Source organism: Hirundo rustica, chromosome 1, assembly GCF_015227805.2.
Source record: "Hirundo rustica isolate bHirRus1 chromosome 1, bHirRus1.pri.v3, whole genome shotgun sequence".
NCBI lineage: Eukaryota > Metazoa > Chordata > Aves > Passeriformes > Hirundinidae > Hirundo > Hirundo rustica.
Window position 1 is genome coordinate 127893432 of NC_053450.1, and position 144179 is coordinate 128037610.

At 37.4% G+C, this 144179-nt stretch overlaps 1 protein-coding gene and 1 long non-coding RNA gene across 8 annotated transcripts; both read left to right on the top strand.

The window, feature by feature from the left end:
• Window positions 1-10849: 10849 nt before the first annotated feature.
• On the top strand, window positions 10850-78365 carry ETV1 (ETS variant transcription factor 1). 6 transcript variants are annotated; one of them, XM_058422291.1, is made up of 13 exons: window positions 10850-10870; window positions 12800-12934; window positions 13767-13854; window positions 15593-15640; window positions 25637-25690; window positions 46024-46153; window positions 47712-47900; window positions 51665-51912; window positions 63709-63775; window positions 66138-66208; window positions 69249-69418; window positions 72898-72999; window positions 75561-78365. In XM_058422291.1, exons 2-13 carry the CDS (start codon window positions 12890-12892, stop codon window positions 75780-75782), a joined length of 1434 nt encoding a protein of 477 aa, XP_058278274.1. In that variant the 5' UTR covers window positions 10850-10870; window positions 12800-12889; the 3' UTR covers window positions 75783-78365. The 6 variants fall into 6 exon arrangements, with proteins under 6 accessions (XP_058278274.1, XP_058278270.1, XP_058278273.1 ...); XM_058422287.1 differs by lacking the exon at window positions 10850-10870 and adding an exon at window positions 12152-12282; XM_058422290.1 differs by lacking the exon at window positions 10850-10870 and adding an exon at window positions 12586-12670.
• Window positions 78366-100115: 21750 nt separating this feature from the next.
• On the top strand, window positions 100116-107505 carry LOC120760182 (uncharacterized). Of its 2 annotated transcripts, XR_005703335.2 has the most exons (5): window positions 100116-100234; window positions 100364-100563; window positions 103829-103976; window positions 106871-107001; window positions 107301-107505. It is a non-coding gene; the product is annotated as an uncharacterized LOC120760182 (long non-coding RNA). The 2 variants fall into 2 exon arrangements; XR_005703334.1 differs by lacking the exons at window positions 103829-103976; window positions 106871-107001; window positions 107301-107505 and adding an exon at window positions 101052-101667.
• The last annotated feature ends 36674 nt before the right edge of the window (window positions 107506-144179 follow it).

The following is a 144179-nucleotide window of genomic DNA, read 5'->3' on the forward strand; positions in this document are numbered from 1 at the left end:
AGCTGATGAATATTGAATGAATTGATCAGCTCTTGCAGTTTTCCAGATCTGATCTTCAGGGGTGCTAGATGTGGCTTATTTGTTAATTTACACTTATGATAGTTTTCTCTTTGACAATAATGGTTACTATTTCACTATTAAAAAAACCCTGCTATTAATACGTAGAACATCACAATATCATCATTAGTCTAAATAAGCAAGAAAGTTTTATGGGGTTTTTTTTTCCCTTCTTGTTATTCACTATTGTAACAGGGATAAATAGGATGAATATGATTTTGTATTCATGATGAGGTGAGTCGTGTTTAGTGTTTCACTCTAATGTGGTATGTAGTATTTTCACAAGAGTTGCATCTGGAGATGTTGGTACAGATAAGAGAGGTCTTCTGAATATGGTCCTGTTATATTACTATTAATCATTCAGAACAGCAGATGATATCCATATGGAAAGCAAGAAAAATATAAAAAATGCTGTATTCAGACAGAAAAAAAGAAATTGTGCTTAGTGGTCTTGTAAAAGCACTACTATAGTTGGCAAGAATATTTTTCATGTTGACAGTCTCTGCACAGAAGCCTAAGCCTAAATGCTCATCAAGAGTCAACTGAACTCTTCCCATAGACATGTTCCTCTTGGAAAAGCTGAGAGATGTTTGTCAGCCAGGACTGGCAGAGCGGATTTCTCTGCTATATTTAACCTAATAGAAACTGCTACTTTTTAAAGGCGCAGTGTGGGTACTTCTTTGAGTTGCCCTTCCAGCATTTTCCTGAAGTGCTCAGTTCCATACAAGATGATGTGTTTTCATTTGTTGGGCTTTTTTTAAAGGAAATGCCAGAAATATTTGGTCTCTCTTAGCTCTGTTTAGGGATATGCTCGTGCTTTCAGGACAAAACTCTGAATTTAAGCTTTGATAAGGGCTTTCTAAATGAGCTTGCAAAATCTGATAGGCTGCACAACCCACTAAGTCATATTTAGTTGACAGCATCCCATGCAATAAAAGAGCTATTGCTAGAAGTGCCACAGGATAAAATTAGAAAACTTTAGAAGTTATAGATATTTATCTCTATCAGCCTTTATTTACTACACTGTTGCAGCAAAGTGGTATGGAAAGACTACTGAAGAACCTAAGCTAGTTTATGCAGAAACAATTTCTGTATCATCAGGTGCCTTCTGGAGAATCACAAGCCACTAGGAAGCAACCGTTAGTTGGTATATGGTGAAATCACATCCCTTTGCTAAAGATATTGCAGGAATTTTACAGATACTGGCTCATTATTTTTCTTTTTTTGTGACTTGAGCTCTAAAAAAGAAACCTGTGCAGCCTACAGTTGCTCTTTTCTAGTAAGGATGGCAGCTAATACAATTAGAGAAGCACTAGTTCAATCATCCTTTGTTTCTGTACAATTTACTACTAGAAATTAGGTCAATATCCCTGACAATATTAAACTCTAGAATATAGGTATCTATTTCATGGACATCCATACTTTTACTATGTGATTCAGCCAAAATACTTGAATATTTTCTCTTTTTACCATTGTAATTTTTAACTAATTTGACTTTATGTATATAAAGGTTGAATCCTTGTGTATGAGTTACATTTTACATGGCTGTAAAATTACATTATTGCTTAAGCTTTTGAACATTGTCCAAGAATATTCTATCAAACTAACCGGTATACGCCAGGTACACCCCCTTTCACTATACTAGGGGTAAAGCTATGAGTGGAATATTTCAGTTTTGAGTGATTTTAGGTGTGGCTGGATGCATAGGTGCTTGTTTGTATATATTTTTGCTTCTTTTCAGCTATGTCCTGTAAGGAACATCTATCAAAGATGTCAAGTTTAAAGTAGCTTGGACTTCTCATGAAGACAAAGGTAATTTTCACCCTCTACTTTTTATTTATGAAATTAATGTTTTGACACCCTGTTAAGAGACCTTGAGGGTAAAGAATGGTATCCAGTCCAGACAATAAGGCAACAAAAATATTATATCAACTTAGAAGTCTTGGAACCTTGGAAAGTTTTTCTTTGAATTGCAGTAAAGTACTAGCCCTCAAAATCTTGGTACAGTTTTTGTGCAATGAATTGGATTTACACAATTGAATTTAGTAATCAGAATTGGTAAAACATATCAACATTAGAAGAAAGCAAAAAAGAAATTTCCATAGTTCAATTATGTTTTAATTTGTATCTTTCTTGTCTGAAGGGGGAAAAAAAATCACAGTGACTCAGGGGATTGTGCTTAGTAAATTTGAGCTTTCATTTGTAAAATGTGAATAGAAAACATCTTTCTTCCTTAGGCTATCATCAAAAGCATAGAGATGATAATACAAAGAGTCAATAGAGTTTGCAACAGGACCATCCTGAATAAAGTACCGGTTGCAGAGATTGTAATCTTAGATATAAGGAGCCTTATATTTTGGGGATGCAAATCTACAATCTGAGGAATTTTATGTCATTCTGAGCTTGTGTTCTTATCTGCACTGGATTCTAAGTGAATGAAAAGATTTTTTAAATTTCTTTTTAAATGTAATCTGGCCCTGTTCACAATGAGACTCCACTCCAACATTTCCTATTAGAACATGGTTTATCAGGAATTTAATTAATGTCCAGCTCAAACTGTAGTACCGGTCTCTAAGCTTAAACAGAAAAATAAGCATAACACTTAACACTGAAGGAGACCTAAACTTAGAATTATGATAAATAAAATAAATAAAAACTTAAACTAAAATTACAAGAAAAAATAAATAATGAACCCAAACCAAAATTGGAAAAAGGAATGCCAGTCATGTTATGTTCATGTATATGATGTATGTTTGTGTATATCATGTATATGATTTTTATATTTTAAATCTTAGGTTAATGGTATAATAGAATTAAATACTCTACGTCTTATCAAACATAAACTGTAGTTTTTATATTGCTGTTTTACTTACTTCCATCTTTCTCAAGCTAGATATGATTCTGAAACATAAGCAAATAAATGCCAATTCCTTTGGCCTCTGTTCTGCCATTCCATTGCTGAAATTCTGCCCAATTGAAAATTTCCATTCAGACTGACTGCCATTTGTTGAACTGCTGGTGGTTTTTATTAATATTGTTATTTTACATAACTTTAACACTCTTTTGTAAAAGTCATAGACTTTGTGGAGCCCTTGCTGTGCTTATGCATGACATTTTAAAAGCACCTGCTTCTGTGGATCTTTTTCACAATAGTATGTTTTTCCTGAAGACACACTGATCCTCACAAAACCCCCTTTAGTTACTTCTGAGCCTTGGTCCGTGATGCTTCTAAACTTGTACGTGGAGTAGGTAGTACCCAATTTAACAGTATGCCAACTTAAGAAATACAGAGACCAAATAAAAAGGTGCAGTAAAGAGTAAATAAGTTCAGTGGAAAATTTTTCAATATCTCTACCCCTTCTATTTTAAAACAAAATAGGATATTTTGTTTTGTTCATACTTTTTCTTCAAAGTCTCTGCTCTACGTCACACTTTTTACAATCAGAATTAATAGGTAGAATAATATGCACAAGGAAATAGATGGAGCAGAATGGCTTATGAGCGTTTCTTATGTAAAAAGGTGTTTTTCAGATTTATAGTAATTTTTTCAGCCGTCAGTGTATTAGAAAGGAAGATAAGACCATAGAATGTCAGTATGCTACAAGAATACTTCTTGCTCTTTGGGACAGTACATGTGCTGTTTTCTCATTAAGGCAGCATACAGTTCTCAGAAGATGTCTTATTTTAGTTATAGAACCAATTTTTTTAAAATATGCATTAATGGAAAGTGACAGGAGAATTCATCTATGGTTCTACAGTCCTGGAAAGACGAAAATTGTGTGAACACATAGCAATATATTTCAGAGAGCAAGAGCTTGGCAGGTTCCTTTTAACCTGCAGTCATTTTACCTTGCTTGCTTCCATATGGTGAACCTGTAGCTATAAAAGCAGCAGTTGCAGCTGGAATTAGAGCACATTTACCCCATTTGGCCCTTGTCACATATATCAGGGCTTGAATTCCACGTCCTGCTTTCAGTTCCTTTTTCATTTGATTGATTGATTGAATGTGGGACATTTAAAAATATTATTTATTCTTCAAAATAGGAAAAAAAAATCTTTATGACAAAATGAAATAAGAACCAGTAACTTAATGCCTTATTAAAACACAATACTTTCAAAAATGAAAATCCTAACATTCAAAGATTGCATGTTCTTCCCATCTCCCCTCTTTTTCAAATACTGAAAACTAATGAATTGCAAAATTGTGAATAATGGTAACCTTGTGCACTCTATGTGGAAGAAGCCTCTAACATCAGAGCTTAGTTTGGTGACCCAAAATAGTTAGGTCAAAGAAGAAATGAAGTCTTGGAATATTACTGAAATCCTCCCAGCATGCAACTTTTGTCCCTATTATTGATCCTTGGTATACTCGCAAGAGCCTAATTTTCCTCTTTTGCAAAACACATACAATTGTTCTTTCCTATCTTGTGAACAGATTTTGGGAGGTGCAAATACAAGTTTTTAAGCACATTAAATTCACTGAATGAAAACATTGCTTCCTGTTTCTAAATGTTCCGTGTTTTATAAATTCCAAGGGTTCGAATGATATCTCCTTTGTGGCATTTATTATTTCTGTGAAGACTTGCACAATTTGTCTGGTGGGACTCTGATCTATAGTTCCTGTATATCCTATTACATCTGTACATATAATTTTAGTCTCCATTTTTTGTTTATTTTTCTTTCTACCTTGCATTTCCTCCCAGGGAAGAATTTACTTACCACGTGACTCAACATAGCTGTTTTGCCCTCAATTTAAACCTTGCAAACATTGGCCTTTCCCAGTCACTCTCTAGCTACAGTTTTGTTGTATCTGAATTTCGTTTTCTCTTTTGGTATCTCTGCCTGCATGTGCCATGTAGTGCTGCCAAGGACTAGCTACTTGTCTGTATTGCTATCCTCTCCCTATTTCGATGCTCTCCTCAACTTTCATAGATGCAACCCATCATAGGCTCCTCACAATACAGTTTAACCTGAGTGTGATTCTGATTGCTCTAGGTAGATCTCTAGTAGCTGTGACAGCCATAAAAGCAGTAATGACAGCATGCAGTGCCCCAAATTTTACTTTTTGCTCTGGATGGGAAAAGTTCTCATGGAAAGCTCAAGAAACTCATACGTTGTGTTCATTCAAATGCTGCTTTAAAACTTCTAATTTAAAATATATCTGCTAGGCACAGATAGAAGTGATACATAGCTACTGTCTATTTTGATACCTCTGCCTCTCAAGAATACTGGGTTTGCGCGGGGGGGGAACACATTTTCATTTCTGTTTTGGTGAGCAAACACCTCTGCTGTCTAGGACAGACACCTCCTTTATTCAGCAGCTTCACAGGTACAACAAAGCCCAGCTACAAAGGCTAGCATTCTCAGCAACTAAAAATAGAGAACATATTAAATGTGACAAAAGTGAGAACATAATGCACATGATCACCTTATCTTCACAGAAGCTGAGATAGTCTGTTTCTCCTACGTTATCTACTCTGTAATAAAATACATGCCCTACTGCAAATGGGCGCAAAAAATTAATTCCTCACCTGAACACCAATGGCAACGCATGCAGGCCACAGCCTCTTAATAGCGAAGCCATTTCCTAACTAACTGGAGATTGGAGCAGGGTTTGCCTCTGAAACAACATCTAAAATGTGCTTTTCTTGGTTTATTTAGGTATTTTTTCATCTTTGCTAGGTTTTTGCTACATGAAAAGAAACACTAAGAAATACTATTCTTTATATTTTACTTTTTTTCTTTCTATTAGGAATCAACATCTGTTTTTCAGTATCTTGTCATTTCGCATGTCATTTCAGTATCTGATCCTGTGGAGCTATGTTTAGATTTTGTCCCTTTTCTTTGACTCTTCTGATGCTTGTCTTGGAATACTCAGATGCTGTATTCAGACATCTGGGCTTAAGGATGGTACACAGGTAGAAGTGGATGGCAAGGTCCTGACGGTTATACATGTTTATAATTTCAAATGTACATATATATATATGATATAATATCAATATAGCTATTGCCTGCTAATAGTAATAGTTTTGATTATTGCTGTAACTATCAAAATTGATAAATGAACAATTGTAGAGAGCGGTCATATTTTTTACTGACCCAGTTGATGCAATTGCTAAAAAAAAAAGGAAATAGGCTTAAGGCTCTTCTTTGACTCCACAAGCTTGTTTGGTTTTTTGGTCATTATAGCCACTCATTTAATAAATGGCATTGCTTTTTCCTACAGACCCCTTGCTGCTACGTTAATATCTGTGCTCAAGCTCTGAGCATGTCCAGTAGTGATCTTGAGTGAGAGTTTGTAATTCTGAAAGGGCATGTTGTGTCATTTTTGTGTCTTCTGGGTTTCAGGAGGGCTTAAAGGATGACCAAAACCATTTAATGAGCACTGATCAACTTCTAAATGAGAGATTTTCCAGCAAACTCAGTAAACACAATCCTTAGGCATTTCTCTTCCTGTTCCTTGCTTCATGTTTGCCTTAGACTATAACTGCATCAAGAGATTTGAGGTTTTCTGCAACCTCTATGAACTACAGTGGGGCAGAAATCTCACATAAAGTATGTGAAGGATTCTGAAGTGTTTGCACAAGCCTCTCTTGGTATCCATACAGGAGGACATGCAAATTAAAGCCATCTGTAAGATTATGTGCAAGTTCTTCTACTGGCCTGATACTCAAGTGACTTCTAGGCTACTTCATTATCACCTTATCATGGCTGGCCATTTCATTAATTTAATTGCAAGGAGATAAACCTGGAAACTCCACTGACCCTGCAAGAACCTATTGCAATTTACATGTTTTAACTTGGTTTGTTCTTCCAGTGACAAATACATTACTCTATGAGTCCTGGACTAGTACAATTTTTATTTTATTTTTATTTTCCCAGTTGGTAGGTAAATGAGTATTGTTGTGATGGGTTTAAGATGATTTACACATCTCAGTCAAAAAGTTTTTTGAGTTGTTCTCTAGCATTTTGCACTGGAGGACTGCCTGTTGCTTTGGTCATGTTGGCACAAAGAGCTGAGAATTCGTCCTGATCATTGATTCACAGTTCTAGATGATTCTCTCCTGTTGTGTTTGTCATTGAAATTAATACATATGAGTAACATTTTTGCTCCTCAAAAGTTCAGAGGGAACTAGATTAGGACAATCCAAGGAACTAGATGCAGCCAGTATCTCCACAATCAATAGTAATAGACTATTACTGTCAACAGTACTTCTCAAGTAAAGAACTCGATGCTGAATATCTCATTTTATAGGCACAAAACCCCCAGTGAGATAACAGGGGCTGGCTGCGTAGGAATTACTCAGAAGGCCACTAGGAAATCAAGAACAATACTGAGATTACTCTGCTCCAACAACTAGGCTGGTGCCTCAAGTGAGTTGCCAAACTTTCTCCTTTCTAAAGCTTTTATACTTTGAAGTCTTGGTTATGAGGAAGGCTGAAAATATTATTAAACTTAACTTTTCATGTTTCATAGAATCATTGAATGGCTTGGCTTGGACCAGGCCTTAAAGGTCACCTAGTTCCAACCTCCCTGCCACAGACAGGGACACCTTCCACTAGACCAGGTTGCTCAGAGTTCCATCCTGGTCTTGGACACTTCCCGGGATAGGATATCCAACACTTCTCTGCAAAACTTGTTCTAGTGCCCCATCACCCTCATAGTAAACAATTTCTTCCTAAAATCTAATCTAAAGCAGCCCTCTTTTGGTTTAAAATGGTTCTCACCTTGTCCTTTCACGGCATGCCTTGTAAAAACTTCCTCTCCATCTCTCTCGTAGGCTTCTTTACATACTGGAAGTTGTTATAAGGTCTCTCTCCCGGGAGCCTTCACTTTTTGAAGCAGAACAACCCCAAGTTTCTCAGTCTGTCTTCATATGAGATGTTCTCAAATCCTATGATCAACATAGTGGCCCTCTCCAACAAGTAAGGCTATATCTTTTTTATTTCAGGGGCCTTGAAGCTGGATGAATTGTTCCAAGTGAAGTCTCCCAAGAAGAGAGCGGAGGGGAAGAATCTCCTTTGATCTCCTGGTAACCTTCTTCCTGGAGACCAGGATATGGTTAGCACGCATTGCAATAAAAGATTTGTCTGGACTTTTAATTTCTTGCACTCTTTGTGAAATATTTTAATTTTAGTTTCCCTGTGAAGTATAATTTTCCAAAACATAAATCTTTTCTGAAAATTGCCCTGCATTGCATTATCAGGAAAACAGACATTGAAAATGCAGTTGGTTATGGAGGCCTTAAAGTTTGTAATACTAGGTCTAAATGACAAGAACGTATGAAATGTGTTGTTATTTCATACAGTCAAACTGGGATTACTCTGTTATTTTCTTTCCTTTTTTCGATGAAGATACTTGTTTGCACATACTTTTATGGGCAACTACCTGCCCTATTAATGTCTGGTTTTTTCTTTTTAATTTTGCTGTTGCATACTATTTTGTTATATGACACTAGCATCACGACAGAATAAGCACTGTTAATCTTCTTAAAGAATCAGCGTCAAGAGGTTAAAATGTGGTCAAGGGTTAATTTACCAGACAGAAATCTCATTATGTTTTCATGGATTTGCTATAGACAGTCACATATGTAGTTGCTATTTTAATGAGTCTTCTATAGACTATGTTTTGAAAGTTGCTACTCAACAGTTGTTTGGATGGAGGGCATCCTTTTTGTTGTCTGTCAGGCCCATCAGTGACATCAAAGTTTACTGGGGAAATGCCTGGAGGGAATGGATGAAGGAAAACAATTTCAAAAACTAGTAAGGTTGTTTTTTTTTTTTTAACTTAGTTTTGAAATGTACCGGCACATTACACTCCAGTTGTGACTATCCTTTTTCTAAATGATTTTCTTCAGTATAAGCATAATTTTATGAAGGTGTCCAGAAGGTTTATATTTTCATAATAGAATAGTTTTGAGTGTATTTCTCTGTCTTGTTATCAAGAAAATTAATAATATGTAATTTTTTTTTTAAAATACTGAACTTAGATTTTATTACACTGGATTATGATGGTTTATGTCTTGATTTGAAAATGTGCTTAAACTCTTTTACATTTTCCAAAAGCAACCAGTATTTATCGAATCTTATCTTTATTCTGTCTGTATTTACTTTTAGTCTTTACAGGAATTATATGGATCTTCATAGTGTGTCAAATTGAACAGAAAATACATATTTCATTGTCCTATTTCAAATAAATGCGTGAAGTATATATTGCCATTAAGAAATAGAAATAATATATAATTTTCAATATATAGTGAAGCTTTATAGTGTACTTGAACATCTCTGTAAAAGAGAACTAATATCTTATTTCTAAAACAGTATTATTAGAAAAGTTGATTTTTAAATGATTTCTTGTAGTAAAATTCAGCACTTTTTTTAATATATTTTCAATTTGGTAAAAAAAAGTTTCATCTTTTCAACTAAAAATGGAAGTGATTTTGAAATTAATTTTTCAGTTTCTAAAAGAACTATTTAAAAAGAAAAGATATTTAATAGTGCAGTACTATTAACAGTAGTTATATTTTAACATAGTTGCAAGAATTTTGAACAAACGTAAAATTACATAGTAATTACTATGCCTTCACCAGTTAACATATGAGACAGTTATGACTGATGATGATATTCAGTTGCAATTCAGCAGCAGAACTACATCTACAGCATCTTCCTCTTAATAGTTAATGAAGTTTTTCTGAGTACCACTCAGCACAGTGGATAAACAAAGATGAGGATAAAGAGGCCTTCCAAACAGCTTTACTCTTCCTTTCTTCCCTAGCATGTGTAACAGGGCCAGAGAGAGGGAGGAGGGAGGAAGAGATGTGTAGCATGAGGAGGAACAGCAAGAAATACAATGCTTCTCCTGCCAGGATGTTTTTGTTGCACAGCTTCTCTTGGAGTTACAGGCCAGCTGGGACCACAGAGAGCCTGGCTGTTTGCAGAGTGTTGATCTCCTACAGCTCAGTAAAGCAGGATGCCAAACCTGTGCACACGGACAGGGGTGGTGATGGTATGTGCTGGAAGTGGCCACAGTGTGCTGGTGCTGTGCCAGACTTTGTAAGGTGCAGGTTGTGATGTAGGGAAGTGAAAGGTGGGACCAAGCCATGTGAACTTCATAGGCAATACCTAATATGTGATGGCTCTGAGGTAACTCTGGAAACTTCACTTGATGTTGGTTTAATTACCTCGGGTCACTGGCACACCAACAATTTTTAGTGCACTGTTTAAAGATAAGAAAATCCATTACTGATTTTGCTTTAGAAGAATACATGGTAAAGTCTAGTGCTTTGGGAGCTGGTAGATGAGTGGGTCAAGATATCCATCCAGTGGGTTAAATTGGCCACTTGTTTCCCAGGGCCGTACATGTAGCCATGGCTTTCCCATAAACACAGCAGCTGGTCCAGTCTCAGTATGGGTATAAATAAGAAAATGATGGCCTCATTAGAGAAGCTGTGAATGCCCCATCCCTGGCAGTGTCCAAGGCCAGGCTGGATGTGACTTTGAGCAATCCAGTGTAGTGAGAGCTGCCAATGGTGGAGGGTAGAATTACCAATTTTTTTATCACAAAAGTGGTTTACAGGAACAGCAGCTGAGAGACTTAGTCAAGAACAGAAAAAAATTATTATGGGTTTTTACGTTTAGAATAACATTACTCTCACAAATGCAGGTATGCTGGGGTGGTTGTGTGTGAAAACAGAAGGAGCAAGAACACAAAAAAAACCTGCCGGTGGTGGATGTTTTCCCTAAGAGTGCTGTATGGGAAGGACAGGACTGGTGGGAATATGGTGCTTCCCTCTTCTTCAGCTGGACTGGACAAGTGAGTATGGATAGTGAGATCAGAAAAGAGGACAATCAAAGTGTTGTGACAGGGGTAATATGCTCCAGGATAGAGTGTAATGAAACAATTATAGTTTTTGAAACAAAGTAGTACAGAAGAAGCAACCTGAATATTAAAAACACAGGGAAGTTATGCAAAAGCAGGTTTCTTTAGTTGGCTTTACACCACTAGCTACAATAGGAGCCCTCAGAAAGGGCTGAGTGAGAAGCTGGACTTGCTGGCTTTGGGGCTTTACTTGGTAAATGCTGAACTAAATCAGATCATAGAAAGCTGAAACTTCATATCTCACAGCAAGACAGCGTCATGAATACCTAAATTTACTACCTGATTGCTGTGATACCTGAAATTTATTGCTCAAAGAGAGGACAAATGTAGCTGTTACAAAAGCACAAAATCTGCTTTGGTGCACCTTGGCAGTTCAGAAAGGCAAGAGTTTTTGGACACAACCTTCCAACAGCCACTCTGTCTGAAGAACGGAAAGCTTGCTAGGAGAAGTCCTCAGAACTCCTGGCACCGCTACACACAGTGTATGTGCGCTGCCAAATTCTGTCCACAAAACCTAGAAATTATGTCATCCTCGTAGAAATAAAAATTGCTTTCTATGATTCAACGATTAAAAAAAAAATAATAATCAAAAAACCCCATCCCAAAACCGCCAACCAAAAAACGCCTAACAAAACCCCAAACCTAGAGCAACCATGAGCCCTGGGATGCCACCAGCTCCGGGCAAAACGGTACGAAGCGCCTCTCGCCGCGCTAACCTCCGGGCGCCCGCGGCGCTTTGCGGGGCAGCTCTGCCACCAGAAAGGGCGCGCGTGTGCGTGGGGAGGAGTGTTTTGCTTTACGGAGTCAGGGAGGAGAAACTTTTTCTTTAAATTTGGTGGGGTTTTTTTTTGTTTTGGTTTTTTTTTGTTTGTTTGTTTGTTTGTTTGGTTTTTTTTTGTGAATGGAAGGGGTTGCCTTGCCACTTTGGGGGGTTGGGGCGCAGGGGACCCGACGTGCCAGCGGCAGGATCCCGGGATACCGCCGGGCACCCGAGTGCCGACTTCCGAGGCGCTCCCGCGCCGGCGGCGAGGGTCGGGGCAGCGGCGGGAGTCGCCCCCCGCGGGGCCGGGCGGCGGCGGGGCCGGGGCCGGGGCCGGGGCCGGGGCCGGGGCGGGCGGGCGCGCGGCGATCCGGCGATCCGGCGGGGGGCGCGGGGAGCCAATGGGCGGCGGGGATCCGCCGGCGCGGCTCGGGGGCCCCTGGAGGAGGAGGAGAGGAAAAACCACGGGATTGAGCTCTGTCAGTGGCGCTCGCGGCTTCCAAGGGGGAAGTGCCGGGGAATAATTAATGTTTTTATTAAATTTGGAGGGAATTTTTTGCAGCCGATCGCCGCGCGTGGCCTTCAGGTGGGTCTTCCCCCGCAACTTTGCCCGCCGCCCCGCAGGATGGCGCGGCGGCGGTGGGGCTGCGGGAGCGATCCTGTGGGAGAAGGTGGCCGGTGCGCGGGGCGGGGGGGCCGTGTGTGTGTGTGTGTGTGTGTGAGAGAGAGAGAGAGAGAGAGCGCGGTGAGTGCGTGGCCGCCGGGCGCCGCCGCCGCCGCGAGGTGCGCGGCCAGCCCCGCGTTCGCCATTACGAGTTGAGCACACGCTTGCGAGAGCCGCGGCTGCCGCCGGCGCGGATCGCCCGCGGGTGCGGCGCAGTGTAAATAAAGCCCTGCCTCTCGCCCCGCTGCCTGCCGCCGCCGCCGCGGAGTGCTTTTGCTCCGCGTTTTGCTGGCAGGAGCGTGTAACCCAGGTGAAGGCAGAGAAGGGAGGGTTGTTTTTTTATGAATGGGACTCTTTGAGGTTAATTAGGTATGCAAATGGAAGCAGTTCATTCATGCCTTTTTTTTAAATCTAAAAGCCATCTTGTATTCCCCTCTAGGCTGATTGGAGTCCAGATCCCGAGGAAATCTCCAGATCAAATGCCCAGTAAATAAAAACACTGAGCTAAGTCTCGTGGAAGAGCTGCAGAATGGATGGATTTTATGACCAGCAAGTGCCTTACGTGGTCACCAATGTGAGTGATCAGTTCAAAGTTGGTGTTTATAAACTTGACTCCGAGTTATTTCTGTGGGGGAGTTTTACAGACACAGTCTCTGCTTTGTTACGGCTGTAGGGGCAACTCTTCATCTGGGAGCTTTGCTGGCAAGATGAGCCTATCTTCTTAGTTATTGCAATAAAGCGTCGTGTTCTTTTAAAGACAGTTTTGGGATGATTAAAAAATCATGCACATGATTAGCGGATGAGGGAGGCGAGAGCAGCAGCAGCTGCATTCAAAGTTTCTGGCTGCGTTTGCCTGCAACGTTCAAAAGAATGAAGTTGAGGCAAACATTAACCTTTTTTTTCCCTCCCTGTTTTTTGTTTTTTTTTTTTTTTTTTTTTCCCTTCTTCTTCTTTTTCTTTCAGGACTTTGCAAACAATTTTATAAGTAACACAGGAAAAAAACCAAAAAACAGTCTGTTATAATTTCATATCTGGGTTCTCCTGCACAGCTTATGCTATGGGGATTTTTGAGCTATTGTGTAGGTTTGTATACTTCAGATGCTAAAAATACGATTGGTATTGTGTTGCTGCTTGAGCACGTTATACGTGTATTGTACAAATAGATGTCTACGTAGATAGTCAGAAATGTGTTGCATTTAGACATAGGAATCTTTTGGAGGATGTTAGGTGCTCAGCAGTATCTTTTGTTAGGAATTGAAAGCTTGCAAGAAGTCCCTGATTGAAAATGTGAAGAATTTATGCCAACTTTGCGTATTCCCGATTAAATTTAAAAAAAAAGCCCCAAACAAACCAAACCAAATCTCAAACCTCAGATTTCTAAAGTAACTGATCTTTCCTGTTTATAGAATCCGCGTGGGAGAAACTGTAATGAGAGACCGACAAATGTCAGGAAAAGAAAATTCATTAACAGAGACCTGGCTCATGATTCAGAAGGTGAGGGTTTGTTGTTTTCCCCCCTTCCCCCTTCTCCCTTTCTTACTAATGCAGAGAGGCTTTCTGAGAGCTCTTTATTTATTTATTTTGGAGATAAATATATCTAGATCAATCTGAATAAACAAGACGAGAAAACTGCATTTACTGATGCAAAACAAACTAGCAAAGGCAGTAAATTTATTAAGTTGAAAGTCTTTCCTTGACTTACCCTGTTGCATTTTGTGCACATGTGGCAGACGGATGTCACGCACTGAGGCCAAGCCTTTGCGGTGTCTGACACAAGTCATGGCACCTGGCTTTTTCACTATCAGGCTTCTTCAGCTTTAGGGCATTCTTCATCCCTCCCATTTTTTAACATCCTTTTCCCTGGTATGTCTTCACTGAGGGTAGCAGGAGCGAGAGAATGTGGGTGTGGAGATTTGATTTTCACCAGCTTTACTGTATAGTCAGGCTTCTGGTGCTTGCTGGCCTGTTTGTCTTTTTGTATAACACTAACAGGGTTAAAAATCCAGGGAATTTTGATTAAGGGAGCCTAGTGTGGAGAAAGTTTTGGGAGGCCAAAGATTTGTAACTTAGTCCCATCAGTAGCCACTCAGGATTGTAGCTTGAGAGCTGTGGGCTGGTAATAGCTGTTAACACTTCCTTAGGTTACAAGGTCTGTATTATGCTATGCCTAGAGCCCTGCAAGTACATAAGACATACAGGAAGATATGTAGAGGCTATAGCTTACCCCTATGTAAATCTTAACAGGGTAAGAACACACTCACAGTTTCCAAAACCCATACTTGCTTGGAAAAGTAGATTGAAAAGAAAACAACTTTCTGATTTTCAGTTAAATAATTTCCCAATGTGCATGTGGGGTATCAGTCCACAGGATAAATGAATAGCCTCTGTCATTTAAGTATATGTAAATAGTTATCTGTCAGCATTCATAAAAGAGGAAGTCTCTCTCAAAATACACTAAATTAAAAATAAACCATTTGTTAGTTCAAATATCCTACTTAGTCTTAACAAACAGAATTCTTGTAACTGAGTTTCTGAGGCTTGCAAGTAAGCTGAATGCTGCTCTGGTTTACACCCATTGTAAGTAACTGATTTCAGTGAATTGCAAAAGATAAGCTGCTGCAAAATTCAGTCCATGAAGAAGATGGTTTTAGCTTTAAAGAAGTATAGTGAGCATGGAGGAAATAGTGGTGATTCTCATGTCATACAAAGTAAAACATAAGGGGAAGTACAAAAGATTTCCCATTTCTCTTTGCTATTGCAGCATCTCACGTCATGGCTTCAGAATTTTTATATGATAGTTATGACCCTAGTATTAAAAATACTCAGTTATTGCTCAGGCAGAACTGTGGAAGTCCAAGCAAGCTTTATCTGGGGAAGATATTACAGGAGGAGGCCTGAATTATAAAAGAAGAAATAATTAATCTGTAAGAAATACTATGATTTTTAACTTTTCTATTTGTTGCTGAATGAGCCTTTTATACTAGAGAGCTCTGTTAAGATTCTGGTTATTATTTCAAGAGCTGAAAATACAGTAAGTGCTTGGGTTTTTATTAATAGGTGTAGAAAAATCAGTAACTGATGCTTCAGAATGCCTGCTTTTTCTGTACATTTGACTGCCGAAACAGTATTAATGGATATTGTTCTTAAGGAAAAATATATTTTTGAATGTATTTTAGTCTTGTGAAGAGATTACAGGTGTGAGTCTTTTATCCATGTCTTTATCTTTTTGCAGAACTCTTTCAAGATCTGAGCCAATTACAGGAGACATGGCTTGCAGAAGGTAAGTGAAAAAACTGCTTGTAAAAGAGGAAAAACAACTCTGGAGGGGGAAAAAAAAGTCCTGAACTTGCTGTCTTAATGTTCAGCCCAATTAATTGAGCTCTAAAAGAGCCACCTCATGTGTCATGCATACATTAGAGCCTCTGATGAGTTTGTCTTTGGGGACTCTGGGGCTGCTCTACCCAGTGTCATCACAAATTACCAGGAGAAATTGCTTCCAGCTCACAATCACATCTGCTTTTGGCAAGAACTAATGCACCAAGACTTCAAGTTCTAAGCCTCTGTTCAGATTTTAATTGCAATTGATCAGGTTTATATTATTGTACCTCGAGAGACTACATACAGCCAGAACTGGGCTTGCTGTTTCCTTTTCAGCAGCACATATAATTATTTGGTGTTCTGGTGGAGTACTTTTCTGATGGCAGAAATTAGTTTCTCTGGGTTCATCGGGACGGGATGCTTCAAGATTTAAGTGCAAGTGTCTTCTTTCCACCTTGTTCACAACACAGAACATTAGGTGTGTATGAAATACTTAACCAGTATTTTTTCTTTATTTTCCTTTTTTTTTTCTTTTTTTTTTTTTTTTTTTCCCCAGAAATCTTTAAATATTTTGCATGTTATTTTTGTCTTTGTATTTGTGATCATGAGATTCTGTGCCGGGTGATTAGAAAACTAACATCGGTCTTAACACATGCATGTTCTTTTAAGTATTTCAAATAATCTTACAGAGCATATTCTAGTGAAGAGACAAGGGTTGAGAACAATAATGCACAAATCTGAATTTTGGGTAGCTGTTGAGAGATTCATTTAACAGTAACAAAAATGTGCTGCTGCATTAGGAGAACTTTAACAAGTTGCAGGTACCTTTTTTGTCTATTTGTTTTCAGCAACGTTTTCTGATTTTTTTTCCTTTGATATTTGCAGTACTGTTTATTTAAAGCATAAAGATTTTTGTGCATTATCTGTTCTTAATATTTCTGGTCAATTTTTTATGTAAATTTCTGCATCTGAAATAGACATAAATTTGATGCAAGTTAAAATGATCTCTCCAGATTCCTCCTGATTTAAATGAATGTGAGTATTCACATAAGTTTATTTTTTTTCCTGTACAGGACTATACACAGCTGTTTATAGAAGAGATGTTCTGGGGTTTTTTTGGTGGGGCTTTTTTTTTTTCCCTTTGATTTTTTTTTTTTTTTGGGGGGGGGGGGTGTTTTTTGTTTTTTGTTTGTTTGTTTGCTTTGTTTTGTTCTTGTTTGAAAGGAGGAATGTTGGAGTGAAACGCTTGCTCTTGGTGTTCATAGAAAGGGAAATATTGCTGATGACTAGTTGCTTATTCACTGATTCTGTTTTAACAGTTTCTTTAATAGTTTCTTTACCTGTAAGTAAGTTGTGAGGTATTGTTTATTTTGATGACATTTTTATTCTGCTAATATTAGTTTTAGTATGGGATTATTCTGTGTGTAATCAAAAACCCCTTCTGGAATTAATGTAACAGAGGATATATTTTTTATGAACTAATACAATTCTTCCCTAATAATTGAAAACAGGATGTCCTGTACTAAGATCATTTTTGTAGTATAATAGTCAGATGTAACTGTATCTGTCTCCTCGTGGTAATTTTCCTAAGGAACTCTTTGCATTGTGAAATCGCATTCATGTTAGCAAATCAGAAACATGTTAAAATGCTACTAAAAAGATACTATGTTTTAATTTAGAGGTTAACTTTCAGTTTGATTTTTTTTCACTGACATGGATGGTTTTGTTTCTGAAAAATGATTAAATTTCTTTGATCTTAAGTCAGAAAAAATACACGCAGATTCATAATGCATGTGCAGATAGTAATGGAACTTTGAAAAATAATGCAGAATTTAAAACTAATTTGATCATTTGCATAGGTACATAAATTAATGTGATGACAATTTTTATTCTCAAGGCACTGCTTATTTTCAACTAGAATCACTTGTTTGAGAGCCTTTTTCCTCTTTATCAGAGTGTATTTCACTGAATAAATTTAGATGGGTTTTGAGAGAGAAGGTGTCTAGTCCCATGTCAGCTAGGTTGAATAACCTCATAAAGGTAGATAAAATAATCTGGGAAATATTTAAAAATGGGGGAAAAAAAGCTACTCTTTTACCTAGCAGAAAGTAATAAAGCTAAATAATGCTATTTGTCTACAGTATATTGAAACTAAATATTACAGTTTTTTCAGTGTTCTAGAAATACTTTAAGAAATTTCAGTTTCGGGCCATGCCATGGTTTGAGCTGTTTCATGAAACACAAACGTAGCACAGCTTTTCTTAAGGCTAAACTAAAACTGAAATAAAAAGTTAAGATGACAACATCAAATATTGAGCTATTAGCGTGATCCCAAAGTTCTGTGAAAAACAACAACAACAAAACAACAAAAAAACCAACAAAACCCACCCTTTACAACTTCTCTTAGTTTTTATAATATGCTAGTGTTTGAGGACATTGTAGCTCTGCTCAAATGTCTATATGGATAAGTGCAGTCAGGAAACAGATTTTGAAATCAGACTTGTTTACCCATTGCTAGATGTGTCCATTTATGTTCTTCTGGACCTTCCTAGGCTAGAAGTCTGCCAATTTGGCAGCATCAATACTGTTTACATATTTCTTTTCATAATGCTCTGGAGCCAGGGAAATGACCATGAAATTTTAAAACATCTTGACCCTTTTTAAGAAAACCAGTGGCAACTGACCAGGTTTCTCCCACTAGTTCAGATCCCCATTGGGGAGTAACCAGGTCAAAAATCTACTTATTAGTTAGGAGAAGAAAGTGAGTTGCATTTTATGACACCCAAAAATAATGCTTACGGATTTTTCTTTGTTTTGCTTTTCCTGAAGCTGTCCTTTCTGCATCACATGCTTTAGCCTGAAGATTTTTATAGTTAGTGTCACCTGTGACAAGTTGGTGGTAAACAAGTAAACAGAAAAGAAATATATTCTTTTCCTCTTGGAAATGGTGGGAGGTTCACTTGTATTAAAGTATTAATCCAAATATAAACAATTCAGTAACCTGTTTAATATTTTATTACTACATAATTAACAAGCTGAATACTACTTACAGAGAGCTCACAAATGTATTCCAGTAGCTGCATAGTTGATTTTTATGGAAATGAGTTTTGCTTCTTACTCTGTGTAGTATTATATATGTAAGAAAGACTGAATTATTTTGGTGTAAAACTTCTGAGTAAGGTTGCCCCGTGTCAATAGTTATGCAAGACGGAAGACAGAGTATAACAGTTTTCTCCTGCTAGAAATTGTAAATGGGAAGCCTTTAGTAGTTTTTTCAATATTCAACCTTGAAATGGTTAAAGTTGCATATTGCTAACCAAGACAAATATTATTTGGATTTTATCTTTTCTTTTATATTTAGATAACTCAGTGGCAACATTTTGACATGATAATACTATAAAATGACTTTACTGATACCATGTATTTGAAGTCAGGTTGGTTCTGTCAAGTAGCAATTGTTCGGTGACTTGAAAAAAGCGGTTAAAATATTAGTCTAATGTTATCTTGTCATGGTAGCTGTTCCTACTTATTGTGGAACAAAATGAAGAGAGAACAAATTGTTACTGGGTGAATGAGTGAGTGTCTTCTTTCTGTGGTGAAAACATTTGGTTTTGGGGAATACTAGGTTAACAAAAAACAGGGGTTTTTTTAATATTATTTAGATACTAATTTCTTCTACAGCTTGTTCAAGATACATAAAAGGCATCCCAAGTGAAGGCAAATAATAAATTTATGCACTAGATCTGCTAATTAGAGCAACAGATAATAAGCTTCTCAGATGGTAATGTACTAAAAATAAAATACAATGTACTTTGTGTGATTTGAAAAACACACAAAAAGATTAAGTAAACAGTAAGTGGTTTGAAATAACAGCTACAGGTAACGGGTTCATGCCTCTACCGCAACTCAGCTAAATTGAGTGGATGGCTTCAGGCTACTGGTATTCAGAAGCCACTTCTTAGTACCTGAATGTAAGTAATTTCTCACAAGTATTTATTGGCCAACTTTGGAATGAACTTGAGGAAATAAGTTTCTTCCCTCTGCTCTCGTAATGTGTATGTCCCACCAGTGTTGCAGTGATGTTTAAGCGAGTGTTGACTTGTAGCTTATTTTTTGAGTGAGGAGGTGTGAAAGAAAATAGTTTCTAGGTCTTGAAGGATTGCTTTTAATTAAAGAGAGTACTGGATCTTCAAATATTAGTCTAGTTTGAGTGGCTTGATTTAACCTGGCTAACCAGCTTCTTTCTGCCAAAAAGTTGTAAAATTTAGCCAGTGTAAGGCAGGTGGTATGTAGCCACATTCAAGAACTATCCACCTTTTCATAGGAGCAATAAGAGTCAAGAAATAGTAATTTAATACCTTCATGATTGAAATCTGCCTGACAAACACTCTTAAAAGCAGTGAAAACACTTTCAGTTTGTAGTACAGAGAATATCGCCTTTCTTTTTTTTTTTTTTTTTGGTGGACTCTCATGATCTGATAGATTTGGTTTTTCTAATACTCACAGCTCATGATCATAAATATCTGCACAAAAAAAAAAAGAACAGTTAGATTAGGCAAAATAGGAGGGAAGGGGATGTTATTAAAAAAAAAAATCAAAATAAATAATCCCACCAAAAATCTACAAATCTGAAAGTCTTTGTAGTAACAAACTTATTCATGTTTCTTGTTTTCTAGAAAAGTAAATAATTTTACTCAAAATCACAATTTTCAAAAGCGTAGAGGGGTTTGCTAACCATGAGGCATGTAGCGAAATATTAAATGTGAGTACCCCTTTTAAGCTAATCTTTTTTTCTCATTTTTAGTATAGCAGCAAATGAAAAACAGATTCTGCAAACCCATCTTCATATTCCTAGGGATTATTCACATAAGAAAGAATTTTGAGATCTGGAGCTAGTTTTGATGTACATTTAAGTTTATAAGTCAGAGCATCTCACGTTATGTAAAAAGGGTTTGGAGTTGTTTTGACAGCAAATCCAGTGCTTATGGGAAGTAATATTTTTTACCATCTTGAAATTTATCACTGTTTTGCCTTCCCAATGCTTCTTTAGAAAAAGTTGTTCCTGTGGAAAAAGAGCCACCAACTACCCCCCCCCAGCTCTTGCAGGAATACTTACAATTCAGCCAATCTTTCAGATATTCAGAAGTGACAATGAATCAAAGAAAACTCAATAGATCCATTACTGTTGAGGCCTGAAGTTTTATTTTAGCTAAGGCCAAAATACTACTGCTCATATAGAATTTCCTGTCAATTTCAATTTCTTTTGCCACTTCGAATAAATGATGGATATTTTAAAACTAATTGCTCTTAGCTCTAAAAGTGAAGCATGAGGTCAGAGCACACAGTACCGCAGGAAGTGTTCCGCTACCCAAAATAAAGTTTTTAGTGAAGCATTTTCAGCTTCTTGTTTTTCTGGGCAGTTTCCAGGGTTTTTTGTTGTTGTTGGTGGTGGTGTTTTTTTTTTTTGTTTTTTTTTTTTTAATAGGAACACCTTTCTCTGGAGTGCAGCTGAGCTTTTGGAAGCAGTTTGTGAGTGGGAGAAGGAAGAGTTAAGTTTAAGCGCTTTATAGTTTGCTTAAGTTTTCATTTATTAAATAACGTTCCTCAGCAGGTCTGTGCTGCATCTTGAGACAAAGCAGTGAAATCACTGTGTTTATGCCTAAAGTTCAAGTTTACTTTGCTGTAGCTTTCTGGAAGGGTGTGACATGAAAAGCTTGTGGTTGGGGCCACATGGTTCATGCTGGACTGTGTTTTTGTGAATGGAGGCAGAACTCCAGTTCTGACTGCTTGTCTTGAGGAATTGCTTCGGAGATCAGCTGTCTCATTCACTGGCAGAAAGAATGACTCATACATCTTCTGCCTTGTTTGGCTCCAGGTCATTGTTACAGTGGATAGAGCTGGTTTTAATTAAATATTAACTCCTTTTGTCCTGGATGCTTGTTAATGGGGACTTTTTGTTTACTTGCAGTGAAAGCAAGCTAACAGGCCCGAGTGTTAAACTTTTTTTTTTTTTTTCCTTCAAATTGCTTTCCCTTTGCAAAATGAGCCGTCAGTTCAGCTTTTCAAAGAGTGTTTAAAGCTCTAAAAACTACAAACAATTATGAAGTATTTCTGTGCTGTGAATGCTTGCACAGCTCAGTAGGTAGTGAAACTGTAAAACCTAAACTGATAACATCTTCAGGATCATCATTAACATTTCTGCATGCTTTCCAAATCCTCTTGAGACATTATAGCTATAGTCAGAAGAAAAAAAAAAAACAACTTTTGGTAACATTCTAGGCTGAGTTGGATAGTTTATGCTGCAGATGTTGTCTGCTTCAGGAGTCTGAGACTTGATGGCTCTGAATGTGGAATGAACTAATGTAGCTGCTTCTGCTATAAGCAGTAAAAGCCATGTGCTTAATATCCTTAAAAACCTTTTATTAGTCTTTTGGAATATACTTGTCTTCTCAAACCCCCATAATTAAGTAGCACAAGGAAATGTTCTCATATAGATGGGTGATCATTTCAGATATCTTTTTTCAATTTTCCTCTGAATGGCAAAGTAAAAAAAAAAAAAAAAAAAAAAAAGTTTTGGTGATTTATGCATTGTGTCTTGTGTATGTTAACAGAAGCTTTTATGGCAGCCTTGCTAAATTGCAGTATTTGTGAATAAAAGAGGAAATGAATGACCTATGTATATAAATGTGTATACAGTTGTGGCACTGCAAGTTACATTTTCCTTTCAGATATTCATGTTGAAGTGTCTTTGCCTGCTTATTTAATTTGCTGCAAAATGTTCCTGTAATTGTCCAAAATCCAGGTATAAAAGCCCTCTTCTGCCTGAGCAATGGGATGATGTATCCCAATGATAACAGCATTATCCCAATGATTACAGCAAGGTGCTGGTGGAAGGTATCCCTGTGTGACAATGAGTGTTTGCATTTAGGCAGTATGGTCGTATGTAAGTTTCAGTTCTGCTTGTTTAAGAATAATATCAGATTAAGTGAAGAAATAATTTAAGTTCTCATTTCCACCAGTTAGCAGGTCCTTTTAATTTCTCTGTGTAGGCTTGTGGGCTCATTTCTAAGGTACTGATGATACTAAATTTACGTGCCAGTTGGAAATGCATGTTCCTAGTTTTAATGTTTTGGATGCTATTATTTGTTTTGTTTACATTTGGCAGGGTTTTAAACACTTCTTAACTTGCTGTGTTCCTTTCTCTACAGAGGCTTTTAAGGCTATGTTAATATTGCATTTAAAGTAAATTTTGACAGCATAGTCTCCACCTGTTTCTAGAGAACCGATAAAGTGATGTGCTCCGTCTCTACTAAATATGCCTTCATAAATTTTGGGGATCCATGAATGAAGTACATTATTCTTGTTTACTCCATAAACAAGGGCAAATCAGGGGTAATGGCAGTGATATAGTGGTTTCCATGACTGTTCAACCAGATATATTTTGGGGTTTTCTTACTCTATGACTGGGGGGAAAAAAAAGGACCTTACTTACTGATATATACATAAATCTCTACAACAGATTTTTTTGTGGACTAAGTCAAATTCAATTGATAAAACCAGAATGAAGCACTGGTGAAGCTGTCCAGTGCACAGAAGACACTCTCTGGAAAGTTATATGAGATTTGTATCCCTGTTTTGCAATGACTAAATGTAACCTCTTTATTTAAACAGACGGGGTTTTGTTTTCTTTGAGGCTTTTAAAGGTATCTTAGATTCACATATTTATATATATATATGTATCTACATATATATGTATATATAAAATGCAGGTGCACGTTAAAAAAATAAATTTTGCTAGCCTCCTTGCTGCATTTGAAAATGATAGCTGGCTTAAGAAAAATGTGTGGGTTGTGTCTTCTGTAACAAGAAGTTACTTGATTCAATTACTTTAACTCTGAATGTACTCACAGATGCTTCAGAAACAAGTGGAAATATAAGGAATCTTAGGAACTGATTTTTAAGTAGAAGACCTTGATTTCGTAATCAGATTTTTCTGTGACAGTCGAATAATTGGCATTTTTCTAAAGAAAATGCCAAACATTCACCTGTAGTCAATTGCATGAAATGTCAGAAATTGTGGAGCCATAATGTTTGGGCTCATCCTGTCCCTGAGTTCATTCTTGGTAAAACTTTGGTGGTTTCTTTGGAAGAAAGAGAAATTGAATGCATCAAAATAGTGTGAATATTTGTGTTGGTAGTGTTTTATACAGTTTCAAACTTCAAGGAGCCAATATGCCCTTAGAGGTACTGGTTTATTCTAAAAGGATGGGTTATTGTCAGGTTTGATTTTGTTTGTTTGTTTTTAATTAGAAACCTAAATAACAAAGCAACAGTAGCTATGCTTTTTTTTCCCAAAGTAAGGCTAATTACACTTAGTGTATTTATCTTACTCACACTTCTTTTCAAATCTGTATTTGCACATATCCAAGGGCATTTGTTTTTAAGGGGTATTTGCTGCAATTAAGACAGTAGGATTTTAAATTTATTTTAAAACCCAGAGCAAATAATTTTTCAGTATTATGAGCCTGATTCTGAACTCTTTACCCAGGAAAAAAAACCCTTCCAGTTAAATCATTAGAAATATTTCCTGAGTAAAGGAGTGGAGATCTGGTCCATGAAGAGCACTGTAGTGCACATTCAAAATAATTGTGAGTAATTTAAATTAAGTATATATTTTTAATTCAAACAAATTATATTAAAACTAGTAGAAATTGCATATGTATAATGGGGAATATGCACTTTCTATACTAGAAAATGTTCTGAGGGTCATTAAAGTTACATTTTATCATTTAATGTATTTGAGAACATTTGATAGTCACAGTTTCGATAAATGATTTTATATAAGCAGCATTTACCTTTCAAATCTTGTTGGGTAACCAGATCACGGCAGATGTTAACTTTTAATTAAGATCACATGAATTATTTGCTTGTCTTCAGATAAGAACTGTGGAAAGTATTTTTAAACGATGATTTTATGCAGCTTTGCTGTGGCCATTGCAGTTAGTGTGTATGTTGAGGAAAAGATGACAAAGTTAAGAGAAGATAAGCGGGATCTCTTTTGCGATGTACCAGAATCAGTCATGCTCCGAGGATGCCATTTCTCTGTGTAATGTTCTGCAGTTATTTGAATGTATTCATCTGTAATAAACATTTAGTGGTAGTTCAGCTTAAATGGTTTAAATGAGTTTACCACGCAGTTTGAGAGATGGCTGATGTCTTAGATATACAACGAAAAGGAAATGTGGTACCAGAGGAGCAAAATTATTCATCAGCAGACCGTGAAATGTTTGTGTTTAATAGCTCAGGTTTGTGATGGAAGTTTCCTAAAAGTGAAGATGATCTTACAAAAGGCAAATGGATGTTAATCAGGATTTTTTACCTTAAGTAAATCTTTTTCAATGTCTGAAATGTTGTCATCAAACGAGGAATTCTGTGGTCTGGTAGAATAGTTCTTTTTGAATATTTAAAACAACAGAAAATCCCTACTGTGTTGGCTGACTGCCATGAACAATCACTTTAAAATAAGCCGAAGGTGTGGTAGTTTAAGGTTAAAGAAGCATTAGTGTTAATCAGTGGGATTTGGTTTTATGTGGACATTATGTGCAGATATTTTGAAAATGAGCACTAATCAGTTTTACTAGTGGTATGGTAGGTCCAGACCCTGGTACAGGGAGTGAGGCAGGGCCAGTGAGCCCCAACATCCTCCCATTCCCATTGTTTTGTGCTGGGGCTTCTGTGGACTCACTGCAGCACAGAGCTTCACCCCAGGGTTTATCTGATACTAAAATGATGCGCTTGCCTGATTTTCATACTTAACAATCAAGAAACAAAAAATCATAATTTTAAATTTGACTGTGCTTTAAATGAAGTACAAGAGTCTTTATTTATGTTTTAATGGCTTATTTTAATTCTTGTTTCTTGTTTTTTGTTTGTTTTGTTTTTGTATTCCTTCCTTCAGCTCAGGTACCTGACAATGACGAGCAGTTTGTGCCAGACTATCAGGCTGAAAGTTGTAAGTATACTACAAATCATCACTTTCTTAAAATATATATGTTTCTATATTTATATATGTTTCTTCATATTTGCTATTTATTTTGTCATCTGTGGTCATGTGATAGCTCTTTTTGATGATCGGTGACATCAGTGTGATGAGTAGATAAAGCAAGTGGCATTTTGGTGTGCAGCCAAAAGAACTTGTTTGGCTGAAGGTATAACCTTTAGCATGAGGCCCTTTCCTGTCATTTCCACCCACAGCCCCAGCATGGAAAAACTTAGGTTGGGGAGGTAGAAGGAGTTTCTTTGGCTGTAGAGTGAGCAGAGGAGCTTTTCAGTCGGTACAGATCAGATACCGTGTAGGATGCATCTCTGCTGAGCAGAAGTCAGGCTCCTCAACGCGTTTTGTGTATGAGTAAATAAATGAAATTCTCCACATAATCAATCTCCACATAATCAATTCAGCCACAGCTGAAACATTTTTAACTTGTCTTAGCATGTGGCATTTTTTTGCTCAAACAATATTTTCCTTTGAGTTAATCGGTGAAAGCAGGAGTTACGTTAAGCTGGGTGCTTTGCATTGTTTTCTATTTACTTAACAAGACCCTAAACTTATTTTTATCAGCCTGTACCCCTCAAGTCTTGCCTTTACCTATTAAAATGCTCCTATTCTGTTAAATGCTGGCTCGGTTTTGCTGTACCTGCTGTTCTGTGGCATTGGGTGATTGCAAGGGCATAGCATAAGAAATATCTGACAAAGTCACAGACTTCTTGGAGCTTCTTTTTGCAGTTTTCTTCTTCATGGCAAGGCTTCTCCCTGTCATCAGAGGTCTATTCTAAGCAGTTGTCTGCTGATTGTAATATAGCACATGGTAGCTTTTCCATTTTGCTGAATAACTTAAATAGTTTATCCTATTGGAGTGAATTACTGGAGTTCACTAAACCAGATAGCTGTTAAAAATGGCATTCATGTACTGCAATATTAAGAATAATATTTGAGAGATTAGAAGGAATTGCATTAAAATAGTCTTTAACCCAAAAAACAAATTCACACTTGCTGAATTTTCCTATAAATCTTTTAGATTATTTTTTCCTGTTATTAAGAAGCTGTTTTAAGAAGAATTTGTTGAGAATATTCAACAGTATTTTGTGAGGCAAAAAAAAAGCCTGCACTTTTTTTTTAAGTCCCCTGGAATTATTGCTGTGCAGGATGGTATCTCTGCACAGTAACAATTTAAATTAGTTTTTTTTATCAAAGTTCCTGTACATATACTAACCAGCAATCCTGGTCACTTTTAAACCTTGAAAATTGCCTTTTGTAACAGAAGGGGGGTTTTTTTCACCTCTGTCTTCAGAGACTTTTTTTTTTTAAATTAAATTTTCATATGAAAGAGAAAACAATCTATAAATTGAAAATCAGATATTTTACTTTACATATGGATCTGTGTCCAAATATAGTCATTCATATATATACCTTTGTGTAAGAGTACAAAGTTCAACTGGGGCTTCTATTAACCCACAATTATCGTTACACAACAAGTCAGTGATTCTTGGAAAATAATTTGTGAATGAAAAGCCCCATTGAAGCTGGCCAGTGCTTTTGGTGATAAAGAAATTCACCTAATATGGCTATTTTATTAATGCTGTTGTGTTTCAAAGTTCCTTAGCCACAGCTTACACACTATTATCAAAGGAACATTTATTTCTTAATTTCAGTTGGTTTCTTTATCTTAAGTAAAGGTCAGGAGAGCTTCCTGGAGAGTTACTCTGACAAAGGTTATGGAGTTTCAGACATACACTTGGATATAATGTATGTAGCTGTGGGCTCTGCAAAACAGGAATGGAGATCAACATAACCAAAGCCATGGGGAAATTACTGCTGCAGAAGTAGTACACTTGTGACTTTTCTCTAGGATCCAAGCCTGCCTTCAAACTCCATTATAATGGCTTGCTCTATATAGTCTATAACTGTGCAGTACTGAACCCGTTACTGGCTGCAGTCTGGCAGAAGCACTTGACCTCTTCCTCTAAAAATCTACTTAAAATATTTTATTTTATTTTATTTTATTTTATTTTATTTTATTTATTTTTACATGGGAGAGAATGGACAAGTTTTCATAGATTTAGTGTTTAATACATTTAATTGATCCAATAATGTGGAAGAACAGAAGTGTAAACCGATGAAGGGGGTGACAGCAACTTTAGTTCAAAGGCATCTAAACTAAACTGTGCTTTGCTACAGAAATTTCATTTATGGAACTGTATATAGATAGGGTTGTGTATGTGGAGTGCAAAGTGTGTAAAGAAAACTGAAGTGTTCCAGTGAAACAATCTGCAGTCCAGGTACAAAAAATAATGACATTTTATTTCTAGGTTCATTGCTTGAGAAAGGGGCTTTAAAGCTGAGACAGATGTGTGCTGTTAAATTGAAAGTTGTGATGTCAAATTGAAACATTAAAACGAGACTTAAGAAGCTTCAATAACAGCAGCAGTTCTGTTTTAACCACAGAACAATGTGGTTAAAATTTGCTTGGTGATTTGAAGAAGTCAGCTCTTGAAGCAAGATGTTGAAGGTAGTGGAGGAACTGATACTGCCAAGATCATGTGCTGTGTCCCAGCTCTGAGCAGGATTCAATGCCCCTTAAAGTGCTGTGGGTTTTGCATTTATTTTCTGTAAAATGATTTTAACTGGTGAAACTGCACTGGTATTAGTAGCTAGGGGAAACATTTAGTTTAGATTAGATATACAGTCCACTTTATCCACGCAGGGATTTAACTTCAAAGCTAGCTTGGGACCATGAATATTTCAATTATGAGTTGCTATTAAACTTCAATCAGTTTTTGAAAAGCAAACATAATATGTGTATTTATAGTTAGGTGTGGGCTTTAGATATTACGAGTGAGATCAACAGCTAGCATAACTTCATGTGGTATTATTGACGTTATTGGAATTACGCATATTTCTGTTAGCTAAGGATCCAGCATGTCAAGCTTTAAGCTTCAGTTTACCTGTTTAAAAGAAAAAATTATTTTGTTACTCCTTTATGTCTTTTGGAAAGAGGCCCTTCCTACCATAAGAATCTTAGTAATGCCTGCACTTTCAAACCTTACTTTTTTGTAATCAAAGCCCCATCTTCTCTTAACTTTTTATTAAATATTTTTTAACTTGGCATACCTATCACAAAGAACTGGTTTGTAATTTTGTTTAGTGTGAATGGAATTTAAAGTAGATAACAACTAGCTTGTTTAGCTGAAATTTGAAAAACGAAACAAAGGTTTCTTGTACCTTTCTTCTTTCTGTGAGTACTGATATCCTTGAGTTCTAAGAGACAAAAATGTGTAGAATTTTTTTTTTTTTGGTTTGAAGTTATACTGGAAAAATACAGAATTACATATTAAATAGTGTAATTCCTTACTTTTTCATTTCCATTCTTGCAAGAAATAAAAATTCCACAGGAAAAAAGAATTACTTCTTCAGACTTTTACTCAAAAATTCCATTTTAGGCAGGTTGGTTTTGTCTCTTTTTAAATCTGCTTCTATAATGCACTTTACTTGTTTGCTGAACATTCAAGTCATTTCCTAATGACTATTCTTTAACAATAACATGAAAAGTTGTGTAAAGCAAAGATACAAAAATCTGTTTCCTCTAAAAAGGTGAATGTTTGGGGGTATTTTTTTAATCAACATTCTGTATGTGACACTTTTTCCTAATTCCTATCCGATTCATAAAACCTAACTAAGCTGTTTTTCCCTCCGTATAAAGTCTGTATCCACGTTTGGAGAAGGGCGACCTGTGTTAACTTCCTCAGATAAGGTTTCCTATTGTTTCAAGTCCATTTTCATATACTGAGGAGGAGCCAGATCCTGAACTGGTTGTAATCAGTGGCAAGGCTTTCAGATACTGTGGAACAGCAAGGATTTTTCCACTCCAGGAGCAAAAATGAATAAAGTGTTCAGTTTGCTCGAAGTCAATAGCTGTTGAGGTGAAGATTACTTGCTCCCATTGTTTGGATGGTTTCTGTGACAGACACAAGAGGAAGTAGGTAGGATTTGCTGATGTTTAAAAGATGTAGTTGGCAAAGAAAACTTGGTATTGTCAACAAAACACTGAATTGTAATTGACCTTGGTACATTTGGTTATAAATCGGGATTACTCTGCACCAAACTAGAGTGCCTGGTGTCTTAATAGTATAATCATCGTTTATTTTGTTTTAATAATACGTATTTGCATGGATCTACCTTTTCAGAGTTTTCTTTTTCTTTTGCCCTGAAATGTCAGTTACATATTTAAAATTTATGATAAATTCTAGATTTTGGCTTTTGTTTGTTACGGAGTTTCTGTTACTGAGAGTTTGTCTTGTGCTTCACCTTCTTGATCAGTTTTCTTCCTTCTCATTTTTTTTTGTTCCCGTATTGTTTCAGAGATCATCACAGCCTTAACTTAACACTGCCAAGGGGTAAATGTTAGTGTTAGACCACATCTGTTGACAGTAAATGGGAAGGGCTGGCTGTAAAAATCCATGCTTCTCCATGTCTGATTAAACTTTAAGATAGGAAAAATACTTTTTTTAGTAGTGATTTTGCCACTGATCTTTCATGACGTTTATTCTTTCTCTTACCTCTTTTTTTGTTCCTCCAGGTTTAGTAAAGGTGCTCTTTCAATGTAGATGCCAGGAATCTTAAATTATTCAGGGATGTGCTTTTTAGATGCTCTGGCTTCAATCTTTAAAAGCCTGTTAAAGAGAGATTCTTTACATAGGCTTCAGGTAGCTGTATTCTTCTATCATTTTAACTAATGTTGTAGGATATTCCAAATGCAGTTTAAACAAGGAAAAGCTTTAATATTTATTTATATATTTGCAGCATACAAAATAATGATTTTTTTTGCATTATCAGATTAAAAATGCCTTATTTGTTTTATTTCCTTTCTTTTTCTTTCTGTGATTTAAATTTCAAAATTGAATTTCAGAATTAGAAGAGCTGTCTTCTAATTTTCTGCTTGCTTTAGTACAGCAAGAGCTGGTGAGAAATTGATAGAGGTTAATTTTCCCTTATTTTGACACATTTGGGAGAAAAAACTCCACACAATTAAAGTAGAAAACACCAGAATACTGTGAGTTCTGACAGGTCTACTGAAGTCAAAATGAGGTATATTTACTGGAATTGTTTTTGGTTTTGATGCAGAATAATTTAATTTTGCAGCTTCTAGAAAAGATTTTAGTGGACTAAAAAAATGTCATTTTTTAAAATGTGATGATTCACTTCTTAGGCAGCTGGTAGTCATGTCTTGGTAGTGCACAATGTTCTAGAAATTACAGTTGGTAGTGTTTTGGTTGCCTGTGTGTGGCAAGTTGCACACACTAGCATCTTTTCAGGTTGTTTTTTTGAGATTTTTTTTTTTTTTTTTTTTAATTTATTTTGCCTTTATTTAGAATCTGTGTGTCTGGAATAACCTTTTCTTTGAGTGTAGCTCTGCAAGTGTGGTGCTACAGCAGGCAGTCTGACAAATATCCTGCAAGGTGGTGCTACTTATTCCTGGTGCTGCGCTATTCTCTAGCAGGGCTTTCTGCTGCAGCTGTGTTTTGTTTCTTGCCACTTGTCTTGAAACTACTTCCTTCCATAGGTCAGATGTTGTCAAATACAGAGACATTTGCTTACTTCTTCCAGTGCATGCCCGACTGTGATGGATTCTTTCTTAAGGGCTGTGAGAGTCGGGGCTCTGTGGTGTGTTCCTGCCTTTAGCTTTGCATGACCTTGGGCACGTTGCTTAACATCTTTGTTTCTGGTTTGAAGTAGGCACAGAAATGCATGTATCACTCTACTGTGAGATACACAGCTTTCTTAATGATCACTTATCTGGAAATCTCAAAAGCATTTTACAAAGACAGTCCAGTGCAATTGCTGTTGTAAGAGCTGGAGAGGTCAGACTGAGGAGTCGATGCTGACCACCTTATCTCCCTTCACGGTTGCCTTAGATAGCCTTGCTTCTGTCATTGTATCCCTGAGCACTTGTTTCCTTTGTTTAAAGCAGGACTGAAACTGTTACCACCTGTTAACTTTGTTTTTTCTTTTCCTTTTTTTTTTTTTTTTTTTAATTCACATTCAAAAGAAATTAGGATTTGGTGTCTTTCAGAAAACTCGTTTTGTGGCTCATTGATGGCATTAGCCTGTGCTAATAAGGGTTTTGTTTTTCTTCTTTCTCCTCTAGAAGATTTTTGGAAATATTTAAATCTGCCATATAGTTGTGCATATTTAATAATTAATAAATTTTTAATCCGCCATAATTGCAAGATTTGATTCTTGAAAAAGTTTTACCATGAGAGAGGGTGTCGACGGTAATGCCTTTATCTTGTGGTCTTAATAGTGGAGAATATGAGGGATTGCTTTGATTTTAATAAGCAGTTTCTGTTTATTTGCTTTCCTGCTTGTATTTTTACAGTAACTCCCAGCTTTGAAGGTGCAAAGATTTAAGATTCTCCTGGATTGCTGTACTGGTAGTGTCTCACAGATTATGTAAATACTGGTGGTGGCAGTAGCACTGTGAAACAAATTAGAAGACCCCATCAAGAGCATAGCTTTTGATTTTTAAAACTTCTAAAGCTAAATCTTTCTTTCAGAGTGCCCAGCAGCCTGTGATATGAATTTTATTGCTAATGGAAAGGTACCTCTGGGCATCTGCAGAGACAGCAGACACCTTATGGAGACTGGTTTAACTGCACAGCGCCAATCTGCACCTGATGGTCTCCAGCAGTGTGGGGCACGGGGGTGCCCAAGCAGCTGGACACGGCTCTTTTTGTGGGGTTTTGTGCCCCTGTCTCCCCACGGCACTTCATTGCCGAGTCCCTGCTCAGCCAAGCTGAGTTAGTTTTCTTTCCTTAGAGCCCCGTCCTTTTTTTGCTGCTTTATTGCAGATTAAAGGCTTGGGTTGCATGTGAAGGTTATCAGCTAATGAATAAACTTCAGTCATCCTGTCCTGTGATAAACCTGTCTCTAAGATCAAAGATGAAGCATGTAGACCTTTTTTCTTTCAAATGGTAATTTCTTAAGGCTGTCAGATCACTTCCTAAGGTCTGTTTACATGAAAACAAAAACATTAAACATATTTTATTCAAAATGTTGAATTCTCAGTTTTGAAAAAAACTTCTATTTCCTCTCTGAGGAAGCCTCCCCTCTTTCCTCCTTTGAAGGTCTCATCTGTGGAAATGCAAGCGATCCTCACATTGTAACTTGTGGTCACGGCAGTATTTTCTTAACACTACCGTTATTTCTGTTTTCAGCTGGATAGTTGTTAATTTCGTCAGGAGTATGTACAGGTATTAGAACATTTTTAAAGTTCCAGTTGTGTTTAAGTGTGCATAAACTTCTTTTAGTAGTATTTCCACACTGAAACCAAGCAAGGCACACTGAAGGGTCTTTGTGATTTTATTTTGATACAAAGCCCTCTCCTAAAAGTCCTTTCCATCCAGTGTTTTTGCAAAATGAGTTTTGTATTTCAAGAGCAGCGTTAGTACTGATTTGAAAATCTATAAGCTCTGGAATGGTGTAAAATAAGGAGGCAGTCTGCAACCTGAATTCATCCACTTCTGTATATTACTTCATGTAAAATGTATTTGCGGTCCGTATAATTTTTTTATCTTTTTATTTCTGCTTGCTGCCTCAGCAACTGGAGATAGAAATCAGGCTATCCTACAGAGTGCTGTGAAGTTTTCAAGGGATATAGCAGTTAAAAAAAGGAGGAGAGAGTGAAACTCCTCAAGACACCAGTTAAGCACTGAGGAGTCTGTGACACATTTGTGTCATGTAGGACAGAGGTAGCCCTCTGTAAGCATACAGGAAAAATAGCCTTTGTTTCAGGTTCTAAGTCCTTTTGTTTTGGACCTGTGCATTTCACTCCTAGGACGTAATTACAGTGAAGCCATTTATAAGCTGAAAAATATGCATAAATTATTATATATTAATTTTTTTTTGAGTTTTAGAAGTCATCAGTGGTTTTTTTTCTTTTTAGGAGTGGTCAAACGTAGTTTAACCTTGTAAATGGAAAACTGATTATTTTATCAAGGCATGTGCTCGTCTTTTCCCTGAGAAGGATTCTTTTCTTTTCCTTTCACTTATTCTTCATTCTCTTTGTCTTCAAGACATTCCAGTTCCTGGATTCTAGTATGACCTTGATGAGGTGAATAGAGAAGTGAACTGTCTTGGTAAAGGATATCTTTATTCTTACATATCTATTTCTTCTGTAAACTGAGGATTATGCATGTTCAAAAAGAGTGAATCATTAGCAGCTTTATTTCTGGTTGTCTTTTTTCCTGTGGCTGTTTATGAACTTATTCAGCAAATGTGGTTGCCAGTAAGTTAATGTAGTGAAATATTTTCTAGCAGTGACATTTACTGCCTAGTCCTGCAGTCACTGAATAGGAAGGTTACTGACTGGCCAGGTTTTTGTCTTTGAATTTATATATTATGAGTCATCATCAAGGACATTTGAAAAATGACATGTGCAGAAACAATTCCCAGTCTTGCTAATTTGATCCTCTTTGCTCAAAGGTTGTTTCCTTTCTGCTTATAATGCATACCTAGAAAAGATAAACGGTTTAATTCTTTAATACTCTGTCTTCATGCTGAAACTGAATGCAGTGTTTCCTTACTAACCATCTGTTAATAAAATTTCACATGACCAAGCAAATAAGAGAAATGGAGACAGCAGGGACTTTTTAAAGTGACAGTATTCTGTAAAGACAAAAAGTTTCAAGCATTTGGGATTAGAATTTGGGAACTGGACTAATACAAGTCTATATAGTCTTGTATGCGTGTGTGTGTATATATATATATATGTATGCATACAGGAAATACAGCATGTAATTGTCAGTCCTACTGATTGTATGCACATATAATCATAAAACTTAGGAATGTTTGGTATCAGAAAACATCAGCAAATGTATTGGTAATGTACACTCAGTTGCGAGTCTCATATACATTAGGAATGCTTTAAGCAGCAGCAGAAGCCTTAAATAACTCTGCTGAGAACTAGTGCCTGGTTGCAGGTGGTCAAACTTCCACTGGCTCCAGAAAGAGCACTTTGCTAAGAGTCTTTGAAAATCAGCCTACTTAAATATAGTCTTGACTTTATGTTCTCAGAAGTAACCACTTCTGACAATGGCTTCTTTGTTTCCCTGTTGAATCAGTGATAAAAATTGTGAGCTGAATTTTACTGTTGACTTATTTCAATGGTCCACACCTTTTCCACTGGAGACTGCAGGTTTTGCAGTAGGTTTTGGTAGTGAAGTAGAGGATTAGATTTCAGCCTTGCTTGAATGATCTGTAAAAGCAATCTGTTAGAGTTATTACTGGTGAGCATTTGTGAAAATTGAACACTGAAGCATGGAGGACACATATTTTTAGAGTGGTGACAGGCTTTCTCCACATGAAGCAAACAAACATCCCATTAACTACCCTGAATTAGTGTATACTTGCTTTATGTATATATACTTATTGTTAAAGGCAAAATTGAATTAATTGTTCCTTTTTAGTGCCTGTTATTGAGAGCTGAAAAAATAAAAATGAATTGTAAATAATCTTTTAAATTAGTTGTTTAATTCATGCTAGACAGCACTCGGTGTGGAGTCCATTTCATGATTTATTGTATTTTCTTGCTTTTGTATATACTTGAGTAACTATCTGACAGGCATGATTATCCTTAAGGATAATCTTTTATTAGGATGCTGCTTTATTATGAGGATATTCCTGTTTTTATAGGGACACTGACACATTGGTTTTGGGTCTCTGAGGGTAGGCTCCTGAGGCTGAGCTACTTCAAACTAGAATCAACCTTCTGACACTAGTTGTTTGGATTATGGCAGAACCAGCAATTAAATCCAGTTTCTTTCACATTTTGTCCAGCAGCCCTCTGGATAAGATCAGTGGCCCTCTTATTTATAGATGGCTGTTAGCTCTTTGCATGAATACGTCAGAAAAAACCAAAAAAGATAATAATTGTATTGATGTAACTTGAAACTTTTCTGTAAGAGGGGAAATGAGGTAGAATCAGCTCCGGTTTGTTTTCTGCTGTAGGCATCTTTTCTAAATATCAAGTTGATGATACCTTTAAAACAATAAATAGAAAATACAAAACGGTTAATTTTAGAGTTTATTGTTCTGTTTGGGAAAAATGGTTATAGTTTCCAGAGTTTTCTTCATAATTTTGTTTCTACAAAACCTGTTTAAATCCAGACCCGAAACTGCCAAACTGCAGTGCTACCTGAAGTGGAAAGCGTGTGTGTGTGTGTGTGTGTGTATGTGTAAGATGCTGGGATAATACTGGATATTTTAGCAGTGGACGTTACGCAGTGCTTAGCCATTAACTCTCACAATTTAAATTAAATTTTGAAAATTGCTGTAAATGGAAATCCTGTCCTCAGAAAAGCACACAGATCCTGATATAGTGGCCAGCTCTTCTCTTTGCATTTAACTTTATTGATAATTCCCAGGTAGGAATACAATTTAAGTTTTCTCCCAGGCTTGATTTTACATTAAGAACTTCCTCTTTAGCAGAAGCTCTAAAGGTGGATTGCCTCTTTTTCTACCATGCCTGGGAGCTTTTCGAGCCAGATGCATTATTAGTAACTGTAGGAACAAATGCCCCTGATCTCCTCCCAGGGTTTAACAAAGCAAATGCAGGTGAGGAGCAGCCTTGTTTCTCTGTGCAGTCATGGAGGTTACAGATCCAGAACAGAGGGATTAAAAATTCTTCGGAATTTTTTTTTTTCCTCTCCCTATAATCATCTTCAGCTATCCACGTGTTTTAGTTCATTTGCTACAGAACCCAGCTGGTTTAATTTTATTAGGTTACCGCTTCCTCCTCCAGAGAGCCCTAAGCCTCTGTTTATTTTGGGGGCAGGGAGAGTTCTTTGTCCTGCCTCACCGCCCCACCTGCTCTCCTCAGACATCAAAGTGAGCCAGTTCATTCCTCCTAGCTTAATCCTTCCCCTCTCCCACCAGTGTTCTGCAGTTTTCCTTATATTCTTCTCAGTTATCCAGTGCCCATGTAATTGTCAGCAGGTTCACTTTTGCCCTGGAGGTACCTGCTAGGAGGCAGAGACCCCCCTGGCAGCACTTTCCACTCGACTGCCTGCAGCTGTGAGTCTCCTACAGCTGGACAGGTAAATTGTCTGGAAAGGAAGGAGAGCACTGCAGGAAGGGCACATAAATCGGAATAAAACAGTGCCTGTGACAGCATTTCTGTGGGATTGCATCTTTTGGAGGCGAAGAAACTGTGTTGGTAACTGCAGCTCCTGCTGCCTGAAAATACCTTCTAGACAATTCTTAATGGAAACGTGGAAATTCTTTGGGGATAGAGGCAAAGAGGGGTAAACTAACCAAAATTGTGCCAAAATGTTTCGTGCTTGGGGAACTCTTCTAATACCGTGTGGCTGTACAGCCAGGTAGCAGCTCCCCAAATACGCTGTCAGTTTATGAGAAAGAACCTATAGTGCCTTACCTAGGCATTTACTAGAAGCCTCTAGAAAAGTTTGCCTTGGAATTGGAATTGCTCTACCTTTGCATTTAGTGAGTAGGTAATCTTTTATTGATATTTACTGAAAATTACTCTCCCTATCCCCCAGTCAAGTGGCTTAACCCTTTTGGATGGGCTTTTTTATTTTTGTTATTCTGAATATACTCAGTGAATATACTCTGCAATTTTTGACTGACATGGTCCTTTCAAATGAGAAGCCAAGTGGCTACAAATATCTGAGTTATCTCAATGGTGCCATAGTCTAAGATATTAGGGATATTTTGCACTAAAAGTGAGGATTAATAGCAGTGAATCAATTATTAAACAGAACGGGTACAACCTCTAATATTGTGCTTCTTCTCCCACACTAACTGGGAACCCCTCCACCTCTCAGGGGAGGCTACATCTGTCATGGCTAGGGTTTCTTGGGTTAGCTGCCCAGAAACAGCTATTCTGGCAAATTTTTTTAGTATCTTAGCACACAAGCTTCAGAAAATTCCAGTTAAAAAGTGACACTTATTTTCTTTGGTGAAGAAGCTTCTAGAAGAATTTCTTTGCTGAACAGGGGCATCATGTTTAATTGTCAAATAAGCTGTCCTGCAGGGAAATGGCATATGCCTGCATTTTATTGATGTTTTTGTTGGTAACCTCTTCCCTGTGTATAAATGCCCTTGTATAAACCTGCCTGATGGATACTGATGCAAACTTGGTGTGCTACAGGTGCAGTGAGCTCTTCTCTGTTTTCTCTTTCAGCACTTTCTTTGGCTTTAGGTGCTAATCTCAAAGACTTCATGTTGATGCCAGGTGATAGTCAGGATTAGGAAAATGATGGTGAATGAAGTAGACGGGAATGATCAAATTAACCTAGAGATGAACAGGTGATTCAGTTACTTTAGAATTGAGTTTCATCAATGTGTTTTTTTTTTTTTTCTTTTAATCATTAATCTGTAACGCTTTTTGCTTAAAAATTTAGGAAAGGAAAAAACCTCTCTCTCCAAAGCAAGAGCAAGTTGTTTTAGCAAACAGTGCTGGCTAAGATGGATGCATTACTGTAGATCTTATTGTCCAGAATTTCCCGATATCAATTGTAGGAAAATGAGCTGTTATTTTCCATCTTGCAACTCCTTGGTAGTAAACAAAAATAAATTCCAACCTTTGCTGCAGTTCATTTTCACCTGCTTGCTGGTTTTTCATAAGTTGAATACAAACTCAATATTTTTTTTCTATTCTCATTCCCTGTCATCTAAGAAGAGTCCATGAAGCTTTAAGGGAAAAAAATCCCAGAATTTTGGGCTGTCTTTTATTCTTTACCTTCCTCCACATCGTTCCCCACCCCCTAAGGATTGTAAAGACTATATTGTTGCGTAGCATTCGTGTGATTCAAGCAGACCATTAATTGACATGCACAATATTGTAAGCTTTAGTCTGGAAGAGAAAATAAGCAATTTGCTTCATTTTGCAGCGTGAATTCTAACTGTTATTAAAGTGCATTTGTAGTTGCATATTTTCCAGTAAAGGTGACAGATTACTTCAAAGCTGATATTTTCTTTTTGTTAAACAAGGTTCTCAAATAGATCCATCTTGCCCACGTATTCTATTCTTGCCAGTTGGCTTTGAAAGCTGGTGCTTGGGCTCATCGTTCAGAACTAGCTTCCAAAAAATGAGGTCCCATGCTGTTTCTATCTTTTGAGCTAGTAGGGGCTGGAAGGATCTGATCCAAAGCCAAGGGAAAGACTGAATTGATGGAATCATATATAATGGCTTTGCCAAGTACTGCCCGGTCATGAAGTCCCACTTTCTGGGAAAGAGCACTGACACAAGGGGTGGCAGAGAATTCTCTGTTTTAAGGGCTGTCCAGAGATATCCTTTTCTGGATTTAGAGTCAGGCTACCACCTAATAAAGAACTAGCTTTTTATTGAATGCTTTTTCACACATATACGAGTTGTTACTTTCTTCTGCATGCTGCTTACCCATTTCCTCCCCAGTTACAGATATACATTTGAAGAGGAAAAAGCTTTCTGCTCTTTATTGCAGTATTACATGTATTTTGACCATATGTAATGTATCATTCAGTATGCTTACTTGCGCATTCAGTATGCTCGCTTTCATTTGACTCTGTGTGAACACACCAATACCGAAACACACGTGCAGACTGTTTCAGGTGAATGGTCACTACTTGGTGAGTCTAGATGGAGCCCATTTGTCTTTAGGTCTAAATTCTGTATGTTGAAGGAGTTCTAGTTTTCTAGATGCAACTGTAAGATGGAGAATAATACCAAGTTCATGTATTTCTTTAAAAAGATACTTGACAGGAATGCAGAGACCCATCCCCACCCTCTCTTCCCTTGCTAGCAGCTTTCATTTGTAAGGTAGTGAAAGTTCAGGTCTCTTGTCTATGTTGAGCTTTTCTATAAACTGCCAGGATAGTCTCTGAAACCACAGTGATGATACATATCTGTATTCAGATATCCAATTTGTCACCAACTTCTTCCAATATCTGGCAAGAGAGCAGGACCTAAATGAAATCCAGTTGACTGGAGCTCAGCTAAGATCTGATAGAGGTGACTTTGATAGATAAATGGTTGAAGAACCTGGTGGAGTCTGTGTAGATGTAATCTGTTCAGCCACTTCTAAATCAGTCCACAGCCTTCAAGTCTTGCTCATTTCTGCAGCTGTTGCAGTGGTGAGAAACAAAACGGTTTTTTTGCAAGAGCGCATGTAGGGTGAAAACAACTGCACATCTTGCCTCAGTCATCCATGCTTGCAGTCACTTCTGTCTTCAGCTATGGCAGTCATATGTATTTATAGGCTTTTAATTCAAAATCATTGGGAGCAGTTTAGCTGGAAATACGTGATGACCAGCTTTTACTGTCCCAGCTCTCTTCCTCTGTCACCTCTCCTACCCGATGTTTTTATTTCAGGTTTTGTTAGTATACGAGGCGGCATACCGCATCCAGCTGTAACACAGTAATCTCCGGAGTATGGATGAATGGTCAGCTATATTGGGTACCTGCTTCTGATGACTCCTGAGCATCTCAAAGCTACCAGTAAAACTTCTCATCAAAATATATAGTACATTGAAACGGAAAGGGCAACCTGCTTTGGCATCCTGATGTCTTTAATCTGATGCTTATTAAATGATTGTTGAAATTCAGAGTGCAGCTGTCTACAAAGGTCTAAAGCTCAAATCATAATGATCTAGAAATAAATAATCAATAAATGCCTTCCAGAATGCAGAAGGCTATTGTTTTGTGAGTTAAATTCATGTTTTTGAAATTTCTTTGTAAAATACTTACAAAGCCTGGCATTCACACCTATAAAGCTATAGAGAAAGTATTTAGTTTCATAACTCATTGTATCAGGTATGCAAATACCTATACTGAATGTATGATTCAAATTTTAAGGTGATAGTTACAAAAATAAGGCATTTCAGGACTCGTGAACCCACAGTGTTGTGCTTGGATTTTCTTAAAAATGTTTTCTGATAAGAGCACCAAGGTCATTACTATCACCTAAGTCACAACTAGCATTTTATGCTCTTTGATGAACCGTTCAATAAACTGTTTAAAAGCAGATTTATTTTTTTTTTTTTACTAATGCCTACCTGTTGTACTTATAGCATAAATAATTTGTTTGAATCATCAGGTGAGTGCTGTTAAGTTATAGTGAGCGAGGAAAATGGCAAAAACACGAATTAGGGTCCCTGTCCTTAAGTGTATTTCAGTTTGCATTTTGATAGCAGTTTAGAAATGTTATCGCCTGTTTTGTCACAGACATAATTCACATCTTTCTTCAGGCACTGTAAACAAGAGAAATGGTTTAATGGCTCCATAAAAGGCACTCTGTGCTGATAGCTGAGATTAGACCCTTTAGTAATGGATTTTTTGTGTGTTGGGGGAAGGGGAGGGCTTGGCAGAGGTAAATGTACTGGAAAGAATCTTGGAGAGACTCTGATGTATCTGAAGTGCCTGCTGCATTGCTGTATGTATCGAGAGATAGATTTAAAGTGTGACAGTGTTGGCTTTATCAGTACAGGGGCCTTTTCTTCTTGCATTTGAAATTTTATCGAGTATTATCTAGGGTCACCTCAGTCAGTCTAGTACCTGGAGTTGCAGTGGTATTAGCTTAAGTATTTTTACGTCTTCTGTCTTTTCATCTTGCTGTTGAGTCAAGTCCCTTATATTCAACTGCGTTCAAAAAAATCTCTCAAAACTTACATTGCATATTAACAATTTTGCCTCAATCTGTGATAAAAATTAGTGAGTATATTTATAGAATTGTGTTTAGATAATGATTTGAGAGCATACATTTTGAAAAGCAGCTCAGAAACAGCATGCTAAGGCCATCACTTACTGTTACTTCCTTTTCTCTACAGGTACTCAAAGTCCTCAAGCATAATACATGTGGATGTAGTATTACTTAGGAGACATCAGAGTTCAATAGCAGGAGCAAGTGTGGTATAAAATCAACTTCTGTCAACAGATTTTATACCACACAGTAAATGCTCGTGACCCACAAGTGTGGGATAGGATATCTTTGTCTCTTTGGTCAGTGGAGTCAACATTTGCCTGCCATTAGCCAATGTCACTGAATTAACAGTTATATTTTGTGGCTTTTAAAAGTATGGTTAAAACCATTCTTCCTCAGAAATAAGATTTTATCATGTGTTCTGGGCAGGAATCTGAAGTTTGAAAGTTAAAATGTTACTTTTTGTTCAAAGGAGAAATGACTTACCATTTCATATAGTGTATTCCTCATTCCTTCTTCATCTTCAATAATCATCTCTTGAATTGAGAAATATTTTAAGCCATTGCTTAATGCAGTGCATTTTAGGGCTTTCTCAAAAGAAGTAGATTCAGGTCTGTCTGTACAGAGGTGGTACACTCCCTGTTTCTCAGGCTGGAAAGTGTACATATCAGACTCCACTGAGACAAACCGATTCCTCCTTTGATTTCAGAGTCCTTAATGACACTGTTCTTCATTTGAGTGGTTTGGTTCTTCATTCTTTGGGTGTTACCATGAACAAAATGTTCAGGGATTAGGCTGTTGACAGGTAGCAAAGGAGAACAGCAGTTCTGAAGAATGGATGGCAGGTTTCACCTGTGTTTTTGCATGTATGTGTGAGTTTACTTTGTGGTGAAATCATTATTGCTTTGTATAAAATCTAGGTCTGTACAACAGCACATTATGTATAATATGCAAGCCCTTTTACTCTGAAGATATAAATAGATATATTTATGCACAGAGACTATGCATACAGTAATGTATTATACCTTCATCAATTTGCTACAGAGGGTAGCAGTCCTTCTGCTTGCCTTATATCTGTGTGTTGGCTTTGGGGATGCTCCAGACAGAGTCTGTGGGGCAAGGGTCTGTTTCTGATACTGATAAGCCTGACTTTGCATGGTGGTTGAGATGAGGTGTTGAAGACATCCATCTAAGTACACGTTGTAAGATTGTTTGCCTTTCAAGTTCAGAGGTAGTTATCTGTAAGTAATCACTCGGGATGAAATCTTGGCCCTTGGTCACTTTTTAATAAGATCATTAAGGCAGAGAGCCCCTTTAATAGGTTGAGACTTTTGTTTTGGGGGTTAAGTAAAATGAATTTACCATAAAGGAGAAAAAAGTGCTGAAGAGCTGGTTGTTTAAAATGTCATTTTGTTAATTTGAATGTGTTGGTAGCTGGTATGCTGCACTAAAATTAGATTGTATAAATAAGCAACCCTGCTCTCCTCAAAAGAAAGAGGATTGAGAACATAATATAAAATCCAGTTTAGCAAAAGACTGTATGTTTAAATTCTCTTTTAATAGGTGCACGATAGAATGAGTGTCACAATAAAATCAGAAGTGATGGGTGGAGGGTTTCAGTGACCATATGAAAACTGCTTTGAATGTTTGAAATTTTATTGTTAAAATAAGTCTGTCATCTTCAGCCACACTTAAGATATGATCTGAAAGGGCAAGTAGCCTTCAAGAAAGTCCCCCCAAAATACAGAAAGTATTTTTATCAGCCTATCTTTTTTCCTTTCTACCTCTAAAAGTGTACACTTAAGGAGTTACAGATAAAGCTTAGCATGGTGACAGTGTCAGGGGACTGCCTGAGGAAGACTTTAAATTTTACAGCTACATTATCTTTCTGGCTGTAGTTAAGATAAGATCTAATATAAAATCACTTTGGTCTGTAATGCTTTCTCTAAATGAAGTGAAGGTGTTAGCCTACTTGATTTGATACACTTTACCCTAGCTTATAAAGCTGGGAGGAAAGTGAGGTAAACTTTAATTAAAACTACAGCACAGATGCCTTCTAGCACTGTGCCCTGTACCTTACTAGGACTGTACAGTAAGCAAAATAAAATGTACCTCGCAGTTGAGGCAGCAGGCTGGAGCCGTGTTCAGTGAAAGTAATTTAATTAGTGTTGATCATGACTCCAGATGATGGTGATTTGATAAGGAATAATTTAGTACTTAACAGCCTTTTACATGCACCAACTCCATGTGGGAAGGTAAAGCAAATTGCACAAAATGAATGTGCTGCTTTCACTTGTGCCTGTGCCAGTGAGCTGGAAAACTGCCTGTTAGCAGACGTTCAGGCTCTCAGCGCTGTGATGAAATACCCAGCCAGTTCCCTGCACAGGGCTGTAGTGTGGGAGTCTCTGTACTCCCGTTATTTAAAAATAAATAAGGGAAGTAATTTTTCATAACAGATTAACTCCAAGGAAGTAGCAAAGTAAAAAAAAAAAAAAAAAAAAAAAAAAAAAGAGCAGCATGTGGCCTTTGTGCAAATATGTGATACTGGCTTCAAAAAAGAGTCTTGTTGTAGTTGTGTTTTAATTTTTTGATTCAAGTTAAAGAGATTGGCTACCTTAGCATTGGAGCCAGCGTTCCAGAGTTGCAGGGCCCATCGTATGCATTAAACGTGTGACATGCATTATTTGACCAAGACATAGAAAGAGGAGTCAGCAGTAAAAGTTCACTAGAAACATCCTGAAACAAACTACTGGATATCAGCCTGCTGTGCGATTACTTTGGAAAGCCGACTGGGCTGCATTTTGCCATATTAATAAATCTAAGGATCGCTTTTCAAGAAGTCCATGTGGGCTTTTTAGTGCAAGTTCAGACAGTTTTATTCAGGAAGAAGTCTTTTCTTCTTGTGATGTTCACATTTTCCATCTCTGTTTCCTAAGTTGTGCTGTGCATATGCATTTCTGTGTTTTATTGTCTGCTTCTCCTTTCTAATTTTTCCACATAACTGACTATTATCCACCAAATATAATAGCTGAATAGCAGTTTTCTGCTAACTCTTATGAGCTTTGTGAAAATACATGGCAAAATAGAATAGTGTTATGTTGCAGATGATTCAACTGAAAGGCAGTAGTAGAAGCTGTCATGTAAGAGGGTATGAGAAGATCTATTTATGAAAGAGTTCTGTGAACATTGCCCAATCATGAGAAAACCCATGGCAAAAGTCTGGAATCCAGACCTTACTCACAGATGCCAGAGTTTAGTGGTTCTGATGCTCACTTCTTAGACAGCATTTCATTTATCTCCCCACTGAACACTGGTGTGTGTATGCAATATGCAGATGCATTAGTCTCAGAAAATACGTCGTCTATAACAAATCGTCTTTCCCACGTTCAGGTGCAAGAGAAGGGGTAAGATTTTACTTGGCAGTATATAATGATAGCCTGACTTTTTGATGAGATTCCCTAACAGGAACTGCTGCATGTACGCAGATTTTTACGGGGATGCAAGTGTCTATGTCAGGCTGTGATGTTCATACTATGGTGTTTTGGTGACAAAATTGAAAATCAGTGATAAAATTATCTCTGAATTCTAGGCATCTCGGAGTTCAAAAATGCATTAACAACCTCATTTCATTTAAAACTTGATGGGTGTGTTTTCAAGCTGTTACATACCTGTCTTTTAGTCTTTTGTCCTCCTAGTCAGTTACTTAGGTTTGTCAATGTCAGATGAACTTTGAATTTTCTTCTGCTTTAATTTTGGCTAAGATTGGATATGAAATAAGGAAAGTTGTCTGGCGTAAACTAATTTGCTGGTTAACCTTGCCTTTACCTTTGGCCTTTCTCCTGATACAGACCAACTTGTACTTCTAATTAATGCTGGATTTCTGTCACACCCCCTCTGAGTTTTTTTTTTTTTGCTTTTAAAAAGTATGACTTTTTTTTTTTCCCAGTTTGTGTCTATATCACATTTACTATTGAATTTGGTCAGGCCAGGATTTTATCTTGTTTATTTTTAAGAAAAATTACTTAAGCCATTTCTTCTGAATTTTTTAGATGTTTTAATTTATAATTAAAAGTGCATATAATCATCCAGTTTCAAGGCTTTCACTGCAAATTTTCACGCATTCTGTGGGACAAAATCATTACCGAACATATACTTGAGGCTGATATATCTCAAAGTTATTTTGGAATCGTTTATGTGGCACTCTTTGAAGTGGACTGCTATTGCATTTATAGCTAAAAGCTACCTCTGATATTACTTAGAAACATTTGGTGCCTGGGAAGTATTTTGCCTCTGACAACATTTACAGTAGTTAAGCCAAATATAAGTGGGCTGTTATTTTCCTGCTAATGAGATGGGATGCTGGCCATCATTCTATTAAACAATAGAAGTGATAATAGCCAATGTGAAGGATCTCTGGTGTCTATTTTTCAGTTGACTCTCAAAGAAATATTTGAAATGTTTATTTCCTATATTGTTTTTATTATTACAATGGTTTAATTAATCATGCATTTAATTAGCAGTGTTGAGCTTACTTGGGAAAGCTAATTGTTGATACTGTACTTGGGTTTAATTGCATTCTCCTTCTCTTTCCAGTGGCTTTTCATGGTCTCCCTGTGAAAATCAAGAAGGAACCCCATAGCCCATGTTCAGAACTTGGCTCCGCTTGCAGTCAAGAGCAACCATTCAAGTTCAGTTATGGGGAAAAGTGCCTCTACAATGTCAGGTAAAGCAATTAGGAGCATGTTTGCAGTGAGGACTGCTGGTTTAAATGAGGACTGACTAAAGAGTAATAAAACCATAACAGAGATCTTATAAAAGTTACCTCTTCAGCAGATAACAGACTGATGAGATAATGCATTTAGCTGATGAACACTGATGGATTTGTTTACAGTTGTATCAAACACTTACATAATAATTTTAAAGCGGTGTTTTTCATCAAAATGCACATCCTCCATTCCTCCTCTGTGGGAGCTAGCCAGAGTTTAAAAACCCACGGTACAAGTGTGAAGTAGAAGGAAGGAATATCTTGTTTTCTGTGAGTTGTGTTGAAAGTACTTTCAAAATGCATTATGCACATTAGGAAATAGAGATCTGTGTAACAGGCAAGGGATTGGCAAGTCTGAGCAACACATTAGGTATTTGAGAAATTGTGCAGATGTTGTATGTGCTTATTCCTGGGTGATTACCTTTTAAAACAGTGTTTCATTAGTCCCTGCATCTTTGGTACTTACTCAAAAGCAAGTTGTCTTCTTTTATAGGCATAGATAATAAAAGCTTTATTTATTTGTGGATGGTGGAGGGGCTTGATACCTCTTCATTCTGTATTGACTTTCTTTTGGTTGCATTTACATGCCACTCCTTCCTTTAGTGTCAGCAGTGAAGGATTTCTTATTGACGTTTCAGTCTATTTTAGATTCTTTCATCTAGCTTTGATTTTCATTAATGTATTACAAAAACTGTTAGCACTTAAAGCATTATAACATTTAACTTTTTGGATATGAATGGGGGAAAAAAAGGAAAAGACTGGCACTTTTGCCAGTTGTAAGGAGTGATTTTGGTTTCAAAAATCAAATTAATCCATTGATGGATTTGATGGGTGCTAAGGGACCTGACGTAGTATGCAAGCTTGTGCTGACTATATTCCTAATGTCTGCATTTCTCCTCATTAGAAACAGGAATGATCAAAGTGTTCTTAAGTCCTTTCCCAATTTGAGACACCCTTGAAAATAGCATCTATGTATTTGTAGGACCAGCAGTTTATTTTTAAGAGAGAGAGGGGTAAAAAAACCTGTCCGGGGAGGCTGCTGACATCCTAGTATGGGTAGCTAAGCCAGCATACCATTGTTTTTCTGGGTCAGATCCCTTCCCTCTGGCTGTATTGTTTTACTGTCTCACTTTGTGGTTTGTGCAAAAGAAAAAGAGCTTTGACAGGCACTGTCAGCTCTTTGTGCTCTAGTCCAGGTGCTTCTACTTTTATGTATTTTGTATACCTCCTGTTAGAATGTGACTTTAAGACTGAGTCCTTTAAAAATACATTTTTGTGCTGCAGAGAAGAAAATGCTGTGCTGAATCACTTGCCTCTAATATGACTACTTCATTGTTCTTCTTAGTGTAAAGTGGAGAATTCTTCTGCCCCAAACTGGTTCATAAGTTAACTATAATCAAAAGCTTCTAAATGGGGCACTTGTGATTTTTTTCTGGATGTAGATGCTGTCGTTTTGGTTTTTCTTCTTTCTTTGGAAAAAATAACCTGCTTTGCTTTTCCCTTGCCTTACTAATAGTGCCTATGATCAGAAACCACAAGTGGGAATGAGGCCCTCCAACCCACCAACGCCATCCAGCACTCCCGTGTCACCACTGCACCATGCCTCCCCAAACTCCGCTCAGACTCCTAAACCTGACCGGGTTTTCCCTACCCACCTCCCTCCATCCCAGTCCATTCAAGACAACAGCTTCCCTATGGATCACAGGTAAAACACAAAGCATGTGAAGGACTCATGTAGTAGGTGTTTCAGTTGTGGCTATCCCTCTCTTACATAGGGTAGTACTGGCTTCCTGCCCATAGCTGTTCCCTTTTAGGTTGGGAGGTCAAGGTGGAAACCAGCAAGGTTCATAGTGTCAGAAACGTGTGTGTTTATGAAAGGCTGGCACCCGGCTTGCTGCACTAGTGAATGAGTTCATATTGGCAATGACAGAATTTAAATTACATGTTGGTTCTGTCTTGTGAGGGTGATTACAGTATGCTGGATAATCTCATCTAGGCTCCCTTTCCCACAAAAGGTTGGGCCCAATGGTCTTTCAAGGTCCCTTCCAACCTGGGCTAATCTATAGTTCTGTGATTCACTTGAGGCTAGAAAGCCCTTTGAGGTGATGAAGTCACTAGCAGGCATATTCCTAACTATAAATATCTGGCCTCTCACTATGCAGTTCACCTGTCTAAGGGATAAGTGGCCATGTTGCAGTGTTCCTGCTTCAGAATATTCTTTAGAAGGGTGGATCATTTTTCCAAGCCCTTTTGTAACATAGCATTTCAAAAAAAGATGCCAGCATAAACCGTGCTTAAATAACATTAGTCTGAGTAAAAGCCACAAAAGTTACAGCCTAGCATTAAAGCTTAAACTGTCCTTAAGTCACCCTGTTTTGTTTTGATATGTTAGAAATCCCAGACAACTATCTTTCTTAGCTCAGTTTTGCAACAGATGTGCTCAGTGGATTTCCCTGTTTTTTCAGTCCAAACACTTGTTTGTGGAATTCTATTAACCCTAACCTTTATTGCATGAACCTGTTTTTGTATGCTGAGTTTTGATTGCTCTTGAACATTTAAAATTCCAGTGGTGTGTAAAGAGATGTATATGTTCGGAAACTTGTTTTACCTCTTAATTAACAAATTAAGAAAGACCTGAAAAGAAAAATGGTTGTTTGGAGTGTGATTTGCATGCTTCTGCTCTAATAAGGGCTGTTATCTCCGGGGATTTGTGCAGATCACTACTGAAGAAGGTTGCTAACGTTAATATTGCTGTTTCATGCTCTGCTGAAATAGCTTTAAATACCACCGAGGTTCTCTACAAACCCTTCTGGCCATCAAGAAACTCTGAATTGGCCCCTTCACCTGCCATAGTCCCCATCTCCTCCCCAGCCATGGGCTGTGGTCTAACCACAAAGGCCCCCAGTGAAGCCAGGCAGTGGTTTAGATTACAGGATGGTGGATAAATGTGTTTCTGTACATACACCAAAGTCAAGCTGCAAGGAGTCTGAAATGGGCAGAAGCTAAATAGCTTATGTGCAGAGAAAAGTAGTGAGATTTTTGTTACAAACAACTTGTAGGGAGAACACGGAACCTGTATGTCAGCCCTAACTTCAGTATTTATAGACAGTTGCATACATCCTAGTATAATTTCTGTGCCTATAACTCTTGTGCTGTGCAAGCTCTTCTCTTCCCTCCCTCCCTCCCCCCCTCTCTCCCCCATCTTTGATATTCATGTTCTTTAAGGCATTTTGCACTAATGCTTCCCTTCTATTATAGAACATCATGTGTTCTAGTAAAGTCCAACATAGATGACTTAAGGAAAAAAAACCCCCAAAATCTCATTTTTCTCCATTTCTAAAGAAAGATGGAATTGTAGTGGAAGATACAAAGATATTTTCCCCTATTTTCTTATTTATTTTGAATCTTGTATATGAAGCCAAACGTGTACTTCATATTTTTGTGAAATTCAAATTTTCCTGATTTACAAGGTGAGATACTATTACAATGAGTGTATTCAGAAAGTGTCATTTAAACAAACGACCTGCCTTTGTGAGTTCTTACATGAATCTATAACTCAAGGCACAATTTTTTTGGAACACGTATTGGTGGCATAGGACAGCATTAGTATCTAGTATGTACAGCCCATACATCTTCATACAGGGCATGAGTATACGAACGATAAGTGGTCCTAACAAGTACCAACAGGAAACAAATCCACTTGTATAAACAAATGGCTTGATTCCGTACAAAGCTTCCAGTACAACAAGTATTATTAACTTCCTTTGAGGCTTTGTGAGCGAGCCTGTTTCTTATTTTATCTTCAAGTTGCAATTTTCTGATTCACTCCTTGACAGTTCTTAATGATAATTTCTGCTTCTTTTTTTGGCTAATGAAAAAAGGAAAAAAAGGAAATGAATGCAGTGTCAGTCAGCCTAACTGTTTCATAATACATTTGAGTTTCTAAGTTTATTTTCTGCAGGTGTAGGTGGAATTGCAAAACTCAATGTTACAGCACGGTATCTTTCTACTGCAAAATTATAGTATTTACAGCAGCATTAGAAAAATTCATTTTGTTTCCACTATTACATTTTAATAGTTTCTATCTCTGTAGTTTCCACAGTATTTGTAATTAAGTTAGGATAGTAAATATTTGTCATAACAAGTTACAGCAGTATTATGACAGATGGTAGTAGAGTTTAAATTGTTTTAGAAACATGTATTACCTATGAGTTGATAGTCAAGGATTTAATTGCTTGTGCAATCAAACCCCTGCATTGTGCTTCACTCACGCAGTTTTCTCCAAAAGAAAGTCTTTTGCGTGCCAAAACAGTTGGTTCAGATCTTCAGTTGGTCTTCATTTGCTTTTGTGTGACAGTAAGAAGCTTCCAAAGAAAGGCAAAGTTACTTTGTTTTTTTTAATGTGTCTTGTTTATAATAAGTGATAAGAGGACTAGTAAGCAGTTTGTTGCAAAAACATTGCATCTGCTGTTGGTTAGTGTGGTGGTTGTTGTTAGTGCTGTGATGGTTACTACTGTGGTAATATGCAAGAGATAACAGGAAGACATCATGCAGTTCATCAGGGCCCCATGGGAAAAGAGCATCCTGATATTCTTCTGTATGCTTCTGAACCTGCAGATGTCCAAGCAATTACTTTCAGGCCTTTTAGTTCAGGTAGATAGGTTTTATGGAAGAAAAAACAAGAGAGTAGCATTACATGTAAATCAAGATAATTTAAAACTAAATTATCTTACGCCTAGTGAAGAGCATTTGAGCATAGCAAATGGCAGTGTGGCTTGTAGAGATTACAACTTTTATGTAGAAATGACTGAGGGGAAAAGTTAAGGCAGGAGAATAATTAAATGTTGTAGCAAGAATTTGTACCCTCTTTTTTTACTGGGGTGCTGACGTTCCCTTCCTGTTACAGTTGGAATGCGGTGCTATCCTTGCGAGTCGATCTCTCACGATACTCTCCCTGAGAAGAAAGAGCAGTAGACTTTTACCCTGGAATGTTTCCAAATGTTAGAGCAGACAATACTCAAAATGTGTTTATTGTGGTCAGAATGGTTTCCGTGTAACAATAAAATGGGTAAGGGTAAATTAGAGTACGAGCAAGATGTTGCTAACATTTGTGAAAGAGCAGAGAACTCTACCTACGCCTTCTTCATGTCACTGTGGTAGAATGTCAGTCTTTCTACTGTTTTGAAGCTGGTGCATTTCCTGTTTGCCTCTTCTGTTGAGGGAACATACTGAAAGCAAAGAGGATGTGGTGGGGACAGGTCTTAGAGCTGGTATTAATAGGTGGGATTTTTGTTTGCTTGCCACTGTTGTACAGTCACAGTGATCCTGATGGGAGCACTTGGCATGATCATAAAGCAAAATGTTTTCTATTGAGAAAATGATACAGCCACTAATAATGATTTCTGAAGATCTTTGGGAAATGGAATGTAGCTCAAGTCCTTTACACGACCTCTCTAATTTGTGTTCTAGATTTCGCCGCCAGCTCTCTGAACCTTGCAATTCTTTCCCACCTTTGCCTGCAATGCCAAGGGAAGGACGTCCAATATATCAGCGCCAGATGTCTGAACCAAACATCCCTTTCCCGCCTCAAGGTTTTAAGCAGGAGTACCACGATCCAGTTTATGAACACAATGCTATGGTTGGCAGTGCAGCCGGTCAAAATTTCCCCCCTCCTCTGATGATTAAACAGGAACCTAGGGATTTTGCATATGATTCAGGTAGGTGAGATTCTCCTTTAGTTCTGCATAGCAAAGGAATATGTGAGTCCAAGCCAGTGCTATGGATGTTTTGATCATATGAATTGAAACTTGCTCTTTTTACACTTACATCTCACAAATTATGTCTGAGACAGTTTACAAAGTATTAAGACTGCTACATAATACAGTGTGACTCGTGCCACCATTTCTTGTTCTTTAAAGGGTTTCATTTCCTAGAAATCTGTGTCAAGAAACATTAAAGAAGTTGAGGAAGAAAGTCATGGGTGCAAATTTGCTTTGTTAAGAGGGAACTTGTTCTGTACTGTCTCATCTTTGACCTCTGAATTTGTGTGCTCCGTTTTATGAGTTCTTCCATTTGTCTGCCAGAAGTAGAGGACTCTTTCTCTTCTTGCTTGCATTACGTTAAATCAGGAGTAACTCCACTGAAGTGGTGTTTATACAGCTATAAAACCAATGAGGGAGAAGAATCGGCCAAATTGGTGTCAGCTTCTCAGTTTGTGCATACTACTGTGTTTTGTGTAGGGACATAATCTGAGGTGCCAGGTTGCTGATGTAGAGAATACGTTGTTGCTGTTAATAATGTTTATTATGATTGTGCTTATGGGGCAACTGGAACGGAACCTTATTGCTCTACAGACAGTGCAAAAGAGAGGAGGTGGTGACAGAGTCTGCTTTCAATAGCTTCTGATCAAAATAAAAAAGATAAGCAGTAGAGAGGATAGAAAAATAAATCAAGGGAATAACATTGTAAATGTTTGATAAAATGTCAATATAATATTTATATTATACTTGGGAAAAGAATGAGAGACTTAAGAAGTCCAAAGAAATATTTTAGTAATGAGTACCAAGTAACAATGTGAAGGAAGCTACAAAGAAGAAACCACAAAAGGTGGTATGAAGCTGAGATTAAAACATGAGTGATCTAGGTGGGGTTAAACAGTTGATTGGTTTGGAGCTAAGATAATATAATCAAATGTTTTTCAGTTTTAGTGTAAGTGATTTCTGCAGCTTTCGTACACATCCATGCTGACTTGGGCAGGGGGAATGAATGGTTCTATCTGACTTCAGTCTGACTCCCCTTTCTTCTTGGTGCTGCTGTACTCCCAGCATTTTCCTTCTGGCTCAGTCCCTGGCAAGATGCTTTTGGAGTTTATTTTCCGAAGGCTATATGACAGCTGAGTTGAAGTGTCCTTTGAAATTTTAGCTCATGAAAATCTATCTTGCAACTTGATATAGTGTAGGACTGGGTTTTTTTATTTATTTTCTTTCTGTAGCTAACTTAACACTGTCTATTTGGTGGGGTGTTTAGTGGTTTCATTATTGTAAAGTGCTTGTTATAGTGTTGATCTCGATGTTAGAATGGGGGAATTTGGAAAGTAGAGCTGCTTTTTCCTTTCTTATTCTTAACAAGAAAATAACCAATCCTTAGGAAAATTTGAGTTAGCCCTTAACAGGGAGGGGACCAGGTGTGAAATATTTCTCCAAGCTGAAATACAAGACAAGATAAAAATGAAATCGAATTACAAGGATCAGATCCAGAACTCAACCCATTTATCTATGAAGGTTCTGAGATCTGCGGCTTTGTGGAGTTGTGTATCTCTAGTCCTAGAGCATATAGGAGAGACTGTGTAGTTCATGTGACAGTGGGTAATAAATGGGTTACTGCAGCTTCAGGCACTGCCAGTCCCTTGCAACCTTCACAAGCCCCATTATTCATCCTGCTAAATTAAAGGTCAAAAAAGGCCCTTTTGTAAATACGCTTATTTGGCTCAGAATTGGGATCTCCTTATTGCATACTGTTATTTTAAACCTGGATTGGCTGCTAACATCCATATTTCTTTGGAATATTCTATATGGAAGAAAGCTGGAAATTTTATTCTGAAATGAAGATGTACAAACTTGTATCCAGTCCTGTCACGCCTCTTTATTTTATGCCAGCAAGAACAACATTCCACTTTATAATAATGATCTTCAAGCCAAATTGTTGCTTCTTTTGTAGATGAATGATCAGTTCTTAAAAATGTAATAGCTGTGTAACCAGTGGTCATGAAAAATTAATCTGTTGGTATCAGGAAGTACTTTTATTGGCCTCAGAATCACTGCATTTAAGTTGACACATCTGTACACTCCATAAATTGCAGTCAACAACTGTGGTCTGTTGATATTTTGTCTTGTTACCATCTGTTCTCTAGAAACCATCATTTTCCATCCTTGCTAAGAGTACATTAAATAACCCCTTAGGAAACATAATGTATTTGTCACTGAATCATTGATTTCATTTTTCACCTATGTATGTTCAGGGAAGGAGGAATGCCAGAGTAAAACGTCTTTTTTTTTTTCATTGCATTTTACTGCAGCTCAGATAAGAATATAGAAACATATTTAAAAAGTTCATTGTAATGCACTGAGATGTTCCTTTTGGGATGTTTTTGAAAGGGGCTCATAAAACTTCATCGCTTTTGTGCGCTATTCTTTTATACTTTGTGGGAAGCTGATGAATGAAAAGCATTATTATAGAATGATTACAACTCTATTAAAACATGACATTAATTATGACATGGGAAATGGCAGATCAATTAGTTGTAATTGTAATTGCAGGTATGCAATTTCTACTGCAGAATAGAGATAATGGAGATGTTTGAGATAATGGAAAAAGAAAAATGTCAACAGAGTAGAGGCTCTTCCTTATCCATCCATGCTTCTAGAAGTTACAGTGCATCATATATGTTCAATCAGACATTTTCTGCCACGAATTCTTTTTTTTTTTTTCATGTCTGACACTCAGATGTGTTTAGTACTTGGTGGTAAATCTAGTAAGTTTAGTCACAGAAGTGCAGCCAGGGTCATACAGAGCTTTTGCATAATTAATGACTATACTCCAAAAGGCTTCCTAAGACCTTTGTTTACAAGGCCTAATAGTGGGTATTGCTGTACACTTAGCACTTCTAGAATTCAGTAATGTATTCAGGTACTTAAACAAAAAGTCCAAACTTGATATAGCTTGTCTCTTCTGTGCTTTATTTTTGAGCAGGTTCTTCACAGGCTTAATCCATCCTGTAAGATGTAGTGTATTTGCAGATATACTAGGGTGTGACTCTAGCTGTGTGTGTATCAATAAATACTAAAAATCAAGTTTTAAAATGACATCTTAAGTTATTAAGTCTTATATATGGGTTTTCCCAATTGAAATAATTATTTTGGTTGAGAAATTTATGTGACCCTGTCTTCGGAAACTGAAATTTGTCACACAGTGATAATGGAGATCAATAGAGGAGAAACTGTTGCTTGCATATACCAGTTACTGATTGCCAGGAATTTTTCTGTTGAAATTTAGATAGATTCAGTACTTCCTGAATGTGTTACAGGCATTAGCAGGGCTGTTCTCGCAGTTTCATTTCAGAGTAGCCTCACAATTAATACGTTTGAACAGACTTTGGAAAATTTGGATTCTCTCCCTGTCACTTCTGAGACACAAGTCACATCACTTAAAGAATGAACTCTCCAGACAGAATTATTAGCTTCCATGTCTTTCTGAGTTGCTCATCCCTTTAGTTCCTGAAGCCTCGCAAACAAATACCTTGCGTTGGCATGTGAGAATGGATGGGGAGCTGTCCCTCTGTTAAGAGAAATGAGCAGAGGCTGAGAGACAAATCAGATATATAAACCTGTTTGTTTTGGATACCCAGTTAGAACAGGGTGATTTTTAAAAGAACATTATGTACTATGTGTGTTCAAATCCTAGCTCCTGGGGTCTTTCTGTATTTCTAGATGAAGACTTATTGGCAACATCAGAAAAAGGTCTCAGTATAGGCAGTATAAAAATACTTAATACCAAAAATCTGTCAGAAGCAATGTGGCTCCTTTGAAAAACCTTGTTGGAGCTGGAATGGGCTTTACTTGGGCCTAAAGTTGACCATTCAGCTGTATTATCTTTTCTTTTCTTGAAAACTTCTGCCTCAGTGCATAGACAACTTCCAGCCTCTGTAACATGTGAAGCAGGCTGCTAAGCTGTTTGCAGCTTGGCTCCCCTTCCCACAAAGAGTTGTGACCTGTGCACTCAAGACAAGAGTTCTGAAGCAAAAGGCTGGATCAGATTTGCAGCAAAGGATTTGTATGAAGTTTGTGCAGGATTTTGTCAATTATGACACTTATTAACCGCTGAAGTTTGTTCATACAGGTATGGAATGTTGGTAGCACTCTGCCATCCATGTTATAAATTCATTTACCTAATGGCAGGAAACAGAATAAAATGCAAGAGTCCCCTCAAATATCTGTTGAGGTGGTTTTTGAAAAACAAGTCAGTGGGTATTAACGTGGAAAAAGACCCCTAGCAGCTCATTCTTCCCTAGGCGTCAGCCAGAGTATTCTTAAATTTGAGAGTTTGCAGAATAGCATAAGAGAAAGTGTTAAATTGAAATTTCAAAGAGAAAAAAAAATATTTTTTAGGGTTATATTTATTTGCAGGTTGATTTTCCTCCCTGCATTTTTTTTTTTTTTAAGTTGGTTATTCTATTTTACTTCTGAAGCAAAATTTAGATATTTGGAGATGCTAATGTGAAGAGAAAAAGTCAATCAGAGACAGTGTTAGTTTGCTTTTTCCAGGATATTCTCTAGTGCATTGACCAGTGCAGCATTTAAAGTGACACAAGTCATGGTGCTTCCACTACTTTTTACGATTATATTGCCTAAGTTTTGTACTGTGCTCTGAAAATATAAAGTTCTGTGTGAGTGCTAAATATTATTGCTACTGTTTTTCCCCTGGGAGATTATTTCACAAATAGACTTCACAGTTAAGAAATATTTCTTGATCATAAGCCTAAATTTTCTCTTTGATTGGTTGCATTCCCTTGCTCATAGCTACACCTCGTTGTAAACAATTTCCTGGTATTAATGTACCACCTCTAAATCACTGTAGGTGGATTGTGTGTATACTCTGTCAGTGTGACATGTTGAGATCTTCAAAAGTCTTCCAGCTGCTTAATCTTTTCCTCAAATTCTCTCCAAGTTTCCTTTCTTTTTTTTTTTTTTTTTTTTTTTTTTCTTCTTACCCTTTTTTAAATCAGGCTGCAAATACTTGCAGTATTTTTGGACAGATTTTTATAAAATGCTCTGTGAACAGAACTGACTCCATCCTTTTCCTGGATATGGTGCTTCAGTACACACATCTCAAAACTACGTCTCCTTATGGCCTTTGTGAAATTCTTATACACAGAAGTACAATTGTTTTCAATGAAAATCCAGATAACATAAAGTCAGGAGGGGAGAAGGGACAGGGTTTTGTTCTTGAGTTAGGAGGTTTAAGAACTCTCCAATCCTTGATTTTGGTTTTGCAGTTTTCCCTGTGGTTTAAAATATTTCATCGTTGTGTTTTGGGAACTTGTTTTTGCTGTGTTGCTTCAGTGAATGAATTTTGTTCAATAGTTAAGCTGCGCTGGACTTTGTACTTGCACTTAAAACACAGATCTGCTGTTAGATTGTATGGCAGCAGAAAATAAGATCACCTGACAGGGAAATTTGGACTTGAAGATTGCTGTGAAAGGCAGAAATTTAACTTTTCACTTGCTGTCAATCTAGCTGATTTCCTCTGTTCACTATTTCTGTCTGAAATAAATCTGTAGTTAGAAATTATTTAATTTTACAACGTTATCTTTGTTAACAAAGGAAAACCTGAATACCAAGTTAATGTGAGTATATATGCAGGAGACCGTATATGTATATTTGTTATCAAGGCAGACAATACGATCTGAAAAATTGTCCTGCAGTCCCTGTTTTTCAAAGATATGGATAAATATCCTCTAAATCTACAGTTACAGTAAGTGGCACTGGCTAATGATTTGATTTGAGGATTGAGAGCGCAGTCTGGATTTACTCTTTGTGCATTAAGGCAGGTCAAATGGACACAGGCTGCATTTTAAATCAGTAATGGAAGGCTGAAGCCTGCCTTAAACCAATCACATCAGCCTTGCCCAAGACCAATTGATCCCGAGAGACTGAGCCCTGTGAGCACAGCTTTTATATGAATGGACTCTCTGCAGCCTGAAGTTTCATTCATAAAATGGATGCTGAAGGAGGAAAAAAAAAAAAAAAGCCAACCCACGCACACCAAACCCTGGAATGTCCATTTATGCCGAGCTGAAGGGTGTAGTGTTCCCTCAGCTGCTGCTTTTGCCAGTTGCCTTAAAGTAATGATTAATGCTGCTTGGCCCTGCCTGCCTGCAACCTGACACCATTTATGGCCTTGGTGTGTTTCTAATGTATAGTGAATGAGAAGGCTACATTCTCAAATCAGAAACATAAACAGGAACTGGTTGGTCTGAATTCCATTCAAATATGTCACTTCAGCCGTGCAGTGTTTGTCCAACTTCGATTTTACAGGCAGGGAATGGGGCGGGGGAGAAAAAGCAACACAGACATTTTTGCAGTAAGATTACCAACAAAAGACCGAGCGAGAGAGAAAATACTGCTGTCTTTTGTTGAATTCGAAGGAGAGCTGTGTTTAAGATACATTTTACAGTTACTGAGGTTAATAAAAGCAAATACATGATTTTAAAGTATGCTCAAAAGATCAGCTCCATGTGGAATTTCAATTCAGAGCTGAATGTATGAGCCTTTGTTTTCCTGGTCTGCTGTACAAAAAGTTACACATCGCCTAGACAGGCTGTTGACATCTGGTCTCACAAAATGCATTAGATGTTGTCATAGATCTGAAAACCAAAGTTGTGGAAAGGAAGATGTTTGCTTAAGGTTTTTTTCTGTATGTGTGTAATATTTCCACTTAGACATGAGCCGGTGGGGCCAAATCTAATTCTCTGACAAGTTTTTGTGTAGTGAGGTGTAAGAAATTAAACTTTAACAATTTTAATTAGCTATTTTTGGAAGGAAGTGTATGCGTATCTGTGAGTGCACATACTTTCAGGTTTTGGTTTTTTCCCTAGATTGCTGGCACAAAGGCTGGTGACAGAGAAAATGAATAAAACCTTCCATTCTGAATGTTTCTAAATTGCATAATGATTTGGGAAAAGATTGCCTAGTTTTTAAATAGATTTTTAGAGAACTTTTATCTTTTTTCACCCATAGAATTTCAGTGCAACTACATTTTTTCATGCTGAATCTGCTACTGAAAAAAATAATGCTGACTTTTGTATTGCCAGGACTTTAAATTTGTAAGACTATTCATTACATAGCTTGTGAGGGAATAAAGCTTTTAAAGGTGGTTGACCTAAAACTTGATCCACAAGCATTTGAGTGGTGAAATATGCTAAAGCAATTCCTGTATAAGGAGTTGGTAATTAGTTCCAGTATTTCTACCTTAATATCTCCTTTTGGGGAGATACGAGTTTAAATCTAAATGTGTTCTGCAGGTTTAAAAATCCAAAAGAATAATTTATTACTTCACCCTGCAAAACACAAATCATGCATTTTTCTTAGTGACTCCTGGTGCTACCTGAGCAATTTGTTGTGATCTTGTTTGAAGGACTCCCTTTCTTACCTAAGAAGGTCCTGTTTTCTGGTGATTTCATTATTATCTTCACCCTTGAGCTGGTCAGAACTTCTCAATGATGTAAACAGCTGCTTTTCACCAGGAGGCTGAATGTGATTCAGTGGTGGATGAAGTGCTCCTTTATAAACAGTTTGTCAGTGCTCTTGGAAATCCATGAACAGAAAAGTTATTTGCAGTGATATTGTGACGTTTGAAGTTTAATGCCAAAAGTATGATGTGTTCCAGTTTGAACATTTTATTTTTAAAAGGCTACTTTTGTCTCTGCACTTGGTAAAAATCTCTCCCAGTACACCAGCCACCTGCTCATATAGCAGAGAAGTGCTTGTACTGTGCAAAGGGAGCTCGGAAAGGCGCCGAAGGGAGGGCTGGTGTGTTCACAGGGTCAGGCTGGCACTTGGGAGTGACACCAGGTTTGTCCCAGCTACCTGAGGGACTTGTGCATGCCCTGCTATACTCAGTAGCACAAAGGGAGAGAATCTGCATGTGCTGCATTTCTTGTCTATGGGAAGACAAAGTAGCACATTTAAGTCTGTCTGTATAGACACACAAACTGAATTACTGAAATAGGGGCCAAAATTCACATAATTACTTTTCAAACTGAAAGGACAATTTCGAATGACCTCCGAGTTTTGGGGAACGGCTCCTTTTGGAACAGTTCCTTATGGAATCTGCTTCTAATATGACTTACTTGGTAATAAACTGTAAGTGGAAAAATGGGCAGGAAAACAGTAAGAAGGTTCCAGTCTTACTGTCATCACTTTGTTTTAAACCTATAGAGAAGTAGGCATGTTTCACTATGAGTTGAGTGTTTGGTGAATTTGAGTGACTTGTTAAGAGACTCCCTGACTAAGGCAGCTGTCTGCCAGTGCACCTCAATTTTCACCTGAGCTGTCACATGGAGGGTGAGGCCAGGCAGGCAGTTCTCTTCTTCTCCCACCTTGCTTCAGATGGCCTGTGCCTTCTAAAGCTCTGTCTCCACATGCATTGCAATGCCTCTGTATCACGCTGTGCTTTGTTACGAGCACATGGGGTGTGCCCTGAACCTCCACATCTTCAGCTGATGTTGATAAAGTGAACTGAAAAGTAATTCAGAGTTAAGAGTGTAACATAACAACCTGCCCTTTAGTTAGGGAGGCTGTGTAAGGTCAGAAACAGGAAGGGCTGAAGAACAAATCCTGGTTCAGGTTTCCAGCTCCTGCTCTGCTTCATTCAGAAGTCAGTTATTTCATCCCATAGAATACAGTCTTGTCACTTCATCCCTTTGCCTGCAGAAGTCCATCTTCCCTGTGTCTATTCTGGCTAGGGGCACAGGCTGAAATTCTGTTTTTCTGTGCGGGGTGGGATTGTGGGAATGAAATCTCATCCGTATCTCTGAAGAACAATCAGAGAAGAGAATTTAAGTATTCTTTACCCACTCTTAAGCTATAAAGGGCTGAGACAACCTAACCCCTTTAATTCTGACATGATAATTAATACGAACTACCTTAACAGGGACCACTCAAGTGTCTTAATAATGAAACTTAGAATGCCTGCTAAGTTCAACAGCAGATTTTTCTTGTCCTGAGAAAGTCTGTTTGGGCTTTTTCTGCTTGGATGTGTTTAGATGAAGGCATAGCAGAGCTTATTTCCATTATTTTTCTCTGTGACGGTCCTGGATGAGAAAGCATTTTTGCAGTGTCTAGATTATGTGTACTTTTAAAAGCAGCACCTTTTGGGAAAAGAATGATTTAATGATCTATGATATAAGATCATAATCATTGTTTTAAGATGACTGCTATGTTTGTGTTGTTAAGAAGAGCAATGAAGAATGACCCCTAAGTATTCCAAACTGACAATAAAATATAAGCAATTTTTGTGTGTGTGTGTTTGTTTGCTTGTTTTGGTTTTTTTTGGTGTGTTTGTTTGTTTATTTTAAGGGGTTCTGCTGTTCTCCAGCTGATGTAATCTTAGGATGTGAATTACTTCATTAACAGTCTGAAATAAGCTTGTTGTGTGCCTAAATCCAAGCACATTTTTCTTCAAAGACTAAAACTTGAAAAAAAGTGATAAATCAGTCATCTCAAACACTTGGATCTTGCCCTGGAAGTATTTCATGCCTGCTTCTGTCTTATTTGTTGTCTTGAAACAATGGTTTAAGGAGAAGAAAACATATAATTGCTCTGTAATTTCTACGCTAAAATGTTTTCTTTTGAAGTAGCTCCGCTTAGCATGTAAAAATACTTCTGGGTCTTAGTCAAGCATTTAGTACAATTTAAAACTGCAATACTAAATTTCATTGGTTGGACTTTTTATTAGATAAGGTAGAAATGAAAGCAGCAGGCAATTTAATTAGCAGTAATTTTTCTGGGCAAGTCATTACTTTGATGAACTTCAGAGCAATGTTTATGGCTCCTAATTAACCATGTTAGTCATTTGATTGAATAATCACTTTGGAAATGTTTCTACAATTTGATTAGAGTCTGACCCACTCTGATAGTCATAAATTAACTGATAGCACTTTAGGATAACAAGACTCTAGTTACTTTACGAGAAATAAACTCTTCCTTGCTGTATTTTTTTGGTCCTCTGTGGACTGTTTAAGCACAAGCTAACCAGAAGATTAAGTAATGATGGTACAAACAATGCTTGCCTTAAAGAGACTCCAGATGTTAATTATAACTGACTTAGGAGCATGGGAGATGAAACCCTGACTTGGCTAAGAAGACAACTTTGTGGATGCTTGCATAATTCTTTATTTAGTATACTCTGCTCTATCACTTTGCAAGAGTGGAGTTCATGAGTCAAAAAGGACTTTGCTGCCAATACTAGAGAAGTTTTACCTAAAATAGAAAATAGCATCTGTTTCAGTTCTACAGCTTCCTCTTTTTTACGTAGATTTTTCCATTCTCCTTAGAATTCTATCTGCTTGGTAACATGAATGATTCCTTGCAGGTGAAGCACTGCTTGTAGCCTTGACTTCTAGTCTGCAGAGCTATACTTGACTCAGGTGATCACTGAGTCACTGATTCCTGTGGTTGCTCACAATAGCTGCCTGAGACATTAAAGATTCTCTAGGCCTGAGGAGGCAGGCACCGAGCATTTTATCGAGAGAGGAGGTGATGAAGAGTTTGGCACAGATGTGCAAGAGGGACTGTGGACTGTTAGAGGAAACTTATTATTACTGCCCTGTGTTTCACTTGTTTGTGAAGTCAGTGTAAAACCTCATTTTCTTATCCTGCCAAATCTTTGATACTCATCACTAGTCAGTGAACAGTGAAATTTGGAATCACAGTCTGAAAGAGTCTGTAGGCAGTGTTGGAAAAATAATGTCTGCTCTTTCGACCTCTGTTTGCATCTCTCAAAGAGTTACAAGTTACTGGTAACAGATTGCATAGCTTAGGGTAGGAGTTCATCGCAAGATCAAATAGACTTTGTTAAGCAAGACTTTTGATACCCAAGAAGTAGGTTAAACATGGTCTAGAAGGGCAAACATTTATGGTGTGTTTCTGTTTGCAAGTCCCTGTGCACAGGATGTGACTACTTGGGGACAGTGCAAGACATGGGGAAGAAAAAGAAAGACATTTAAAGAATACATTTTTCATTAGTTCCATTTGGCTTTTCTCATTCTTCCTGCAGATTTGAGTAGAGGTGGAGAATAGCAAATAAATATAAGTATTACATAGAAAATGCACAGTGTATTTTTTTCAGAAAGGTGTCATTTTTGTTTTAAATGCATACAAGTGGAGAGTAATATAGATAAACCTAAATTTCTAGATAAAATGCTTAGCAATTGCAGAAAATTTCATTAATCCTTCAAGTCCTTAAGCAGCATCTAAAAAGCATTATCCTACTCTAAATACACTTTGACATTCCCTGTGTAACTGTAGAGTTTATAAGTCTCTGGCATAACTGGTTGTCTTTTCAGCACAATTGATAGAAAACTTTGGGCTGAATTAGTTACAAAGATAGATATACAAGCACAGGGTTTGATCATGGTCACTGGTGCAGATTTTTTTGTGAATGGTCCAGAATGTCATTGCCATGGGAGTCAGCTTTTAGCTAAGTTGATTACAAAAGGTTTGGAGTTCAAGTGCCTATCGTAGGTAGGATCTGCGAGCCTCACATCATGACGTTCTCCTTGGCCATGTGTGGTGCGTGCTGCTCTGAAATGCTGACTTGTGTGTTGACAGGTTCCCTCTCACTGTAACTTGCATCCTGTTCTGTTGCTCTCCTGCTTGCAGCCTGTCCCATTGATAACTTCCACACTTTTAATTCCAGACAGTCCTTTGACTTGCGTTGTCATCTTCTCCTTTCAGAAGTGCCTAGCTGCCATTCCATTTACATGAGGCAAGAAGGCTTCCTGGCTCACCCAAACAGAACAGAAGTTAAGTTTTCTATTATGTATCACTTTTGAATCAGAGAAGTGTAAAAAATTCGAAAAGCCTGAGGGTATTTGGGGTTCACTGTTTTAATTCTGCTGCTGAGAAGACTTGCATCATCCTTATTTCCCTTTTCAGTGTTGAGTTTCTGATGCACTGAATTTTTGTAGTTTCTTTTATTGCCATAGGTAAATCAGGATGGAAGCAATTATATTATGAATTTGACTCATTCTGCTTTTCAAGGCCTCTAGCAGTTGGAAGGAAGAGACACTTAAAATTTAGTCTGTTTCACCCATTCTGCTCAAGTGATATTTTCCAGGCTGTTAGCATGACAGGCTCAGTTAACTGTGTTAAGTAATCCATTTTATACTTTAAATTCAGTGAAGGTTTTGGGGTTTTCCTTTTGTTATTATTTTTGCAATGTTTTGATGCACTTTGTGCCCAAATTGAGATGTACCAAAATTCCCAATTATTTCAGTAGGACAGAGTTTACATAATTATCAAATTAATAATTCTGAGTGAAAGCACTTTATATGTACTAAAAACAAGAAGTTGAACAGAGCTAAGATGACTGAAAGAGAGGTTATAGCCCCCACTGTCCTTTTTTAGTTTATCTGCCTTAACAATATATTACTTTCTGCTTGTTTGTTTAAGGCTTATTTGTTTTTCTTCCAATGGGCAAATTTCAGAAACTTGAGGAATCAGGTTTTGAGATTGATGACAATCCAGATAGATGTGTGAATCAAAGTCTTCCAGAAAGACTTAATATCTTAAAGATAGAATCAGAAAGATAACACATCTGGCCAAAATCCCGTCTGCTTCTGGGTTGAAATAAAGACAAAAAGGTGGTGTAAGGAAGGTGAAACAGGAGTTGAAAATTTCTAAGCCTTGTTGTATGAAATAAAATGAAGTATAGAAACTTTATAAGGGAGGTGAGAGACTTCAGGAAAAAAGTAAACAAACTGCAGTGATAAGGGCAAAAGATTTTGAGTTTTAATCACAGCACAGATCGGGGAAACCCCATCTTAGCCATATTATGCTCTTGTAAGCAGTTGGAGGTGGCAAAATGTTCATGAATGACGTTAAAAAAGCAGTGGTGTTTGCTAAATATTTGTTTTCTGTATTTGGAAATCAATCAACATAATTTTACAGAATAAAGGTCATGTCAAATCTGATTCTGTTCTTTACTGAAAATAAAAGTTTGATTGATAAAGATGCTTGTATTGTATAGTTAGACTTTTTATGGCATTCAATTTGCTTCTGCATTACATTCTGATTAAGAAGTTAGCACAAAGCAATATCAATAAAGTACACATTAAATACATTAGGACCTGGCCAACTGACAGATCTAAAAGAGGCTGTCACCAGGCAATCATCTCTGAATGGATTATAGTTCTGTAGGAATTGATATCAGGAGTGTTGCTATTCAATATTTTCAGTAAAGATATGGAACAAAGTTAATAGATAACTTTATGGCACAAAGATAGAGCAGTAAATAACGGGCAGGACCGAGCCAACATACAAAGCAGTTTGAATTGTTTGGTTATCTGGGCACATTAAACAAAATTTTTTTTAATACATGAATGTAGACCAGGCCTGTGGAACTGGGAAACAATATCCTGAAAATATACGGAAAAAAGCATTTTGAGATGGGCCTCCTCCTCAGCTTCACAGTGGGAAACCAGCCCAGTCGAGCACTGTAACCTTAAGGCAAAAAAAACCTTCTGTAATACTTATGCAGTCAAAAGGAGGGTCAGAGGGCGGCAGGAGAGGAGGAGATGTTTTGTCGCACTCAGTAGCACTGGTGAGACTGATACTGATATGCAATACAGTTCTGGTTAAGCAAACGTGAGCATAATAGGAAATAGTAGGAATATGTACAGAAAGGTGTGCTAGACTGCTGGGTTATAGAGAGTGTCTTTTAATGACAAAATAAAATTTTACAAAATTATCTTAATTGGAAGGAACATCAAGAGCAGTGTGTGAGGGCAGCTTATGTGGGTGTGAGGAGGAAATACTGAGTGGTGCTTCTTTAGTCTTGCAGGAGAAGACCTGCAGGAACTAATGGTTAAATGTCAAAGCCATGCTTTTTCAAACAGGAAATGAGAAAACATTTTGTAATAAATCATAGAGAAAAATGGGTGCTTTTTAATTTTAGCAGGTGGAGATTAACAGTCTTTTGGGAATGCATATGTTAATTAAATACCCTTGTACTTAGGCCAAAATGTTGGGATTGGGCGGTGTGTAAAGGATGTGGGATATTAATCTGATTACTGTATAACTTAGTGTTCCCTCTGGCATTAAGCCTGTGATCTCCTTTTTCTCCATGCATCTTTTATATAAACACCTCTCTCTTTTTAACTTACAGGCTGTATGTATGAAAAGGGACCTAGGCAGTTTTATGATGACACTTGCGTTGTTCCAGAGAAGTTTGATGGTATGTATGACACATCTCTCTTTTTCCTGTGTAGGGAGATGAAAAAGAAAGAGATGAGCGACTTTTCTCTGTTACTGATCAAAAAAGCCCAGTAACGTTCCAATTTAGGATTCCTTAACACACCATTTGTGGTGCGCCCAACCAAAGCTGACCTTTGTCTCTTGAAACCAAAGTCTCCTCTTCAATAGGATGTCATTCGACTTTCGCCAGCGAAAGATGCTGCATCCAGACTTGTGGCAGAGGAGCTCAGTTCCTGTACTGTTGAGAAGTAATAAGAGGATTTCCATTGCACTGATGATCACATACTGCTTGTTGTTTGAGATTTAATGAAAGCTGTACTTATAATTAGCAAAACAGTGGAGAAAGCAGCAGCTTTGGTTTTACTGAGGATTAATCCTCTTGTCTTGCTGTCTATGAAGTAATGAATAGTGGGAAGTGAGTATATGGGGCATTTTTGTGTTTGTGCCAATGTATTTGCACAGGGATGAATGTACTAGTGGTTTATTTTTCAGTGGGATTGATAACAAATCAATGCTCTGTTCACAACACTACCAATTACAGCAGATTTTTTTTTTAAGAGGAATCCTGAGGTCAATTAAAATGAATGGTCCAAATTATCCTCAGTTACTCTGACTTAAAATCAGTTTCCTGGTGTAACTCAGTTGATTTCTGATTTATTTCATTATAAGCAAAGTAGATGGACACCATATTTCTTGCCAGTGACTCTGTTAGTCTGCAAGTTTGGGAAGTAATTTAGAGACCAATTGCTTAAATTTGCTAGAATGGTGTTATGCATGCTAGTGTAATGTTGTTAATGTAGCTTTTGTGTTAGTGTGTTAGTAGTATTTCTGGCCTTATTCATTTCAGAAGGAAAGATTAGATATTTCCTAATAAACTTGTGAACAGATCTTTGACTGCAGTTAAAAGTAGGTCTGGAGAACTGGTGTTTTTCTCTTACTTTATTTAGTTTGTTTTGTCCTGAGACTCACTTATGGATTACGAAACTATTGCATGTTTAGCAGTATCTGTTGTATTTGATGAAGATGTGGAGACTCTGAAATGAAATTAACCCTGAGGATTTCACATTCTTCAGAGTATCACATGTATTTTTATGTTGGTAATAAATAAATAAAGAATTTTAGACAATATTAGACCTAACTGAAGATTTCTCAATCCAGTATTGCATTGTCACTGCATTGACACAGTCAAAGAAGGAGTGATTTATTGAAGGTCTGCTTTATACCCTGGCTTTGTAATGTGAGCTCGTTTGGGTTTTTTATATATTTTTTTAAAGCACATCATGCCAGCTATCTTTTTGTTCCCCATAAATGATTGTGGATCTGATCTGAGTACCAGTGTCAGATTTATATTTGCATTCGTGGGAATGGGATCAGACCCTGTACTACAGGAAGTTAAAAGTCATTGACAGTAGCATTTGTCTATGTCTTCCTTGAAAAACCTTTTGGTTAATTTGGGTTTTATACAGGAAAGGGAATGAAAATGAAAAAGAAATACAAATAAAGTAAAAGAAATAAATGTTGGGAAGTATTTTTGTGCCTGCAAAGCAAGCAGTCAGGTGCTAGTTTCTAGGACTGCCCATTGAGAGAACACCTTGTACTCTAGAAGATTGATTTCGTGATGCAAATAGGTGTGTTTATACTTGCAGCATGATATTTTGAGGGAAAAATAGCAGATGTGTCATCATATTCTGGCCAGTAAAGCAAAAGTTGCATAAGCCCAGGACTAGTCTTCGTGTTTCAGAAGTAGATTCCCAGCTGCTTCATTTGAAGTCAAAGATCAGCACAAGGAAAGAATTTGATCCTGTATAATACTGCACTTGCTGTTTGCACATTGCTCAGCTATCATTACAAGAAAAAAAACCCGTCCTTGAAAAAGAAAGACTTTCAGGACTGGAACTTGAACCTCACGTAAACCAAAAAGCCTTGTGTTGATTTATTTGTTTTCCACAGCTATTGAGTCAATTTTCTTTCCTGATTACAAAAGGAAGTGCTCCATTTTTAATATTATTATTCTGCCTTTCACTACACAGAGACATTCTGTAATGGCTGTCAGAGCATCCTAATGTTGTGGTTGAATGTAAATTCCTGAGTTTCCTTATTAAGCAGGTCACACTGTTTATTAGAGCCTTTTTCTGTTGTGATAGTTGAAATGAGGAATTTTACCAGTATTTATAGGATTCAGTCCTTGTGTGGAGAAAAAAAATACTGTCTGCTTCAGCATCAGACCTTTCAGCTGTTGTTGTTTGCATGAGTTGTTCAGTATAAATATGATTTAAAAACAACAAAGACAGTATGGTTGTAGCAGGATGTTTTTCTCATTGGCAATTTGTGGAGCAGCTAGAAGAATGTTATTGATGTTTTTAAAAAGGTTTTTCTAGACTTAAAATTTTAGAAAACTTAACTTATTGCTCTTCAGCGGGAATACTAATTTAATATGTAGATATGAGTAAACGTAATTTTTGCTCATATGCAAGTCCAGTATGCCACAGAGGAACTTGCGTATCTGCAATATTTACATGCCTGTACATAAAGCACATGCTGTATAAGTCCAAGTCAAATACTTTGTCAAATTTTCCTTAGAAGCATTTGCATGGAAGAGAAGTTGCACTAAATAGGGTTTTGCAGCTTTATGAAGCCTACATTACTTTACCAAAACTGGGGCCTCTGCAAAGTATAGTACACAAACATAGTTCTTCGCATATCAGAGTTGCTTCAAAAATATTTATGTTCTTTCAGAGGGAGGATATTACAAACTGGTTTGCAAGAGATTTGCATTTATCAGAACTACACGGGGAGAAGCTCAGTGAGAGTTCCATAAATCATGAATTAATTTAAGTGCTTTTTAATGTATTAATATGCTGTTGTAAGTCTCCAGCAAACAGGGGAGTGTTGCATTTGAGGGTGGCTGGTTCTTCCCTCTGTTTTGTTACCCCTAATGATTGCTTTGCCAGCTTCTCTGACCAAGCGAGTGATGATGTTGCAGGGCATTGCTCCTCTAACGCTGTTGCTGCTGTGTGCAGGTGATGTCAAACAGGAGCCAGGCATGTATCGCGAAGGACCCACGTATCAACGGCGAGGCTCGCTTCAGCTCTGGCAGTTCTTGGTAGCTCTGCTTGACGACCCATCAAACTCTCACTTCATAGCATGGACCGGCCGAGGCATGGAGTTCAAGCTGATTGAGCCGGAGGAGGTGAGACAGACAGCATGCCCTCACATCCACTGCCCTGTCCTGCAAATCTAACTGTGCACCTTTGGACTTCGGCTTTATTTTTCTTCAGTAGTGCTTTAGACGGGTGAAAGAAAGCACTGGCAAGAGAAGTGCTTCGGTTAGGACAGAGGTGGGGTTAAGCATAGATTTGACTCCTAGTCCCACCAAATAATAAAAATATTGCAAGTACTAGAATTAGTAAATAGTTTGTATTTATTGTGGGATCCACGTTTTTCAGAATCACTTTATGGATGGAACTGTATTCCAAAATCCTTTGAAAACTTGTCACTTAATAGTCTTTCAACACCAAATACTAGATTCATTAGATTGAACCATTAGATTGTTTAGTACGTGCTTAGATCCTAGGCTTGCAAACACTCATGCACATGCATGGCTCTTCTGAACCATGAAGGACTCATGGGGTAGATAAAATTACTTATATTCATGAACATTTGCTGAAGCGTGGCTTAGTTCACTTGTGTGATAAACAGGAATAAATTGAATGTTTTATTATGTAAACTGTTTTGGACTAGGTAGTGTTATGTAACCTAGCCTGCATTCTAAACTATCATGGAAACTGTTGGAAGATCAGGTGTATGTGAATTTTGTTGTAAAATTGATGGGGAGGATTTAATTAGGGTTGTCAAATTCTGCTTTAGTTTTTTGCCCCTTGAATAGGATTTTCTAATAGGACACTACAGTAAATTTTCTGACAGGATCCCCTCTGAGTTAGAGCTGAGTGGGAAGACTCGGGGGTGTACGGCTGCTTCTGCATTCCACCAGCTATTTCTGCTGTTTGCCATCCATCTACTGGCATTAGCAGTCTGAAAGCTTTCTTGCATGTTACTAACATTGTTTGCTAACAGCTCTGTGAAGATGCTGGACTAGCTGGGGATGGTGTCAGGACTGATGTCCCTTTCCTTCCCAATGTGGTCTGGCTGAGGAGCAGGTTGCTGCAAGGACCCCGGTGCTGCCTCTCCTTTGTCTGAGCATCCCCTGCTCTAGTGATAGTCACCACGGCAGATCCTGGCATTGTGTATCTGAGGATTTGAACTCAGAACAGTCTTAGTCAATATGATGCTAAAACTTTGCTGGCAAGTCTGCAGCCTTTAGCAGGCTACATGGATTCCTTAGTTGTGTAACCTGTCCAGGAACAGAGCGAAATCTTTGGAAAGTCTTTGTCTGGTTTTGGTAGTGATGTACGTGACTTTCCCCCTACCCTAGTGTCATATTTTTTACTCTTTTAGTTTTATCTTGTCTTTAAGGTATGTCCAAATTTTTTCAAGATTGAAGAGTTTTATTGAGAAATGGTTTCCAGCAGATGGTGCAAAAACTTTATAGGTTTTATTAGCTAAGAAAAGGAAAGTAACAAACCCCTAAGGTTTCCTTATTGTGTATTTCCCTGAAGAACTGGATATTCTAATTTAACTTAAACAGATCATCTGCATGTCTGGCTATGTAGAAGTTGCTTTGTGTTTTTGAGCAGCATTGCATCGAAGATCTGGAGAAGGCTTGAAGCTTGCCTCACTCTGTGTGTTCCTAGGAGTACAAAGGAATCTAAGCTCTTTTCATATTAATGTCATGAATCTGACAGAAACAGTCAATTAAAATAAGAATAGCCTATGGGAAGTTGCACAATTCTGTTGGTTGCCAAGTGTAAATTGAAGGGAAATCAAAGAGCTTGTTGGTTCTGTTGTGGCAGGTTAAGATGTCAGTGACATGACCTTTCCATCCATTCCTTACTGGAGGTTTGTAGATAGAGTGACAACAAAAATGAATATGTATCAACTCCTGGAGTGCCACAATTCATTCAGTAACTGTGAACTATGGGGCCTGAGAATTGGGCATAGGTCCATTTATGCAGGCTTCCTTCAGCAGGAAGGTAGGGTAGAAGTGTAGAAGCCTGAATCCCTCCCACGGAGCAGGACTAGGTAAATGCTGTGCAGTTCAGAGATGGGAACTGGACCTGATCCCTTGTTTAGGGTGTCAAAATTCCACACAATGTAACAGATTCTTCACCATTATTTGTTGTTTTTCCTTCCTGTGCATTTATTTATTTTTCAAGACTCTTATGTTGGGGACTTTTAGGACTCTGATTAATGCAGAAAAAAAGCTTGGAAGGAATAAAAAAGGAGTGATGTGTTCATGTGTTACAAAAATGAGTAGGTGAATCAGAGTTAGACATCTAGGCCAAATCTGCAGCTGGAATAAATTTACATGATTGGAGGTATGTTTCAGTACAGCTAAAATGTAGCTGAAGTTAGCAGAGCCATGATAATTTACATATGCCTGAAAAGCTGCTCCACTGAAAGGAAATAATGCTTTCAAAAGAAATTTTAGAAATTATTGTCCAGGTGGACATCAAAATCATAGATTTTGCTCAGTGCTTCATGTTGTCATGGCTTGCATCAAAAAACTCCAGACACCTGTGGGAAGTTTTGCAGAGCAGTCTGCAGAGAAGCTGCTTGGCTACTCTGTCCTTTTCCAGAGCTGTATGCATATGCACCTCTCAATCATTTTTACAAAGTGTGCTTTAAAGAGTCAATCATCTCTGCCTTTTTTTTTCCCTCTGGTGATATTATAGTAATTTTTACAGATAGTAATTGAAGTGTCACCAATACCCGATTAAATTTCAGGCGAGGAATAAGAAGTTAAACTCTTTAAACAAAGGGTTGCTTTGTCCAAAACTATCTTTAGCAATAAAACAGGAAGCATAAAGTCAAGTAGAAAACATAAGTCACAGCAGAAGGCGTATTGTTCTCTATGGAATAGTTTCATGAGTTATTTGCAATTCACTTTTTATTGTTATTTTTAAGGAAAATTATATGACTAAAACTATGACATTTCTGTTCCATTCTTCATACCACCATATAGTTCTTCCAAGCAATTATTCTGCCTCCTCAGATAATTCTTTTTTTTTTTGCTGAAGTAATATTTGAGGCTGGGAGTTGTCTTTTGACTTGTATCTCCTAATAATCACAACATTGTCATCATTCCAAGTACGGTCTGTATTAGTTCATGAGCTAAGTGTGTATGCATGTGTGTTTAGAATAACTTACTTTTTTTCAGACAGCAAGGAAAAGACAGGCACGGTACAATTATCCACAGTATCAAATTGAAGAAGGGTTTTGTGAAAGTTTTCTGGTGGAATTTGCTAAGTATTTTTTGTTTGTCATCTCTTTGTATGCCTTTATTTTTTTTCATTGGTTTTCTTTATTAAAAAGCAAAGAAAAACCCTGACCCTCCACCACATTGTCCAATAAACCTGTTTCAAGTTTAACGATTATGTGCATCCAATTAAAATTCATAGTAGTACATAGGAAGTTCAGGTCATGGCAAGCTTTTCCTATTTGTTGCACCTGCAGGGTTTTCCCTCCTGCATCCCCAAATAAAGTATCTGATGATAAGATCTGCTTGTTAAATGCATTTAACAAATCATTGCTAATCCATTTTTGTGGCAGGTGGCACGTCGCTGGGGGATTCAGAAAAACAGGCCAGCTATGAACTATGATAAACTTAGCCGATCGCTTCGCTATTATTATGAAAAGGGAATCATGCAAAAGGTGAGTAGCTAATTTTGTATTACATTTTCATCAGTCTTGCATGTTAATCCATAGGTCAGTTTACAAGGAGTACTTGTAATTAGTGGCTTAGGTAATTTTTTCATCTGTTTAGGCAAACCGCTTTTGGACCTACTAAGTCCAGCAATATGCATTAAGATTTTTTTTTTCTATGTAAAAAATATTTGTGGTTTTAGTTCACACAGTGCATTTCGTGATTATAAAGAAAGAAGTAACATTCAAAAATATCCAAAAGAGCTTCATGGCAGCTGGGAAAGGCAAACGGTAGAGTACAGTGTGATTAATGTTTTGGACATCTAAATTAGCTGCCCGGTGCTTGGGTACTTTAGTAAGTGCATGATAGGGGAGAATGATTATGCCTATTAACATGCCAAGTACTTTAATATTTTTACCAATAGTGTTGTAGTAATACTGGTTTTGAGTGGAATTTAATATTTATAATAGACTGAATTAGGAGAAATATTTAACAATAATTTATATATTACAGGCTAGTCTTGCTGATAGTATTCAATCCATCCTCCTACTGTGGCTTGCTGATTTTTAAAACTTGCTGTGTAGTACCGTGTAGATTGACTGAGAAATCAACAGGAGAGAGCAGTCTGCTGTATCTACAAAATGCCATGTGTGATCAAAGATTATAATAAACACCTTAGACTGCAAAACTTATTCCATGTCTTTTCACACTGGCCTTGTGACCAGTGATGATGAACATGTTTAAACTTGTCATATGTCAATTCCATTAATGGAAATAGGGTTCTCAGCTCAAGTTACTGGGCAACTTTTTCAGTAGGTTTTGTGAAGTCTTCCAAGTTCTCTTTCTTAGATTAAGGGATTGTTGTAGTGCACTCCTTTTTCACTACCAGTAGTTAACTTCAGCAACAATCTGGGCTAGTATTGGTTTACAGTTCTTGAGTAGGTCAGCATCTCATCCATTTTTGTGTGTCGTGTAACCGTGCACTGAGCCTTTGTAAAGTGGATTGGAAACTGGGTCTGATCAGGGAGAAGCAGAAGCGCTTGGTTTCGCTGACTGGTGCTTCGGGCAGAGGAGTTCCTTGCTGCAGGTTACAGCTTAGCAGCATAGGCAGCTGTGCTGCCAGCACGCTTCAAAGGCAGCAGAGGCAAAAAAAGAAGTAGCTGAGTAAAGCAAGTTGTAAAGGTGGGGATAGAAATACCAGAAGGCTGATAATGCTGCCCCAACCCACACATCCATTTAACATGGAAAGTTTACAAGTACTCTTGACAGCTAATTTGCTACATCCTAAACTACTACTTTATTATCTAGAAGAATGTGTTTAACACACATTTTGAAAGCTAGCTTGTATGCTTATTTTTCTGACATAGCAATGTTTCAGGTTTGTTCTGGGATCACTCTATCTGGCCAGTTCGTGCATGTTAAAAACTAATGGGGGTTGTAGATGCAAAGCAGGTTTCTTTATGGCAAAGTTTGTATGCATATTTTCCCTCTTTTATTTTTTAAATCAACAATGATAGCAGGTTGTGCAAAAGCCTGATTTCTGAATGCAACCTCTAGTTATCAAACTTGCTGACATTAATTTGATTTTATAAATTCTGCTGCAGATACAGTCCCTACCAAATTCTATTTGTAGAATAAATGAGCTGAAAATTTAAGGACTATTCAAACTATTTTGTACCCATAACAGGAGAGTTGTAAGTTTGCAACACTTTTTCCATTTTCACTAATTCACTCCATTGCCATGGTAGCTAGACTTGCTACCATAGAAGCAGACAATACGATTTTTATTTTACAATCATTTTAATAAATTGTGAGCATGCAATCTAATGCATATTTTTAAGCACAACTTTTAAATAAGGTACTTGAAAAGACATGATAGTAACTTCTGTTTGTTGATTGTAATAAGACAGCAATTCTGTGTTGTTTTTATCATTCTCTAGCTTTTAGGAAATTGAAGCATAGACATTTAAGGCTGTTTCTGATTAAGGGAGAACTTTAGGATCTTTGGACAAATTGCCCCTCCATAAGCAAATCCAAATGTCCCAGCTTTGCATGAGCAATTGCTAAGTACATATTAGCCTGCGTATTTGCTTACGCTGTCCCTGTACAATCAGCATGCACTGTAACTAAAGTGCTTTTATACGTAAGTATGAATCAATCTGTGTAAAGGGAAATCCAGATCTCTGTCGTGCAATGTGATTCTTTTTTCCACTTCGCACACGGAGTGTGTAATTTTATTTTGCCACTGTAGTGGCAATTTATTTACATTTTCCAATAAGAACAGTTCCATTTGTGGTTAAGTATAGGAAACGATCGCAAACAAATGTTTAGAAGTAGAATACTTAGTTCATCTTCCCAACAGGATGTCGCGTGTAGCAAAATCAAGAGCATTCTGCACAATCTGCTTTGGCAGATCCCACTTGTCTTTGCTAGGTCATTGCCTTACCAGTTCTGCTGCCACATTATTAATTGTGTAACAAAGGTGAGTTCTTTACAAGACTGTTGAACTTGGAGCTGCAAAACACGAGGCCTTATGCTGCACCCTTTTTTCCCCTTCTGTTGTCCTAAGGTGGCTGGAGAAAGATACGTCTACAAGTTTGTTTGTGACCCTGAAGCGCTTTTCTCCATGGCTTTTCCCGACAACCAGCGCCCCTTACTGAAGACTGACATGGAGCGCCACATCAATGAGGAGGACACTGTGCCTCTGTCCCACTTTGATGAGAGCATGGTCTACATGCAGGACGGAGGCTGCTGCAACACCCACCCCTATAACGAAGGCTATGTCTATTAACAACAGTGACAGTGAAGGGGTGTTTCCCCCTCCCTTAAGCTTCTCCTCTTTCCTGAGACCCAGAGGAAAGCTGAATCGACTTCTGTTTGTTTTTTAAATAGTACACTAAAAGGGGCTTTTCCTGTTGCATTACTCCTATGGTCTGCCATGGACAGCGCACTTTATTTGAAAGGGGAGGGTTGGAACCTAAACGTTATTCTGTGTAAAAGGAGGAAGAGGGTGGGTTTGCTTTTTACTTAAGTTTGGGAAGGGAACACACAGGTTTTAAGTACAAAAAAAAAAAAAAAAGCTATATCATGTCTGTTTTGTTTCATATCAGCATAAGATATTGTACATTTTCTCTGGGTATCCGTAGTACAGTTAATTCTCATTGTGCAAAATAACCACTTTTGATGATGATATCACAGAGCATGCCTAGGGCATTTGTTTCTTGCCATTCTTAATTGTCTTTCTGCAGATACAAAAGAGAAGCAAAGCATAACCCACAGTATTTGATTTAGAAGTTTCAAGTGGCAGAACTTGAACCTTGCCTCTGAGACTAACCAGATAGTTTTCCTAATATCTTTTTTTCTTGTGTGTGTATGACCTCAAAAAAAATCCTATTAAATGGCAGACTGGCTGTAAGTACAGTGACCAAGCAGCAGAATCTCTGACTTCAGACTGCAAGCTGCATGCTGTATCTGGTACCACATTGCTATACATATATGGCCCATGCTATGGTGTTGATTTTTCAAGATCCATTTGAAGGTAGTAATTACATGGAGTAGGCTTTCTGATGATCATGTCAGCATTAAATACAGGATCATGATCAAGAAGGAGAAAACATTTTGTATCCTTCCATTTCCTTTGGTACATAAATAAGTTATTTAATCAATAGGAATTAACTGTACTAAGTCACATATCTAATTATGCTGTTTAGACACAGCAAGCACTCCTTGAGAAAAATATCCAATACACTAAATAGGTACTTTAGTAATTTTTAGACACAGTACCCATTAATATGCATTTAAGCCTTTTACTGCTGTGTTATGTTGATAACATATATAAATACTAGATAATGCTAATGCTTCTGCTGCTGTCTTTTTCTGTAATATTCTCTTTGATGCTGAATTTACTATGACCATTTATAAGCAATGCTGTAACTACAGGTAGCATTTCAGGACAAAATAGATGACTTGAACCATTTATTGCTTAGAAAATAGCTTACGCCATAGCTGTGCTATAAGCAGCTTTTATGCGCATCCACAAATGACTAGTAAGCTTCAGCTTGCTAAGGAAAGCTCTGCAGAACCTTTTGTAATTTTCGGTGGAACAGAGACGAACTGTCAAAGAATACCATGAAGTTGCTGTATGACGTTGTAGTGCTGGCACTGGTGTTACCAATCAACTTGTTTTGGACACTAAATGTAAATGTGATCAGATATGCTCAGAAGACAATTTAAATTTTGAGGGGGGTTTTGGGTTGTTTTGTTATTTTTTCAAATTGTTTTAGTTTTTCAGAAGGGTTACCTTGAACACAAACCACACATGCTATTCTGTATGTAAAACAAAAGCAAAAAGTGGCAAAACCCCAAAAGTTTGAAATATTTAGGAGCACCTTTTTTGAAATACAGTAACTCGTAGTTTTAAGAGGTGGAGAGGGTGCTAAATATTGGATTTCATTTTTTGCCCAGTGAAATTTAAATAGTTGTTATATGAAGTACCTCCTTTTCCTAGATTGTCAAGAAGTGGGAGAAAAATGAATACATAACCATGAAAAAACAAGAATAATTTTCATCATAATGGATGGATTTCAAAGACAGTCCTAGGTGGTGGGTTAATCTTCCATCCTTTTTCAGTTAAGACACTACTTAAGTTATTAATATTTTAATACACATTTAATCAAAAGCAAAGAAGTAGTGGTCACTAGAAACCACAGGTGCATAAAAAGCATTTGGGCAGGTATTTAATTTACCCAGATCCATGAGACAACATATTTTATAATATATGCCTTAGTATGCCACCTAATTCTGTCATCCATAGGTCTCAATGGCACTTAAATTTGGTGATCAACTGAGAAAAAATAGTCTAAAACTGCAGAACTAGCAAAAAGGAAAGGGAAAATGTTGAGTAATATTGTTTAAAAAAATTGTGGTTTCCATTGAAATAAGGTTCAAATGAAACATGCTTTGATGAAAAGTCCTTGGATTGGTTTTGGTTCTTTAATGTCAGCACAGAGCGCCTCTTGCCTGTGGCAGGATATGGGTATTTGGGAAAGGGGTTGGACAAAAAAAAAGGAAAAAAAAAAGATTTAAAAATTGCATTGAATGTGTAATATTTAAGAAGAAAAAAAATATATATATATATCTGTATACGGTAGTGACTCACTGAACAAAACAAGCAGTCAGACCAACATTACATAATCTCTCAGCAGAAGACAAGTCTTTCACTGAACTGATTAACCCTTTTTAAAATGTACCTGAGAGGTTTATTTAAAGTCTATTTTTATTCCACTTTTTTGTTTGTTTGGGTTGGGGTTTTTTTGTTTCGTTTTGTTTGGGGGTTTTCAGGTAGATTAATAAATCTGGCAGCTGATTTCTGCAAGATTGTTGTGTGTTGGATTCCTGACCATTTGAATTGGAGAGGCCTCTGCAGAAAGATTATTCTTTTGGGAGAGGAGAGGATGGTCTGTCCCCAGTGCCTAGAATGGCTCACTGCAAAGTGTAACAAAAAAAGAAAAAAAGACATGGGGGAAAAAAAAAAAAAAAAAAAAGGTGAGGACTATGTACAATTGATATGTATGTATATATCAGTTATAGCCAGCAGTTAGATGACCAAAGCATCGTATTTGACTAACAAATGGAAGAAAGATGATCTATGTATATTTTGGGATTGATTCCTGCTAAGAACACTTACACATTTTCAGAGGGCACTTTAATACCCTACTGGATTTGAATGTGGGATGTTTGGGGCTGGGTTTTCATTTGGTTGGTTTGGGGGCATTTTAGTTTTGTTTTCGAGCTGTACCACAGGTGGAGGGAATGTGCAGCTTTCACCTGTTTTTAGTAGGAGCTGTAATAGAATGAGCTGGTCTGTTTGCTCATCTGTCTCTGTGCTGGGCAGAGCAGTAGGGCAGAGAGGGTAGAGCTGCTGTGAAGCAAAGTCGGGAGGCATCGCTCTAGGCCCAGCACTGTGGAACAGCTGAAGGGGCTCCGGTTTCATGTGCCATCACAGATCACTTGCACCAATAGCTGAGCACAGGTGAAGTTAGTGAAGGGCTTGGCAGATTCCCTGAGAGTCCATTTGAGAGAGTTAACATTACAAGTTTAGGACAATTGGACCGATTTTTCTTTATGGTTATGACTTCCATGGGAAAGAGTCTGCCCTTTCCTCTCCAAGGTTACACCAGTCTACACTTTCTTACACACCAATGACAGGACAAACCTTAACATTACGTTCACTGAAAGAAAATTTCATCTGCTTCTCAGATCAAATCTGCTTGCTGTACAGACAGTGGTCTGGTGATACCAGGAGAAACAGGGATACATAAATGCTTTTCCCCAGAAATTCCCTGCAAAGAGCCCTTTGCTCAGAATCTTTGCGTCTCTGGGATTCTCTGCTACATGGGACTATTCCCCAGGGATTAATGTTAAGAGTTTTATTGCCCTTGACATCTGACTGGTTTCAGCTTCAAGTCCATCTTCACGAAACAATGTCATCTATTAAATATTTTTGCCTTCTTTGTGGTTTTCTGTTTGGTTGGTTTTTAAGAGCAGGAAACAGATCAATGTGTACAAAAGGTATTATGAGGAAATCTTTGAGTTGTTAATGGCTCTACTTTCTCCTCTGAAGAGCATTAGCTTCAGTTCATGTATTACAGGTAATAGCACCCATAAACAGTCCTATTCAGTGCTCACATTAATAGTACTGAGACTTTTTCTAAATAGTCGCCTTCAAAGATTTTTTGGGAGTCTTAATTAATATGGTATCTTATACTCTAATAATTAATCATCACTTTGAAATATTCCACTAACATGAGCCTAGGATCTAGCAATAAGAGCTTAGGAAATTAATTTCCCAATTCTCTGCTTATCTGAGGGTTTTTCTGTTGTGTGCTTAAGGTTTTTTTTTGTTTGATTTGTTTTGATTTTTGCCGGTTTGGTTGGTCTGGTTTGGTTTTATATCAGAGGCTAGTCTGCTTGGAAAGGAGGTAGCTGCTGAGAGCGGTTGCCTCTGCCTCAGAAACCCCAGTTCAAAGTCCACTGCATTTTGCTAAGATACCAGGCTGAGAACTAGAGCATCTGCCATACAGCGCTGAGCCCTGCCCTCCCTGTGCTCTTACAGAAGAGGGAACTACAGTGCACTGTCTTTTGTTTCTTCTGCTGCAAGAGCAGTAATCTCTGGCAGAGCAGCAGGATGAAAAGCTAGGGGCATTAACACTTTAAAACTGCATGATTACCCAGATCTGTCTGTCTGAGACTCTGAAATGCATCAGCCAAGTGCTGTCCCTTACCTCCCAGCTTTCATGATTGTGTAGGTAGGTAGTTAACTTCAGTCTTCATGAGGCTGAAATATTGGTTCCCTCCCTGAACACCAATTTAATTTCTGTGGGAAGGAAATATCTCTGCTGTCTTCTTATGTAATAGTCTGAAAATGTCTATGAAGTATCTTGACATTTTCCCAAAGAACTTTTTTAATGTGAAAATGCCACAACACGCATCACCAAAAGAAAAGGTAAATAAACTCCAAGTTACCCATACATCAGGTTCTCCAAAGCTATAGTAGTATTTACTCTAGCAATGTATCATGTCTTTTAATACTGTTGTATTGTCCTTATTACATAGTTTAATTGGACTGACCTCAAAAATACTTGGTGTACCTTGAAATTTTGTTCCTATTAAATGAGTTACAGGAAGGTACCCCTGAGGCAGGGTTACAATCAAGCATCTGGATCTGGTAAGCCATGACTCTGTCTTTGCTCTTCCAAAGCTCTTTGGGCATGTATGCCCATATAAATGCTTTTTAGTTCTGTGGTATAGAGGTAATTACAGCCACTGGCTGGATTTGGGGGTGAGGCGGTTTGGTAGTTTTTGAGTATCTACAACTGGCTCTGTTTCAGAAGTAATGTCTATACGTATTACTTTCCAAGTAACCAGGTAGAGAATTGGTGTCCAAAATAGCATTTTTGCTCTGTAATTTACAGTAGGGGCTATGGTATTTCCTTGCTGCTGCCCTAAAAAGGAAGGAGTTGAGGAGATTTCACCATTTTCTTTTCCCCTTCCCTTCAGTGATAGGACCGAACTGATCTATCTGAAGATAGTTTATGCCAATTCTTCACTCACCCATGATATTTTAGTAAACAGCCTGCTCATCAGTACAGTGGCACTTTGTAAAAGCTCGAGTACAGAATGTTGAGTATTTTAGATGTACTGCAAAGGGCTTTCTATAGTGGCTTTCAGTCAAAATCCATGCATGGGCAGTGGCATATGGCTGCGCTACCTAAAGAGGCAGAGAGAGATTTTTTGCAGAGGCACCAGCTCCTCAGAGCTTGAGACGTTTGCTGAAATCTGCAGTTTAGGCTGCTTCCTGGCCAGCCAGACTGAGTCTGCCCTGGTAGGTCTGGCAAGGAGCTCTGTGTGTATGTAGAAGACCAGAGAGCACAATCCCAGCGTGCTTGAGTGAGGAAGCACAGAGATGGAGAAAAGTCTGTCAGGGGCAATCTGGCTCTACCAAGAAGATATTCCAGAGCTGATTAGTACAGGAAGAAGGAGGTTATATGACCGATACAGTAAATCACAAAGATAATTATTTGAACGACATGCTGCAGGAGAATCATAAGAAATGATGGAAAGTAATAAACTCTGTAAACAGCAGCGATTTTTTAAGACCCTGGTGCTTGTGGGAGTGCTTCGGGAAAAGGAAGAGAGGAAGTAAAACACAGAAAGGGATGATAATATTAGATGAGAACAACAGGAGTCAAACCATGAACTGCATTAGGGGACTTGGAAGATTGCAGTGTTTTAGATAAAGGAAGGGACTAAAATAAGTGCAGAGTCAGTGCACTGAGATAAGAGCAAGAGAGAAAAGGTAGTTGGAGGCAGTGCACTTAGTGGTCAGTGGGCCAAATGTGTTAGGCTCAGAGTGGCGCTGGGGATGTGTTTTGGCCCTGGTAGCATATCCCCAAGGACAGGAATATCAGTTCTGACTTAGGAGTGATTGTTGATTATGTAGTAAAATCATCTCCATGGTGTTTGGTAGTTGTTAAAAGAGCAAACAAGATACTGGAATATGCAGAGAGTGTTTGGGTCTGTAAATGTAATGTCTTTTTCATCCCACTATACTAAAAAAAGAACCAAGAAAACCCACAAATACAAAAGAAAGAGTACCTTTCAGGATAATGGGGCAGACTGTGGGTTGGTATAACTCAGCTTGGTTTCCTTGAAATCAGCTATGTAGTTTTATGTTAACAGAGACTACAGCCTGTATTTGGTAATGTGTATGCCTGTCTAGCATAGTATATACACAAGACTTTTTTACTTGTTGCATTATACAGAAAGATATACAAGTGATCAAGACCTGGGGCATAGCATGAGACCAATAATAAAACATGAAATTAAACAAAAGTACATGTCTTCTGAATTCTCCTGCTATAGACAAGTCATTTTGCTTTTGTATAAAGCTCTCTCATGGAGCTCTATAGGCATCTATAATCCTTGCAATTAACTTTTTTGACCAATGCTGGCAGACTCTGTGTGCTGGAGTCTCTGCTCCTGACGGCTCAGCACTTGTGTATACAAAGGTATCTGGGATCTGCAGGGTCAGGCTGCCTGCCCAGCTTGTCATGAAGACCATGTGAACATTTATTTACAAGTCTTAAAAGAGTGCACTAAGCTCACAGCCATTCTCTATATTAGCAAAAATCAGGTATATTGCAGATTTAGCCAGAAAGGCTAGCCAACAAAGGAATGTACCTTTGGCTACAGATGTCTTGGGTATATGTGGACATGTGTATTTTAAATGAAGGCACAAATTTCTGTTCGTACAAGGTAGTTCTGTGTGCAGCATTTTGTTTGGGTCCTCTAACAGGACTGAAAAGGAGGTAGCACAACTCACTTTAAGTAATTTGGATTTTTTTACTCTAAATTGCAAAGGCCTGTGCATGATTACAAAGCTGCTGACATTGGGGTTGGAGTTATTTTTAAAGGGAGAAGAGAAATATTGCTGCATTTAGGTTTAGCTGGGAACTGTATGTCTTTCAACAAAGAAGAAATTTTAAAAAACTATCAAGAATAAAATTTGACCAATTAGTGAGTAATACTCATTTTATATCCCTACCACTAACACCTACCATTTCACCATAATAGTTACTCTGCAGTACATTTTTGCATATAGGAAACTAAGGCTATGTAGTAACATAAAGGGTCAAAGTAAAGCTAAGAAGTTATGACCCCCAAAAGTAAGGATAGAGAAAAAAACCCACGCTAATAGATGTCTTTCCATTCTCATATTGCCTCTAAATTTATCACTTCCATATTCCATAATGCTCTAAGTTCCAGCCCACAGATAACATTAAGCAGCACGTATCGTAATTTCATCAGACTCGGACTCTTCCGTAAAACCTTAAGTGACTTCATGCATTTATATCAATTTTATCAACAGAGCATCTGACTATCTGAAAGCAGGTGTGGATCCAAGGACAGATTTCTCATGACAAGAAGCTTTGGATTTTGATGGGATGCTTATGACAATCACAGACAACAAGAGACTCAAAACTCTCATGTAAAATAATACAAAAAACTCTGGAAATACTGTGTATGTGATGTCTTCATTTAGCGATATTTTTGGAAGACTAAAGGCAGTTTTATTTGGCTGATTTGTGTTACTTGGAGGTGACCATGTGCATAAACTATAACAGGAAGTCAGTATTTCTGAAAATTTATATAAGAGGGTTTAGCCAGAGAAGTGTGACCTGCTGACTCATTGTCCCAAAATGGTATCAGTCTAAAATATCAGTGGAAGTGTAAGCTGAATTCTCATACAAAGCCCTAAATGGGACAGACAGTAGTTCCATACATTAGGAGGACAGGCTGGCGTCGCTTTATCCAGTAGAGAAGAGCAAGGAAAGAATCCTAAAACCATTAATCATAAGGAAAGAAGATTAAAACTTTCAGTCTTGGTGCAAATTGGCAACTGCAAACTGTAAATTGTAATTCACGAGAAACAAAAATTAGCTTAGAATGGTTTGCTAGGAGACCTTTGATTCTGGGACAGCAGATGAGTTCATCTTCTGTTGGACTGCAAACTTAGGACATGGTAAGTAACTCAAGCTGATGGATTTTTGCACTATATGAAATGATCTCAAATTTGCCTATAAAAAAAGCACATCTGGAATGTTCAATGAGACGTGCTAAAGAAAACATAATCACGTAAGAAAATGAACATCTATATTGATAAGAGGAAAAAAAAATCAATCAGTTCATGGATGGTAACATTATTGTTAAAGAAAAGGCTCTTAAAAGGACCAATATACATAGAAAAAAAGGACACCAAGAAAAGCAAGCCTCTCCAATATCTCAGCTTTTAAATATTTAGACTGGTATCCAGTAGCTTCCTTTTCTCATGACCCTGCTTTTGAAGTAAAAATAAGTTTCTCCTTTAAAATTCAATAGCTATCAAGATTCCTAATATTTTCCTTTATTCTTGTTGTTGAAAGGTAAAATTCAGATTTAAGGCTTAAACCTGTAACCCAGTCTACTGAATACAGTTGTTGCTATGTCATAATTATAGAATAATCATAGAGAAATGTGGTATAGGATTTTTATTGACATGGATATGAAGGAGTTCTATTACTGTGCCTGAGCTGATTGTTACTTCCATGCTGTTGGTTTCTGGAGACAGAAGCACATTTTACAGCTTTCCCCCTGCCCAAATAAAAAAGGCTTTTATAGTAACAATCCCAAGCAGTTTTTCCCCCTGAACAAAAAAAAAAAGAAAAAAAAAAAAAAAAAAAAAAAAAGAAACCAAGGAGAAAGAGAAAACTATTCTTCAAGTGTTTAGAAAATTTCAAATAGTGGCACAGATTTCTTCATTTTTCTGCTTATAAAGTTAATGACTGTGATGGAAAGTCTGAAGTCCTGACAAAGAATTTGAAAGTGAGATCAAAATAGAGCATCTTAGAGAAGTAGCACACGTGTTAGCTAATATTTGTCTGCTCACACACATACTCAAGCTGCTTCTTTCAACAAAAATTGTCAATTATTTCAGACTTTTATAAGATAGAAATTGGTGCTTCCTATGTTGCCAGATTTTGTGAGAAAAGAAGAAAAACTTTATAAGAAAAGAAAATAAAATTAACTTTTCCAGATTGTTGGAATGCGAGATTGCCCAATGGAGTAGAAAAAGGAAGTTAAAAAATGAATGGATAATTACAGTTGACATATAGCTTTGTGATTTACTACATGGATCCTATTCATGTACATAGACTCTACAGGCACTTTATATAATAGCCATGTAATTAATGTATACATTATTAATATATAAGTGCTTCTATTAAGAAATATCATTAATGGTTCTGCCATCCTGAAGCTGTAAGATACAATTTAGTGTGATCCCCATAAGGCATTTATTCTGGCCAAAAATCTGTACTAAATTCTGACCAGTACATAAAATCTTTTAATAAAACTCTATGAAAATAGCTAGCCTAATTGCCCTGGAAAGGAAGCACATAGGATAATTTTTGGTGAAATGGGCAGAAGAGATATGGAAGTGGATCAAGGAGAATTTAAAATATACTCAAGCCTTGAAATATAGCCAGATCTCTAAGAAAAGACTATAGGAAGGACTGCACTGATATATATTCAAAGTTTAAAAATATAAAACTTTTTGGTTTTCCTTTGTCCAGTTTCAAAATAACTGTGGAAATTAGAAAGGGACTGATCAGTTCTAAGAGAAAGAACATTTAACAGATTCCCATTACTGGCATAAGACATTCCATTTATTTTTTTCAAGTTTCTGTATAACAATAGAAAAATATTCACCTTCCACTGAGAACTAAAACAGAACGTCTTCACAAGACTTCAAGAAAAAGAATAATAATTAGTGAGTTGAAGTTTAAGTATAATGATTATATCTGGTAGCAGAGAGTTTAGGATTGCAGATATAATCAGATCTGTCAAAATAAGTTAAAGAGAAGAATATTTAGTCACAATGTTTTAATGTATACAGTTCAAGTGTTTTCTCTGATTCTGCCTTGAGGTCTACAGACTTGAGGTCCCATACTTTTAAGTGGTGGATGGTTTCCAGAATGCATGAACATTCTCTGCACAGGTGAAACTCTGAACTGTGAAGGGACAGAGTTCAAAGGCCAAACACAATCAGAAGCATCAGTTTTTGTCAACATTTTCTGGCAGCAGAGCTCCACTCAATGGTTTGGTAAGTTCTCCGGCATTTCCAGTAGTTCTATGAATTTTTCTGTACAGTTTAGTTAAAACAAGAACCCTGAAGTCTATTGAATTCAATGGGACTTGGCCCAAGATTTCCCCGCTCTCCACCTCCATTTTCATATGGATGAAAATGTGTTTGCCTGCTATGAGAAAACTGATTCATTCTGCCGCTACCCCTTATTTATACATTTATTCTCGTGCAGAGGGTGTGAATTGAGCAAGGTCAAACCAATCAGCACAAATGCAAATGAAGATAAAAAAGTAAAGAACTGGGCTGTGGCATCCAGTTGTTTTATATCTTCTCCATGCAAATCCAAGAATTTTTCTTCCTCTGTTTTTTAGCAGTGACAGACTATTACTTATTTTTGGTCTGTACATTACAATCTGCTTTTTCACCTCTTCAAATCAGAAAAATCCTTTTTTCTTTTATCCCAAGTGTTTCCATTTGCTTAGGTTCCTCTTCTGTGTTTCATACTCCTTCATTTGAAAATCCCATTTTCAGGAAATTAAGGCAGACATAATGGCATATTCAGACAGGTTAACGTATCTTACTGAGAGTACTGAGGCAGAAAAACACTACAAAAGGCAAATATCTGCAATAGTTTGTCTTAGAGTATGAGCTATTCTAGCATTGTCCACTAAAATAAGAACACTGTAAGTCTATAGAAGAAGTCTATATACTATTATGCAGTATTAAATACATCTTCCTTGCTGAAACACAGAGAGAAAAATTTCAAACACAAATAATGCATTACAGATTTCTGCCTTGTCCCTATTCCTGTTTCTGAGGTGACCATCCTCATCCTGTAATGGGGTGATATGATTTTTACACTGCCTGTTGCCATCAATATATTTGAAAAAGCTCTTTTTATTGTCCTACACATTTCTGGCCAGCTTGAACTACAGCTGAGTTTTGGCCACACAGATTTTCTCCCTAGAGCAGAAAGCAGCACCTCTCTATTCTTCCCATGTCACTTGACCGTGCTTCCACTGGGCATACACCTTCCTTTTTTTGCCCTGTTTCCAAGAGAAGATCCCTGTTCAGCCAAGCCGGCCTTTTGCTTCACCTGCTTGACTTCTGACACTTGGGAATTGCCTGCTCCTGTGCCCTTAGGACGTGATGTTTAAAATGTAGCCAGCACTGACGTACCCCAGCAGCTTCAAAAAACAAGGGCCAATCCCTGATTTTTGCAGGAGAGGTGCCAGGGCATGTATCTCCTGCTAACCAGGATCCATAATGGCAGCTCCACTCAACAGAAAAATACAGAATAAAGCTGGAGATTTTGGAGGCTTTGTAATCTCAGTAAAAGAAAAAATCAATCAAAGTGCTTGTATATCAGCTACACTCTGGACTTAGTGAGAGGTTTTTCTCTTCTAATTCTGTCTATGCCCAAGGTATTTTGTATTGTCAAAGAAATGGTGGAGCAAAAATGAAAAACTAACATTTTTACTACCATTTCCTGGCTCACAAACCGGGATCTGTCTCATTTGCATATTCTTTATTCATCAAGGAGGATGGTGCTTTGTCTTTCACTGTTTTAATAAATTAACTAAGTAGCTAATAAAAACAGGGCCTAAAGATCTATTGTGCAATACATCCAAATCACAGTGACCTTTCTTTGAACATGAGCCATCAAAAGTACATCATGAGCATGACTCATATGAGACCTCAAAATTTGTTTGCTTTTGTGCCTAATGCCAGAACTTAAACTCTATTCTCCCAAGGCTGAAAGGCTAATGTACTAATTCACGATGTCGTGCAGCTGCCTATTTGGTTGAGTTTTCTGCTCTTCTCACAGAAGGTTAATTTCCATAAAAGCGATTTTGATTTGACTGGGCTTGTTTGGACAAGATTTTATGGGATTTGGTTTCAGTCGTAGTGTGTGATGTCTCATTACATAAAGAAGTATAGCACAAGAACAGAAAATACGGTTGAATTTTTCACTGCACAAGCCTGACTTTTTGTATTGAATGCGTGTGCAGGTGTGTTGTCCTGGGCTGGTGGAGTATTTTACTGTGTCTAAGACTTAGCAACATTATGTTAAGCCAGAGCTCTTTATGACTCAATTTTCTTTGGTGCTTATTTTCAAGGGATATGTATCAGAAGATAGAACTGGTTGAACTAGGTGATAGGCAGTAGGGACCAAATAGTTCCACTTATCAGGCCATGGGTTCATAGTGATCTGGGGAAAATATTTGACTGCCAGAAAGTCGTTGCAGAAATCCTAGGATTTTCACAGCCATGTGTTAGAAGTGTGACAAATGCACAACAAACCTAAAGAGATAAAGCTACATTAAAGCAGTTGGTAGGTATGTACCTGATTGAGGCATACAGCTCTTAAAAATGTTGGTTTCCACCAGTTGCCTTGTAATTGGAGCTAATACCATTGATTAATAATAGAAGGAGACTGAAAGACCCTGTAGATTGTCATGACTCGGATTTCTTTTGTGTTCTAGCCTCTCCAATGGACAAGAATCAAAATGTAGAGAGCAAAAATTTCCATCAAGAACCAGTAATATAACTAAAGCAGAGGAAAGAAAAGTCTCAGGGCAGTAAACAAATTCATCTTCTTTAACTCTAGTGGGTGAAATCTAAGTTGAGATCAGTCTTGTACAACCTTGTTGGATTTAAAGCCATCTGCACAGGGGTAACAGATGGCAGCATTTGCCCCTGCAACTCATTTAGAAATACGTCTTCATTTGGCACAATCCAGCAGAGATGAAACAGCAGCACTTTGTGAGCTCTGCTGAGCAAAAAGGTTTAAAGCAGCTGACAAGCACCATAAGATATTGTTGTACCAGTTTGTATTGATTGTGCTGGAGGGCACCTCCTTCTGGAAGAGGATTGATTTTTGTGTGTTTTCACAAAGAGATTTTAATAGTCTTTGTACTTGCTGTCATGTCACAAAGCCCCACAAGCAAGGCATGCCTGATACCACAGCTTTAAATGATCAGCCATCCAGCTTGCAATAAGCATCAATTAATACTGTATAAAAACATCTCCAATGCACTTACACCAAAAACCAATTTTTATAAGCTATAAGGTCGAATTTCTGCTATAGCAAAGAAGTCAGTGTCATCCAGGGATTATATTAGCTCGGCTTCAGAGTGATTAAGAGAAAGAGTACTCAGTTTCTGATTCTCTGTTAAGAAGGTCAAACTCTTTCTTAAACTCATGAAAATATGAAAGCTGTTAATTGCAATCATTTGAGTCATTGAATAGAAAATTGTTCCTAGAGTTTTTTCTTTTGTTACTTCACTCAGAAATTTAATGCCTTTGTAATTTCCTGAGGTAAAAATTTGCAGCAAATAAATGACTAGCCAGTAAACATTTTAAAATTTGGACAGAAAAAGCACAGAAAAGAGTGTAGGATTTTGGTGCCATATATGTAGGCTAGGTCAAATGACCGTAATATGGCTAAAGCTTTATCACAGATTATTGCTATCAGTACAATAGCACTTCTCCATTTGGAAAACACATGGAGAATTTAACAGAACTGAACAGAAATGGAACAGAGAATATTATGTGTAGATAAAAAAAAAAAAAAAGAAACAACAAACCATATTTTCAGAGACATGATAACTATAGTAACTTTCAACAGGTGTCAGAAAAAAAAATTATTCTCATCTATTGAGCTTTTCCATAAGATGAAGAAATCCATTATAAATCCGTGTCCAATCTGACATTAGATGCCAGCTCTGCTGGGATGCCGTGAAACCTCTGTTCTAGCAGAACTGAGGCACCGGTTGTTGTAGGTGCTCCAAACAGCAAGTGGTTAATTTGTGGTTTCTCCTGACCACAGTAGGTTATGCTGCTTGCTGAGCCAGTAGAGACTTCTGGAATTGCTTGGCTGCTGCAGGTGCTTAAAAACACAAGTGAGGGTGGCACCTAGGGACATGGTTAGTGATGAACTTGCAGTGCTGGGTTAATAGTAGAGCTTTACAATGTTAGAGGTCTTTTTCAACCAAAACAATTCTTTGAATTCTTTGAATGTCCTCATGGGGCATGCCGTGAAGTACTGAGCCCTGTAACTCAGATGCCATTCCAGATATCAAATTCTCTTCTTCCATCTCTCCTGCAGGTATAATTATCACTTTCTTCCTTCATGCCTCTTAAAATGGGTATTGAAGAGAAACTGATGTTTTGCGACAATGCCAACAGGTAGTGCTATCTTTGCTTTCTGATTTGGCTTTTGGAAGCCTCACTGACAATGCACATACTTAGATTAGTTGCCCCAAATCAGGGAAAATATTCTCTGCTGCTTTGTTTTTTTTTTGTCTTAGTGCTTACAAAAGTCTTCTGAATTTTCAGGAGATTGTATGTGAGTTTCAACCATTATAATGCAAATTACAGATTAAGCCCAAATCAATATTGGGGTAAATAAAATGAATGGGACTATTTTCACCAACACCTATACTAGGTTGATCTGCATTAATAAGATTTCTGAATAAAAACTTTTCTTTCCTATATTCATGCAATATTTTGTGAAGCGGGATGTGGAGTCTGTTTTTTCACTGCCTTTGCACTAAAAATAGCAGTGATATAATTTTTTGCAAATTCTGAGCTTCACTGTGGAATCTAGAGTTGTTGCTTTTAACTTTTTCTAGTTTGTAACTGCAATTTGTTACACCTCCACCTGCATATTTAGACAATGAAAGCTCAAATGTTTGAGTGTTTGAAAAGGGCAAAGAAATGGGGTGATAGAAAAAGTTGGATGATTCTTAGGAAATAAAAATAGCTTCTATTCAAAATAAGTGAAGAAAACCTTAATTTAGTAGCACATTTGTCTGGAACATAGAAGATGTGAGAGTGGACAGAAAAAGAACCACGTGTCTTAATTTTAATGAAACATGAATATGGAATATTTCAAGATAAATCATACTCTGGTCATTATCAGAACCATCAACACTATTTTTTGCAGAACAAATATGCAAACAAGGAAAAGATTGCATCTTTTGTACAATACTGATCAGAAAAAGAGAAAAGAGTAGAGAAAAGATTAGAGAAAATGTGGAAGACAGACAAAGAGAGAATGAGTAACACGACTTTGTGAATCAGCAAGTATTGGCAGTGCTCCTTAAACTCTTAACCAGCTGGGAAAAATTGGCTCTCACTGTAAGCTTAGATATAGAGTATTCTTATTCTTCAGTATAACAGAATAAAAAAGAAAATATATTAACAAATTGTTTGAAGATGCAGGAAATTTTAAGATTAACTAACAGACATGTAAAATTCTTTCTATGATGTACATTATATATTTTACATCTTGTACACAGGGAACAGCTGCTATCTCCTTCAAAACTGAATCTTAATCTCTAATGTAAGATGGTAGTAGATCTTCCATTATAGCGTAGCTTTCATCTTTTCTTCAGCAGCTTTCATTGGGTGAATGGAAGGATCAGTTCATTAGAAAGAAGCTAGATGAACAGTAGAAGAGTCTTGAAATGACAAGGTTTTCCCCATGCAAACCCAGCAGAGGAACATTCTGCCTCAGAGTTAATTTTGAAAGACTCGGTTTTTTGTATGTGTGTGTGTCTGTGACACAGCCTAGGAAGATTTAAAACAAAAAGTGCTATGTGTGAACATTTGGGGATAAAAGCATTGAGACCCAAAGCACTTTACCTAATTAAAAGAATGGATCTTAAAAGGCAGGTAAAGATGTTCAGAGATCAACTGCACAATTCTGTCATTCAAGGAGTATAGAAGCCTGATCACAGATGTTTGTAAATATCATTTATTAGAGACAGAAAAATACTGTACATGCATTTTCTCACTCAGCTCTCTGCTATGTGACGGTTTCATGCAATATTCATTGTACTGTTTTAAAAATATCACTATTTGACTTCCAGGTCTGCCTTTAAAAACAATGTTGAGTAACTGAGATAAAATTCTTATGCAAATATGATGCTTTATTCTTAGAATTAGCATGGAACAGATAATGAGAGGAAGGTAATGAGTTGTGATTGCATAGTTGATACTGCATAGACTTTAACAGCTACTGTTGTGTGTATGAGACTGATGACTGCATAAGAAAATATTTGACATCTAATATTTCACGTGATCCTCTACATAGTCAAAGAAATTTCCAGCTATTTCTTTCTAGTACCTCTGCACCATTAGAGATACAGCTGGATTCTTCTTTTAGTACCTTTCTAAGAGCTCTGTGTGTATCAGCAGACATATTTCTCAGACAAGGGAGGTAGAATGATCATAATTACAGGTCAAACACTTGCGAAAAGATGAGAAAGGAATGAGCCCAAGGGCTCCATTCTTAATCCAGAAACATGAACATATATGATGAGTTAGCTCTGTTCCTTGTCAATTTAACTCCTTTCGTTGCACGATGTTCTCAATGATCAAGAATGTTTTCATACATAACAGTGGAATTAGTTTCTAGATTATATGTTTTCACCTTGGTATGGAAGATTCAGATAGATGACTTTTCTTTAATGTTTATCAGGGGAAAGTATGCTTAAAATTTGTTGCCAAGTATTTGTCATATGCACTAGAAAAAATGAGCAAACCATCAGTGCTATGTGTCCGGATACCTGTCTGTTCATTCAGATCTTTACCTGACCTACTTTACAAGGATGGTCCCCATCTTCTTTTTTTGTGCCCAAGTTCTCCATCCTCAAAATGGGAGTAATTGCATTGATTTAATATCCCTAAATATTATTGTTAAGCATAAACAATTGTTCATGCAACCTGCTACAAAGACTAGAGTTTTTCAGAAATGGCAACAGGACAGGTTGAGAAAAGAACACCTAAGCATTCAAGAAGTACTGAAAACACAATAACTTTTATTAAGCTGTTGACTGATTTTAGGAGTGGGATTACTGACATCCACAGGACACATGTACATATATAGCCACAAGGGAAAGGGAGAGGACTGGCAAATAAGGGGTGAAGAGAGAAACGTGTACTTCTCTACATATTACAAAGTGAGAAGCCAAGTGAAAAGAAAATGAAGGGGAGGGAAAGTAAAGAAAAAAGGAGAGGGTCATTCTGTGACTAGAGCCATATGAAGAATTAGGGTTATTGGAGAATGGATAGAAATTAGGGGGAATATCTAGAAAAGACTTAGAATGGAGAGAACTGGAGAAGCATACATGGAAAAGAGGTAGATGCACCTGAATGAGGACTCTCTATTATTATGTTCCTCCTGAACAATCCTGCCTTGAAGCAGATTGTACACAGAAATACTTACCTACCACAGGAGGATGTGATCTGGTCATGAAAAAACAGATGAGGTTCTAGACTGGATCAAGGGAGTTATGACCATCAGACACTGAAATGCATCAGTCCCATTGCTGCTTTGTGATGAGTTGATTATATACTTCCCTAAGGACTTGAAAGTGTGATGAATGCACAGAAAGGAATACTCAGGGCCTGTTTATTCTAGACTCGTCCCATGACTGGAGAGTCTGTGATATACCAAAACTCAGATGAGTACAGTAGTTACAGGAAAAGGGAGTAACTTTATTATAACTACTTTCTATGGTTCCAGGCAGCAGCTACTGCCTCATGTGGCTCCTTGGTTCCTCTTCCTTGGTTCCTAGCTCAGGTCACACATGGTCCATCTTGTTTAGGATGTTGATGGAGTAAGTGAGATTTATAGGTGGTCCATCCACCACCCTTCTGTGGAATTGGAAAAAGTGCCATAATATGACTCATTTAATGTTAGGAGGCTTTATTGCCACAAATTTTACTAACAACTTCCATATGTGCAGCACATTAGTACAAAAGCTAAATAGGGAGTAGGAAAGTCTTGTTATTGGTAGAGGATTGCTGTAATTGTACATCTTGTACAGTATTTCAGGGGAGTCAGTCATGGTGGAATCCATTCACTAAAATACTGCTGAAAGCTAATTGAGAGGAAAATCTGATCAAATTATAGGAGTTCAAACAGTATTTTAAAAAGAGAAATATTGAGATTCTGAAAGTTACTAGAAGTTATTTCTAGCTAAATGAGATGGATTTGGTCTCAAAAGTACATATTTGGAAAGCAAAAAACCCAACAATATTAACCTACTGGTTTATCATACTTCGAATAACTGCAGAGCATTCTTTGGAATAAAAAGAGGTTGTGTTTAAATGGACCGTAGGAACTAATTTGTAACGGAAACACTGATGATATTTTTATGCTTATTAGCTTCTATCATTTAGGATGGAGATTAAGCTTTCTACAGAAGCCATAAACATTTAGTTTGTTGTAACTACAGATTTTAATGGTTGAAAAACAGGCTCATCCATCTGTTGGAGACCAGCAAAACAAATACCTTGAGTTACCTGTATAAGCTGCTTTCTCTGTACACAACATTCTAAATACACATGACATGATCTGATAATACTGATCATTTTCTAGACAGGATGTCAAATTTAGGGTAAATGATGCTAAAAAATATTGTAAAATGGTCCCTAGCCTCTGTCAGTGCAATAAAATGATCACAGCAGGTTTTTTTTCTCATCAAAGCAGATGGCTTTAATGATTTTTCAAGCCATGCTTAATTCATCTGCAAACAACAGAGATTGGTTTCCAAATGTGTACTGAAAGAGAGAGATGTTACTGTTCATAAATGCTCTGTAAGTTTGTTTTGCCCCATCATTAGTAGCAAATGGTGTTTACTTAAGGTAAATTGTTTTTTGTGAACTGCCTTGGAGTTAGTGTTGCAGTTGCAATAAATTACCTGTAAAATGAAATGAGCATCACCTGGTTAACGTGGCTAGTACAACAGGTCTGATGGAATATACAAAATTATCTGTTTTCTTTTGAATTAAGATTGCATTGTAGAAATTACTGTCATCTTTTCCAAATACTTGTTTGTTTGTTTCATACTATAAAACTGAATGGTTGGTTTGTTTTTTTTTTTTTTTCATAATTTTCTATTGTGAGTTTGTTACTGTTGTCATATTGTTCTTTAACACCAAGTAGAAAAGAACCACAAAAACACATGGCCAATTCACATATGAGTTCATATTTAAAAATACCTTTGTTTTTGTATTGTGTCAGAAGTTAGTCAGGGAACAACTGAAAAACTAGTCTGTATAAGGTATCTTACAGGAAGGGAAACTTTAAAATACACTGAGTAAATAAAACCAGTGGTTCCAGCTTCTTTATGTCTCCAGAGGAGGAAATTCAGTTATTCCTAAGATTATATCATTCCTCCATTTACCTAGTGACTGAAATATAAGTGGAGAAAAAAAGTTAACATTTAATGGATGTATTTCTGAACACTGAAACTTATGTCTGCAGAGACTTCCTTGCATTAAAAGCCTTGGTTTTATCAATAATATTCTTGCTCCAGGCCATAAAGAAATGGAAAGCTTTGTTTCTTTCTGTAGATATATACCAAAACTCTAAAAAAAAAAAAGAAAAAAAGTTTTCTTTTCTAGAACAGGCATTTATCACTTATAGATGTGAGTAATGTACAAATTTAGGCCATAGAAGACTTGCTTTCTTTCTAAACTGATCTTCGTTGAAGTTAAAATATGTCTCATGATTTATGATTGATGGCTTGCCAACTAAACCATTTAAAATGTAGCAAGAACAGACAAAGGTGTTGTGATGACACCGACTATAATAAATAACACTAGATATGTGTTAAGAAAACTGTGAAATTAGATATTGAAGGGCATTGATGCTTGGGGTTGTAGATGTTCTTGATTTCGAACTGCAATTACAAATAAAAGTTGTACTAAATAATTTCAAAGAAAGTTAGATGCAGGTGGTATTCCTAATGTGAGCATTATGTGTTTCTGCCTAGTCTAGACCTTCATGCTCAAGCTTCATGAAGTATTGAAACACGTATGCAATTAATACAAACTGTTAGCTTCCTTTCTGTGTCATATTCTGTGCTCTTCCCCATCACTCCCATTGAAAGTGTAGAAACATTGCTCAGGTCAGAAAGGGAAGTTCAGGGTTATGCCTGTAGAGAGAGTTTAGGTATGCAGAACAGAATTAAGCAGAAGTCAGGACACCTGACTAAATAACTAACTAAACAAAAAAGGATTTGTTGACCACTCTCATTTCAGGCCATGACTTTCAGGTTTTTCATTCCTGGTAAGTTCAGCAGTAAAAGATACGCAGGGTACATGTGTCAATATAAAATTTTCATTAGACAGACACTAGAAGAGATATTTTCCAAATAATCTTCTTGTTTCACAGTTAGAAAGAATATTTTTAAATCACCCTTATTTTAAAACCTTGTTGATACAACATTATTCATGCTGTCAGTTGTCTGGGAGGAAGATAACAAGCCCTTACATGCAAAGTTGTGACGTTTTTGAGTCACAGCAATTAGTTCAGTTATCTAACACAATGCAAGTGGAAGTGAGAAAGAATGGGCCAGAACAGAAATAATCCTCAACATGTCTTTCCATTCAGAAGAGGGGTCAGGGTTAGAAACATTGCATTTGAGATGTCAGAGACAGTGTTAGAGAGCATAATTTAGCAGTGACGTTCATGCCTAGTGCCAGGAAAGCAGCTGGCATCCTACAAGAAATACACTTGAATAGAACATAGTTCAAGACATTCAAGACCTTTCTGAGAAGTGAAAACCTAGATGAAAATACAACCTCAGAGTATAAATGGAGGAGCTGTCTAGCACAATGTTGTTGATATTTCGTTTTAAAAAAAAAACAACAAAAAAACCTAAAAAGAAATAACCCACAACAAAACCCACAGTTGGAAGGTGGGAGGAGGGGAGGGGATTGTATCCTGCTAAACTGTGAGTTTCAGTAATAAGGCTTCACTAAGAAAAGTGCAGCATAACTAAATTTAACATACATTCTAGAAGAGCAATCAAATCATATAGCCAGAGCTTCAGTGAATAATTCATGTGAAACCTGATGAGATAAAAGGACTGACATGAGAGAACACCATAAATAACATACTGTAAAAAGACTGAAGACCAAAAATCTAGGCTTTCATCAGCAGATATAAGGCAACATTCTCCTTTGGAAATGCTGGTGGTTCTTCACTCAATCTAGTCAACTTGCATTTTCACAGTTTTTGGCTGGGAAACTGACAGAAGACAAATTTCCCAGCCAACAAATTTAGTATTGCTAACTTGCTACTAAACTCTAATTCTTGCCAGTTCCCTAATTTTCTCAATTTGACATTTTCCTGAACAGGATAATAAATGTGGGATCTTGTGGCCATTCCTGGTGAGTGAAAACACCAGTGATCTCTCCTATTCGATCCATAATCCACATAACACCTTTCACCACTTCTTGTATTTGGCATAGAATCGATGCCTTCTTGTCTGAGTCACACTGCTTTTCTTCATTTCATCTTCTAGGTTAGAGGGATGTAAAGCACACACTGAAAGACTGAAAATCACTTTTCTGGAGAAAATGAATTTTTTAAAATATATTTTTAAATATTTTTTTTTTTCTCTGCTGCAAAAGATTAATGTAAGTGAAGCAGTGCTTTAAAAATAGTGATAATCCACTACTAGTGGCAGAGTTGTAGGCAGTGCATTGGTTAAAATTCCACCCTTTCCCTTCTATAGCTGTGCTGCTCTTACCTGAGCTTTTTTGGTTGTGGTGACTAAGAAAGTGTGGTTTTCATGTTTATTTGGTTTTCACGTTTATTTGTTTTTTCTGACCTTTGCAAGAGCACATGGGTGACCTTTGTCAGTAGCTGCCAAACTACAGCAGTGACAATCTGTTGTATTGCTTCTGATAAAAAAGGACACCTATGCTAGTGTAGTTTACCCCAAGCCAAGATGAAGAAAGTTGTAACATTTCTTTACATTCTAGAAGTGTTGTGGTGTGTTGTGAATGGTGGCTTTTTAGCCACCTTTACAAGGTGTAACCCACTCTCTTCCTCAAGTATTTGCCTTAGTCAATGTACTCCTGACTACATGTTGGAATGGCATGCAGGCATAGTGCCTTTTTTCTTTGTAAACAAATACTGGTATACAGGGAATAACAAAGCATCTGTGACTTCAGCAGACTCTTTTGGTAGAAATAATCAGACCAAGGTGGTGGCCCACTGAGTGAGTTTCCACTGATGGGAAAGAGTCAGCTAGAGACCACAGTGAATTACAAATTATGCGCGTGAAGAATGCATGCTGGATTGTTCTTGTGTTTAAAGTTAAATATACTTTACTCTGCTTTACTACACCAAAGCCAAGATGCCCAGCACTTTGTAAAGGACTTAATAGCATTTAAACTTGATCTAGTCATGCTACTTTCAATTAACATGTTTATTCTGTTCAAAAATGCATAGGTCACACACAAAAAAAGGCAGAAAAAGAAACAAAACTACTTCTATCATTAAGGTATGATAACTTAAAATCTCTTAACAACAATTTGTTTTGTTAAATCAGTTTGATTTCTTTTTAGATAAATTTAATATTAAACAGTAGTTTCTGGTTTAGCTTTCTGTGAACAGTTGTTCAAGTAACTCAGTTTTACATGGCCTGGGTCATTTAGAGAATTGCCTTGTCCACATTGGAAAGGAGAATTCCTCTTATCACAGCATTTTTGGAAATCCAGAAAGAGTGGAACAGTATCGCATGGCTCTGTAAGACATATTCAAACCAGATTCAGAGTTTCATAGACAGACAAATGTCTTCCAGCTTCAGTTCTAACAAGTATAATGAAACTGTTTGATGCTGAAATGACCAGAAGCAAACAGCTTCACCTTTGCTACCTTGATTTTTTTTTTTTTTTTTCACTATGCTGTGTGAGTAGTTCTGTTTCAAGTTGTCACCCCAGTTTGAAATCATGATATATGGCTATTGCCTATAAAGCATGTCCCCACTCTAACCTAGGTTTTAAAAACTTTTCTTCCTGGTCTGTCAGAGCTACTGCATCTTAGCAAACATTTTCTAAACCAGTGAAACAGCCTCCCACAGCCCATTTGGATTGCTGTGGTGGGCCAATGCTTAGTTCACTGCAATGCAGTGGTGAGCCACAATGTCTCAAGAGATACTGGACTTTCTGGAATGCAAATCTGGCATTTGTCATTTTAGCCTCCTGCACATTGCACTGAACATTTAGGCATTTGTAAATTGCACTGAACAGCTCTGCTTGTCCCAAGGAGAAGGGCCAGAAACTAACCTTGGTTAATCACTGGATTCATTCTTCTGGCAGTTTTCTCAGCTGATACTTCTTTTCTTAATCTATGAAGTTATTTCACAGGCTTTCTATTTATAATGCATTTAATGTCCCCTACTGGTGGTTTATTCGTGAAGTACAGTGGTACAAAAGTATGTATTAGAAGCAGACAATATCAGTCCTAGATGTACTTGTTGTCTCTGAATTTTATTGAGCAATTGTTTCTCTTGCCTGCAGGCACTGATTCATTACAACACAATCCAAAAAACAACCTTGGATTTCAAGTAAGCAACTGAGGTCAGAAATTTGGCACAAAGCTCCTAAACCAATAGTAGAGGAAATTGCTTTATTACAGAGTTAGGCTGATATTTTCAGAGGCAAGAATAACTCCCATTAACATTGTTGGCAATCACACAGCCTAATCCCAAGCACGTAACTTAGAAAACTTCCCCCTGTGTGGACAAGTGTTCTCAATGAGTTTCTAAATTTATAGAAGCCTCAAAAGCCCATAGTCTCTATGTTTTCTTGCTAGAGTCTGCACTCAATTCCCAAAGGTAGGACTCCAGCATAGCAACAAGCAGCAATTTTATTAGGCCAACATTCAGGAAAGTAACATTGTTTATATTATACATTCTTATTTTTACACATAATTTTCATGATTCCATTTTAGCTCTATTCCCAGTAGATGTCTGAAGTACCATTGCTCTAATCTCTACTGACTAAGAAAACATGCAGTAGATTAGGCAGTAGTAATGGTTACCAAGTGTGGGGCCCCTGCTGTTGAACTCAAATGACAAGCTCATCATGAGCTGTTGCTGATGTTCAGCTGTTTTACTTCAATATGCTCCAAGAAGCAAAGTTGGCAAGGCCTCTGCTCGGAGAACAAAGTGACAACATAAGAAAAGGCAAGGCCCAGATCACGATTTTCACAGCCCTAAAGATCCCAGGAAAATGACTTCTTTGTTAGTATGAACTGTTTTTAACTTTCAAGGACAGCATGAAAATTACTTCTAAAATAACTGCAGCATCAGCAAGAAGTTGCCATGACCTATAAGCTTGTTTTATAATATCCATTCTCTATTGTTCAACAGTCTGCCTGAAAGCTGAATGCAAGTCAGGCTTGTAGTACTGCTGTGTCTTGGAGATCCCAAAGCAGAAGCTCCTTGTGGAACAATTTTGTTCTTGAGTAATATAAAATTGCAAAAGCTGCTAATGTGGCAGAAAGAGAAGAAGCTGGAACAAGAATCTAGTGTCTGGATACACCCTGAAGATAATCCCATTTCTCAAAGAGGTGAGATATTAATTTCTTTACCTTTTTTTGGTATTGTGATTGCTATTAATTCTACTTGGACAAAATTCAGAGTCTCACGTTCCTTGTCTTCACAAAGACAGGACTTTCAAGTTGTCTGTAGAGAAATATTGACTCAGGGAAGCGAACAACTCCTTTGTGTTTCCTATCTTCTGGTTTTGAAGCCCGTCTGTGTACATTCAGGTGTAGCTACATTAGGTATATTCTAGAGGCTCCTGGAATATTGGTCTGCTTATTTCTGTCTGTGAGCCTTTGTATTCAATTACCAGGAAGAAATCTTCCTGGGAGGGAAAATGTAGAAGAGAAGCAGTAACATTTATAAAGTGCATGAATAAATAAATAGGCTGCACAGAAAAGTCTTCTAAAATTCTACTGGTCCTAATCCTGGTTCAAGCAATAGAGACTATGTGATCCTGGGATGATGGATATGACAGTACCTAGCAACGTGGTTCCACTCATTTGCATTTTAGTATGAAGATCAACACAAAGACAGCGTGACCAGGAGTGCTCAGGGTCCCAACTTTCTCCAAGGCGGCAGAGAGTCCTGCTCATCCAGTCCTTTGGGGGACTGATAAAACCAGTCCTGAAGCTGTGCCCTCTGTTTGGTTGATGTTTTTGGGAAGGAAGAAGTGATGACTACAGTGAACTGATGAAACCTGACAGGAGCAGATATGGTATGGACAGGAGAGGCAACCTGGATGGTGACATGTAGCAGGGGTGGAGACCTACAGGGCTCAACCCAGCCTTTGAATGAGAGTAGTGGTGTGTGGTTACTGTTGTTGTCTGGGTTTGGCCAGGATAACAGAAAGTCTATTTGGTCTTGATAGAGTGAAAGACAAATATTTGAAAGATAATATTTGACCGAGAAAGACAAATAGGGTGTGGATGATGAGTTACGTATGAAAGAAGATAGGAAATTTCTGGAAGTCATGCAGGACAGGTGGGTAGGCCAAGGAGAGTGAACAAAAAAGCAGTCAAGAGCTGACAGAATGGAGAGGATAAAAAAGTAGAAGGGAAGAGTGCAAGTGGAAGCCCTTATAGGTAAGGGAATATGAAAATGCAGGAGTTTCCAGTGTTTTTAATGACATTGGGAATAAAAAGGTAATAATGACAAAGAAGGAAGGCATTGTTGTGGTTGATCAAGTTGTTGTCCTGAAAATTATCTGATAAGCAGATTGACATGAATCCAGTAATGCTTTTTACTTTTTGTTTGTTTGCTTGTCTTTGGGGCTTTTTTTTTTCTCCCAGAGAAGCCATTTTGAGAAGAATTTTCATTTTTCTATTCAAAAAAATAATATATTTTGAAGACTCTGGGAAATAGAGATCTGGTTTTTGATCCACTCAGGCTTGCTTTTAGATGTGTTGTTCAAGAGAGGAAGAAATATTTTTAGATTAAGAGAACCATTTGCTATTTCTTAATAAAACGTTTGGAATCCTCTCATTGCAAATTCTTCATTATTTTGATTGTACAGAGTATAATCACTAGTACCTGAACAGAGGTATCTTGAGAAAGAACTGTATAACCAAAGAAAGTCAGTTCTCCAGCATCAAGCTTAGATTAAATATTTGGTATGTGTCTGTGGTAAGAAAGAGCCACTTTAGTTATATTGACGGCTTTTACCTTATTGTCAGTGTATGGTTTGGATTTTTAAAAAGTGGAATCTATTAACCCTGTGCTTCAGAGTTACTATATGTACAAGGAAAGATGATGCAGAGGGACAAGTCTAGGCTTAATATGTAGACTTGCTTGTGACAATTTCCCAGCTTCTTCTTGAAAAGCCCAGTCATTTCTGTTTTCACGTCAAAGCTGATATGTCCAAATTTCTTTGCAGTGGTAATAAATACATTTCTGGTAAAAGGGGAAAAACTAAATTAATTTCCTCTGAAAGCTGAGCTTGATTATGAACAGTTCAGGCTTACACAGTAATGGTCTAAATTCTGTGTTTTTAGCAAGTTGATTCAAAACTCATGACTCAGTCTTTAAGATACTGTCCATCTAGGTTTTCAGTGATGCTAGTTAAAGAGTGTATACTGATTCATAAGACATCCCAATAGAATTCCTATAGAGCTCAGATATATAACTGGAATGAAAGAAATTGCTATGAGCATCACATTTGGAAAAAAAAGAGGTCTGTATAAGAGTCTGGATAATTTCCAGATAATCAGAATGTCTGAGGTTGGAATGGACCTAGAGGTCATTTGGCTCAAACTCCTCACTCAAGTGCCAGGGGTTTAAGCCAGTTGCCCAGGACTGTGTCCACACAGCTTTTGAATATCTCCAAGAATGAACACTTTAGAAGTGTTTCACCCATTCCCCTTTGTATCTGTTGCTGAAGGAGCAGGCTGTGCACCAACATGCACAATGTGTCACTAAAAACTCGCAAGTGGACTCAAGAGCTTTGGTGTGAGCATGTATTTACCCCATCCCTCAGAGTATTTTTTACAGTGGTGTACAACCAGTCAAAGTCACAGCTCTGCCTCTCTTCCCCAGCCTTTAAAAAGAAAATTATCTCCTGCTGACTCAGCTCCATGAACTAGCTCAGTGCCAAATCATAGAAATGCCAGCATGGGTGAGAAGGAGGGATTGAAACTGTGTGGCCAGGGGAGAGATGAGGAGTAGACAGGATTATTGTAGTTTGCGTTTGAGTATGACTTAACTGTCACAAATGACATAAGGTGAAGAACTGAAAGAAACTATGGAAAAATATGAAGTACAGTTTATTTCCCTCATTGGTGATGAGCTGATAATTCTCTCAGTCCACAAAGTGCCTCTGTCTTCTCAGTAAGAATAATATTAAGGTATCTTTACTAAATTGTGAAAAAAGTCAATTGTAATTGCAGTGTAGGGTAGAATACTGTATAAATAACAATGGTAATCATATTGATAGCTAGATTTTTTCTATTCAAACTTACTATTTTCTTTGGATAATACCCTTAGGTTTTTGTTGCAAGAGGTTAAGTATTTTTCTTCAAGTATCATGGGCAAATTGAAGTTAAGGTATCTTTTCTCATTTGTGTCATGCTCAGCTACAAGAGTCAAACTAAGTTACTGCAGTGACTTCTGAAGTAACAAATTACATTACTAATGTGAGCAAATATTGTAAGAATATAAAAATTGATTAGATTGAAGAGATTGTTGAGTTTTGTATTTCAGCTGCTTTGGGTTTTACCAGGAGAAATTTAGATATCTCTTCCTTAATGCCATGTATATTCAAAATTTTTTTTCATGCCTGTTTTTTCTTTATAGAAATATGATTATTCCAACCACATCACTTTTCAGTGTAGAGCCCTACATGGGCAGTGATTTGTGAAAGATTACTTGCAAAGCTTACACTACAATTGCCTGAAGTAAAAAAAAAAGAGGAAGAAAATAAGAAAATAAAGCTTACAGTAAGGTAATGTATACTAGTAATATCAAGTTGATTTTACATGCAAAGTTTCAAGCATGCTGTGTTTGCAAAAATATTGTTTCAGTTTCCATATGTCAAAGAGCAATAATCCATCTGCAAACAAGGATTTGCTTTAAGCTGTCTTGTATATCAAGATTTCAGCAAAAAAACTTAACAAAAATTTGTAACTTCTATTGTTATTATTACGCTTAGGGGTAAAGAGGCCATTTTAAACTTATGAAAACAATGAAATTTCTTATTATGGTTAGCATACTGATAGCACAACAGTGTTTGCACCCCCCTGCATTAGATACTTTATAAATCTCGAGGTTTAAACATCAGAGCTGTTGTTCACTGTGTGCCTGACCAAGGGGACTAGGTACCACCTTGTTCATTTAAAGAAAATAGGTAGGATAACTAAACTGATCTCTCTAGCTACACTGCTGTAATCCTCTCAGATACAGCCTCACTGCAGTGAACTGAAACTGGCAGCACATCAGCTGTGCTCAGTTCCCTGTTGCACTGCACCAGCTGGAGCAAAAACATCACATTATGCATCATTCCTATAAATATAGGGTCTGTTAGAAATGTAAAAGAAGAGTGTGCAGTAAAGCTGGCACATGTCACTGGAAAGCATATGTGTAGAGGCAATCAGGTGGTTTCAAAAGTGAATGCCACAGGAGGAGTGTAAGATCTGGTCTTATCATCTGTCCATGCAGAGCAGTAGAACACTGATGCAGTGAATGATGTACTGTTTTCAGCTCCTTGTCTTCTCTGATGTTTCATGGTCATAAATACTGGTGTAACTTCTGTTCATCTGGTATCGCAATGTACTGAATTTCACACACATTTTCTCCCTGTGGGACAATCAGCTTTTTTTATATTGGTTTTACACTTCTTACCAGTAACCAGACATCATGAGTCTTAGGTAGATCTATCTTAAGCCTCCATAAACAAAATTAATATTTACCTCCTTCCTGGGTTGTGCCAAGGATGAGGAGCAGGGACTTTATAAGACTCAGGACTCTCTTATTGGAAGGCTTAAAAGTGAAAACTAACAAGATAGGCTCTAAACTTTCTAAGTGACAGGTACAAGCCTCGCTTTCTTGTGACTCAGCATAAACCAAAGAGGAAGTGCAATCATGCTCTGGATATTTATGCCTAGATCTGATCTTCTTTATAGCATCAGAGCTCTGTAATAATAACATAGTTCTTGTATTTCTCAATGACTTTGATAATTTTGCTGACCTGCTAGTCTTCTTGATCAGATCCTCAAGGGCCACCTCACTTTTAATTCATTGAATATTAGATACCTAGATGCAAGCTGGACACACAAGCAAGTTTGAGAACTGAGTGAATGTTCTCTTTGCTATGTACCCTCCCCTGGCCCTCCTTTTTGGGTGACCCTTGGTTGTCCTTATTTTCTTCACTGTGGTAAAGGCTTCAGCCATGTATTTTGCTTCACTATTTGCATATTTCAGACAGACGTCCCTACAGTATTTTAGGGAGTGCAAGGTTTGTTCTGGTGAGCCTGGAATTGATCATAAAGCAGTTTTCATATTGACTTCACTTAGATTTAGGTCAGGCCCAGATGCTGGGATGGTATATATATTTTAGGGACACAGAGTTATGCGAATTCCTGTATTGAGTAATGAGAAAGTAGAGGATAATGCTTTCAGATAGTTACCTGCCTCTTATGAGTGAAGTGCAAGGTGCCATGTGTTCTCCACGGTGCTTCCCTGGATACCTGAAAATGATGTCTGGTCTTGGTGGTGTTTTTAATTTCTGAATACGTGAATAAGAAGGTACATCAGTGAAATGAAATTCACTTGAAATTGTATCATCTGACATCAGTGCAGGTGTCCAAGGCAAGAGCTCCCAGCTTTCATCTGAATTACGATTTAAGGATGGCAAGTGTTTTGAAGGAAGGCCCTTCAATCCAGACCTTAATCCTCCTTGTTGGTATTACATGCCCTAGCCATGCAACCATTTGCCTGTGAACCCTGGATTTCCTTAAAGGAGTGGCCTTTAGCCCACTGGCCTAAGTCCAGCATAGAAACTCAAGGCAAAGGGAGAGATGAACGGTTAGCAAGTGATGTGAGGCAGGTAACTTACTCCTGTAATTCTTTACAGCCATAAGACCCTCTGAAATTTGGAATGAACTTTTAAATATTTCTAAAGTTGTTAATGTTGCAAACAGGCCTTTGCTGCAGTGAAATGGAAGCAAACAACCAAATCAAATAACTCTCTTTCTTCTAAGCATTCAGATCTTGCTTGGCAGGTCTGAACTTTTGACAACCTAAGTGTTAAAGTTTCTCATTTGGAATCACACAATCTTTTTCCAAAGAACAGACTTGAGATTGAAAAAAAAAAGAAAAAGAAAAAAATAAAGGCAGAAAATAAAAGGAGAAGGAAGAAAGGAAAATAAACCTAAAGAATCAATCTGTCTTTCTTTCTTCTATTATGTCTCTCTTTACCTTTCTCCTTCTCTCTTTCTGCTTTCTTGCTCCACCACTTGACTGTATCACACTGTGTTGCTGGTTGCTGAGGTGCTGCTTCACCTTCTGCAATGTTGCTTGATCTTTGATTTCCTGTGAAGCACAATGAATCTTACATTAGAGTGTGCAGAGTCAGGTGGTGCACCATCTGTTCCTGAGCTCTGAAAACACTGAGTAACAGAGAGCAACAGAAAGCAACAGCTACACCAGTTTCATCAGAATATTCATATTCACACAGTAACAAAAAAAACAGATTACTCTATTTTCAAGCAGATAAAAGCATTTAGTTACCTATTAAATGTAACATGTTGGGCTGGTTTTCTTTCATTTTGTTAAAATATGCTTAATACTCATTAATATGGCTCATTCATAAAATATGTTAACCAATTCATACTGCTTAAGTGATTAGATGTTATGGAGACCATGTGACATGGACTGCAAGTACCAATAACTTAACTGTGTTTAAGAACATCTGTGCATGCAGTGACCAAAAGACTGCTGGAAAACTACGGTACTAACATCCTGAGGAGCAGGTAATGCAGAGGATTGGTAATTCCCCAGCCACCAACATATGATAATACTTTTTATTTTGGTGTGCACTAACATTCTGTTGAGAAAATGTTATGTATCCCTGACTTAGCCTTAGAAATTTCTGTGTTACCCTACTAAATATTGATTATCATTCATAGGCTACAACTATTTTAATTATGTTTTCTTAACTGCAGTTTAATCAGACAGAAAGAGAAATACCTTGAGTGCCTTAGAACATGCTTATTGGTTGAGAGTAAATCAGCTACAAATTTGTTAACAAAAATGCTTCTAATTCTTCCAGGTTCTTCTCCATATTAATGCTGGAACAGCTTAAGTCAGATTTGCGGGAGTCCAAAATTACTTTAACTACTTTGCTAAACACTGTGCTTATTATAGAAGAAGCTAGAAGAAAGATTTATCACATTTTTAGAAACCATTTAAAAAGCTTCATTGATCTTCCTCCACTTTAACTTTCCAACATGCTTGTTTTGAAGTACTGTATTACAAGAAGAATATAAATGTTCAAAAATCAAATTGCTTCTGCCAGAAAATTAGGAAGTCAGGGAAGAAAGAAACCCTGTTTTGTTTAGCACTAGTACATCAGTACTCTCTCTAGTGTCTCCCATCTCTCAATACACGGCACTGAAAATAAATTTTATCTCATGGGTAGGGCTGCCTATTCCCAATTGTGCTCATGATTTGTTGAATGATCTTGAGAATTTGCTATGTGCTAGCGTTCATCCAGACATGAGTAGAGACAATGATGATTGTATATACAATAATTTTGTACATGCAGGATCTTTGACGCAGAAATGTTTGCTTATTTTACAACCACCCAATTATCTTACTCCATCATTTCCTTGAGGGATTACATATGTCTAGCTGGCAGCCACATATAGTGTATAATCATATAATGCAAAACGTGTTCTAATATTTGTATTATTTTACACATGTGCATGTGTGTATATGTGCTATATGGATTATATATAATGTGTGTAAATGTAGCTGTACAGATAGACAAATGTAAGATTACTGCATGGTTGTAAAATATTTGAAGATATCTGCATCAAAGATATTGTACTAACACAAAGTAACAAAACCCTCCTACCTTAAAAAAGAATGCTGAGTCCCCTCACTGTTGGAAACAGGGCAATGGGGGGGGGGGGGGGGGGGGGGGGGGGGAGGGATGGTACTTCAATAAGCTGACACAAACATATTCTTTGTCTTGGCAAATGTTGGTAGCAAAATTGATTTTGCATTGTCTGAGTTTGAAATAGCTAATATTGAAATCAAGCTGCTAGTCTGCAAAAGAGCTAAGACTTTTGGCAGATAGGAATAAACACAGTACATGCAAGTAAAATGCAGGACAAAAAAGACCTCAAACCCAGTTAAATTAGAGATAACTTCTGATTTTCAGACTGGGCAGTGTTCAGTGCCCAGCTGGTTTAGCCCTACACTTCATGGCTAATCGGGACAATCAGTTGAAATATTTCTCATTGCTTAATGTGCAGCTATGTCAGACATCAATGAGGCTTAGAAGTCCTATAATCAGATGTCCTAAACTTTTAACCTTTAGTAATTGAGCTGTAAGAGACGTTTCCTCATTCTTCTTGAAGGCTTCAGGAGCATGTGTTAGTTTATTCTTTGCTTGTTAATTGTTTATTTGAATGTAAGAGTGTCTGACCTGTGTTTGCTGACCTAAACAGCAATATTTCCATGAAACTCAATGGATTTGTCTGCATTGTTGCTGCCTGGGGGTTGGTCTTCTCTGAACCAGTATAAACACATGGGTATTGTATATGCTGGAAACAAGCAAACAGCTAGCCAGAGATAAGCTGCTGGCAGGATAGTAGGATTGCTGCTTCTGCAGCCTGTGCAGCAACGTTAGTGCATATAAAGCACTATGTAGACAATAATGAGTTACCTCTAAAGAAGGAATTAAGATCAGTCAAGCTGTGACACTGAAATGATTTTCCAGCATTGGAACACGCTACCCAGGGCTGAGTCACCAACCCTGGAGGTATTTAAAAGATGTGGCACTTGAGGATGTGGTTTAGTGGTGGACTTGGCAGTCCTGGCTTAGTAGATTTGATGACCTCAGAGATATTTTCCAACCTAAATGATTCTGTTATTTTATCTGCAAGTTTCATCCTGGCTAATTTATTTTGCTCTTAAAAGTAGATGTGGAGTGTCTCTAATTTGGCTCTCCTACAGCTATAGCATAACTTTGAAAGGTTTACTCCTTCAGAAGCGTGGAAAAATGGTCTCTGGTCCTAAAACAGGCTACAGAGGCAGAGTTTGGTCCACAAATTTGTACATGCTCCCAGTGGAGGTCTGTGTCAGAACTAGAAATCAGAGGCAAATATTGCTGTATCAAGATGATTGGACCCTTATTCCTGTTCTTATGGCAAAGGATCCTTGCTGTGGGTTAAGAAATGGACATCAACACCGCCCCCCCAAGCTCCTCACTCACTCATATAAGTTCACCAACCAACATTCATCCCATTCACCTGGGACCAAGTTCTGGATTGAGCCTCCCTGTACTCTTTTTAGATATGAGCTGATGAACAATGTAGCGATGACTAGAAGGGGTAATGTTTTCCGAAAGCTAGTCTCACAAACAATCAATTTAAGGTTAACTGACCTGGTAATTACATTTTTCTCTCAAAGTGAGAGTAGAAGGTGTGTATGAATCTGCAAGTACAAAAGGTAGTCCTGAAAGCAGAAAAGAGTTCATTCTTAAGAGCTCTCAAGGTTCTGTGGGATGTCAGCTTCTGTTCAGGAACTCCTGGGGTTGTATCATGTCAGCTATTGCTATGGACTGATCAGAACTTTGGTGCAGATGTGTCTGGGGTGGGACTACGTGCAAAGACTATCCAGTTGCCAGGGTAATGGCACTGAAAGCAGCAGTGGGTGCATTCTCTGGGAAAGACATGAACATGATAGAGAGGGGCAGCAAGGATGGTGGATGACATCAGCATATTGGACCGGTGCATATATTTCTTCGGATTTACCATATAATATTTTTCTCTGTTGATTTTAAAAATTTCATTATGTACTGCAATACAGAAGCTTAAATTAAAATTAATGCTGACCCATTGACTTGAATAGGTGATGGCTCTGAATTTCAGGGAGGGGAATTTGCCTATGTTCACATTTCATTCAATTACAATGACAGCAGTTTTAATTTAGGATAATATTATCTGGTACATATTTACCTTTCTGCTGCCAACTAACATGTCCATGGAGAACCTGAAAGATTGTGTCGTAATTAGTAGATACAATTTCCAAAATGCCAGAAGTGAGTAAAGTCACAGGCAAACCCTTCTTGAATTTACCTGCCAATATTTTTTTCTAAAATGTGTTATGATTCCCATTTGTTTTTTATTTAAGAAAAACTGCAAAGTACTTTCTAGCAGCTATGTTCTGCATTAATCATTTTTACTATTATACCTGTTTATGACTTCATTAATTAATTATCATTAATTAGTAATATAAATAATGTTTACATTTATTAATTTTTAAGTATATTAATGAATTAAAGGCCATTTATTAAAGAAAATGGAAGTGAAATACTTTGAGGCCCAACTGCCTTTTAGATTTACTGTAAAAATTTTCAGTGAGAGATGCAACCTGAAATTATCCCACAGATGAAAAGCTATCATATAACAGATTTCAGAGGGCTGCCTGACACAAAATGCTAGGAATCTCTATCATCATAGACCAGGCTCTAAGCCTCAACAGAGATTTCACCAGACTGGACATGTTCTGTCTGAAATGTCAAAATATTACTGAATCACGGGTAAACATATATTTTGTTTGATTCAAGCTATGGCAAGGATCATTCCTGCTCAACAAGAGATTTCTGAATGTAGCAATTAATTTTAGGATCTATTCACTAATAGCTCTTTAAATACAAACATAGGCTGACAACTGGCTTGTCACTCGCAAGAACAGTAGATACAATTTTACTCCTTTTGGCCACATTAAGTCAAAAGTCCCATATCACCCTCATATTTTGAAAGGTGAAATCACATCAGTTGATCATTCTGCTATAAATTACCCCTTAAAAATTTCAACCTTGTTTTGTGCTCTACCACCTATGCTTAAGGAGAATAGTGCATCTAGATTCAAACTCAGTTGTGAATATATATCAAAGGTTTTACACACAGTTGACAAAAAACCTTATTTGTCAAGATATATTTCCTTTATCCAAAGCTAACAACCAGTTTCATTTGCATCAGCTGCAGACAGTATGTGCAAAGCTGACACTGAGATTTTGCTTTTTTTGACTGAAAGGAGGCAGGTGAAAGAAAAGAGGAAAAAACCCCAACAGCTGATTTTAGAAAAATTCTAATTGGATGGTGTTCATTTTGCCGTGGAAAATTCTTGCTCCATTATAACACAGTTCGTCTTCCTTTTTGACATGCTGTATCATCTTTTGAGAAGATACAACACGTGTTGAGATTGTTACTGAAGTATAAAAGCCCTAACAGTGCTTTGCTGGGGATTGAGTTAGAGCAGCAATATGAGCAATAGGTTGTTAGTGCCTAGGAACCCCTCAGTTCTGTCTGTTCTTATGCCTTCACACAAGGGTGGTAGATTACCCATCAGCAAGAAGTCTCCTGTATGAGGTAACATGCCTTGATATTTTAAGTGCCTGTACGTAAGCTGAACCTGAAGCTGAACCTAGTCTGATTATATTTAGTGCTTATTTTATTTGAATAGTAAATGTGGGGTTTTTCCCCCACCCCAACATTAAAATATACAGAAGTCTATTGGCCCTTGTATAAGTTTGTTAGTGATGTTTGAAAAAGAAATAATTTTCACTGTACTTGTTGGATATATTTCAAAGATTTAGGAATGTGAACTAGCGCTTGCAGCCCTCTTAGTAATAAGAATATTGCTGGGTTTAAAAGAAGACAAGGACAAAATTATTTTTTCATCATTTGATAAATGTTACAAAATGTTTTAGATCAAGGTAAATCTGACAATTATGTAACAAAGACATTTTCTTGAACATGAGTGTAATTTGGAGTTCAAAGAGAGACTCTATTCCTACCAGCAGCTGAACTGAATATAATGTAGATATGTAGAGAAATGACAGACCCCTTACATTTAGGATCCATGGAGTAACAAAAGGAAAAATATTGAAAAAGCTCTCAGCTTGACAGTGGTTCTGTGAATTTGCCCACTGGTTTTCAGGAATACTGCCATTACTTAGGTTGGTTACAAGTGGGAGGACTGAAGAGTCCTAAATATTTCTGTGTATACAAGAATTTTCCTCGGTATTAACCACACATAATGTAGGACTTAGCAGCACTTTTCCCCAGATTTTCTGTGGCCCGCAAAACAAGTTGCTTGGAAGTCAAACTGTTTATTCAGCTCTCAACATCTCTGTACATGATGACGACCACCACAAAAGGAAAACACCCTTCCTCTCAAACACGGGTGAAGTAATACCATTTTTCTACTTGTCTTCCTGTGGCATCCTATACCTTACAGATCTGCAGGAAATTACATTTTAATGGGGAAAACTATCTGCAGGTTACAACAGATGTAAGGAGGGAACCCTCCTAAGGAATTTGCATCATGGGGTACAAACCTACAAAGAATCATAGGAAGGGCAATGCATACAAAAAATTAATAGTGTCTGAGGAAACAGTGCTGGATTTTTAAGAAGTAGTGTATTATTATAGGTCAATACTCCTTAAATTCATAAGCTTTTAACATCTCCACTTGTACTGCTTTACTCTGCCCAATGATGTATCTTTTGTTCCTTGTAGACTATCTTTAATTGGAAAATTGTTTAATAAATCCTCACATTTTATCTCATCAAAGACAGACATAGTGTGTGTAAATATTCATTACCACTTCATGTTTAAAACCACTTTGATAAATTAACTTCATAACCTTTAGAGAACAGGAAGAGACAGGAAGCCTGGATGTAACTGAGACGGTGCATAAAAAATGGAATTAAAAAAAAAAACCTCAACAAAGTTATTTGAAAATGTGTTTAGAAAGATTTTGATTGTGTCTATTAGTCAAAAAGAGATTCACATGAGCTCTCTTAGAGTAGAAAATGAATTATCTTGTTGAGCTGCCAATCTCACTATTCTGTCTGTAGAGGTAACTTCAGCTACTGGCTTAATATAATTTTAAGGTTGCAGTGAATCTAAATCTTGTGGTTATTTAATAACTAGAAACAATGTAGTACTGTAGGATGTCTTAGTCCAAGTTTTACAACAGTCTGGTCTCATGTAAAATGCTGTTCCAGTAATTTCTTTACCTTCTTCCTTCAATCCTTTAAAAGATCAATTTTCCCCCCTTTTTAGTTCATCTTTTCCCACATTTGTTATGAAAGTTCTGATCTGCTTGCCTTCACCATTAGGTTTCTCCAGACCCTGTCTCCACCCTCAATATCCCTGCTATTCACACCTGAGCCTTCACTATTCACTAGCTTTATCTTCAGTCACCTCTGAACTTCTCTCCCCCTGCTCTTCATCCTGAGAAAAACCTTCCTTTTACTATCTACACAGCAACTTTATCATCCTCTTTTCATTCCCACCCTAAAACCCTCTTCTTTGGGACCATAAATTTCAGTGAACAGCTGACAGCAATTATGATGTGAGTGTGCTTTGACCCCTATCAATCTTAGTGACCAATATAGTCTCATTTTTTCCCTTGTATTTCCCCATATGTATGTGTCTGCTGCCTCTTATCATACTTCAAGTACTTCTCCATAATATTTATGGAGCTAGCTGCAGAATAGAAAGAAAATACCTGAAATATCTTTAAATGAAATTACTTTATCATGAGCAGTAGTGTCCTGTACAATATAGATGTATCCTTAAATTGTAATCTCACTGAAGTAGAGCCTGTAATTTCAGCTTGTAAATAAGTCTCCTCAGTATCAGGGCAATGCAAATAATTACCAATAATGCCAACAAAAAAAAAAAAAAAAAGATCCTGTAACTAGAGAAGCTGATTAGCAGCTGAAGCAAAGGTAGAGGTCTTGTCTGCATGAAGTGTTAAGAAACAAGCAAGTAAAGTATCCTATATCACTTTGTACCAGCCCTCTTCAAGGTTTGCTTGTGTTAACGCTTAACAGCATATGCACATCATGCAATTTCTTCTGCTTTAATTAGAGATCTGTGAGGAATGAATTCTCTAGAGATAAAACTTCTGCTTATCCTATCCACTAATTATCTGCTTTTTCTTTGAAAAAATATTTGATATTAGAATCTGCTGTTCTTGTGTAGGAAAAAAAGTTACTGCGACCTTTGATGTGACATAATGCATAGCGAATGAATTTAGAGAATATGATGAAATGTAGTTATATCAGTCTTTGCAGGAGTTAATATACAGCACATAAAAAGGATTGTATCAGGAATCTTGAGAGATTGCTACCTTTTCTGCATTTTTCTCCACAATACTACTGGGTGAATCAGGTTTGACGGTTGCTATAGGAAATATATTTATAGGGGTTCTTGCTGGAGCAGGACAATTGGACAACAATGTGATAGCATAAATTCTCCTTGTGAGAAAGGCAAAACAAATTGGCAGTACAAATCATGGCCAGTCACCACTTCCTAGCTGCAGTCAGACCTGGCTGTCCCCAGAAGCGGCAATGGCTTTTCCACCCGCCACATGCTGCTCAGAGCAGCAGGAGGAAGGAGACACCCCTTGGGCTCGGTGGTTGGAGCAGCTCCTGGAGCTGCTAATTTGATGCCCCCCCAGGCTGAAGAAAGCAGTGTCCCCCTTCACTTTCCTTGGGGAGTGCCTCTAAACACCGAGCTATTACATGTGGCTGCTCCTTTGGATTTGTTTTTGAAATAAAACAATGAGTACTGCACAAAGAGCAATTGGTAAAACCTCCTTCAGAAGAGCATTTGGGACTGAGGGTCCCAAGTGGAAAAGGAGTATCTGTCTGCTCACTGCTCAGATCAGAAAATCAAAATTCCAGAGGAGAGAGAAGAAATTGCAGACATGATTGACATTTCCCATTAGCTAGACCTAGGAGATCCCCAGCTCTTTAGGAAGCCTCCCTTCACTATATGATTTTCTGGAGGATATGTTTTGGTGGTGCCTAATTTTTCATGTAAATGGCTCTGAGGGGTTAGGTATCCAGTTCAACTCTTGGGACACCAGCTAAGGGGTTAGAGGTGCCTGGCATGAGCAATAGTGGGAATAGTTGCAAGAGGATCGTGCCCTGGGTCATACTCTTCGTCTTCACTTTGATTCATTAATTACCTTGGATCTGATAAATTATGACTCTTTTCAAAGGGCTCAGGAAGAGGACATTAGGATACAGGGAAATTTTAACTTTATTATTAGACAGTATCAGGTTGCACTCACCCTGATGACTGAACTCTTTATATGGAAGCCACTGACTTCATAGATTTTCAAACTCTCCTTAATACACAACGCATTTGTAAACAAGGCAGAGGACCACAACTGTAATTTCATATGTAAGAAATCTCCAACCAGAGGCCTTGCACCAGTTTTAAGCCAGTTTGATTTCTTGCAATTCTGTGTTATTCCTAATACATACTGGTCAGATGAGATCCAAACCAGTCCCACAACACTGCAGGTTGTTCAGCATGCTACCCTCACTTCTTTGTATTCCAGTCTTTACAATATTGTTAATGTATTTGCGAGGTAGACAGAAAAAATAGTGTAAAAGTGCTGGATAATGAGTGCTTTCCTCTAGATTAAGTATATACATTTAAAACAAAACAGACCTGGTCACTTGAATAAATTCCACAGTACTTTCACAGAAATAGGAGGATTTACTACAAATTCCCGGTGGATTTTCATTCCTCATTTTTTCCATATAAATGATCTTGCCCTTGGAAGTTAGATTTGCTTTTGCCTGCACTGGGAACCAGGCAGGTTTTCTAGAAGCCCCCAGAAGCCAGACAGTTTTCAGGGATGCTAGTATACATCACTGGCACATACAGAAATCTTAGCTCCCAATAAATGGGGACAGTTAATGACATTTGTAGAGACAAGGCTACTTTGTCTGATAAAACATAGATACCTAAATTCAAAAGAGGGAGTCAGAGAGTCTACTTTCCATCACTGCCTAACTCTGATGGCCAGAATGAAAACAGATAAGTGGGACAGCAAATCTTTATCTTATTGATTAAGGATGCCGGCACGGTGTATGTGCGATCTGGGTTTTGATCTGTGTTCCCTGGGCTATTTATGCCTCGTTACGTTCAATGGTCTAGGTGAATAACAAACAAAGAAATAAATGAGACCAGACTGTGAGAAAAGGCCCTTGAATTGTGCTCAGCAGAAGGCACCATTAAGACCACCAAGGACCACTGCTGCCTTGCAAAGCCAGACTGCAGCTACAGAAAGGTTGCCTGCCCCCAGAAAGGTAACACAGCTGCTGAGGTGTCTTCTATGCTGCATGGAGTCTTCCTTCTGGAGGTGAAGATTTACACCTGAACCTCTCAAAGGCTGCCAAGGGATTTGATAAACAATTTCAATGACTTATAGGCATGACTGTTAGCAAAAAGATAGTCTGTGCTGTGACAAACGAACAGATTTTCAGTAATTTTGTATTAGCCAGATGGGCAATTCTGAGGGCTGCAGTAACTTGCCATGGTCTCTTGTTCTTGAAAGCTCCAGAAATAAAACCTTGAGTCATTGCCTTGCACCTAGGTCTTGGTTTACTACTGAGTTTGTGTAACACCCTGCCTTGTAAACCAGGCACCTTGTAAACCAAATCTTGTAAACACATCTGCCTTTCCTCAGAAATTACTGAGAGGGCTGGGCTTCATAGAATCATAGAACAGTTTGGGTTGGAAGGAACCTTAAAGATCATCTAGTTCCAACCCTGCTACCATGGGTAAAGACACCCTTCCACTGGACCAGGTTGCTTAGAACCCCATCTAGCCTGGCCTGGAACATTTCCAGGGATGGGGTGTCAGCTTCTCTGGACAACTTATTCTCGTGCCTCACTACCCTCACAGGAAAGAATTTCTTCCTGATATCCAATCTAAATCTACCCCTTTTCAGTGTAGAGCATGCGTGTGTGCTCTGACTTACTCTCCTTGAGTGAGTGGAACATCTTCTTAGACAGTGACACGCCTATATTTTATTTATCATTGTGGCTTTGAGTATTGCTTGTTCAGCCTGAGAGTACCTCCACATTTTAGATGGAGTCCAGAAAGCTAAACTCTGGAATAACATTTCGTCATGCTGCTGGGAGAGGTGTAGCATATGATAGGTTTAGGTGAACTTATCTTCTCTAGTTTACCTGCTGTTTGAGCCAGATTGCCTTAAGCTACATAAAGATATCTGTATCTGACATCTGTCAGATGTGTTTGCAGCACAATGTACTTAATTGTGGAATTCTCCACAGATTTAACTAAGTCATACAGGGCAAATAAGATGTAACATAAATGACTATTTTTTAAAATAATATTGCTGATTACATAATTCAAATTTCACAATCCCGTTTTCGATGCTACTCTTACAAAAAACACTTCAAAAGAGAGCTAGAACTTTCAAAAGCAGAAAAATGTAAGAAAAGCATGACAGACAAAAAAATGCTCTCCTTGATATACTTGATTATAAATCCCGTAGTGTAGAAAATTAACTCTACTGCAGCCAAAAGCTGGCACAAGCATCATGTCAGTTACCACCTTACTGGCAGTGGTTGGTGGGAATACATCTAAATCTCATTTTTTTGTCTTTCTCTGAGACACTGTCATTCATGGATTCCTGTTCGTGCATAATGTGGTAGCCCTGGGGTCATGTACTACAGAACCTCGTATGACAATGTCATGTGCTTAACTGATGGTTGTACAATATTACCTTTAATGAGGGGAAAAAAAAGGAAATTAGCCAGGGACACAAACATATTATTTAACTCAATAATTTATTAATGAAGTTGGCTATGTTTTCTGATAATGCATTCTTCTATTCTGTCACTGTCCTAGTTTAAAATCTTTGGAGGACTGGCTAGCAGAAGGGATGTCCAGTTCTGGGGAAGGATGGAGGGTAGATGATTCTCACAGAAAACTAAACATGTTGACTATTATGCTGCTTAACATAGGAAGTTGATTTACATGTTTCTTAAGCAGATGTAAAAGAGATATTGTATAACTTAGTTTAATACATGAAGTAGTAATAACAGTTTTGTCTGTGAAATAAAGAAAACCCCTTTATTATTAATAAAATTGCAAGTTTTATACTCTCAGCTTAAAAATGGTTTTATTAGCTTTCTTTGGGTCATCAATGACAGCAGAAAAGGCCTGATTCATTCAATCCAGGACTTCTTTGCAAAGCAGTGAAATAAAATCATGAGCAGAAAACTGATGCAAGGATGAATGTGTCTTTCTAGTTATGGAGAATGGACCATGGACATGGTAATATTTAAGAATCATCCTTCCTAATTTAGAAGCTTCAGGTTCCTGGTTGTTATTTTGTAAAATAAGACAATGGCCTTCTAGGTGTGAAGTCTGTCTTTCTAGTGGTTTTCAAAGTGTTTTACAAAAGGGTGTTTAATATATTAGTGTTACTCTTTTCACTTCAGCAAAATGTTTTCCTCCACAGTCTTGTTGTGGGCACTAAAGAGAGACTGTCGTAACTTCTCCCATTATTCCAGGCTCTGCCCTAATTTGTAGGAATTACAGGAAGGCCCAGCCACATGAATTTATCCTCCTCTTCTTTACCTTCTCAAGACATAGGAGGGCACAGAGGTGAGTGTCACTTACTGTCCCAAGAAGACATGGTAGAACTAGTTATCTCATTCTCTATTGGCTTATTGTAAGTAACAAAACAATTATTTGCAAGGGCATGGCATGATATTAAAGAAGAAAGAAGAAAACAACTCAAGCTGTGTATTGAACAAGATACTTTTAAAAATAAAGTTGAAATTATAATTTTAATTTATTTAAAATTAATTAAAAATAAGTCATTTTTTGAAAGACTGGGAACAAATCATTAATATGATACAATGTAGCAGTACCTCTAACTTTACTTTTACTTTTTATTTTAAAATAATGAAACAGTTATTGCATGGTTACTGCTACAAAAACTATAAGTTCCAGACAGAGATTTTCACTGGTGCAAAGTCTTAAATACAAAGACTTAAGCAAAAGATATAGCAAAAGCTTTTTGGTTTTCATTTTGTTAATCTGCCCATTGCATAATTAACACACAAAAAAATTTCTCAGCTTCTCAATGAATGATTTGATGTTTCAGTGTTGTAGTATAGTTTGAAACATTTGTTAGGTTTTTTTAATTAGTGATTTTGTTAGTTTTACAAGACCATCTAGCATGGGTTATCATTCTAATTATTATGTGGTGGTATGCAATACAATACTACTTTACTGTATCAAATTACGTCATTATATATGGTTATAAATTATACGTACATTTATAAATGCAATATTCTTATAAACAATAGTTGTAGTTAGAATGCTAATTATTTCTTTACGTAGTAGTTTCTTGGGTTTTTAAATATAATTAGTGCCCTGTCATTGAATGCAGACATAATGTACAGAGAAACTTCTTCTCCTTCCCAGTGAATCCTTATGCAGCTTTTTTTATCAATTTGTTAGACCATAGAGAGGAATAAGTGTAGGTGTTAACGGTGATTACTTTCTATGCTTTCTTCTTTTCCTCCTTATGATAAATATGGGAGGCCATGTAGGAAATGTGTTCTTGTTGCTCTAAGCAGACACTGAAGGATGAGTAACAGACCTAGGGAGCCAGCTGGATATGAGCCAGCAGTGTGTCCAGGTGGCCAAGAAGGCCAATGGCATCTTGGCCTGTATCAAGAGTAGTGCGGCCAGCAGGACGAGGGAAGAGATTGTCTCTCTGTACTCGGCACCATGAGGCTGCATCTCAAGTTCTGTGATCGGTTTTGGGTGTGTCACTTCAGGAAGGACAGTGAGGTGTTGCAGCATGTCCAGAGAAAGGCAATGGAGCTGGGGAAGGGTCTAGAAAACCTGTTGTGTGAAGAGGGGCTGAGGGAGCTGGGTTTTAGTCTGCAGAAAATGAGGCTCAAGAGTGACCTTATTGTTCTCTACTGCTCTGTGAAAGGAGGTTGTAGCCCGGTGGGGGTTGGTCTCTTCTGACATGTCTCAACTGAAAGGATGAGAGAAACTGTTGTACCAGGGGAAGCATAGATTAGATTTTAGAAAAATATTCCCTGGAAGAGTGGTTAGACATCAGAATAAGTTGCCCAGGGCGATGCTGGAGTCACTGTGTCTGGAAGAAATCAAGAAGTGTCTGGATGGGGCACTTACAGATTCTGTGATTCTGAGCCCTTTCTATCTATTATTGGTAACTTGGGGATATAGGGGAAATTTTCAAAATTAAGATGAGAACAATTTAGGAAATCTACTGAAGCCTCATGGGTAGCTTTGAGAATGGTGCCATGAAAGTTTGGTAGTTTTTTGATGATAGAAGGACAAGGACTGATCTACCTATGTAAGATGTAATTGGCATACTGTTACAGAACCTGATTATTTTTTGCTTTAACTAAGAGTATACTTCTTTCAGATCTAAAATATTTTGATAATTTTCATTAACAGAGCTTCCTCCAGGGAACAGGTTCAAGGAATTCAGATACTGGAAGTGGACTTGAGTCCTTTATTTGATTTCAACTGGTGATATTCATGATTATTTTTAATAATTCAAATAATTTCAAGTGAAGAAAAGTCTGAAGTTTAACTCTGGCTCTTCCACATCAATTGTTCATTTATTCATGTATAAATGAATAGGGTAGTGAAAAAGTTTCATAATTGCTCATCCTGATGGCATCATAAAGATAATTTTAAAATATCATACAATGATTATACATTAGGTAAAAAAATAGGTGGTTTTGTTCACTCTCCAGAAAAAAAAAATCTCTTCAATATGTCTACTTAAAATTGATGACAACAGGCATATCTATTCAGTGTGGACTAAACTCTACATTTCCAATAAGAGTGACGTTTGGAAGAGCAAACAGAATATTCAGTGACATAAGGAAGAAATTTGATGAATTGCAGTGCATCTTGTGATGTAGTTCCCAATGCATAAGGCCAAAGAACATCGATAAGTCTGTGTGGTGATCATCTCTCTAGAGAAGCAGACGCTTCTGGCTTGCTCTTAGTGTATGCCCTGTGCTAGAGAAGCCTTTGACAGACAATGGCAGTCTTATTTCCAACTACATTTTACACTAGAAGAGGTTGTGATAAAACATTTCAGTCTAAGTGCCCTGAGCTTCCATACTACTTGTGAAGATTTTTTACAATTTTGGTAGAAGATAGTGAAGAAAGCATGCCTACTGTTGTCAGTAATTTTCTAAATGTGATTGAAAAAAGGAGCTTGAACAAGTCCATTCTGTTATGTCAGCAAGGTGCTTTTTTCTCATTTCTGAATCAAAATTAGACTCCATTAGTTCCAGGATGGGAAAGGCCCTTCAAGGGCTCCATTGCAAATTTCATGCCAAATACTCTAGTGCTCTTAGGGATCTATTGAACTCAAATTATATGCTGGCTCCTATGGATCTGGCTTTTGTACCTAGATGAGCCATTCAGCAGGGGTACCAAATAGGGCAAAAATGCATCTTTGTTGAAACAAGAAGGTGTCTCCCTGGCTGGGCTATGTGTGTACATGTGCACATACATGAATTCTGCCTTCTCTCAGTGATCCAGCAGCCAGAGAACTGCAGCAGAAATGCTGATCCCAAATAGCTGTAGAGAACATGACTTAATTTTGAAAAAAATAATCTTCTCCTTCAGCTAGCTTAATGCTGGTATATTCCTTTAACCATTGGCACAGAAGCTCAGCACAGACACTCTCGTTCCCACATACTTGGATGGGAGGCTGACCTATTGTTCTCAAACGTGATGCACATACTGATTCTCAGCATGCCAACACTCATGACCATCTGCTAGGGTGGCACTCTGCCCACCACAAAGGTGGGACGCCATTCTCAAGAGGCCTAGGTGCCAATTGCCTATAGATTGAAAAGAAGAGTTTAGACAATACAAAAAGTGGCACTTTCTTTGTGGGTGTTCTTCCTGATGCCACAAACTAGCTCAAATATTGTTTGCCTGCATCAGGCAAAATTTTGCTAATTCTGCCTTTTAGCATGTATCACCAGAAATATGATCTTTGAAATGATTCACAGACAAAATTCTAGACAGAAAAAAATCTTAAAATGTTGCTAGGCAGAGTCAGAAACCATAAGATAGAAACTCCCCCAAAGTTGTGCTGAAAACACAGAAGCTAAGAAACAAGCATCTGGAGGAGTGGGGGGGACCTGACACACCCACTGCTGGGACATGGAGCTTCATGCAGCTGTGTCTCTCCCTTCTCAGCGCTCCCTGCTTTATTTTGGAAAATGCAGTTTCTTTCAAATCAAAGTGGTTGCACACAAAGCTCAATATGCAATCAGTCAGATTTTCAAAAAGATTCTGTGTGTACCAAAACAAATGTCATATTCCTCTCCAGGGGAAATTAAAAAGAACACGGATGGGGGAGGAATAAGAGTCTCAGATCCTTTAAGCTTGTTTTACCTTTTTCTTTTGGTTTAGTCAACTTTTAAGAACAACAAAAAAATCAGTTTACTAAAATTTTTTGACATTGAAAGTCCTCTGAATCTTTCTAGAAGCAAACACCATGCTCTGATACTGATGTCTGGATATTGATTAATCTGTATCAGAAATACCCTTCTGTGGAAAACCTATGGGTGATGGTAGCGGAAAATTATGCAGGTTAAGGCCCTGCTGGAGGCATCACAACTGAACATGTTAATGGTCACTGGAGAAGAAAAATTAGAGAAGTCAGCACTTGTAAAAGTGACGGGAGGAAGAGTTAGATGAATCTTGTTGCTGAGCTTGATCTATTTAACCAATCCACCATTCTTCAAGTCACCATCCAGATCATTGCCTTATCCATTTCGGTGTTATTGAATTTAAGTCCCCAAAGCATGTCAGGTGTATTTGACTATGCAGTCAGTCACTGCTGAGAGAAGAGTGACATCCCACAGAGAGTCAGTGATTTTGAAGGGGTATGCACTGCTTTGCAACGAATTTTTGTCAAATGTGTATGTTATACTTTTCATTATGAAAGCAATAAATGTTGTGATTCTTCATGGTTGAGCATTTAAAGTTAAGATTTAGTTTTCACATAGACACATACATGTCTGTACATATTTATTTTACAGTAGGCAATACAAGAAAAAAAAGAGCTTGGTTCTATTGTACAGCATTTAGAATAAATGCCAAAAAGTTTGCATATTAACAGAACAACATCCTTAAAATTTCAGTACCCTAAACCTTCACTCAAACCTATGCCAGGACATGAAAGCAGAACCTCAAATGGCTAGTGTGTCAAGCTATATTGGTTATAACTTCAGTAAAGATGCTGAGGGATTCCTTATTTCCATAAAAAAGCCTTTACTCATGGCGTAGAAAAGGAGAATATGTCTCACACATCTACACTAGCAAGGAAAAATTATGAAAGTATGGAAACTTGCTGGGAACTTAAATCTACTTAGAAAGTTTCCAAAACTTTCCCCTCTGTGTTCTATTCTTTCCATTTTCTGACTTTAAACATTATTAGATGTTTGTGGAATGATCACTGTGATCAGACATTAACACACTATTGATAGGGAGTTAACAGAATGAAGTGGCTTGTGTTTTACAAAGTTAATACTAATATTCCTTTCTGGCCAGCAAACTTTATGAATCTGGTTTTCTCTGAAAGATTTTTGTCTCTTCAGAACATTTTAAAATAAAATAACTGAAATAAGAAACAAGACTGAAAAGAAACTGCTTACATCTCATTTCTGTTTCTGCAGCCTATCGTCAAGATATGGAAAATAATCTGCACATTAAGCACGTATGCTTAGCTAATTTTACAAATAACTTTGGGGTTATATTTGTTATGTCTGGCTTATATATAATGAATGGGTTTATTTTACACTCTTCTTCTTTGTTTTTCTCAAAGCAGAACCTGTGCAACTGGCCTACGCTCCCAATCAATGGTGTCTGCACAATTAACTACTAGAAAAGAGCCAAGCCCACTAGGTAGCTGACAGCTGCTTGAATTTAGGCTGACACCTTTAAACAGGAATAGAGATAGCAAATGTAGCTGATGCTGGGATGCCTCCTTGGGGAAAACAGTAGATTAGCTAGCTCAGTATATAGCTTCTGTTGCATAAAAACAAACTACTGAGCATTTTATGGGCCTGATCCTTTGAAGCACTAGGCTGGCACCATCCCCAGATTCTGCTGAATGTCAAGACAAAGTGAAGATAGCTGTGTTATACATCACATTTCCTTATCATTTTGTGGATCAAGTCAATTATCTTCTAAGTCCATTCTAGGGAGCTAATAGAAGTGTCTTTCACATGTTTAATTACACAGAGAAAGGAAGAAAAACAGACCATGGGCAGAAAGAGCATAAGAAATGATTCATCATCTGACCACAGTGAAGTAGAATGGCAGGACTGAACTGAAGAGCAGTTGTTTGGGACCGGATGAACTCCACAAAGTACTCAGACATTAGCATGAAATAATTTAAATTTCAACAATTTTCTCCTCCTTTCCTTTCTCTCTTTACTCTCTTTACCCCCTTAGTTCAGGAAAGAGTTCTAGAGCTGAAACTTCGAGTATGATTGAAGATGGTGCTAGATGTGTATTTTCATTTTACAGATCTTTTCAGCACCTAATTAATGTAGTAACAGACATTAAAGACAACACATTTCCACCTAAAAAGACTAGCCGAAGTCACTGTGTTATCATTTTAACCTTTCTCATAAATCCATTCAACTTAATCTTCTCAGGAGTTAACTACAATTTCCCAGCTTATGAATATTGAGTTAGGAACTGGAACATGATTATTTATTTTACTACTGTATATAATTTATCCTACTCAGGATACAAGGATTTATTTGATACAGGAGAAGGAGTGTTTGCTGTGAGAGTTTTATACTCTAAGGAAACATGATATTCAAAGAAAGAGAAAAAGATATATCAACATCCCTGTCTGAGAGAATGGAAGGAGATTTTCAGCATTCAGCACAGGGTCATGCAGAAATATATGGCAGCTGCAGGATTTAAACTAGATCTCCTGACTTTCCATCCAATCCCTCTCCATAATTAGTAATTTAATCTGAAAAACATGGCAGCAGAAAAGTCTTGTGCTGCATCTGGTAGTAGACAGCATGTAGAACTTTATACAAGAAGGTTCACAATCACTACTGGCATGCAACGTGATTCCATCAGACCTGTATTCTGAATTTTCTTTAAAATTCCTTTAAAATGAAAGAATGGCATCCATTACTAACTGAAAATAATTTTTCACTGCGTCAGAATTCAAAGGCTGAATACATCAACGTTTAAATCCTTATTTGCAACAGGGGTTGTTTGCCTTGCCTTTTCTTTTTTTTTAGTTTCCAATCCCCCTATGGTAAGAGTCCATAGGAGAACAACTTGAAAAAAATTTAAAAAAGTACAGTTGTCTTCCTAGATGTTCTTGGCCTTGACCAACTTTGTTAGTCCTCACATATTTTGGCACAAAATAGTCTTGAATTTATACTGATTAGACTGCCTTTGTTTTGGACACTCAAAACAAATGAAGAGGTTTGTATTGAATATTGAAAAATATTCAGATATTGAAAAATATTGTTCTAACCAGAACAGCAGCTCCAAATAATTAATTTTTTATTTAACCAATATGCATCCTTTTTTTTTCAGGCAGTTTGCTCTTCTCAAACCTTTAATATTAATATTTAAATGCATTTGTCTTCAATCCATAGTAAATGGAATTAGTATATGCAATCACATCTCACTTTTGGTTTGTATGTGAAAACTTAGAAACAGCTAAATGTTGCTTTGATGAGTAATAGAAATGTATATATATATATAGCATGTATAGAGGATGGAGGTACTTACTACGCATGTGGCTGGATCACTTATTTGCTTTCTTATATAGTCACATTTACCTTTGCTGTTTCTAGGTCCTTTTCACCTTTCTCTTCTTGTTGGAATGCAGCCCTGTTTTCCTTGCACTTGGATACCCCAAAGCTGGACCATGAAGGTATCTTTGAAAGTATCTGACACGGGTATTTGGAATAGTTAGTACCCTTCCAGTAACGTTCTCAAACACATACAAAGAGGTGCCAAGGATAAATTCTCTTTTGTTACCACTTTGCAATGTCAGCTAGAGATGGTTATTCTTCCCTCCCCTTTTTCTACTGTGAAGACAACATTCAAATGGCTACTACTTTTCTTTCTGGCATTTCAGTGATAGAAAACATGGTTACACCTCTTTTATTGAGCAAGTCAATGTGTTTCACAAAGGAAAGGTAAAAATCCAGATAGAGTTTTATATTTGCTCTACAGTCTACAATGCATAAGGAGAAAGTTCTCTGTGAACAGGGTTTGGATGAAGTTAGCATATAAGGCCCTATTCTCAGGCTTACGTTTAAAAAAATGCCTGAGGCATTCCTTGAATGCCTTTTTGGGCCTGAAGAAGAAAATCCCCTAACACTGAATATCACGGTACTGTGATTATGTCACTCTCATTCTGGGTAATATATAAAGCCATCCCTTCTCCACACGGTGAGGTTGTACCTGTACTGTGTAAGATATTTTGTTTACAACAAATGATCACTCTTCTGCCTCTTGTGCAGTAAACCAATTCCACTTTTGCTTTTAGTGAAATATTCCAATCAACCAAATCAACCTCCAATGCTCTATATTTGTGTAGAACGCAAGAGAATATTCTTAGAAGATGCCATGTTTTTTATAAACCAAAAAATATGTAGCAGAAAAAGCTGTGAAAGGACAAAAATATCTATGGAATAAAACCCTGATTATTAAAATCATAACATACAGCTTTTTAAAGGAGTAAACCTGAAGATGTTGATAAAACGATAAAGAGAAATGTGAACAGGAAGACTCAATGGGGTCCAGCAATGAGGAAATTAGCCTAGGACTTGGGAAAGCTGTGCTCAGATTCCTGCTCTGCTACTGAGAGTTGACACAGTTCTGGATACATTCATTGTCTTTCTGCCATCAGTATAGTAGCATGAGACGAAGCAACAGCACTTCCCAGCCTCAGAGGAGCTTTTTTTCACTAAATTAATGAGAGGCTCTGAGATGTTCAGATGTCATGATGATAGAGAAAGAAGAGGAGGAGGGAAAGGGGGTGGAAGAGAGAATCCTGATGGCCATATATTCCAAACAAGCAACAGAACAGCTCTTTTCCCCCTGCTTCTTGAATACATTATCCCAGAGGCACGACCACCATTGGTGATGGGCTCAGCTTTTGCTAACAGTGGTCTGTCGTAGAACTGACTGGCGCAGTTGAACATGAGGGAAGGTTCTACCAGCTGGTCACAGAAGCCACTCCCTGTAGCCTCCCTGCTGCCAAAACATTGCCAGGCAAATTGCATGTGCAGACCAGCTCCTGTAGCTGTGGCTAGGGATATTATGGCAGGAGGGCAGGAAATATAGGACGAATAATCTTGCCAGGGGATGTGGGGACAACCTCCGGGCACAGTGGCATTGGATGGGAGGGTGCACAAATGAATAGGCCCCGGGCTGAAAAGGGGATTTGGACAGATACTCAGACCATGTTGCTGCTTATTTGTTCTTACTGCAAAATTCAGGACCATATTTCACTTTTTGCTTTGGCTAGCTCTGAGATAATTTACAAAGTGAAAATGATAATTCATGCAATTGCCATCTATAGTCAGGAAGAAAGGTATTTTCCTTTCATGCCCTGATGCCCATTAATTTCAGCCTTAGCAGTGATGTTTTGCAGAGGTAGTAGTGGTGAGAAGTGCACTGCAGCTCTTTTCTAGAAGCTCTTTCAGAGACCTCAAGGAGCTTTCTGGCCTGTTGAATGCTGCTCCTTCACTGTCACTCAGTGAGGCTGGTTGCAGTTGCAGGGCGCTTAGCCCCCGCACAACTTGTACACACTGCTCTCTCCTGACCTGAATTGTTTGCTGAAGGACCAGCCACATTTACTGGTGCTGGGCTAAGAAAAGCACAGGAAATGCTTCATCTCCATTCTCAGGATCAGTAAAGGGGAGGGCAGACTGGTGGAGGAGGAGAGGACAGTCAGTAGCCAAAGGGGCAAAAGCCTTGGCCCTCCATCCATGAATTGGTTAGTATTGGAGCTATAGATCAGTAAGGGTATAGAAGATTTGAAGGCCGTATGGAGCATTCTGCCTCTGTAGCCATGTGGAGACACTTGAATTAATTTTTAGATGAAGGAAATAGAGCATGGAGTGTTCAAAGGTCATGGTTTTCCAGGTCAGATTTCTAAAGGTTTGCATCCAAATCTGTTCTAAGTAAAGCAAGTAGAGGCATTACACCTTGAGTAACTGTTTTGTGCAAAAATTGTGGTAGAAACACATACCTAAAATATCACAGGGAATAAATTTCCCTGTTAAGATATGTCCTGAAAAAAAAAAAAAAAAAAAAAAAAAAAAAAAGCCTTTTCTTTCTTTCTTGAAAATATTTACAAAAAAAGAGATTTCTATCTTTTTGCTATTTAAGAGTCTTTAAAAGTTATGGATCAAGCCATAGAAAATCATAGAAAAACTATTTTCCTGGGGCTTGAAAATAGTAATAATACCTACATATACAGTTGCAGGATGATTTCCAATGAATAGCATATTCTATATTTTATGCCTCTTACAAACACTGGAATAGTGTCTATATCTTTCAAAACAGTAGTTAGGTGAAGGAAGGAAAACTGTTTTTTTGGATAATTTTTTTTTTTTTTTTGGTCCGAATTCAGTTTTGTGCTCCAAACTTTCTATGATGAATTTGGACCTTGGACTAACTGAAAGTGAACTGAACTTTTTCTTTGGTATCTGCAATAAGGTATTGTTACTCATTTTGGTTTGTGTCTGAATCTAACTAAAACATGATTTTGCACAGTCTTTTTGTCAGACTTCCCCGGTTTTCCATCTAAACTGATCTGTGCATTCACAGTGAATCTTCATTAAAGATCAAGCCAAGCAGTCTTTAAAAAGTACAGGGCTTCAATGATAGACAGATGGTGGCTTTCATGATGTCAGGAAGTGTCAAATATTATGGTTGGCTGCAGAATGATGGCTACTTTCCAAACAGATTGAGAAACAGACAGAAAGAGCAAGAACACCATTTGTTGTATTTAGATACATTGTGAACAGAAGGAAGCAAGACAGAGCATACTTTTACACATCTTTTTTCCACTCCTTGTGAAAACAGTTTAGGGTTTGTTACGTTATATTAGCCCTATCATTATGCAAAAATATGTGAAAGCCAGAAATGTTGAGATAGATGTCTATATATATATATAAATAGATAGATATAGATGTATAGATATGGATGTATTGATATACATAGATATGTTTCCATTGTGACTTTCTGTGTATTTGCAGTTCTGTTGATAATTTTTGTTTTATATTATATGCAGATAGAAAGCTGGCATTTAATTTCATGGATTTATTTGTTTGTTTGTTTTAGTAACAAAACTGTGATTTTCAATTACTTGCAAAAATATTATTATTATTATTATTATTATTATTATTATTATTATTATTATTATTATTATTATTATTATTACTGACCTCTATGTTCTTCTGAACCCTTGTTTGAGATAGTGCTCATTAAAGTACTTATGTTTAGATAATTGCTTTGGCGTTGAATAGGGGTGAGGTTTGTTGAATATTTGTATAGGTGCTTCTGGAGTTGGAACAGTCTCGGTTCTTCAGAATGGGACAGCATTGAAATATGTGTGTCTAAATAGGAAATTCTTAAGAAAAATACTCTGCATGGATAAATGGCTTAAGCAGCACAGAGCTTGAATGACATCAAGTCAAATATTGCTCCTGTCAGAGGGATGGGACAGATTTTACATCTAAGAAATAATTAAGAACTACAATGGCTTAAGTATTGGCCCATGGAATTCAACATGAAGGGTGCTGAAATACATACCCTTAATGCATAGAATTATATCGTGGGGGTCTACATCAGATCAGCATTTTGGTAAAGCAAACTGAATGTTCTTGATAATGGTAATTTTGAAAAGTATGTATTCTATATGTGTTTTATGTACCTGTCATAATTACTGGAGAATTTGTCTGCCCTCATGGCTATCAGGGAGAGTGTTCAAGTTTGCCCTTGCTTATTTAAAGTCTTGCTTAGGTTGATCTGTCAGATGGCTAAGGAATGTCTCCTTTAAAGATAAAACAAGGAGTTGACCTTGGTCAGGAGCAGTAAAGGGGGAGAGAAGATCTGTAGGAAAGAGACATCTGAGAAGCTGGAAACTAAGACAGCTGCCCTGTGTGTGTTTGTGCTTATTTTACTTATTTATGAGTTTTCCATTATGCCATTTACTATCTGTGTATAATCACTCCTTTCCTCCCTAGTTCTCTCACAGAAAAACTGTTTCTCTAAATTATGAAAATACTTAGGAAATGCATGTTTATATTTATCATAATTAAACTCCTGCAAAAATAAATGATGACAACTTGGAATATTCTTTCATTCTTTTTGCTTGTCTTCCATTCAACAGTGGACTAGCTGAATCCATTGAACCATCACATGACAATAATTTTACACTTCCAAATTATACCAACATTTGCAAACATCATAGCAATTATGGTCCACAAGGAACCTCCTTAACCAGAACACTGTTGCTCTGTGGAAAGAAAACAAAACCTGTAGATTGGAGCTTATTCCTGGCTTGTTAAATTGTGTTTTTTGATTAATGGTGCAAAATGGAGTGATCGGATTTTCCTGTTTTTCTGCTTTTGCCAAATTTTCTGCATTATTCATCGTTCCCCTCTTTGAATACTGGAAATTTTTATTTTTTTTTCTTTTTGTTATTTTGGTGTTTTTCCATCTTTTGTAAGGATGTTTTAAGGACTGAAGACTTTTTTATCTACTTCATTTTTTGTAAATAAACAAACAGGACATGAATAATGCAAAAAAATGTCCACAAGAAATCATTAAATTTCCTGAATTAATTCTCTACCCATAGTCCCACAGAGCCCACTCAAAGTTGCTTCTTGGTGAAAGAGCAATCAATTGATATTTACTTTTAGCAAAAAGGCATTTAAAAAAAAAAGCAATAAGGCAAATTTTGTTTCCCATGAGCAGTTATGGAAGTCTGATTTTGAGGAGGAACACACAACTGTATGCACAGGAAATAGTGCTCCTCACACTACTTCAGCCAGAGAGAACAAACAGTGTGACCTGATTTACCAGTCTTAAATAAATGATGCAGTTTGAACTTCAAATATTTGAATATTTGCAATCTGTTTGCAGGGTAGAATTCAGATATATTTGTTGAGTACGTTTAAATGAGAAAATCATGATCTGCTGATAGATATTCCATGAGAAGAAAAAGAGGCTAATTTAGTCGAAGAAATTACAGGCAGAGAATTACTCACTCAGCGCTACTGGCAAATAGTAAGCGAGTGGCACCAAGGTTTCAATTCAAACACTTAACAAAGAAAGCAACTAATAGCATCTTCCTTTTTCATCTGAAGTACTATAAAGAAGAGGGCTAGCCCTTCTGCCAAATTGCTTTTGCGGAAATGTGACTTCCGCCTTCGTTATTTTTACTCAAATTGCCTTAATTAAGAAACTAACTCTCCAGCCCTGACTTTGATCTTGTTTTCAGGCTGGATGTGTCCAGGTTCATCTTTATGGACTTGCTGATTTTCTGCTGGATTAAGGTCAGAAATCACAGTCTGCTGCAGAATATTCCTCCAAATGATCCATGTCTAGGGGAAAAATCCTTTTGATTTGATATTTTCTTAAAATTTTTAAGAAAATAGAAAACTATTAAACAACAGCCCAGGTTGAAAAATACAGTCCATCCCAAGCTTTTTCTGTTACACTGTAGAATTAGACTGCATAGAGCTAAATAGTAATTTCAAAATCTCCGTTTTTTTGTTTGTTTGTTTGTTTGTTTGTTTGTTTTGGTGTGTTATATTCTTGGTGGGGGGGGGTGGTTTTTGGGGGGGCAGTTTGTTTGGAGATGTTTGTTTGTTTGTGGTTTCATTTTTTCAGTTTCCATATCTGAGAAGTCTCATGTAGAGCTCTTCTTTCTGGTGCCCCAAACTCCTTCTTAAGCAGAATTCTGCTATGAGCTGATGACTTTTTTCCTTTGAATTCTTTGCTTAGTGAGATTTCGGGTTCTTACCTTGGTTCCAAAGGGTTAGTAATGGAATGATTTGCATATGGCACCAATTTCAGATAAGTACAGTACCATCATAGTTGTTAATGCAGGTAGATTTTTGTTGCCTGGTGAAGCACCCTGATGTTTGGGTTAGGAATTGGAAGACAGTTTTAAAAGGATGGCTTTGGCTCCAGCTGAGGTGAGTCTAGCAACTGTCTGAAGGTGGAACAACCTATGGGTATTCTATTAGCTTGCTTGAGTTTTGTCCCTTTCTGGGGCATGTGGATTATCATAGGGACCTTCTTATCCTGTCTTTGTTTTATTCCATACCTGGAATAGTCTCTTTTCCATGGGCAGGAGGAAGGGAATGAAAGACGTTTTGTACCTGGAAGTCTTTGCAAGCTGTACATTCAGTTTCTATCCTGTCACTTGGTTAGATGGTATGTGCCTCCATCCGTCCTCTGGATCACATGAAGCAGACTGTGTGCATAAACATGAGATAGCCCCTAGCTATATAACCTGTCCCAATTACTCACTTTCAAGACAAAGTGGGGTTTAAGGTATAAGAAAAGGTCTTATTTTATGACCAGAAAGCCTAAGGTTCCTATGGTTTATGACCAGAAGGCCACTGGGAGTGGTTCTGGAAGCATGTTGATATCTAAATAAATTAGTTTTATTTTGGACCCTTTGTGTTCTCCTGCATATCAGCAAGGTCCTCTAATCCTATAGCATCCAAAATGGCTGTACATAGCATAACATCACAGAACATGCTTAGATACACTTGGAATCTCGTTCTTGGGCCACTCATGTATTTCCCTAGACACTGAGTTCAGTAATTCTGTGAAAGTTTCTCCATGGAACAGAGGAAAGCACGCCTGCCTTAGGCCTCTTTCTGTCCTGTTGTCATTTAAAAAAAATTGTATTGCTTTAAGGGAGTAGAAATATAAAAAAAAAAAAAAAAAAAAAAAAAATTGCCTTGTAAAGTAGCCAGGAATGAGAAGGGGAGAGCGTTAAAATAAATAAGTGAATTTTGATATTTCATAAAATATTTAATTTTTAATTGCTGTTTTTATAATTTCTATATTCCTCATTTTGGTAATGGTCTACACAAATAGACCATAGCAGCAGATAAGATTTTTAAGTTTTTTTGACACTATCTTGTATATTATTTAGACAAGGCATCATAATTTATTTTATTACTAGAGAATAGTTGCAAAACTGAGTGATAAATACACTGAGAAAATAGTTGTCAGATTTTGTGGAGATATGTAAAGTTTGGTTCCTCAGATGTCTGTTTAAGTTACAAATGCATTCAGTGTTTTCATTAATAGCCTGGATAAAGGACCAGAGCATACAGCTGACTTCTGCTCATGGCACCACAACGTGTAGCAGTGAGTTTACTGGGGTACAGGGTTACAAGCCAAAGCAACCTTGACAAATGGAGAAGCAGCTTGGAAAAGCAAAACATAAGAAATTAATTAAAACCAACTGCAAAATATTGCCCTTGGGCAAAAACAATCAACTGTGCAAACAGAGAATGAGGAGCTGGTTCAGTAGGAGTTCTGAAAAATATCTAGGAACAACACGCTCAGCATTAGTCAACAATATCTTTCTTTTAAAATGTAAAAGAACACCAGGCTGTATGTTGAGTTGTCTCTGGTATGCAGAATATGTGAAGTGAATTGTCCACCATGGCTGAAACTGATAGAACTTCAGCTTTATTCATGTGCAATAGGATTCTAATTGATGGGGTGTCCAAACAAGTCCGGACAAGCTTGTTAGAACTTGAAAAATAAAAGAATGAAAAAATTGAGTTCTTTGGTCTAGGAAAGTCTGGGGAGAAGGAGAATGTGGCAAAAATTTTCACACTGATTCAGAGAAGAAAGTAGTTCATCCTTAGGGAAGAAAATAATTTATCCTTAGGGAGGATTGGACAAGAAGTAGGTTTAAACTTCAACAAGAAATATTTTGTTTAAACAGGTTTTCTGTGTGTACAGTAAGGATGAAAAATCCACACATGTTTCCTGGGGTTGTGGTGGTAGTGGGTTAATTGTCTGTGAATGTTGAAGGTACAAGTGCTTTTTGTCCAAGAGAGTGGGATGCAGTCTATGATCTCCTGAGATCCACTCAGACCCTGCTTATTGCTGAGCTGTGATTGCTGTGTTGACTCAGTTTGAATATACCAAAATGTAACTGGATATTGCAAAATTTTGCTAAAAGGACTATCTGTATAACAGATAGTCAAGGTTGCTCATTTTCATGTTATCTAATTACAAAGAAAAACATTGATTAAACAAATTCTCAGGCTTTCAGTATATTAGCTGCTCTTTCTGAGATCTTATTTCCTTGAAGCTATCAAGTTTGTACAAAATCAAAATAAAATATAAATAAATGGTTCTCCATGAAGACAGTGCCATACTTTATGGAGCTGCATCCGTGATAGGTCAAATTTATACTGCTCTGCAGCCTGACTTTAATATCATTCTGGCCTGGTTTAGGCATAATCAAGTCTTCTGTTGAAAGAGCTCTTGTAAGAAGCAATTAAACATTAGTACTTTAACTAAACCCATATTAAATTATGCCTTGGAATTTAAGTATCTGAGAATCATCTTAAATCTCAGCTTGAATTTTAGGTTGTATTGTATCTGCAATTTATATTGAGGTATAAGACAATCTGTTTCCATCTTGATTTAGTATTTATAGCTTAAAATGTTATTTTATTATTAAGTGTTCTATGCAACTGTTAGTAAGACCACTAACAGATTAAGGTACTATTATTTATGATTACAGCTTCTGCTTTTCAACGAAAAAAGAAGCTGAACATTCAGCAAGCAAATTTTAACATGCTTTTTGAAAGCCTTGTAATAAATCAAAGCTAACTGGGTACCCTTCAGCAGCCAGGAGGGGCGATTCCAGCCCTTGCAGTGAATATTTATAATCCAGCGGAAGCAAAGGACTTTGAACACTAAGGGCTCAACAGAACACCTCTGTAGGGCAGGGGCAGGAGAATAGCACCTGGAAAAGATTTAATTTTAGTTATCTCACCTTCCCTTTGCTGTGGACTGACAGGACTAGCACTGGGCATTCTCATGGAGAAGTTAATATGTGACACTGAGCCCTTTGAACCAGATTGTGACAGTATGAACAGTAAGTGGGAGTTCCACTCCCTCCAAAAGAATCCTTGCAATAGCAGGTCATCAAGGATATGTGGTTTAGATTGACACTGGGATGAAAGAGTGACAAATGGTACCTTGTATCTTGATCAAGGTAGATCACCATTAAATAGTATATCTGAAATTTTTGAAGATTAGGAATAGCTCTATGTATGTCATAGTAAGCTTATTTTTAGATTTATTTTAACATTAAATATGTCCATTGTTTACATTTTAAATATATGTTCAGTTTATGTCAGTATTTTGATCCCTGATGGTAGCTCACAGTTTCGTTTCCCTGTCAGCATAGAGGTGTCTCAAAGCATTAAGGAAATAAATGCTTCAGATCCAAAGGACAAAATAAAAAGAAATAATTTTATTTACATCATAAGAAAGACAGGTTCTCTGCATAAATCTTCTATTGAATATGTTATCTTTATTTGGGCCAGACTGGATGAGTATGAGCTGCATTCTTTCTTTTTCACTTGCCATGTAAGACATAATGTAATGTCTTGACAAAGAAAAAGCAGAGTTACACTTGCTGTATCATACATCTGCTCTTTTAACATAATTAATAGAGAGATTATATAGCATGATATTGCCTAAAGATGAGTTCTCTCTTCTTAAGAGCTAATTTCTTCATACTGCCAGTCTGTTCTGCAAATTCTTTTGTGTTTTAAGATGGGAGACTTCCCCTTCTCCCGGTTTTGAGGAAGAAACAGAAATAGGGAAAATAAACTTTTCTCTATGTGTTCCTACATTATAAAAGCACTGTTGTCATAATATCTAGTTTTATTTTTGACATTTTTCCAGCTAGGTTGCAAATAAAAACTATCCAGTTCTACTTTAGCAAGCTGTGTGAGGACTATTGATGGCTTGAAAATGTGCCTAAAGACTGCCACTTTTCAGCATATGAAATCTGTCTGGCATACCTAAAATCAGTTTTTTAGGAGACTGGATGGAAGCCATAGTCTTCATTTTTCTATGCATTATATGCTTGTTAATAAGGCTCCTTATTGTATAATCAGTTGACCTAAGGAGGAAGCACAATAGTTATCAGGTGACATCCTAAATATACGTACTACATCTTTCTGATTTGGCAATTTTTAATATCATCTTCCCAGTAATTTGTAAGTTTATGCTAGCATCTAATAAAACTTTGTCAGAAGACAATGGTAACTACTTAATTTTGAGAAGTGGTGCAACTAAGTCTGTGACTAGTATATCATTCGAGGAGAATGCTCAGAAGCCAATTCAACAGAGGCATCAACATTCAAGTTTGGAGTAGGAAAGACAGTCTATTACAGAGTCTGTCTCTTGCCCTAATATAGTCAGTATATTTTCTAGTATTGGAGTTATGTTAAGTCACCAAAGTAACAATTATTCTAGAGGCTATTCTAATCCTTTTGTTTAGAATTATTCTTCTCCCAACCTATATATTCCGCTTTAGCTTTTCTTTCTGAGTGCCATCCTATTTCTCTTAAATCTATTAATTCTGATCTTTTACATTTTCAGTTAAGATACTCCAGCATTTTATCTACCTAGGGGCATGGGATTGAGAACAGGAGGGGAAGAAAGTAAATCTTCCTGGTAAATTTGCTGTTAGAAGAGCAAGAGAGAAAAATAATTACTGCAGTCGCATCCAAGCTTAGAATTGCCACAAAACACCAAGGTTGGCATTTAGCTGAAATGCTCCTCTGTAGAGATTCTTTGCTTTACTTTAATTCACAGCTGAGAGCTTAGCCTATAGCAACCTGAGCCATAGTTAATGAAAATTGAAAAGTTACATTATATACTGTCCTTCAGGGCAAAAAAATTAAAACATCAGCTTTGTCTACAAAGATGATTTCATTCCAGCTGCTGCATTTGGGGAGAGAAATGTACGCAAGGCGTATACATTATCCAAGTGTCTCTGTCCCCAAAGGATGGATGAAAGAATGTTTTCTGGGCATGAATCCCTAGGTTTTTTTGGAAGTGTTATGATGATTTTTCGTTTATAGTGGACTACATCATAAAGGAAGGTTTTACATGCAGTGTACAGACTGAGTGATGAAATAATTCACAAATTCTACAAGAAAGGCATAGATGGATGGAGTGTATTATTGAAGCAGTGCCTTATGTGAGTAAAATAAAGAAGGACAATGTAACAGCAAAGAATTTCACCCTCTGTGGGAGCCATCCTTGTCTTTTTTCAATAAATAAGTTACCATGAGTCTGGTTCCTCACTACATCTGATGTAGCAGATGCAGCAATGAACAGTGGTCCAGCAGTGAACTGTAACTTTCTGAAACATTTCCATTTACAGAAAAATCCTCCTTTGTTGGTCACTGATCAGCTACTCTCCATGCTACAAAGAGAAAATCCTGCATATTAATGGGAGAAAATGTACAGCTGATCTACTCCAATATGAGTTCTTCCCTTCTTCCTTTCCTCTTCAAGCAAACGTTCTATTCACAGTTTTGTGAATATAGTGTGGCAGCAGTAGCATTGTTAGGTACCTCTTGCTTAAGGTGCGTGCATAAGACCCATTATAGGTTGTGTGCGTGTAGTGGTTTCAAGTTCACTAAATTTTGGTCTTGGTACTTACTTTTTTTGTGAGAGAGAGACTAGGAGAAAAACAAAGCAGGCTTAACCTTAAAATTAACAAATAGTTTATTAACATACACTAAAAGAATAGAAAAACCAAAAGTTGGAAAAAAACTAAAATGGAATGAAACTTCAAAAAAACACTTTTCTCTCCCCTTACAAACTGTTCACTTTCTCACAAAACAACATAAAGAGACAAAACTTGTAATTGTCAGTCAGTTTTACTATCTGATAATAGTCTTTCATTAATTCATTAGGGGAAGAGTATCTTTTCGAGTCATGGATCTCACTGACAACTTAGAACAGTTTTCTTGTGGGTTTTAAACTGTCACAAAAACAACCACCCGGGGAAACCTGCCTTTGTGACCCTCTCAGGAGCAGGTTCCCAAGCTGCTTATGGGTCATGGGTCTTAGACTTTTGCATACTGGGGTGTCACTTTTTAAAGATGAATAACTCCAAAGCAAAGGATTTTTTACTTCAAGGTACAGAGATATCTTCTCGCTTCCTCACTGGCATAGGGGGCTTCTCATTTTTATCTCTGTTCAAGCATCTTATAGGATATTACTTATTTCATCACAAACACTTTTCTTTAAATCTACACACAAATTAAAACAATCATCTCCCCAAATGCATATCTTTCCCATGATTTAAAGGAATGACTTAAATATATAGTTAATTTCCATGGCTCAAGTAAGAATAGAACAACTAACTCTTCAACCCTCTGTTCCAACAGTCTTGCTTTACTGACTTCATCCTGCTGTTCTTTATGTTCACTCTGTCCTTTCCTAGTCTCTCAGAGAAGGGCTGAGCTCTGGAAGCTTCATGCTGCTAAGAAAGAGTTAAATCTGCTTGGAGTCTTTGTTTCTCTCTCTGTAGCTCCTGGTGTTAGATGTTCAAGGCCGAGCTGATGAGGGAGGAAAAACTCACAGAAACATCAGAGATCAGAGCACCCGGGCAGTCCAGAATCACAAAAAAACCAGGCAAGATCATAAATGCCTTCTCAGCCCACCCCTCGGTGTAAATCGGGGTGGCTTCGGCCCAAATGGTGCCCATAGCTCTTATCAGGGCCCAGCAGAGATCTCTCCCTGCTCCAGAGAAGTCTGAAGAAAGAAGCTGTTAAAAACCAGCAACCTCTCCTTCCCCCTGGTTCACCCGGGAGCCGATGGAATCCGGCCAGGCCTCAGGCCAGCTCCCCTGCAAAAGGGGGAGCAGCAAGCCCAACTCGATATTACCTGTCTCTCTCTGGCCAAAGGAAGAAGAAAAAAATTACCCACCTACAGGAAATCAAGGGGTTTTATATGGTACTTCCCAAAGTCGCAGCTAACAATTTCAGTGGTCAGAACAGACGCCAATATTCCAACTAACTCTCTGATAGGTCTCTGTCTCTTCTAAAACAATTCCCAGGTCTTGACCTGGACAACTATTTTACATTCTTTTATAACTAAAAAAGTAAACTGTACTAACCCATGACAGTGCGGCTCCTGGGAGTCCTTAACCACCAAAACTCCCCAGTGTCCCACCCATAATTTCGACCAGAAAATCTCAGGCTTAAGTGCACAGTCTCTGGTACATATATAAAGCAATGAGAGGGAGTTTAATAACTTAGAAAATAAAGTACATTAAGTATTTTTATTATTTCTCGTATTATTGTATATCACAGATGATTTTTTCTTTGCCGTGTGAAATGTGGCAGTTATGCCAGGGCTCCAGGGGTTGCTTTGCTGGGACCTCCGTCCAGCAGGAGGAACTTTGGGCAGTACGGTATAGTAGATTTCCAGAGCCAGATGCTTGCAACATAATATTTATACTACACTAGATACTTTTTAGTCTGTTTTTTCTCTCCAATACCAGCTTCAAAGAGTAGCAAGCAATTCCCTGGGAACAACCTCTACTGTGTTTCATGTTCTCCTGGATATCTTGATCAAAGTGCAATTTACCTTGAACAGCAAGTAAACATTTCTTTATAAATCTGTAAGTTTTTTAGCATGAGCTTCAGAAAAACCAGCATTATAAGAAAACAGATATTAAAATGCTAATAGATCAAATGTATGAAGATCCCCAAGAATCCCTAAGACAGAAGCTGACCGCAAGATGGGCAGAGTTGGTGTTCACATCAGTGAACTATCTTTCGTGTATTTTTAGTGGTACAGCTTATCTCCTTCTTCACCTTTCCCAGAATGCCTTATCCCATACCAGTTATACTTTTGTGGAACTGAGTTTTAGGCTAATTTTACAGATTGGTGTAGAGTAAGTGAAAATGTAAGTTGATCAATATTGAGCTAGGGGTTTGTAGAAGAGATATCCCATTCTTGGTTCACATATACAAATAAGCTGTACGCGTTGCATGAAACTGTTCTTGACTATTTTTCTCAACATCTTCCATACTCAAAGACTATTTTACCTGTAGGAGAGCAAAAAATTTTAAAAATGTTCCAGCAGTGGCTGGAACTGCAAAAATTTATTGAATTCCAGATGTACACTGTGAATGCATTTCAAGAAAGTGATACCTGCTGTATTGCCAGCTTCCTGTAGGAACCCACCATGACACAGCATTAACAGAGATAGGCCTGATTGTGAATTATGCTCCTGGGGTAAGAGAAATCTTTTCATCTTCTCATTTTCAGGGATTTGTGTCCTACCTTTTGTCTGCACTCTTTTCATACTTCAGCCAAGATATCTTCCCTTAAAAAATAAGATGCATTTAGGATTTATCCCCTTGCAGTCAGACTTATAAAACAAAACAAAAATCAGCAAATATGGAGACATAAGACATACTCAGCAAATATGGAGACATAAGACATACTCAATTCCCATTAACATTTATCATATATAGTCACGGTGGTCTTATGATTAAGGAAATGACCTAGTACTTGAGAGACCTAGATTTAAATTCTATTGATAATTCCCTATTTATTTCTGCTGCAGAAAAACACTTAAACATGTGCTACAAATTAAGAACAATTTAAGTGGTTTTTGAGTCCCAGACTATAGACCTTGGGCAAACCACTTTGTCTCTTGGAGTCAGAATGTGAAATCTTTTATTCAGCTTGGTGAGCCGTTTCATGTACAACTGCTGTCATTGATTTTAATACGATTAGTCATAATAGTAGCCACTTGCCAACCTGAGGTTAGTACCTCAGCTCTCATTCTCTAGAAGGGGATAATTAAATTTCCATGCCTCCCAGAAGTATTAGTGTATTACACACTAGGTAATTTAGGTAAATTTAAAAATCCCACTCTTCAGAACTGCTTTTCACCAAGCTTCTGAATATGTGCTTTTGCACAAATACAACATTCCTTTGTCTTTTATTTTATTTTATTTTATTGGAAAGTTGTGTAAAAAAAGTACGTATTAGCATCCTTAAGAAAATTGAAGTGTTATGAGAAATTATTATATAAATAATTTCAGAGGAATATACTCATTCGATTCAATATGGTATTTTCAGAGAAAATATTCCCTACCTGTCATCCTTTAATACTACCAAGTCAATATGCTTTATATGTAATCTTTGTCAGAGCAAATCTTGGAAGAAGGTTTTTAAATGCAAAAGAAGTAGCCTGCATTACTATAATATTTGGGGTTTTGACTTGTATCTCTTTTATCTATTATTATTTTTTAAAATAACTACCAGTAGTGCTGAACCCACTGTGATTTGCAAGATAAGCTATTCTGAGATCCTTCATGTTCCATAAACCAGGGTATGTTCTTGATTAGGCGATCACTGAAAGAGGAAACTCACAGGGCAATTGCACTTACATGTCAAAAGAATATTTACTAAGAGAATAAAAGGAAATGTTGGAATCTGAATCAAAAAAGTTTAACATCACTTGGCCTAAACTTTCATATTGCAATAGAAATCAATAGAAAAAGATAATAATTAGCAAAGAAGTATGGATTTATGTAGAGGGATATACACATACATATGTACACATACATACATGCACTCACACACATATACATCACATTTGAGTTTCATCTTCCTCTATTTTAATCTCAAAACCAATGGGGAGTGTTTGATTGCAGATTTGCCTTTCAAATCCACCATAAATTCCTACAGTACATTAAAAATAAAGGCTTTATTCTCCCTCTACTATTTCTGGTGGCTCACAGAAAACAACTTTTGAATGTTGAAACTGTAGGAAAAGAGTCAGTCATTAGTCTATCGAATTAGATGCTTTGGTCAAACACAGTAAACACTTGAGTTTACCTGGACAATTATGTCATAGCAGGGCTGGGACTTTAAAGGACAGAAATTCTATGACTGCATTGAAAGTGTCGACTGTCATGGATATGTTTTTGTAGTAACCAAATTATTCTTGGGAACTTGACCCATTCCACTAAGCTTTTAAAAATGTTGATCACAAGGCTTGTAATGAAACTTGTTCCACTGTGTGCAATCCTGTCCACTCCTTCAGCTTGAGTCAGCCAGGCTAAGTGGGCTCCTTTGTCAGGCTGAGCTCCTCCTCTCTATTAACCTCCCAAACAGTGCCTAGCTCAGCTTTACAGCTCCTAATTATATTTGTTCCACTATGTGCAATTAGGCTCATTCTATGCACCCAGTCCACTGGCTCTCACACAGGACTACAGCATGTTGCAAGTTACGGATATTTATTAGAAAGGCATGAAAATCATGGAATCCCAAACTGCCCTGATGAACATGAGACAATTCCAGACCTCGATAACACAGTACTTAACTCCACACCATTCAGCGGCTGGGGATTTTGAATGCAGAGAGAGAACAAAATGAACAAGGAGATATATATTTGTAGAGAAGAGGCAATGAGAGAAGGTAATAGGAGTTATGGTTACCCCTGTGTGTCACTATTCCTCTTTTGCATTGTTTGTGTGGAGAAAGAACAATGGTAACATATTTTTTTAATGCCAGCCATATATACCAGCTTCATTAGACTCAGCTGACTTTCACAAACACTTCTTATTATATGCCTCCCCTTATCTGAGAAAAATAAGAGAGAGTCTGCATATTTAGATATCTAGAACATTCAGTACAGAAATTGCTTTTGAAGATCAAGAAAGAAGCTTATTTTTAAACCATGTTGATATGGGGTCAAATCAATTTCCAAGGATATGGTGCTAAGGAAATATGAGACATGTAGTCACCTTGTCTCTGTGTATCTTCATGTGGTCATCCTCAGTCTTTGAAATTATGTAAATTGTAGTACAGTAGTATAGATCTCAGCCCTGGTCAAAGTCCTTTTTTTCAGGAAAGGAGAAGAGACTGGAGTTTAAGATTTGGCTAGGCAAAACCACAGCTGAACTAATCCTGAAAAAAATATAATATAAAGAAATTTAAAATTAGTCATTAACCTGATGCTACTAGGAAGCCTCCAGGAAACTGCATCCACTGAAAATTTCTCTGCAAATGTAAATGTTATCTCATGAAAACTTTCCAGGCAAAACTCATGGAGGCTCTCCAGTGTCTTCAGTCTAGCTGTATCTGCTTATACCATGGAAGATTTTTCCATATTCTGCTATTGAAATTTTGCCTAATGAACCACATAAAATATAAAATAGCATGTATTTATCTAAAACACCGGTGATACCTGTAAAATTTTTATGTGTGTTTAGGCACTCAGTATTGTCCTTTCTTCTTTTCAGTGATTAAAACATCATTATTCAGATCCCCTTTCAACTTAAGAATTTAAGTTCATTCAGAGGGAATAAGGCAATATTTTTCTACATATAGGTCATAATCAGCTCCTTTGAACAACAGGTTGTGAAATCCACTGTTCTTGTGCCAACAGTTTAAATGGCACAGCAACAGTCAAATCTCTAAGGTGGCACTCAGTGGTCATTTCTCCTTGTTCATTCTGACAGAGGAGTTTGGCTCTGGCAGCTTTGTATCCATCCTTCATACCACCAAAAGAGTGGCCGCAAAATATCTGGTTTTAAATTGCTTCTGAAAAGTAAGCATTAGCTAGAGAAGAGTTGTTTTCTTAATCACTGAGAAAACACACGAAACTCAGACCTTTCAAGTCAACATGAAATGCCACTGAACAAAGCATAATGTATTTACCTCTTCTGATCCCACTTTTGTAGTGACAATATTCCCTATGGCAACAAATTAGATTTCAGCACAGCAGTTCTGGCAGAAGTAATGACCTGTCACCAAAGCATATACTTTTAGTATTAAAAATAGTAAGTGTTGTTAACTCATAATCTTCTCCAGTGTACCCTAGAAAATGGACCGCTGTGCATGCATCATCATTCTGTTGCAAATTTTCAGAGCCAGAGACATGACACCACTGAAGTCTAAACCAGAAA

Bases quoted from the DNA above. Each gene is read 5' to 3' on its own strand.
- ETV1 (XM_058422291.1), top strand. From the start codon at position 12,890: ATGGATGGATTTTATGACCAGCAAGTGCCTTACGTGGTCACCAAT. The intron at 13,855-15,592 runs GTGAGGGTTTGT...ATCTTTTTGCAG, and splicing joins CCTGGCTCATGATTCAGAAG to AACTCTTTCAAGATCTGAGC. The intron at 47,901-51,664 runs GTAAAACACAAA...TTTGTGTTCTAG, and splicing joins AGCTTCCCTATGGATCACAG to ATTTCGCCGCCAGCTCTCTG.